This window comes from Danio rerio, chromosome 13 (assembly GCF_052040795.2).
Source record: "Danio rerio strain M-AB ecotype USA chromosome 13, GRCz13ab, whole genome shotgun sequence".
NCBI classification, from domain to species: Eukaryota; Metazoa; Chordata; class Actinopteri; order Cypriniformes; family Danionidae; genus Danio; species Danio rerio.
Genome location: NC_141033.1, coordinates 45280530 through 45382500, shown reverse-complemented (window position 1 = coordinate 45382500; position 101971 = coordinate 45280530). Strand labels below are relative to the sequence as shown.

Here is a 101971-nt window from a genome sequence, read left to right as displayed (position 1 = left end):
TGATTTTCTTTCGAGCTGTCAGTGAAGAAATGAACAAAACAACTGGCCTAACACAACATATTGAAAGATTAAAACATGGAAAAAATGATCAGATATTAACTTCGGTCAATTGTCCTAACGGATAAACCGAGATCAGGCTGGATAAACAGCTCTCGGTAATATTTCAGCATGCTTTCACTTTCGCATTTACCGGTAAGAATGACATCTCGCCCTGCTCATCATTCACTCTTCATATAGCCGTATATGGCTATTACACAATCATAATACACTGTGATATAGCCTGGGTCGTTAGTTTGTTGCATTGTTTTGTTTTCTCGCTACAATCAATCCGCTCAGTAGGGCAGAGATCGTCTCATTCAGGCAATCTCGGACTGATTGATTTGGCGCGGATGCGAGCGCAGCTGCTGGATATATGCCAAAAAAAAACGCGCTAACGGGGGAAACGAGACAGATTCCGAAACAAACGTCTATGTGTGAAACCACCGTAAGATTGTATTTGCACACAATTGACAGACATTCGCAGCACACAGCTCTGGCTCGATCTGGCAGGCAAAAAGGCAGCATCGGGCCAGTAACATTCTGTACACTGGCCCAAGTGTCTCGCACGCTGGCCCAGGGCCATCGGGCAGTCCTTATTGTCGAGCCCTGCATATACATATATACATATACATATATATATATATATATATATATATATATATATATATATATATATATATATATATACATATACATATACATACATATATATAAATATTTGTGTGTGTGTGTGTGTGTTTGTGTGTGTGTGTATGTGTTTGTGTGTGTGTGTGTGTGTATATATCAGGCCCAGATTGGCTAATCGGGAGGACCGGGAGAATTCCCGGTGGGCCGGTCCGTTTTTTGGCCGCGAGGGTCGGTGTCCCTAGTTCCCGAATCGGTTGCTCTCAGCAGTCACACTTTTTAAAATTTATTTATTTATTTACTTGACCACAGCCTTCTTATTCATTATTTTACCGCAGCTCTGCTCTTTTTATCTATTTTCACGTAGCCTCGTGAGCAGGATGCAAGTTAATGATGATATAACTAGATAAGTCGCCATGCAACATGCAGCTGTTGTGGTACAGTGGTTAGTACGTTAGATTATGACGCGGCCAACCTGGGTTCGGTCCTCGTCTGAGTAACAATTTTTTAAAAATTATTATTAATATATTAATTTACTATTAAATGTCTTTAAAATCATACATTTTTCTGGACTACATCATGACTAAAGTGAATGATTACACACAATAGATTATTATTCAATCACAAAAAGCATACACAGAAGCATAATGGCATAATGTGTAAAGCAATAGACTTGTGAACGATAAGTGCAAGTCTGAACTGCAACAGATCAAACATTCTCAGTGAAGAGAAGCAAAATGTGATTTTTGCGGGGTCAGAGAACATTGAGTTTTGAGTATTAAATGTTTTAAGCATGCTAATATGTTCAACATGTATCAGTGCTGTGAGGCAACTTCATGTGCAGCAAAACTTTGAGGCAGGCGAGACAAGCTCAGTGCACCGACAAAATGCCTAAATCAATAACCTGTCAGAGGAGAGGAGAGCTGGAGAAGGACTGATATTCTCTCTCTGCCTCTATCTTTTGCTTTCCGCCTCATCCCTCTCTCCACAGAGAGTTTGTTAGAGGTTTCCTCTATTATTGCATTGCAAAACAAACTGTCAGAATGCTCAGAGAAATGGAGAAAGGACGAAAGAGATGGCAGCTGTTGTATTGTGGAGAGGCTCACTACTACAATAAACCCATCAGATGGAGAAACTCCAAGCTTCCCTGACAGCATACAGGTGAAACAATACAGATGGAGAATTAAAAATAGAAAGGATAAAGAGACACATGGTCGGTTTATTAAAAGTGACATTTGTAGGTGAAGTACAGTATGTATTTCTGAACTACGAGCGAAAGCAAATCAATTGCAAAGCAAAATAAATGCTGCTGCCAGGTCAAACATATTGTTTCATCAAACATATTATCATGCTATTGATTTAAAGGGATAGTTCCCCCAAAAATGACATTTTACACAATGTTTGCTCACTCTAAAGTGGTTCCAAACTAGGTATGGTCGATATAAACTTCACAATGTTTTCTGGTATTTATTGTGATAACGACAATTTTGACAATAATTTATATGTATCCACTGAGTCAAAAAAAAAGTGTAGTATCTTTGGAGAATTTTATATATACATACATACATACACACATATATACACACATATATATATATATATACATACACACATATACACACACACATACATACATATATGTACATATATATATACAAACATACATACATACATATATATATACACACACACACATACACACACACATACATACATATATATATATATATATATATATATATATACATATACATATATATACACATATACATATATATACACATATACATATATATACATATACATATATATACACATATACATATATATACACATATACATATATATACATATACATATATATACACATATACATATATATACATATACATATACGTAAATAATGACAGAATTGACATTTTTAGATGGGCTATACCTTTAAGAGTATCCTTAGAACAACCATTTAAAAGTGCATAAATATGCAAATTGTTTAAGTCTGAAGGTCTTGAACAAACCTTTACAGTTAAATGTCATGAAACTATGCTTTATCTTTTCTTCATTAGATGAATCTAAAGTGACATTTATTATTTAAAAACATCTAAAAAATGGGCTTTACTACACAGACACACACACACAGACAAACATTCTCAAGGCTGCATTCTGTACATAAATACCAACAACAAGGATTTGTCACGCTGTAAAGCCAACACTGAATGGGGTATTATGACTGGCCTCCGTCAGATTATTTATGAGTGAGGCTGTAATTGAACACTGCAAATCCTACAGCGCTGAGTTATGGATGAACAGGAGAGGGCGTTTGCAAGTCTTCTCCATATGCCTCTCTTTTTACAAACTTTACAGATACATACCTGCTTGTTTGTAACAAAATTCAGTGTAAAACTATTCCAACAAAGCCAAAGTTATAGATGTGTCACCTGTCATTTGCAATTATAGAGTATAGAGTAATTATGGAGCTAAAACTAAAACCCATTTACAGTTTAAGTTTGCGATTTAAAACACTTTGACAGAAGTGTTAAATACAAACTGAACGAACAATCCTCATTTAATTTTGTCTGTAATAAACTATGCACAACCTCTAAAGTACTTCTGAAACACAAATCAAGCAGGAGCAGTGTGAGATGTCAATAGTTCATCATATTACAGTGCATTTACAGTGTCAAACAATTGGATGGATCAGCTCCTGCTGTGTAGTGTGTAATCTATAGATGAAGGTGAAATAGATAACATCACAATGCTCAATTAGACTCCAAGGTCTGTTCGCATGACTGTGTCTTATCCATGTGATTCATTCACACAAAAATAACATTTCTATCATCATTTACTCATAACCTCATGTTACTTTCTTTCATTAAACACAAAAGAAATAGTAAAGGATGCCCACTGAATGATTAGTAGAGTTTAGTTTACAAAAAAAAAAAAAAAAAAAAAAGTTATCAATAAATTCGTTTTTTACCAAAGCAAAAATAAAAATTTTATTCTCCTTTCCTCTGATTACAACGTCTTTGAGAGAGATGAAATAAAAAACTGGATCGACATGATTTGTCAATGAGGTTGCTGTATATACTGAATCACTGAACAAAATGAATTCAAGAGAACAAGTTATAAATGCTTAAACTGAACCATTGCTATCTGAATGCTACATTCCCGAGCATGGCCCGCTTAAAAAAAGATGGGTCAAAGCATAGTTCGGTTGACAGGCACGTGCACACATAGGGCTCAACCTGTGCAGTGCACATGCCCTTTTTACTCTTGGATAGAAAGTGCCCTTCCAAAATGATCAAAAGTGCCCCCGCGACGCGACACACCCTCCGTCCCACCCTTCAGTAGGCACACGACAACACTGCTCTTGAGTACGCGCGCTCAAACCCATTCATTCTCACATCATCAATAATCAAAAAAAGTAACTGTTTGTTAAAGCAGGGGTTCCCAAACTTATGCCAGTGACTTGCGACCCCCAATATTCTCTGAGATGGTTACAAACCTTGCACACAACCGCGCAAATATTCCAAATGGCCCAATCTATTAATGGTTTCATTTTGGAGAACGCCAGAGACTCTCCTCCATGTTCAGTTGTGGCCTATATTTATTTTTAATTCATGTGAGTGCCATAACAGTGTCAGAAAGTTTAACCTGATGCTGTAAAATCAATTTGCTGCATCTGGCGCTATTGCTATATCTTTAATTTAACGTAATCACCCCAGGGGTCGCAAAACAAATCGAAAGGCTGGTGGCTTTTTACTAGGATGTTTTTTATGTTTATTATTATTAATTATTATTCTTCATCAGGTTATGGATAAAATATGGTCATTTTAATAATTTAATAAAATGAGTTAGATATTTGGAAATCACCAAGCGCATTGTCCCCCACACTTTAGGAACAACTGTGTTAAAGCAACAAAATCCTCACGGAACTTCAGTTGCATGCCACCCTGCAAACCTGATAGATGGAGCAAAGTTGCTTGTAGAATTCAATGTAAAATTCAATGTGATAAAAGATTTGGATCTGTGCTTTTCTCATATTACATATAAAGTGTCGATTAAGCTTAACAGTTCTAAAAATGTAATTGCATTTGTTTTGATCTTGATGTAATATTAGAATTTTTACTATTATCAATACTGTTGGTACTTTTATCAAACAGAATATTAAATGTTTTTTTAATATTGTGATATAATACTTTTTTGTTTAAAAAAATATAAAAGTTTGCATATTAATGTTCAAACCATATTTTAAAAAAAATTTATGTTTCATCTTTTTACAACAGTATAATATTAATTTTACACTTAAGATCGACAAAAGAAAATGAGTGTATATAAATTTGCATGCTTAAGACATGTAATAATGCAGAAGTCATGTGATTCATTCATTCATTAATTTTCTTGTCGGCTTAGTCCCTTTATTAATCCGGGGTCACCAAAGCGGAATGAACCGCCAACTTATCCAGCAAGTTTTTACGCAGCAGATGCCCTTCCAGCCGCAACCCATCTCTGGGAAAGAAGTCATGTGATTAATTAGTTTATATATTTATATAGCCCATTTTGAGGGATGTAAACAATAACTATGGTCCTAATTAGGGCTGTGCAATTAATCGAAATCGAATCACAATTGCGATTTGAAACACAGCAATTAGCTAAATCGCAAGAGGCTGCGATTTTAAAAATATACATGTATTATATAATTAGCCCCACCGAAACCAAATGTGTGAGTGTCATCTGTGTGTGAATGTATTTAAAAAATAATAATAATAAACAAAATAAATGATAATAATAATAATAATAATAATAATAATAATAATAATAATAATAATAAATATAAAATAAATAAACTTTTTTAAATCAATTAATTATGATAAATTTAAAACTAAATATTTTCCCCAAATCGCAGAGCCCTAATGTATTTCCTGTTTAAGATTTTTGTTTTTCATAGCTTCTGATAATCCAAAAATGTCCACATATTGATAAAATGTATTATGACGGCTGTGTAATATTAGTTAAGACTGAATTGCCTCTTGTTACAGTTATAAAATGGTTTGACCACAAACAGGAACTGTTCATGTGCTAATGATATCGCTATATTGAAAGGGTCAATAGTCAAGCCAGGGGTTTAAATAATTTCAGGCTTTAAAGATTGATTGATTGATTGATTGATTGATTGATTGATTGATTGATTGATTGATTGATTGATTGATTGATTGAGCTTTTTTTTTTATTTAGTTGGTTAATTTCATTTTTGTGCAGCACCAAAGAAAGAAAAGTCATACTGGGTTAAAAACAGCATAAGCATACAGTAATAAATCTTAACAGAATTATCACTGTTGAACGATTACATGTTGGCTTTCAGCTCCAGCCAGCCCCAAAGTCTGTTACCATCATAAAGCAAATGAGCAGAGCAGACATTTGCACAACCAATTCATCTGAATAAACAACTCATGTTCATAAGGGCATCATGTCACAAGCACATCTGTGCTCCAGTAAAACCCCTCATAATTGGGGGGTTCAACTCTAAAACAAGTCAAGAATATCATGAAGCATGCAATCTATGGCTAAAGCATCCACCTCTGCAGCATACAGTGCATATTCTACCCCTGTACCACACAGTATGCACTACTATTCTGTTCTGAACACAGACAATATGCATTCAACTTTATGGGAGGGTCCTGTCCAAAATCATCTCTCCTCTCCTTCGGCACCCTCATCTTCTTTCTATGTCCCTCTGACCTCTGCGTTCTGCCTGACTGACCCTCCTGATTTAATGTCCTCACACAGACGGGACACTCAGATAGGAATGGCTGAGAAAGAGAGAGCGAGAGATCCAAAAGGTAAAACAAGTGGGATTCATGGCTGCTTACGGATCAGAATTCTCCCATTTTAAACTCCCAGATTCTTCTTTTATTTTCCTCATCTGCTCGTCCTCTCTCTTGTAAGCTTTAGTGCCACTGTATCTGCAATTCATTCCCCTCTCCTTCTCTGATACAGCCATTCATTTCATTCTGTCACTCAAAATACCTGTCCCATCCTGAGCCTTCATTTCAAATGATCATTCCTCTCTCTCTCCCTCTCTTTCTCTCTCTCTTCCTCTGTACTCGTTTTTAGAGTGGATTTGAAAGGAGTGACAGACACGCTGAGTGAGAAAGCGTGGCAGAGGAGCCAGCAGACTCTATATCAAACAGAAACACTTGTGCACGCTCACAAACACACCTCCGCCAAGCATTCATCATTTTGTTTTGTTATTTCGACAAAGCTAATGTAACCAAAGTCCTGATGATGTCACTCTGATGTATAAACTGTCATTCAGTCCTCATTAAGTATTCAGACAAACCTTCATAACACTCCAGCCTGAAACATTATAGACTCAATTCATATCTACAGCTATAAAAAGGACAATGGCTCTGTTCCAAAAGCAAGTGAGCTGTATTGCTGTCAGCTTCCTACATATAGGCATCTGAGGTTAAGGAATTGTATCTGAAGCGAAAAGAAAAATAATGAAGTCATAAAAGACAGAGCTGATGCAAGCTATCAAATAGCACTTCTCACATGCTACAAAACACAAAAAATACATTTTTATTATTTTTATTTTTTACTTATTTCAAACTTTAGCTAATGGCATGATAATGATTTTAATAACTTGCATAACAAAGGACACAGAAATGTCACAGAAGTTTGTGTATGTGTGTGTGTGTATAGAGAGAGAGAAAGAGAGAATAGGGTATATGCACAGCAAGTGTTTCTTCCCACACGTCCCATACACTTCCGGTGAACAGTTAATATGGGCGAGACAGTGGCGCAGTAGGTAGTGCTGTCGCCTCACAGCAAGAAGGTCGCTGGTTCGAACTTCGGCTCAGTTGGCATTTCTGTGTGGAGTTTCCATGTTCTCCCTGCCTTCGCGTGGGTTTCCTCCGGGTGCTCCGGTTTCCCCCACAGTCCAAAGACATGCGGTACAGGTGAATTGGGTAAGCTAAATTGTCCGTAGTGTATGAGTGTGTGTGTGTGTGAATGTGTGTGTGGATGTTTCCCAGAGATGGGTTGCGGCTGGAAGGGCATCCGCTGCCTAAAAACTTGCTGGATAAGTTGGCGGTTCATTTCGCTGTGGCGACCGCGGATTAACAAAGGGACTAAGCCGACAAAAAAAATTAATAAATGAATGATTAGTTAATGTGACTTAGTGACTTCAGTTTTATACGGTTCATTTTACAGCATCGATGTTTACAGCATCGATGTTGTAATGTAATTAAAATCAGTTAAATAGACTTTTAACTACTTTTAATTAGTTGTTCACTCGTAAATCGAGATGAAAAGCCGCTTACAAGCACGTGCTTGATTACCAGGTTAGCACAGAAACTCCATTGTATATACTGGGGTAAAATAAATGTTCATATTTTAAAGACATGGCGGTGGAGGAATGTAATTTAATGCAGTGCTTTTTCCAACAATCTGAGACTCACTTTATATCGTATATCAATCAGGCAGTAAAGACTGTTAATTTTTAAAGAAAACAGACCTTAAGCGTGCTGATTTTATTACAGCATACAGTTCGCCAGAAGCGCTTGACCGAGGTTACTGAAAAATTAAAAGTCCTTCTGCATACTTCTGCATATACCCTGTAGTGTTGACTTTTTTAAAATTGCTTCACTTCACCTGCCATTAAAGGCAAAAATGTATAAATAAATAAAATAAAAGCTATTTTAAAAACACAAATATCTAAATATTATTTTTATTAAAAAAATAAAGCTAAACTCATATTATATATATTAATATTTAGATTTTAAATGATAAGCAAGTGTGAATATGTGCGTTTTTATAAAACACTAAACTGCAAAATGTTTATGATCTCATTCATTTCAAAATTATACAAATCCTATACAAATTAGGGCTGCAGGATTCTGACCCTTTTCACATTTCCGGGTTTCTCAGTGGCGGAAGGTGTCATATTTGGGTAAACTTAAAGCGTAGTGAATCGGAGAGCACAACAAACTATTTTTTTACAATCCTATTTGATGAAATAAAACAAGAAAAACTCCACTATGATGTTATCAAGACTTTCAAAAAAAAATTAAAATTGTGTGGGACTGATGACAGCAGCCAGAGGAGAGAATAACGTCAAATTAATTCTCAGCCCCATAGATGCTGCATTAGAAACACTATTTTCTAATTAAACACTAATTTAAGCACAGATAAAAGATAGATTTATAGATTTTTAAAAATTAAATAAACAGTGCTTTATGGTTTTTGCTGGAGTCTAACACTGGGTATACAAATCCAGTATTCAAACGTAAAATAACAATGTGTACAGTCTTCATTGTATAAATATAATTAAACACAGTTCATCTCGGTTAAAGTGGAAAGCTTTAGTGTTTCTTGTTGGGTTTAAATTAGTCATAGGCCTTAAAAACACATCCAAATGTATTTTTTTCAAATGACATGTCTATATTATAGGACTGTGCTGTGATGTGGAAAATATATATTTTATGTGCCTTTCCAGAGACTTTGTGACTAATTAGTCACCAATATTGCCTAATAGTACTTATAAATAGTATGATGTTACACTTTTTTCTTTTTTTTCCTTACCTCCATCTATCTATAAATTTATTTTCTTATTTTTGAGGATTACTATAATTTCTATAACCCATTGCACATTTTTTTGGAAAACTTGGCTTTGATTATGTATGTAAATGCACATTGCACATTAATTGACAACTTTAAATAAACATGTTACAATAAAAAATAAAATAAAATAAAATAAACATCCAAATAAAGATCTTTCACATTATTAAATTAGGGTTAGGGACTGTGACTTCCCAAATCAAGTGTACTTAACTGTGGTTCCTGGTTAATTATATTTCCAATTTGCATTGCAGATCCTGCAATGTGACTATTGCAGGTTTGCATATTGCGATTTCAATGCTAAAATGATATATTGTGCAGCCCAAATACAATTCATTCAACGTTTTCAAATGAATGCCCAATTGTAGCATAAAAACATTTAGCTACTTACAGTACATTTTACATAATAGACATTCATCATTAAAAGCTGAAATTGAGCACATGTTTGTGCCTATATGTACAATACAGGGCTCTGCCTTTTCTCATTTAATTGGTCATCTCAGTCACTGTTTTGACATTGATGGACACCGACAGCATTTCTGTGGTCCTAAAAATAAACTAAACACAATATGTGTATCAAATATTGGCCGTTTACTCAGGGTGACTTCTCCCACAGCAGTTATGGACCTTCTTTAAAATGCTGCTCACGTGTTTTTGGATAAAGTTTATGACTTTTCTATGAAAGTTGTTTCAGCGTTCCCAAAACTGATCAAAAGTTGGGAGGCAAGTCCTAGAATTGACCCACTACATCTTTGTAATCGATAAGTTCACAGAGTTCACCAGAACAAGTGCAACCAGGGCCAAAGGAACCAAAAGGTGAACAATTTCAAATGCTCAGAGACTACCATAGCTCAACTTTCAATCCTAGCTTATATTCAGCTCAGTACAGAACATTTAACTCCGTTTCTGAATTAAGACATAATAATATGTTGTAATCCCAGACCCACATCATAGCATGAGGGATAAACAAATAAGCAAACTGGCGTGGATGACTTTAGCGCACTTATGCATGCACAGGAGATCCAGCTGGAAGTCCATATGTATTCTGATAACATGCATCACCAATTACCTCCTGCCACCACATTATAAACTCCCATTGACACTTATGGCACGCCAGCTATTCCTCTCTCATCAACGTCTCCATCAGTCATGGTAACACATTAAACGCTGACACGCTGTTTTATTTGGTCTTCAATAAGTTTCCGGGAGTAAAACCCCTTCACGAGCTCATGGCAACCCTGCTAGTTCACCCTCATGAGCTCTCATGACACATGAATAAATAACGACACGCGCAGCAGGCGCGCGCACAGCCACCCGATACGCGCTACATCTACGCAAAATAAAATAAATAACTTATAAACGTCCAAAAGGTTTAAATATAAATGTTAATATCTAATAGAACATTAAACGAAAAAATTATGACCAACTGAAAGCATGCATCAATTTAATGTCACAGTCTAATTTGGTAACTATGTGACAATGAAGTAAAGTTATCAATAAAAGTGGCATTTATATAGACTTGTAAGCAGTTTTCCAGAGTAAGTGAGAGTGTCGGAGCTCTTACCTGCTGCCTCCTCCTGATCAGTCCGGTCCGTGCGCTCTTGACAACCGACCGACCGACCTACCGAGCGAGCGCGCGCGCTAGTTCTGCTGCTGAGAGAGTGCTGGTTCTCCGCGTGCGCGCACTCAATGCTCTCTCTCTTTCCTCACTCTCTCGCACGCGCATCATCATGTTGCGGTTTCAAGTTTAAAACAAGTTGAATGCTGCATGACTGAGCAGGATTGTCGGGTGTCATTATCTGCAAGAAAAAAAGAGCATGCTATAGACCATTTCAATGTGTTGATGCCATTGGCCCATGAATATTTCCTGCTTGTTGTCAAACTATTTTACTAGTAATAAAAGGGAATTCAGTCATATCTCAACGTTAAAACATATGTCATAACGTTATTTATCAATATAAATAACCTTCTATGGTTCTCGGAAGCTATATGGAAACTAAAAGAAATGTGAAACAGGTAATACGTCAAGACCGTTTGTTTACATCACTATAAATGATCTATGAATGTCATTTTGCGTCCGTCTGCAATAAACTGTTCACATGTGAAGTGTTAATTTATCATTTGCCATATAAATGATATCAAGCTAAAATCTAGGTTTATTCTGTAAAAGTTAATGTACAAATAAAACTTTCATAAAATTAAAACAAAATGTTTGTCTCGTTTGCTATTCATTTAACTCATGAGACTTTTAAAGACATTTGAAATGTCTCAAAGATGATAACAGAAACTGCATGTTCTTGTGTTTTATTTGTAAAGTCGCATATTTTTTATGTTTAAGACTAATAATGGTAACAAGGGAGGGCCGTTTTTTTGTTTGTAAATCATTTAAATAGATTTGTTGTATAATAGCAAACAATTTTAGAATTTGCAGAATATTTTTGGGTAAAATGTTTTTTGCAACACTTTTATTTTACTTTTAAAGCAACCAAGTACTGTCGTTGCTCGTTTATTTATTTACTTAATATTATTATTTATTATTATTATTATTTGGGGGGGGGGGGGGGTTCCTACTGGGGTTTGGGGTGTCCTTTGGTACTTCTACTGTTTATATTTTGCTGACAATGTATTTTTAGGGAATCCGCTGATCTGGCCTTTAGCATGTCTGAAACTTTCTCCTCTGCACAAAACAATAAATTCAACAACACTCATACAGTCAGACTCGGTAATTGACAATCTGCAACATAAAACTGACATTCTACTAACGTCTTATACTACTGAAATGTGATAAAATTATTCTTCATAAGAAGCGCAGCTGGGCCAGTTGCACCTTTGCTATTTCTTTGCTGCCATCATGTGGACTTCGCTATAAAATAGCAGTAAAATACTCACCTTCGTGCTATTTCAGCAAGACTTCTAGACCTCTACTGACTTCTAACAGACAAAGGTGGATTTTTTTGTAAAAACGAACTACAAATGTGCGCCATAAAAAAGTACTTCTTGAGTCTTGTTGAAAACAGGGCTGAAGTACAACTTTAGCCAATAATCTTGTCGTCGTCATTCACTTCCACGTGCTTTTGCTCAAACAAAAATGGCGCCTACTTCTTCTTCTTCTTCTTGTGTGTTTTATGGCGGTTGGCAACCAGCTTTTGGTGCATTACCGCCACCATCTGGATTGGAGTGTGGATCCGGAGTTAACTAACCATGTTTTATAGTTAAACAAAGCCCAACCATAAAAAAACATAAAAAATACAAAAAAAAAAAAAAAATTTAAAATTAAATATTACAAATAAAATTTTTTATTATTTTCCTATACATATAAATAAATTACTAAATGTCCCAAACTTTGATATTTCTTTCTCTATAATACCTCTATATGATATAGATAACTATTCATCTAAATACTAAATTCTATTAATCAACCCTGTGTCTTTCAAATAGTTATAAACATATCTAAAACATACATCACCCGTGCTCAACTTTAGTATGTTCTTTATGTTAGGTTCCACTTGTTTTTCCTGTAACTGTGTGAATAATATATTTCTTTCTGTCTGATATATTGGGCAGTGCATTAATACATGTTCTACAGTTTCCTGGTTGTTACATTCAAAAATGGCGCCTAGTTCGTCGACATTAAATAAGAACGACAGCGATTGGATCTAGCATGTCACGTGACTGATCGCAAAACATGAGCTGCGTCCCAAATCGCATACTTATGCACTATTCTACGCCATTTTGTAGTATAAACAGTGTAAGTAGTGTGTTCACACTGAAAAGTCTAAAAATAATAAGTGCACTTTAATTTCCCGGATGATGCACTCATTCAGCCGCTAAAATGAAGTGTGTAATGATGGACACTTCACGCACTCAACGACCGCAGGTTTGCCTACGTAGCGGAAGAGGCGGAGCTATCGGACGCACATGTTGGATAACTTTATTTATTTTGGATGGTGAAAACAAAATTCTTCTACGAGAGTGATTATAGCGCCTCCCGATGGTGAATGCGGCAACACTCACGGCAGGTAATATTTGATAATTCGGTCGTTTATTTCACTGATTTGGCGTCCGTCAAACGTCATCAGGGAAACGGTTTGAATTTCCGCTTAGTAAAAAAACATTAGTGTGCCATTTGGGACGACACTATATGCATATACTATCCTGTTGAGTGTGTAAGTGCATAAGTACATAGTGCATGAGTGCATAGTGTATAGTGTGCCATTTGGGACGCAGCTAAAATCTGTCAAACGATAGCTGCGTCCCAAATGGCACACTATACACTATGCACTCATGCACTATGTACTTATGCACTTACACACTCAACAGGATAGTATATGTATGTAGTGTTGTCCCAAATGGCACACTAATGTTTTTTTACTATGCGGAAATTCAAACCGTTTCCCTGATGACGTTTGACTGTTGCCAAATCAGTGAAAAAACGACTGAATTATCAAGTAATACCTGCCGTGAGTATAACCGCATTTACCATCGGGAGGCGCAATAATCACTCTTGTAGGAGAATTTTGCTTTCACCATCCAAAATAAATAAAGTTATTCAACATGTGCGTCCGATAGCTCCGCCCCTTCCGCTACGTAAGCAAACCTGCGGTCGTTGAGTGCGTGAAGTGTTCATCATTACACACTTAATTTTAGCGGCTGAATGAGTGCATCATCCGGGTAATTAAAGTGCACTGATTATTTTGAGAGTTTTCAATGTGAACACACTACTTACACTATTTATACTACAAAATGGCGTAAAATAGTGCATACGTATGCGATTTGGGACGCAGCTGATATCCCTTATTTAACAGTTTTCTGTTGTTCAATCTTACTCAAACTTCTACAGAAGATATATAATATACCATACCTCTGTAAACACACTTTATGAAAAATTTATGATGTAAATTACATTTGAAAAGATCAAATGTTGAAGTAATGCCAATCTTAGGCAACAGATTAAAATGTCAGATTAAAAAAATGATTTACGGAGAGAAGAGTTACCAACAATGTAGGCTACCACACTCTTTTTCATATTTGACCAATTTTATGTTTTATTTAGGCTACCTTTATTATTGATTAAATATGGGAGTACAGAATTGTACAGTATACAGGGAAATTAACAAAAAAATCATGTACTTTAAGTGTTAGTTTTGTTCAGCAGGTGGGATGTCTTAAGAGCTTTAGGATTACTCTGTATTGAGGTCAGTAATCATAAAACATTTTAGATCAATAAAAAAAGAGTACAATTTGGTACAGTCAGCATACATGTTGTTTTGTGAATGTGGTACTTTCCAAATAACTTAAGGATTTTTGTTATTTTATCCAACTCCAATAATCCAGAATTGCAATCCATAAATAAACCCTTTTTTCAGTTATATTGACACAGTTATAATATACTTCAAAACTTCTGACCAAAACTATTTTGTGTGACTGCAGTTGAAAAATATGGCTCTGGCTCCATTTTACAAAAACATCTCAATGGTGAAAAACCTTAATTAAACGCACTAATAAAATCATTGCATGGATAATATCTATGCAATATTTTTAAATAATTTTTATTTACTTTATTAGGAATTATGTAATTTTTTTATTATCTGACCAAAGTTTTGGGAGGCTACCACACTTAAGCTACTTGTCATCAGCATGTGTGCTTAATATAGGTTTCACCAACAGGCAAGGTGGAATTATTTAATCTATTTAAGAGTTTGTATTGTGATGATATTGAAACAACAGATCATTTTGTTTTTTTCACTATATGTTTGTGCATGCATTATGGTCATGATGGCTTTACTCAAATAGAGAACGAAACCTGAAAAAATGTTCAGTTTAGTATTTTCTTATTCCCCCAACATTTGTGTAATATATTTAATTATTTACCAGCCTGCACTAAAAGTTATCTATATATATTTTTTTTTTATGCAGGAATTTGTGGATTTTTATATACCTTTATTTATTTGCATATTTATTTATTATTTTATTTATGCAGGAATTTATGGATTTATTTGCTCATTTATTTACGCATTTGCATATTTATTTATTTGTTTATTTATTTCTTGTTTTTGCAGGTTTCGTCCTCCATAGGGATTCCACACGACTCAGGACCTTTATTGTGTGCGGCATCATTTATAGACTTGTAATGGACAGTAAAGAAGATGCCTTCCTAATCAACAACATCCTTATGTTTGGAACATTTTAAATAACACAAAATATTTGAAGGTGAAAGCAATGTTTTGCCTTTTATAATGAGATTATTTTATATAAAACCCCTCAAGATAATAAAAACAAAAAGTGCAATTAAACTTCTGTCTTTTAGGTAAATTACAGGAAAACCCCTAATCCTTTTTATTTATTATATTTAGATTATTTTACATATAATTATTTTATGTAACATATTATTTATGCAGGTAATTTGTTTTTATTTGCACCTGTTTTTTATGTAAAGACGTAGTGATTGTGTTGTACATAACTATATGTTCAATAAATAAAAAAATAATAAAAAGCGTGCTTGACTCTACTTCCCTCTGCTGGACAAACTTCAAAATAATAGAAATATGGAGGAATGCAGTGCTTGCAGGAGCGAGATATTGATCAAATGGTGTAACTATAAATACTAAAGACTTCCAACTTTCAAATAGAAAAATATCAGATGCCATTAAAATGTTTATTTTACACAAGTTCAATACTTTAAATGCTTGCTGCTCACATGATGATACAGGCCTACTTTCTCCAATAGGCTATCTGGATGCAGCCCTTATGGTACAAGCTGAGACTGCATATCTCAGTGATGCAATGTCAGACGATGCACTTAATGGAGCTAGTGATGTCAATGTGAGGGGTGGGGTTAGATGAGAGCATTAAAAAGCATTGGAGGCAGCTCAGATTCAGACCCCTCTGACTTTTTCTCTGGCAGACATTAATGTCAGTGCTTGTACTGTATATTACTAAAATATTATTCCTTATATTTTCTAATGTACCAGTGTTTAATTTTAACTGTTATCCTATAGAATATAGGCCAAGCTTAATATTATCATATAGTGCATTTAAAGTACAATATTTAATTTTACAGTGCATGAAAGTTGAAAGCTTATTTGGATCAAGACTTAATCTATAAATACTCTTGTTTTAATGGTCAGTAATCTAATTTTAAACTATTATATGTTTAATAAAATTAAAGAATAAAATTGAAACAGGGATTTTCAAACTTTTGTGGCCTGCAAAGATGTGCCCTATAGAGAAAATGTAAAAAAATATTTTAAAAGTATTATTGTGAATAAAAATAAATAAATAAATACATGAATAAGTAAATGAGGAACTATCAAGTAAATACAAAAGCTGTATTAAAAGTATTGTAAAAGATAAGATCGGTCCTAATTAGAGTTAAGATAAACGTAAATAAATTAAAACAAATAAACAAATAAATATAACAGATTAAAATGTATAATACAAATGTTATTTAAATAAATTTCGGTAAAAAATGTATTTTCCATATAATATTTTACACTAAATCATTATATTAACTTTATACATCTGAGAATCAAAACATCTTATACATCTAAGATCATTTTCACATCAAACACTGCTGGTATGACATTTTTTACCACAAGAGGGCAGCAGCAGTCCACCGAGAAAATAAAAATCTTTATTTCTGTGATGATGAACTGAATTTATTTATTTGTTTGTTTATTTTAAATAAATCTTTATTTAGAAAAAAGGAAATGTACAATATAAATCAGGAAGTAATTTGAAGAAGACTGGAATACAAGAATATATAATTACAATATGATAAGAACAATAAGTTAAAAAAAGTAATAGAAGAGAAAAAGAGAACAAAATAAAGAAAATGAAAGCATAAAATTAAATTAAATTAAAAAAACACAGGGAGCATTAATTACTAACATACTGGAAGCATGATATTTTCATAACTTTCTATTAACTTGCAGAATTTTTTTATTTATAGATAGACGTATAGCTTTAAGCAAGGAATCAATTTCAATTAAAAATGGGCAAATGAGAGAGAGGATTTAAGAAAAAAAAATTTTGTGGATAAAGAATTTTGCATATAATATAAAAAAGTTATATAAATATATATGCATTCATTCATTCTTTTTCTTGTCGGCTTAGTCCCTTTATTAATCCGGGGTCGCCACAGCGGAATAAACCGCAAACTTATCCAGCAAGTTTTTACGCAGCGGATGCCCTTCCAGCCGCAACCCATCTCTGGGAAATATACATTTTTTTTTTTTTATTCTCGGGACTAGAATAATAACAAATAATATCTTTCAATTTAAAGATTTGTTTTGTTGATTGGGATTTATTCAAGTAATTATATAGATCTGAACAAAACCTTTGTGAGATTATACATGTAAAAAACATGTGAGTCAAAGTTTCCTCATTTTCCTGACAGAAAGGATTCATGCAGGATTTCATTTGGGAGTTTATCTTGCTTTAATGCTGAAGAATACATTTTGCCTGCTACATATTTTACAAATAAAACAAAATGCATGTTTTTTTTTTGTTATTGATAAAGTTAAACAAAAATTATTCATGTTTCTTATGCAAAACAGTTTAACCCCGATATTTGTAGTCATACTGTTGGTATTTGTTCAAAAGTTTTCTCACTGGCTGTCTGAGCTGAGGTATAGGCTGTGAAATGTTGTTAAAGAATAATGTTGAAATAGATAAATAATGTTTCTTATGCCAAACAGTTTAACTGTGATTTTTTTATTTATTTATTTTTATTTATTTATTTTTGTAATAAAAGGGGTAACATACGGTAGTCAATACTCAAAAAATACTTAGGAATGTTCTTGTTTTAATATTCGGTGATATCATTTTTAAATTATTATATGTTTAATGAAATTAAAGAATAAAATTGAAGCAAGGATTTTCAAACTTGTGGTGCCTGCAAAGAAGTGCTATAGAGGAAATGTAAAAAATAATTAAAACGATTCATGAAATTGTGAATTCATAAAAATATGAATGTGAATAAAGATAAAAATAAATAAATACATGAATCAATAAATAAATGAGAAATACAAAAACTGTATTATAATAATTATGAAACATCGGTCCAAATTAGAGTTAACATAAATATAACATTAAAATAAATTTCTGTAAAAAATTATTTTGCATTTAATACTTTACACCCAATCAATCATAATATTAACTGTGTACAGAGTAAGAAAATTATAAACTGGGGTCTTTAACATTTTAGGCTGCATATGGAAAGAGGGCCCTCGAAAGATAATCATTTTCACAATGCTATTGTAAATGTCTAATATTTTGAACACAAGAGGGCAGCAGCAGTCCACTGAGAAAATAAAAATCTCTCTCTAGTCCTGTGACGAGGAACTGGAGCAGAAGAGAAGATGGGAACTGTGATGCAAACAGAAGGATGCAACGTAAAATATTAAGGATTTCATTTGGGAGTTTAAGCTTGCTTTAAAGCTGAATAATACGTGATGGATTTTGCCTGCTACATTTTTACTACAAATAAAAATAAATGCATGGGGTTTTTCGTTAAACACTGGTGTAATTAAACAAAAATTAACAGTGTTTCTTAATGCAAAACCATGATGTTTGTAGTAAAACTGTGTTTATACAATTGGTAGCCTTGTCAATGCAGAAAAAAACATGGTTATTAATTTTTTTATAAAACCATGATTATTTTTTTTACTTTATTTTCACTTGAAATGACTATAAACAAGTAAAAATGTGCTGAAAACCAATGAAAACAAACCCTCCTCTCACAAGCCAGGCTGTCTGGGCTGAGGTTTAAACTGAAGTTTTGTTGTTCAACAATGATGTAGAAGTTAAACAATAATTAACAATGTGTTTTTTTAGTTCAAACAGTTAAATTTTTTGTAATAAAACAGTGGTGACAAGCGGTACTCAAAATGTTTTTAATATTTTACTGTACAGCCAATAGAACCACCATTCATTTTTAAATAGGTCAGAATTCGTCACCAGAACAAACCCAACCCATTTGGAAAGAGAAGAACGCAAAAAAAGATGTTTAAAAACCCAGGAAAAACAGTCAAAACGAACCCCAGTTTAAGTTATCTCACTAGCAAGGCTGTCTGAGCTGAGGTTTACACTGAGGTTTTGAAAATGTAATGAGTCTGACGCTTCCTGTGTACACGCGCAAAACAACAGACGAGCGTCAAAAACGCCTTCAGAACATCAGTCTTCTACTTCTTTTCCGCTTTTGAGCTGTTTCTGAGTCAAAAGAGCGAAAGACTGTTTGTTGCCCTTAAATTACAGGCTTAGGACCACGCCTGTGTTAGGAGGAGGAGTGGGTGAAGGCGTACAAGCAGAAACATTTTTCTGTCAAACTTTACAGCTGCAGAAGAGAAAAAGTTAGAAAATGTCCGGCGTGGCATCCACACTCGCCAAGAAGAGAGCCCTGGCGGCTGGCTTTGGGACGAACTCCAATGCCGTGAAATACCTGAACCAAAACTTCGAGACTTTGAGGAGTGAGTGCCTGAGCCGCGGAGAGCTTTTCTGTGATCCCGCTTTCCCAGCCGCTCCCGAGGCCCTGGGCTTTAATGAACTCGGGCCACGGTCGTCAAAAACCAGAGGTGTTGAGTGGAAAAGACCTGGGGTGAGTTTCTGTCTAAATCCACATCTAAGTGCTGTTTTGTTTATCCAACTGTTTACTCATCTATTATTGTTGCATGAAGAAGGCATGGTTCAACCAGAAATGGAAAATTTTACTCACCCTTTAATTGTTTCAAATCTTTATGAGAGCCTTTCTTATGTTGAACACGAACATAATAAGCTGAAAATATGTAACCATTTGCTTTCATAGTATTTGTTATTCCTACCATGGATGTCAATGGTTACAGATTTGCAGCTTTTTTTCTAAATATAACAAAACAGAAGAAACTCAAAGGTTCCTTGAAACTCAAAAAACCTTGCTGTCCTAATATTTTTAGTTCAATCAGATTGAATTTTCTAGTCATCTTAACTTACATCAATCAAACTGAGTAAATGTTTGAAGGTAAACTTTGTATAACTTTAATAAAATGTGTTGAAACTTGATTAACTTATTAAATTAGGTTAAAGCAACATACAAATATTTGTTGTCTTGATTTTTTTGTTGTTAATTTTTTTTACACTGTGAGTAAAGTGAATAAATGTTCATTTTCTCTGCACTGTAAAAAATATATGATTAATTGGTCCTGACAACATATGTTTTTAGGTCAGTGTAACTTATTAAACTAAGTTAATCATGTTCTAACTTAATTTTATTAGTTATGCAAGCTGTTTTAAGTCAGCTTAACATAATATAAGTTCAATGGACTTATAAGGTTAATTTGATTCAGCTTAAAAATTTAAGGCAACCAGGATTTTTTTTACAGTGTGTATTACTAATGTGATGTTCAAAGCACTATATATTTGCACACATGACTCATCTCATGAGTATGTGAGTGATAAATGGTCACCATTGAGCATTTTAGTTTGGATAAACTTGCTTAATGTTTTTACACTCTTCTTGCAGCAATTGAATTCCAGTCCGGAGTTCATAGTCGGAGGAGCTACAAGAACAGATATTTGCCAAGGAGCTTTAGGTGAGTAAACGATACACAGCTATGTGCAATTCTGACAGATTTAAAAGTCAATAAGGTGTTCCTTATCATGAATGACCAGGAATGTGCAATATTGCAATATTTAAAGATTTCTTGAATTGATTTTTGAATTGAAATCCCCTTTAAACATGTGGAAACATTTTAGGAAGCACACCCAAAAGTCTGTGAGTATCCCGTTCTACTCATTCAAGTTTGCATGCCCTCATAATTGAATTCAATTCAGGCTTATTTGTATAGCGCTTTTCACAATAATTATTATTTCAAAGCAGCTTTACACATTATTGCATTACAATCAAAATCAGAAAAGTTAAGGTATCAGTTACCATAACTTTATTAATTGCTAATAACTTTAACTAATTAACTAGTAACTAATTAGGCTCACACAGAATCTGTTCGGGCAGAAATCCAAAGAATTCCGCAAAGTTTATTTATTTACTAGTGTAAATGTGTGTACATTTATTTTTAATTTTTAAAAACTTTTTTATTGTAGAAGAAACACTTGAAATCTAGCATGAAAATACACATTTTACATTTTATGTGTGTACATTTATATTGATTCAGCTTTAGAGTAATTTCAGAAATATTATTGACTAACATGAACATGTTCATTTGATTTATTTACAATAGAGTTTGTAAAGTAATGTCTGTCTTTTAGTAGATATATTATATGAGAAACTTGCTTTGTTTACCAAATAAGTGGATCTAATTGGATTTGCATTGTAAACATTAAATAATTTGTTGTTATTTTTTATTTCATATATTAAGTTTTTAGTTACAATACTCCTGATATCCTTCTGCATAAATCCGCTAATTTTTTTACAAAATTCTGCACAGAATTATCAAAAATGTCCACAGATTCTTTCTCACCCTAATAATTAAAGTATAGTTATTATATATACACATAGTTAAGTTGCAGATAGGTCTATATGTACATGTTCAGTGAAGTGTGTTTGTGTATTAAGTGTATGTGAATTACGCTGCTGTCTAATAAAGAGACTAGTTAAACACACATCAGAGAAGTCTTTGCACCACTGCTTTTCAGCTCCTCTGTTTGTTTTTCCCAGTTTTGCAATGAATCTGTTGAGCCGTATGGAGAAATCGTCTGTCTGTGCTCATAATAAAGGGTGTGATTTTTTAACATTGCATAACACAGTATGTGATAGCCTCTGCTTCACAAGGCTGCCTATTATTTTACATCTGACTCTGCATTGACTAGCAACTAGTGGGAACACATTGTGTAAATAAGTATTAAGTGCTTCTTTCTTTGTAGATTTTGCTTCAATTGTTATATCTGTTTTTTTATTAGTTCAGTTATCTGCATAGGTGTTACTGTAATACATGTAGTCTTGTTAAACTCTCTAGAAAGTAATGCATTAAATTAAATACACTAGTTTGAACTCAGACCAATTCATTCTTTAGTAATGAGAAATACTATTTGAAGCAACACCCATTTTAGCCTGTCGGTTTTAACTGTTGCCATGGTAGCACTTTCAGTGTTGTTGCACATCATACTATCATCAGGAACATATTGTCACAACTGTATGAAAGATGAATCATTAGCTGAAGAGGAAGCTGTGTTTTTTTCATAACCGTGAGATATAAGCATTTCGAAGCATTATCAGCTGACATGTTGGGGAGGAATTTGAAGGACAGTTTGTTTAGAGGCAGCCAGCTAAACTGAGTTGTCTTTGTGAAGACTGGAATGCTAAGGATTTTGGGCAAGACAAATCGTGTAGGCCTTCAACAAACCACTGGAGGATAGAATCTCAGTGTTTGGGAATCTTAAAGGGATAGTTAACCACAAACATGAAAAGAGTATCATCATTTATGCACTGTTATGTCATTCCAAAAAAGCTTTGTGGTACACAAAAGAAATAAAAAATAATTATGTAGTTTACAAGATTAGACTGAGGTCTTCAAGTTGTATTGTCTTTGGATCGAGCACATTAGCTCATGACTTTGCATCCTTAATGTATTATTTGTTTTAATGCCAAAGCATGAATCTTATCTTGTATATAAATCATCTAAGGAGACTATGTGGAGGCAGTCTAGCTAGAAAATCTAAGTTGTCTATGATGCATGAAATAAATCCTCATGCAAAAAGTAATGTCAAGGTGTCATGCTAAGAAAGAAATGGATTTATTTAAACTATAGTTGTCACGAAATGAGGAATGATCACAAAATGCAAAAATCCAAGTGCAGCAATTTATTAACAAAAAAGACAAAGGTATCCAAAAAGACAGATTTCCAAATCTTACACAGAACTAGAAGCAAGATAAAAAAACTAGATGACCAGACGAAGTAACTGGCAAAAATCCAAAAACAGGTAAATACAAGGACAGGGTAGGAGTGCTAACAAGTGCTAACAAAAACGAACACAAACAGGAATCCAAGAATAATCGTAATATAAAAACTATATAACCAGACAAACATACCAGACGTGAAGAACTAACAAAATCCTAAGGCAACTAAAACAGAGGACAAGAGGGTTTATAAAGACAGGACTAAATTAACAAACACAAAACAGCTGTAACATAACACAATCAGTAATACAAAGGATTATGGGAAATGAAGTGAAACTACAAAACAAACTAGTGCCCTCAAGTGTCCAAACTAGGGCACTGCAACAGGTGTGACAATAGTCTCACATTTTTTCCAGTACTGGGTTGCAGCTGGAAGGGCATCTGCTGTGTAAAACATATGCTGGATTTGTTGGCGGTTCATTCTGCTGTAGCGACTCCTGATAAATAAAGGGACTAAGCCAAAGGAAAATGAATGAATGAATAGTCTTGCATATAGACATCTATTTAGTTTGTAGTTGGTTATAATACCTTTATTTAGTACTTCTAACTTCAGTACTACACCAATACTTCATCATAGGTTAGGGCTGGGCAATTAATTAAAATGAAATTGCAAACACAGTTGAGCAAAGCTGCAATTGTCATGTATATCTTGTACAGAGAAGCACAGTTCGATGATCATTAGTAAATATCCTCCGAAGGCCAGAGGGCGCTCTTATGCAGAAATGCTAAACACCCACAAATAAAGTGGAGGAACTATGCCCTCACCTTTTAGGCTAATCAGCTGCTAGCATGAAAATAAAATCCCTATAAGATTTTCTCATAGACTTTTCGAAGAATGCAAATAATAAGCTCTGTGTTCAAACAGTTCATTACACTTGCACGTTGTGTCCAATGATGATGTCTTCACCACCCTGTTACAGATAGCTTTTCAAGCTTATTTTTAGAAATTTGATCCATGACAAAGATGTACTCACTCAGATTATTATATTATAATCCACGCTATATATTATAAACTAATGAATATCCAAGAACACATAGACCTAAGTGCCTTTTGGATAGTTTTTTACATGGGAAATACATTTTGTTTTGCTTCACGGTTGCTGTAAAAGTTTTAAAACTGTATGCATAAATGTGCCTACATAGTATTATCAAAGACATATTTACATAAGTGTATCGCTCGCGTGCATACAACCCGCTTACCTTAGTAACACAGATGACAGAAATGAGGCGTAAGGGACAGGTCTACATGCCTGCAAGTTCCATCATGGATAGAGAACAACACTCAATATTCTTTTTTTGTCACAAAGTACAGCGAAAAGCAGCCCATACAGTTACATGCTATACATTTTAAGGAGGAGTGTGAATATATCAGTTATAACAGAGTTAAATGTGTTTAGATGAAGAAAAAAAAAAACGGAAAATCAACTGATTACGTTAAAATGACAGTTAATATGTATTTTTACACATTTATTTACACATTTGCATTACTGAGAGCAGGAAAGAGACAGACTGCACTGGTAAGGAGTATCATCATAATATTGTTTAATTATAAAGGATCAACAAATGAATCTGTCTCGATGGTCTTTACAAGTGAAGGAATTATCTACACATAATATGAATTACCAATTAGAAAAATACTACAAACTTTAAAATACTATTCATGAAAATACTTAAATAACAGACAAATCCAAATGCCCAATGCAAACGGGCTGCGCACCAGACCAGTTTAGCTGGATGACCTACAGTATGAACACTGCCTGTAGTCCCATTTAGTAACTTGATAGCAACCATCTTTTAAAAAAAGCATAACCGATTTAAAAACAAATGTGATGTAAATGTGATTTGTTTTATGTGGTAGAATAAAACGTTAAAGTATCTTGAGTTTGTTAGCCACAAACCTTATTTAAGCAATTTAACCAAAATCCCATTCAAAAAACCCATTGATTTTGGGACAAGGGAACTGTAACTGCTAAAATGCTAACTTGCTTTTAGGTTTTTGCATACAAATTGAAGTCATAGTTCCTCCACTCCATAAGAAACCCAGACAATCTCTATAACATTGCATTATAGACAGAAAATCTTACTCCTTTTATTGATTCATCATAAAAATCATTCAACCCAATCATTTAGATGATGAATTTACAGTCCTCTGCATAATTGAGTACACCCCATTTTGAAAATAAATATTTTTTTATCCATTTCAGTGAATATAGGCAATATTTTTTGGTGCATTTAAACGAAACAGATTTGTTAAACATATATATTTATAAAATAATATTTAAGTCGCCAAATATATTTAGAAACTGAAAGATACCAACAAAATTTTGAAGTAAATTTGTAAATTTTTTGCTTCTCTTGATTTTTCCTCTTTTATTTAAATTTGTATTTAATATTTTTCTATAACAAATGAATTTGGCTGCACTAGTTTTTGAACCGTTATCGTACGTTTTTTTGTTAGATAAGCTCCAGATTTGGCTTCAGTACTGACTAATCTAATATGCACAAATATATATTGTATAGCTTCCTATTAAAAATATGAATTTAAAACATAGATTTGTGAGGGGTGTACTTATATATTCATTGCACTGTATTTCAAACATTCGGCTGAAGTTATATGTTTGGAGATAAAACATGTTATTAAATGTGGTATTTTCACACAGAGCCATAGTTCATAGAGAAGCTACACAAACAGCTGTCATTATCACAGGACGATTATCTCAATGCCATTATAGTCTGAATAAATTGGATTTGTTTTAAATACCATTTTTTTAAAATGCTGCTCCATCTGAAAACATTCTGAACGTTTACTAGAAGAACAAGTATGCAAAACATGCATGATTTGATTAATTACCCTGCTATATGTTACATGTGAACGTGTACAAGAAGTACTGGCCTCAAGCATTCAACATTTAGCCCTTTTACCGTCTCAGTTTTATTAAGATTAACATTTGTAATCGCTTTGCAGTTGTTAATTTATTCTTTTAATGTCCTTAACATCAAGTATGCTTTCTTTCTGCAGGTGATTGCTGGCTCTTAGCAGCCATCGCCTCTCTGACCCTTAATGAAGACGTTTTGGCTCGTGTCGTACCATCCGATCAGGGATTTGGGCAAGACTATGCTGGAATTTTCCACTTTCAGGTAAACACAGTGCAAATGAATGCCGTGTTGCACTTGGATATCTTGTGAAGAGAAAAATGTAAATAACTAAAGAGAGATAGCATCACATTTTAAGGAATGAAGGCTTGCTACAAGCTTGTTAAAGTGATAAAGCTTGTTTGATAAGCTGTTTTAAGCTTTGTGATCTGGAAGTTGCTTGAGTCTTGTCGGGGAGGGTTTTTAGTTGGTTGATAGGCTAGTTGGCTTTTAGGCAGACTTGTCATTTAATGGGTTGGGTTGGTGGAATTCTTTAGGACAGGAAGTCACATTGACTCATAATAGACGGACAACAGTGATTCTAGAGGATGTGTGCTCAGTTCCTTTGTGTGTTGTATTTGTACTTACTGAATTTTTAAATTGCACCTTTTGCTAAGGTACTAAACAATTAAAGCCACATTATGTAAGTTTTTTAAATATATAAAAACCACGAGAACAGTCTTATATATTTTGCTTGTGTACTTACATTATCATGAATGTTTCAATGCATGTTCATATCCAGAAAATTAGAAATTAGAAATTAAAGGAGTGATATAGAGTGTTTGTAATCTTGCTAATGACATCACACACCCTTGATTTCCAGTTTGGTTATATAGAAAACAGGGAAACAAATAATTATGTAAATTATAATGAGAAAGGCGACACAGTGGCGAAGTAGGTAGTGCAGTCGCCTCACAGCAAGAAGGTCGCTGGTTCGAGCCTCGACTGGGTAAATTGGTGTTTCTGTGTGGAGTTTGCATGTTCTCCCTGCTTTTGCGTGGGTTTCCTCCGGATGCTTTGGTTTTCCCAACAGTCCAAAGACATGCGGTACAGGTGAATTGGGTAGGCTTATCCGCTGCTTAAACATGTGCTGGATAAGTTGGTGGTTCATTCCGAAAATTAAATGAATGAATGAAATTCTAATGAGAATAATTATGTTAATATGTTTTATATGTTTTATAAGAATCACAATATGACAAAACCTTAAAATGTTTTCATTTTGATAAAACAGCATTACTTTGCTTTTTGACCATGTGATGACAAGCAGAAGAACTGGAGGCGATGGACTGGGGCATAATAAAAGCTTCATGGATTTCAACCTTAGGTTCTGATCACAGTTTACTGATGGGCCTGAACATTTTTTACGCTGTGCGCCTCACATTTTAACCGCCTTTGTGCCTCACTTTTTTTTTTGCTATTGCGCTCTGTGCCCCTGCAGTTACCCCTGCAATAAAAAAATTCAACTCTGAGCGGAAAAAGCAAACTAAAGTCCTTTTTCATTGCCCAATCAAATAAAAGCAGAGGCGGGGTTTCCAATAAGGTGACAGCAGTAGCATATTAGTATATTTAGTATAACTGTGTGATCACAAGCAGAAGAACTGGAAGCGATAGACTGGGACATGATAAAAGCTCCATGGCTTTCTACCTTTAGAGGCTGATCACACCGAATACTATGAGTTTCAGCTGAGTGTGTGTGTTTGTGTGTGTGTGTGTGTGTGTGTGTGTGTGTGTGTGTGTGTGTGTGTGTGTGTGTGTGTGTGTGTGTGTGTGTGTGTGTGTGTGTGAGTGTCCATATTATTGTCAGCTGTGGCAGGATATGATGAGTGCAAGGAGTTCTGGGAGATGGAGTTACAGGAAGTAATCTCCAGCGGAGAAAACACAGCTGGCAATCCCAACAGTATAATGAAGACCACAACTCCCATGATTAATTTGCTGTGTCATTTGTTTGTTATGAATACGTGTCCTCTAATGGCGGAAGTTCCAACTGTGCATACTGTACATAATCAAATCAAATTTCAAATTTTTATGAGTTTCTTTTTTGTGTTGAACACCAAAGAAGATATTTTGAAAAGTGTTGGTGAATAAATGTAACCATCGACATCCAAAATAATAGTATGAGGAAAATGACTACCAGTTTCCAACATTCTTCAGCATATATTTTGTGTTTATTCAATAGAAAAAAAGAAAATCATTTCCACATCATAACTGTAAAGTGATTCCAGAGATTATGGTCAAGCCCTGCAGATACTGAAGGCGTGTCAGACTGAGATCTGGCTCTTGTTGCCGTGCACTCTTGTGTTATGATGACTGCGAGGCTGCAATTTAATTATCATCAAATATGATTCCTCCCTAATTAATGCATTTGTTTTAATGCTTGCAGTTTTGGCAGTTTGGAGAATGGGTGGATGTGGTGGTGGATGATCGATTGCCCACTAGAGATGGGGAACTGCTCTTTGTTCACTCCGTCACAGGCTCTGAGTTCTGGAGCGCTCTGCTGGAGAAGGCCTATGCAAAGTGAGTCATAAGCTCCCCTTTGTTGGGTTTGCCTTGGGATGATTTTGTCTTGAGCCATTGAGTCATAATAACAGACACAAAATGCAACTTAAATTATTTCCAGTATCATAACATGAGTCTTTAGTGTCACGTGATTGCTTAAAAATTATTCTGGTACCACTTTAGTTTAGGTCAAAGTTAGCAAACCATTAACTTAGACTACTAGCTTAATGGACTACTAATTAGATGTTTAGTTACTTTAAGTTGGGTTTAGGTTTTGGGTGGGATTAGGGATGCACAATATAATCATACTTTATAACTACTAATGAACAGTTAATATTTTAATAATTGGCAGGTAATTAGCCAGTAGTTAATGGCATGATATGTGACTTGAACTAAAGTGTTACCATTATCTTATTATTATCTTATTATTGTTGATCTTAAAAAATGTTAAGCAGCTTAAAATTCTTTTGATGAAACTTTAAAATTTTATGGTAAATAAAGTTCATTTCATATTACTAATAGAAGTGTTCTTGATTGTGAAACGCAATTTTGTGTAAAGTAAAACAGATTTATTGTTTATTGTATATTATTTGATTATATTTTATGTTTTAAGACCTATCAGGGGGGAAAACACATTGCATACACATTTTACTTTTATATCTCGACTAACATCAAAATACCAGTTTTGAAAAGTATTCTTGTAAACAAAGTCAGTTATAAAAGTTGACATTCGATGAAAAAATGTTTATCAATATATTGCATCTGTGTCTTAAGTGTAGAATCATAAAGCTTTATTAGGCTGTTGTCAATTTAAGACAGATCTAAAGAAACAAAGTCAATATACTGACGCAGATCTGATTTCTTCCTCAAATGTTTAAGACTGAGAGAAACACAATATTATACCTACATGAACAACTTAAGTTTTTTTTTCATCTTTTTTGTTTGTTTATCGAATTGACTTGCACTTAATATGCTTGTCACAGTTCATGCTATTAACAAACCATTAAGTAAGCTCTTAATGAACTGCTTATTAGCTGATTATTACTAGTTAGTAAGGTAGTTTAGGTACTGGGATTATATTTTGCTTACAAACCATTACCCAAGACTATTAGCCCAATAAATTATTAATTAGCTGCTTATTAATAGTTAATAAGGTAATAGTTTAGGTTTAGGTATTGGATAGGATTAAGGATGTAGAATAAGATTCTACTTTATAAGTTCTAATAAACAGTTCATGTCTTAATAATAGTTAATAGTGTGTATTGTGACAAACTAAAGTGTTACCTAAATTATAGTTCATATTTAATTTTTTCTAATGACATTAAATATGAATATTATTAATGGCATCATGCTGAAGTTAGAAATGCCATTTTTGTGCCAATACTAGTGGTGGTTATCTTTTTATAGTGTGATAAATAGTCTGTTAACAAACCATTAACTTAAGACTATTAGCTCAATAAATTAGTCAATAACTACCTTATTAATAGTTAGTAAGGTAGTTGTTGGGTAGAATTAGGGATGTAGAATAAGATCATACTTTATAAGTATAATAAACAGTTAATATATATTAATAATAGACAGGCAATACGCCAATAGTTAATAGTGTGGATTGTGACTTAAACTAAAGTGTTATCTAAAGTATCATACAGTTTATATGTTATATTTTCCAATTATATTAAATATGAATATGATTAATAGTATCATACTGAAGTTAGAAATGGCACTATTGTGCCAATACTAGTGGTGGTTACCATTTTTATAGTGAGATGAATAGTATAAATCATTTTATTCTGTTAACAAACCATTAACTAAGACTATTAGCTCAATAAATTAGTCAATAACTACCTTATTAATAGTTAGTAAGGTAGTTGTTGGGTAGAATTAGGGATGTAGAATAAGATCATACTTTGTAAGTATAAATAAATAGTTAATATATATTAATAATAGACAGGCAATACGCCAATAGTTAATACTGTAGATTGTGACTTAAATTAAAGTGTTATCTAAATGATCATACAGTTCATATTTTATGTCTTCTAATGATATTTAATATGAATATTATTAATAGTATCATACTGAAGTTAGAAATGCCACTATTGTGCCAATACTAGTGGTGATTACCGTTTTTATAGTGAGATGAATAGTATAAATCATCTTATTCTGTTAACAAACCATTAACTAAGACTATTAGCTGAATAAATTACTAATTAGCTGCTTATTAATAGTTAGTAAGGTAGTTGTTGGGTAGGATTAGGGATGTTGAATAAGATCATACTTAGTATAATAAGTACTTAGTATTTATTAAGTATAATAAATAGTTAATATATTAATTATAGACAGACAATATGCCAATAGTTAATAGTGTGTATTGTGACTTAAACTAAATTGGTACCTAAATGATCATACAGTTCATATTTTAGGTTTTCCAATGATAATTAATATGATATGATGAATGATACTGAATGGTACTGAAGTAAGAAATGCCAGTAATGTGGTAATTTTTAGTGTGGTGATGAATGGTATATATCATTTTCATTAACCGTTTTATGTATACTGTATTTTACCATCCTTTTTTGCCTACTCTACCTCTGCATGACACTGTGCTCTATCAATCAGAGTGAATGGATGTTATGAAGCCCTTTCTGGAGGTTCCACCACAGAAGGTTTTGAGGATTTCACTGGTGGGATTGCAGAGATGTACGAGCTGAAAAGTGCACCGACCAACCTGTTTCAGATCATCAAGAAGGCCCTGGACTCTGGAGCTCTGTTGGGATGCTCCATAGATGTATGAGCTCAAACAAATTGGGAAAGTACTCCAAAATTAATATCTGATGATAAAACAGTGCTTGTATTACTACAGATCACCAGTGCTGCTGATTCTGAGGCCGTCACTTATCAGAAGCTTGTAAAGGGACATGCATACTCTCTTACAGGAGCTACTGAGGTTAGATATTTGAGCTCCTTTCATTTTTTTTTTGGACTCCTTTGACATTAGAGTTCAAAAATTGCCTTGGATTAGATTAAATCTGAGTGTTTTCTCGGGTAATAATTGATAACGTTGATATTTTACCTGTTAACTTTTATATGTATGATCTTTTCAGGTAAATTACAGAAGTCGAAAAGAAAAGCTGGTCCGAGTGCGTAATCCTTGGGGTCAGGTGGAATGGACTGGGGCTTGGAGTGATAAGTAAGACATAATTATTTACATAATTGTTTATTTACTTATTATTTACTGCTATATGTGAAATTAAGAAACCTTTGTTATTAGTGACACTGCTCATACTTAAATTAATATGTAAATAATTCAATTCAAGTTTATTTGTATAGCACTTTTCACAATAATTATTGTTACAAAGCAGCTTTAAGGTGCACATTATTGCAATACAATTACATTAGGAAAACTTATCATAACTTTATTAGTTACTACTTATTATAATAATAATAATTACTTACATTTATATAGCGCTTTTCTGGACACTCAAAGCTTTTTACACATTGGGGGGAATCTCCTTAACCACCACCAGTGTGCAGGATGATGTGACGGCAGCCATATTGCACCAGACTGCACACCACACACCAGCTGATTGGTGTAGAGAAGACAGAGTGGCGAGGCCAATTATGATATGGGGATGGTTAGGAGGCCATGGTGGACAGAGGCTAGTTGGCTAGTAGCTTTTAATAACCTTTATTTAACCAGGGAAGTCAATTGAGAAGCAGTTCTCATTTACAATGACAAAGCTGGCCAAGAGGCAACATAAAAAGCAGATACAGTACAAAGTTTCACAGATGCAGATAATAACATATAAAACCAAGGACAAACTAAAAAACAAGCAAAGTGATCTTGTACTATTAATTGGATTTAATTTTTAAAGGATGATAGAGGAAGTGTTGAGCTTTAAGGTCTGCTGCAGATGAGTCCAAGCATCAGCAGCAGAATACTGAAAAGAGTAGCGACCAAATGAAGTGCGCTATTCAAAGGTTAATAAAACCACTGGAGCGCAGATTTCGACATGTTTTCTGAATGTTAAGAAGTGACTGTAAATATAGTGGAGTATTCCCATTAAGAGTTTTATAAATGAACAGAAACCAATGAATTTGTCGATGTAAATGAAAAGAAGGCCAATTCAATAAAAAAAGTTGACAGTGATGAGTATTAAATGGCGCACAATTTACAAAATGAGTTGCTGCATGGTGAATAGCATCCAATTTGTGAAGAAGATTAATCTGTAAATTAAATCCCTATAATCTAAAATTGGTAATGCTGGTAATTTGACCAAATGCTGCTTTAAAGAGTGCATAAAGGAAGATTTGTTCAGGCTTTAACCTTTTTGAGCAATTAATTTATGTTAAGTTTACCATCTAATTAGATACTGACAAATTTGTAGCAGTCAACATAATTAATCTCAGTACCGTCCAATTAGGAAATTTTATTTGGAAACTCAACATGTGGTATAATTTCTATTTAAACCCTACATTTTGTTTTATTAGTATTAAAAACTAAATGAAGATTGGTAAAAGCGCGCTGGAACTTTTAACAGTTAGTATAACAGTAATTAGTTAATAACAGTTATTTGTTAACAGTTAATGTTAGTACAGTTGAAGTCAGAATTATTAGCCCCCTTTTATATTTTCTTTTCTTTTTCAAATATTTCCCAAATGATGTTTAACAGAGCAAGGACATTTTCACAGTATGTCTGATAATATTTTTTCTTCTGGAGAAAGTCTTATTTGTTTTATTTCGGCTAGAATAAAAGCAGTTTTTAATTTTTGAAAAAGCCATTTTAATGTCAAAATTATTAACCCCTTTAAGCTATTTTTTTTTCAGATAGTCCACAGAACAAACCAACATTATGCAATAACTTGCCTTATTACCCTAATCTGCCTAGCTAAACTAATAAACCTAGTTATTAAAATATTATTTACTGTCATCATGGCAAAGATAAAATAAATCATTCATTATAAATGAGGTATTAAAACTCTTATGTTTAGAAATGTGTTGAAAAAAATCTGCTCTCAGTTAACCTGCAGTTATATAGTATATAGGTGTTGTCTATGTGTGTATACATGTATGTTTTGTATATAAAAGAGTATATAGTAAAATAGTAATAGTGTTTCACTTAATTATCTTAATGTCTTTTAGCTCTTCTGAGTGGAACGCTGTCGATCCATCTGAGCGTGAGAATGTGAAATCAGAAGATGGAGAGTTCTGGTAAAAATCACTTCTATTTAAAACCACGTAACCCGTTTCGCCAAAGTACAGTTATTCACCATTATTGCTCTTTTTGCACATATGCAGGATGTCATTCTCAGATTTTGTGAGGCAGTATTCCCGCCTTGAGATCTGCACTCTGACCCCAGACACGCTGACGTCTGACTCGCTCAAACACTGGAGTGTGTGTAAATTTGATGGCACCTGGAGAAAAGGCTCTACGGCTGGTGGTTGCAGGAACCATCCATGTATGCATGTTTATATTTATACTTTTAGGAGGAAGTGTTTAATTTTTATGGCACTAATGGCACCAGATTAAATTGCAGTCTCTTTAAATGTGCATGGCATAACCACATAATATGCCTTTGAGTTTGAGGAACTATCTGCCAGTGGTGTCAAGTAGCACAGAAATTACATGTTTTAAAAATGTCCAATTATAGTTTTACTATTATTTTTTAACTTATTTTTACTTTTATTATACAATAGGTACACAATTTACATGGAATCAAATACAAATGGAAGAAAACAAAAAAAAGAACAGAGATAAAAACCAAACAGCAACAAAAAAGTAATTTTAAAGTAATAAAATTAAAAAGTAATAAAAAAAAGTCAGGTCGAGGCAGGTGTGCGTGCGTGCGTGCGTGCGTGTGTGTGTGTGTGTTTGTGTGTGTGTGTGTGTGTGTGCATGTAAAGGTAACTGGGTGGACAGGTCAGAGTACATAAATCAAAAGCATCAAAAAATATAACATGCATAACAGTAGAAAGCATATTTTTATTAGTCACAGATATCAAAAAGATTAGGCAAATAATATAGATGTAAATGAAGTAAAGTTTATTTATAAACTAATTTCGAGAGGATCACTTGCTTATGATTGACCACAGTCAGTCCAGCATTAGATAATTATTCTTAAATCATATGATTCCTAAGTCATTATAAATAACCAGAAGAAACCCCCCTTCCTCCCCTTCTCCTTCCACTTTCACCTAGATTGGGCATCACGGTTGGCATTTTGTGCAGTTTGCATGTTCTCGTGGTGTCCAGTTTCTTCCCACTGATATGTGTCGTATGTAAACAGACTAAAACAAATGGGCACGATAGTTTAGCTTCTAGCATCAGTTTTTTTCCTTCTCAAAGTAGTTCACTATCAGTTTTTGAGATCTAAATGAGTTTAATTTCCCCTCTCACTCTGCAAATCTCCCAGGACAGCATGCCAAACAAGCTTAATATAAATCATCAGCTAAGTGTGAACTTTTGAAACATAGAACAAAACCAATCAGTGGTAGGGAGTGACAACAATGATAGTAATATAATGAAAGTCATAATGACAGTAAAAAATGACAACAATAATGATAGTTTTTACACTTGATTTTGAAAAAAAAAAGTGCATAGTTATAAAGCACAAAATCACTCAAAAGAGAGTTATTTTCCATTTCAGATTGCACTGTTTAATTAAACACCTCGATTTTAGTCTTGAGTTTGCTTCTGGGAAAGTACATGTCATTTTAGCACAGATTTAAATCATTCTCACACATGGGGACAGAGCTAAAGCCAAAATATGTCATTTTTGCCACTAGAGGGCACATACAACAAACAAAGGCAGTTAATCATTCTTTGGTGTGTCATATTTTTTGCATTTTATATGAAATGGAGGGTGTATGACATTACTAGCATGGCAACACAATGACACATTAGCATAGCAACACAATGGCACTTTAAAACTGCTTAGTTCTCTAGATTTGATCATACTTCAATACATTGGTCAGCAAAATAAATGACCATTCTAGTGTTTTTTGGATATTGTGATACAAAAATCCTACATATTGTGCATGTTGTCACTAAGTTTCATACTGTAGGCCTCAAAAAAGTCATATATTAGTATCATATATATACACATATTATGAGTTTAAACTGTGCCACCGTCACAGTAGGTAGAATGATCGCCTTACAGCAAGAAGGTCTGTTTGAGCCCTGGCTGGGTCAGATGGCATTTTTGTGTAGAGTTTGCATGTTCTCCCCGTGTTGGCGTGGGGTTTCTCCGTGTGCTCCGGTTTTCCCCACAATGTTGGATAAGTTGGCGGTTCATTCCACTGTGGCAATCCCTGAAAAATAAAGAGACTAAGCCGAAAGAGAAATGAATGGACGAGTTTAAACTGGCAAGGTTTTAATACGCATGCAAGTATTTTACTTATTGCTCTGAGAGTAAACGAAACAGAAGCTATAAGGCTCAGCCCTCTTTTGGAAGGGGGCCGGGAAGGAGCTGCTCATTTGCATATAAACAGACAAATGTGAACAACATAGGTTGGTTAATTCTGGAAATGTACCCCTGTCTACAGTTCTGGATAGCACGATTTATGTAGCCAGAGGTACGTCTGGCTGCATTTCGTCTTTAACACCAATGCTTAGGGACGGTATGATGCAGCCGACGACTTCTGCTCCTTGTAGTGCTACCAGCTAAAGGCTTACCTCAGTATGGCTTTTCTGGTGTTGCCATTTTGCCCAGTGTCACGCCGTGTATGTCAGGGTTTTGGGACACAGAGCAGAGTTGACTGCGATGTTGGGGTGAAGATCGGTTCCAGAAACCAGGTAAAACAAAATAATAAATAAATAAATAAATTACAGGTTGAAAACCTGGTGAAATAAAGCGGCCGGGCTATCGGTTTGGTTTAGGGAAGAGGGTAAGTGGTTCAGTGGTCAGCAAGCTGGCCTGTTCTGCTAAAGTGTATATTGCGCCCTCTGGTAGATTTATGCGAGAAGAGGACACGTGAGAGAAATATGAGATCATCAAAAAGTGTATAAAGCGGCCTCTGGTGAATATGAAAAAACAAAACTGCCAGCAGACATACCTCCAGTAACGTTTTTTGCTGTCCCTAGAAATGTAGAGCAGGGTATCTGCAATGAGCCTGGGTTGAATGTGAAGCAGTGTGTTTTTGCTTTTGATCAAATATATATTTATATAGAGCGATATAAAAGATACATTAGATATTTTGAGCTGAAACTACATTTACACATTGTTGGGACATCTTAGAGTTTTTTTTTTAATACACAGCGTAGCCCTTAATAATTTCATGTAAAATCATCAAAAATGATTTGTCTTCAATGTAATGTTTGCTAATGATTATGTTACACTAAAGACTGAATTCAAACATAAATTGTAATTATGTTTTAGTGCTCAAACATAACAAATCTCTTTCAAAAACACTGGAAATCAGCTTTGAATGGTGATATATGTAACAAAAATATTGCATAAGTGTAAAATATGCAATCTAAAAAATTATGCACTGTCATTATAATAATCTGCTGTTTGGTTATAATCATCTCTGTAATAATCTTCGTGTTTTCCACAGACACGTTCTGGATGAATCCTCAGTTTAAGATCAAGCTGGAGGAGGAAGATGATGATCCGGATGATAATGAAGTGGGCTGCAGTGTGGTGATCGGCTTGATTCAGAAGAACCGCCGCAAGATGAGGAAGGCTGGAGAAGACATGCACACTATCGGCTATGCCATCTACGAGGTGGAGTTGCTCATATACAGATGTTTTTTTTATTAATTTTGATGTTAAATTGTAAACATAACCTGTAAAGGGTACTGATTATACTTTTTTCTTTCTTTTCCTCATTTTAGGTGCCTTCTCAGGTGAGCACAGTGGAGTAATCTGTAAATATAATTTATGCAAGATGGTTTTTGATAATATGTTTTTTTTATATAAATGACCAACACATAATTACTCAAAACACACAAGTTCAAGTTCATTTATTTATAAAGCACATTTAAAAACAGCCACAAGATTGACCATAAGTGCTGTACATAAGAAAGAGTAATATTTAGTGAAGATAGAAAGATAATAATAAAAACAAATGATGTTTAACAGAGCAAGTCATTTTTCACAGTAAATACTTTTTCTTCTGGAGATGGTCGTATTTGTTTTATTTCAGATAGAATGAGAGCAGTTTTTAATTTATTAAAAAACATTTTAGAGTCAAAATTATGAGCCCTCTTAAGCAATTTTTATTTTTGATTGTCTATAAATTTTGTTTATTTGATTACAGGGTCAATGCACATTAATAAACATTACTGTAAAATGTGCCAGAATTAGCCAAGAATGGCTAGTTTTCATCTGTAGACCCCTTACGCCCCATTCACACTGGGATTCAGCTTCATCGCTTGACAGAGGGAGTGTCTAAAGTTAGGGCTGACGCGATCATCACAGCAGCGTCAGCCAATAAAATTAGTCAGCAATAGCCACTGTCTGAGTTGGTGTATTTGCATACAGTGATCTGATTGACGCTTTCATCGGCGCTTGAAAAGATGAGCAAGTCCCAGCTTCTGCAGCGAGCAATAGCACTGAAGCAGCGCCGACGGATCCACAATGCAGTACCTGACATCACCTATTCAAAGTGAATGGGAAGCGTTGACAGCTTGTGAATGGGGCATTACAGAATGTTAAAAAGTCACACTTAAAATAAAAGTAAAACATAATAACACAGAATAAACTATAATATACACATGCATACATATATAAGCATCTATATACTGTATATACCAATATATTTACATATGCTGTATACATTTGCATACATTAAACATACACATGCATACATATATACATACACATATATATAAAAAAACATACAAATACAAGTCAACAAAGTATCGTTATACTTGCCTAATTAACCTAACTTGCCTAATTAACCTAGTTAAGCCTTAAAACGTTAAGCTGAATACTAGTATCTTAAAAAATATCTATTAAAATTTTATGTATCTTATGTATATATCAATGCTCTGTTGACTTGTAGTGTTGGAAATGTACAAATATAGTATTTCTGGTTCTTGTTCGCCTCTTTGCAGTTTCATGGGCAAAAGGAGGTTCATCTGGATAAGAACTATTTCCTGACTCACGCTCAGAAAGCTCGATCTGAAACCTTTATCAACCTCAGAGAGGTCAGCACCCGCTTCAAACTTCCTCCTGGAGAATATCTCATCGTCCCTTCTACATTCGATCCGCACAAGAACGGGGATTTTTGTGTGCGCGTGTTCTCCGAGAAACAGTCTGAGATGCAGTAAGGATCGTCTCTTTTATTAATTAAAAATATGTGTGTTCTACATATGATCATACACAACTGTGTATTACAAAATAATGGCAAAATATTTTCATAATTCGGGTTTTGGTGGCACGGTGGCTCAGTGGTTAGCACTGTCGCCTCATAGCAAAAAGCTTGTTGGAGTCCCAGCTGGGTCAGTTGGCATTTCTTTGTGGAGTTTGCATGTTCTCCCTGTGTTCATATGGGTTTCCTCCGGGTGCTCTGGTTTCCCTCACAATCCAAAGACATGTGCTATAGGTGAATTAAATTAACTAAATTGGCCATAGTGCATGAGTGTGTATGTGCACATATGCTGAAATAGCTGGCGGTTCATTCCGCTGTGGCGACCTCTGAAATAGAGACTAAGTGAATAAATTAATTTAGGTAAATGAATTTATTTTCTGGCATTAATAATTCAATAGTTTCAAAAGAAATTAAACCCTTAGTTTGGTAAAATTGAAATTTTTATTTTATTCATTTTAATGTGTTTTATACATATGTTCAGACATAACATAACTATATATTACTAAAATAATGCAAATATTTTCATATTTATGGCATTAATATTTCAAGAATTCCATGAGATAATATCTCCTTAGTTTTTAAAATTGAAACAATTATTTCACTCTATTTGTTTTAATGTGTTTTGTACATGTGAAAAAACATAACATAAATATATATTTCTCTCCCCCCCCCCCCCAAAAAAAATCTATTTTTGGTATTGTCAGGTATTAAGATTTTGAAAGTTTTATAAGAAATAATACCCTTGGTTTGTTAAAATTAGAATTATTTTATGCATTTCAATATGCGTTTTGTACAAAATATAACAAAAATAACAATGTCAGAAAATAGCATAACATAACTATATTACAAAAATGGGGGAAAAACAAGCCTTTATTTGGTAAAATTAAAAAGGTAATTATTTTATTTAATTTATTTCAATATGCATTTTGTACATATGATCAAACATAACGTAACAATATATACTACAAAATAATGAAAAAATGAAATGAATTTATAATTCAACAGTTAAAAAAAAATCCCCCTAGTTTGTTAAAATTGAAATAATTTTTATTTAATTTTATTTTTATTTATTTATAAAAAAAAAATTTATTTAATTTATTTATTTATTTATTTTTTTTAGATTAGATTCGTTTACTAAAAAGTCCTGAATAAAGTTGTGATCATTTCATTAAAAATATTGTCAGTCCACCAAATATGACAAAAATGTTACAGTATAAAAAAATTAAGCTTTTATATGTTATTATATTATTTCATTAAATGTATTATTTATTTTATATGATTTATTATTATTATTATTATTATTATTATTTATTTTTTTATATTTTTATTATTATTCATTTTATTCATTTTCTTGTCGGCTTAGTCCCTTTATTTATCTGGGGACACCACAGCAGAATGAACCGCCAACTTATCCAGCATTTGTTTTACGCAGCAGATGCCCTCTCAGCTGCAACCCATCTCTGGGAAACATCCACACACACTCATTCACACCCATACACTACGGACAGTTTTAGCCTACCCAATTCACCTGTACCACATGTCTTTGGACTGTGGGGGAAACCGGAGCACCCGGAGGAAACCCACGCGGACGCAGAGAGAACCTGCAAACTCCACACAGAAACGCCAACTGAGCCGAGCCGAGGTTTGAAACAACAACCCAGCGACTTTCTTGTTGTAAGGCGACAGCAGTACCTACTGCGCCCCTATTTGAGAAAATGTTTATTTATATTTAGATATAAAACGTGTGTATATGATACAAATGTCTGTATATATATATATATATATATATATATATATATATATATATATATATATATATATATATATATATATATATGTAAATATTTACATAACAAATTTGTTTTGTATAATTTTGTTTCTATGTATGTGTATCACATTATCACATATAGATAATAAATATATATAACACACACATATATTTTGTACAATAAAAAACTTTTATTCGCAATTAATTTTTCCCAGCTTTATATTATTATTATATTTGCCATTATATTTTATGAGGGGGCCATCTAATATCTCTTTTTTTTCTCCAGACAATGTGATGACCCTATAGAAGCAAATGTAGATGATGTAAGTCCTGTTTTCTCTTGGCTCTGGTAAAATGATTTCATTTCAATTCACTTTATTGCTATGAATACCCTCTCTCTTTTCTACCTCTCCAGGAAATGGTGTCTGAAGAAGAGGTTGATTCTGGCTTTAGGGGCCTGTTTACTAAACTTGCAGGAGATGTGAGTTATTTTAGACCCTGCATAATACCTTACTTGATAAACATGAAGCACCTTTGAGCCAGGAAACATGTACAAAATAATGTTTGCTTTTGCTTCAGGACATGGAGATCTCTGCTTCTGAGCTGCGAACGATTTTCAACAAAATAGTGGCAAAGAGTAAGCCTGTCTTTAAATCCTTAATCACGTTTTATATGTAAATATGTATAGGATCTTTTTAATTTTATTTCCACTTGTCTTCTTCATACAGGAACCGATATCAAGACTGATGGTTTCAGTCTGGATACATGTAGGGTGATGGTCAACCTCATGGATGTATCCTTCACAGAAGCTGGTTTAATTATGCTTATTAATTTATTATTATTTATGAAAGTCAGTTTTGGCGACACAATAGCGCAGTGGTTAGCACTGTCACTTCAAAGCAAGAAGGTTACTGGTTCTCCCAGTGTCTGCGTGGGTTTCCTTAAGGTGCTCCGGTTTACCTCACGGTCCAAACACATGCGTTATAAAGTAGGTGAATTGAATAAACTAAATTGGCCGTAGTGTATGTGTGTGAATGAGAGTGTATGGGTGTTTCCCAGTGATGGGTTGCAGCTGAAAGGGTATCCGCTGTGTAAAGCATATGCTGGATAAGTTGGCGGTTCATTCCGCTGTGGTGACCCCTGAAGAATAAAGGGACTAAGCTGAGGGAAAATGAATGAAAGTCACTTTTGCTTAACTCTAATGCAGGAAAGTGGAAATGGAAAACTAGGATTAACTGAGTTTGCTACACTTTGGAAGAAGATTCAAAAGTATTTGGTGAGTTTGTCAAACGTTTAAAAAAACTAGCTGTAAATCTGTTCTCATTGGTTGTTTAGGGCTGACATCCTTATCGTCCTTTATTTAGGGCATTTATAAGAAGAATGACATGGATGGATCCGGCTGTATGAGTACACCAGAGATGCGAATGGCTTTGAAGGAAGCAGGTACAGTCTGCTAGCCTTTGACATTATTCAGGCTTAATTTTAAACTGATTCAAAATGGGTAATAACTTTCAGTAGTGAAGGCGGCACAGTGGCTCAGTGGTTAGCACTGTTGCCTTACAGCAAGAAGGTTGCTTTTTCGAGTCCAGGCTGGGTCAGTTGGTATTTCTGTGTGGAGTTTGCAAGTTTTCCCCATGTTGGCATGGGTTTCCTCCCAGTGCTCCAGTTTCCCCATAGATTGTAAAAATGATTTGTTCACTCAACTTAACTTAGTTCAGTCATCTTGTTGCATTGACTCAGTTAAGTTGTATTCCCTTAATTCTCAAGGTTTTCTCAACTTAAAATATTTAGTAGACAGAGTTAAATCATTGAAATTTAAGTGGACATGCAAAGTTTATTTTTAATATGTTAACTTACATTATCAAGTTAGCAGAACTTGGAAAGTTTATTTAAATACATAAACTTACATTTTCAAGTTCACTAAATTAAGCAATTACCAATTAAGCAATTACAGTAATTCTAAAATAATTGTCTTTACAAATTTTTTTTTTTTTTTGTTATAAAGTATTTTTACAAAGTAATTTTAAGTAAAAGTAATCTCAAGAGGCGAAAAAAATAACAACTGTAAACCTCTAAAAAACACAACTAACACAGGCTCTAAAAAAATGACACCAGAAGTTGGAACATTATAAAGATTTCCAGGAGTCATCCCTCTACACAGCTCTTCGTCTGAATCTGTGTGCTGTACAAAAAATGCCAAACAATGAAAGAAAAACTTTACCTTTTTAATTTACTTTACAAAATCTAAAACATTAAAGCTGAAAGACAAACACAACATGAACACCAAATCTTATTTACCTACAAATCATTACTTGCATGATGCCAGTGCTTCAGTTTTTAGTGTCTTATGAGAATGTGTTGATTGGTTGTAGTGAAATGTGCAGCTACACTTACATAATGCAAGGTGTTCGTTAGCTGACCATCAATAATGTCAAAATTACAGTTAATAGGAAATCTTAGGGATATGAATTTTATAGCCAGAATTACTATCAATAATGTCAAAATTGCAGCCAGTTTCTGTGTTCCTTCTTGACTTGAATTGTTTACGTCAATTCAGTTTCTGCATTCTGCATTGCATTCTGATTCATTGCTGAATAACCAATCAGAGTGCTCTTTTTTTTAGCAGATGTCCGACGCAGATTCTAATATTATTAACTAATGACTTATTCCCCAATATTATTAAGATATTGGCTGTTTATTTGTACTTGTAAAGAACATACAGTATGCTGCATGATCTTATTCTACAATCTAATCCTACCTAACATCTAAACCCAATGACTAACTTAATAACTATTAATAAGCAGCAACTTTCCTCCGGGTGCTCCGGTTTCCCCCCAGTCCAAACAAATACGGTACAGGTGAATTGGGTAACCTAAATTTTCTGTAGTATATTTGAGTGTGAAAGAGTGTGTATGGGTATTTCCCAGTGATGGGTTACAGCTGAAAGGGCATCTGCTGCGTAAAACATATGCTGAGGCTTGGAAGAGTTTGATTTGTGTGGTCTAAATGTTGATAAAGCAATTCAACTTCCAAAAATTAGGAATCTAGTTCAGATTAATAAGGCCAAACCGTCATCTTCAATTTGTTTAGAAACACTGAAGAAGCTTTCAGAGCTGAAATTCTTATGATATGATAAGGTAATGGTTGTTTGGTTGTAGACACATTCTTTAAAGGGTTAGTTCACGCAAAATTTATAATTCTGTTCTTAATTACTCACTCTCATGTTGTTTCAATCACCTGAGATTTTTGTTCATTTCTGTAATACAGATTAAGATATTTTATTTCTCTCTCATTCAACTGGAATATCATTTGAAGCTCCAAGAACACTTTTGTGCACCAAAAACTTGCTGGTTTTTATACAGGCATACAAACAAATGATGAGGGATTATTTTTAATCATTGGCCTTAAACATTGGTTGATACAATCATATTGATTATATACTCTTGTCAGCCTATAATTTCTTGTCTGCATAATATTTTTGCAACAAACTGCAGTTGAGATTGTGATTGTACCCATAAACCCACAAATGTATTACTTTAACTTTAGGATCGTTTAAAGTGTATAAATCAACGATGGAAAATAATCTAAAAAACTAAAATTTTCAAAAACAATCAGGCTTTTTATATTATTTAACAATGCTGATTTAATGATTTTTAAAAATATATTTTAGTCAGGATATTCCTGAAAGCTGTGATATATGGCACAATTTTGGCAGTTATTAGCAAACAGTAAGTAAACCTTTGAGTTTAATATAGTAATTTGATTTATTGTTAATTACTGCACAGGATTCTCTCTGAATGACTGCATTCACCAGAGTCTGGCTGCACGCTATGGAGACGCAGACATGACCATCGACTTTGACAACTTTGTGTCCTGTGTGATGCGCCTGGAGATGATGTTCAGTAAGTCCAAGAATTTCTAATTCTGACTGGTTCATGTTCTGTTGGTTTTGGGAGTTTTTTATTTATTATTTTTAATATTTTTAACAATCTTTTTATTGAGATGTAACAAAAATGTGATGATTTAATACATCACAATCATATTTACATCTTTGTTTTCAATTTAAAAGAATAACAACAAAAACTAAAAAAACAAAAAAGAGAAGAGAAAAAAGAAATTTAAAAGGGGGGGCAAAGGTTGTTTTAAATAGTAACAGATTATTCTAGATAAAACATTAGGGAGGAATTGTTGAAAATACAAATGATTTATAGGAGGCATGCACCAGATCATCAACATGACAACGCTTTGTTAAAATAAATCTTTGGAAACGGGGAAAATTGTAGATAGGCCAAGTCACTGTTAATTTATTTGTCTTTTCCTGTTTCATTTAATAAATTGCTAAAATCTGAATTTAAAATAAGATATATAAAGGGTGTCGACATTTTCTCTAAAGCAGTAAGTTTGCCTTATAACAAATATGAAATCTTTTCCATAACTAAACAGAAGGACATAACATTGATCCACTGTACAACAGAGGGAGATTCTTTTTTATTATATTTTATATTTGGCTATGAAGCATTAATGTTTTACACAGTGTGGAAACACTATACATACACACAGTTCTGTCCAAACAGCTTCCAAAAATTGATTTTGCATGATAAAATAATGGCCTTTAAAATAAATTGTGATCTACAGTAAATCCAGAAAGTATTCGTAGCGCTTCACTTTTTCCACATTTGTTTTTTATGTCACAACCTTATTCCAAAATGGATTAAACTCATTTATTTCCTACACACAATACCCCATAATGACAATGTTAAAAAAGATTTTTTTAAATTGTTGCAAATTCATTACAAATAAAAAACCTGAAGAATCACATGTACAGAAGTATTCACAGCCTTTGCCGTGAAGCTCTAAATTGAGCTCAGGTACATTCTGTTTCCTCTGATCATTCTTGAGATGTTTCAGCAGCTTGATTGGAGTTCACCTGTGGTCAATTCAGTTGATTTGACATGATTTGAAAAGACACCTGTCTATATAAGGTCCCAGGGTTGATAGTGCATGTCAAAGCACAAACCAAGCATGAAGACAAAGGAATTGTCTGTAGACCTCCGAGACAGGACTGCCTCGATGCACAAGGCTGGGGAAGATTACAGAAAAAATTCTGCTGCTCTGAAACTCAATGAGCACAGTGGTCTCCATCATCCGTAAGTGGAAGATGTTTGGAACCACCAGGACTCTTTCTAGAGCTGGCCGGCCCTCTCAGCTGAGTGATAGGGGGAGAAGGGCCTTAGTCAGGGAGGTGATCAATAACCCGATGGTCACTCTGTCTGAGCTCCAGCATTATTCTGTGGAGAGAGGAGAACCTTACAGAGGACAACCATCTGTGCAGCAATCCACCAATCAGGCCTGTATGGTAGAGTGGCCAGACGGAAGACACTCCCCACCTGGAATTTGCCAAAATGCATCTGAAGGACTCTCAGACCATAAGAAACTAAACTATCTCTGGTCTGATGAGACTAAAATTGAACTCTTTGGAGTGAATGCCAGGCGTTAAGTTTGGAGAAAACCTGGCACCGCTTGTCACCAGGCTAATACCATCCCTATAGTGAAGCATGGTCGTGGCAGCATCATGCTATGGGGATGTTTTTCAGCAGCCGGAAATGGAAGACTAGTCAGGATAGAGGGAAAGATGAATGCAGCAGTGTACAGAGATATCCTGAATGAAAACCTGCTTCAGAGTGCTCTTGACCTCAGACTGGGGCGACGGTTCATCTCCCAGCAGGACAATGACCCAAAGCACAATGCCAAAATATCAATGGAATGGCTTCACAACAACTCGGTGAATGTCCTTGAGTGGCCCAGCCAGAGCCCAGATCTCAATCCTATTGAACATCTCTGGAGTGATCTGAAAATGGCTGGTACACCGTGACTTCCTATCCTACCTGATAGAGCTTGACAGGTACTGCAAAGAGGAATGGGCAAACATTCCTAAAGACAGGTGTGCCAAGCTTGTGGCATCATATTCAAAATGACTTGAGGCTGTAATTGCTGCCAAAGGTGCATCAACAAAGTATTGAGCAAAGGCTGTGAATACTTCTGTACATGAGATTTTTATTTATTTATTTTTTATAAACTTGCAACAATTTCAGAAACTCTTTTTTCACTGTGTCATTATGGGGTATTGTGTGTAGAATTTTGAGGAAATAAATGAAGTGAATCCATTTTGGAATAAGGCTGTAACATAAAGAAATGTGGAAAAAGTGAAGTGCTATCAATACTTTCCAGAAATACTATATGTTTTTTTTTATCTTGTTATATCAGTTCAAGTTGCAAATTCCTTTGTTTTACGTTTTCTTTTGTAGAAGTGTTCAAGAGGATGGATATAGACCACAGCGGGTTCATTGAGCTGGACTTCTTTCAGGTAATGAATTTAATAATATTATGCTTAATGATTATTACGTCCGAGCAGTTTTAAATGGTTATTTTCTTTTCCTTTTTTTCAGTGGCTGTCATTTGCTATGATTTAAAGGCCCAGAGGATGACTATATATTTTATTGCGCTAGTTAACTTGCACAGTTTACAATCATATGACTAAATGCTTTACCAGTATAATGGACCACCAGGAATCTGTAAATGTGTCCATTGTACTTGCTACAGAGAAACAAATATAATTGGCTGTTGTTTTGTTTGTGATGCACTTTCGGTTTTTTGCCGTGCTTGCAAGGCATCATTTTAATATTTTTTTGCTGCTGACCGTCTTTAAAGTTGTACATCAAAGTTGTGCAAAATCAACTGTGTGCATGTTAGTTTCACATTGTTTCTGCCATTTCAAAAATTGCGTTTGTTGATGACAAAATTTGTATCACATGCACTGTATTTAAACCCTCGCATACAGCACATAAAAACTGAAGTAGTGTGCTTTACTGTGGCCAGATCTGTAATCACCTGGTCAACAGTAAAATCATTTAATAAAATCTCATAGACTACAGGGATCAATTTTTTTTATCAAAGTGTTGGCCAGTAAACAACATCCTGGCAGAATGTTAACCATAGTAATACTAATAACTCACTAGTATCATATAATCAACAGCATGAGATGTTTTTCCTATTAATTTTTGAATGGAACATATGGGGGTTTCCTCTGGGTTCTCCAGTTTCCCCACAGTCCTAAGATGTGCCACAGGTGAATTGGGTAAATAAAATTGGCCATAGTACATGTGTGTGAATGCTAGAGTGTATGGGTGTTTCCCAGTTCTGGGTTGCAGCTGAAAGGGCATCTGCTGTGTAAAACATATGCTGGAATAGTTGGCGGTTCATTCCACTGTGGCGACCTCTGATAAATTAGAGACTAAGCCGATGGAAAATGAATGTATGAATGAATGAATGAATATAGTAGGGATTGTCTTAAATGTAGACACTCCTTTATAGCATAGAACCATTTGCTATTACTAATCATTGCATGTGCTATTAAAATTTAGATTTTATAGAGTCTTTAATGCACACGCTCTATTACAACTGTATTTTGTGGTAATCTTTGTGCAAGTTATTGTTAAAAGTGTTGTGATTTGTATATTCAATTTCATGATGTTCCTTTAACAGCATGGATAGTGTAATACTTGATTTGTATTTAGAATACAGTCAGTTAGATAGACTTATGCAGGCATGCCCAAACTCGGTCCTGGAGGGCCGGTGTCCTGAGAAGTTTAGTTCCAACCCCAATCTAGCTAATCAAGCTCTTACTAGGCTTTCTAGAAACATCTTTCCAGGTGTGTTGAGGCAAGTTAAAGCTACAGTCTGCAGGATACCGGCCCTCCAGAACAGAGTTTGGACACCCCTGGACTAAAGCATTCATTTAGCTGTTGAAGCATAATGCTAGATACAAATATGTTTAGATATCTGACAACTGTTTAGTACATCTATTGAAAATACTGTGTTTATATTTTAAAGATGTGGCTCCACACTGTCAAAGTTGCTTCACTCGGCGGCCATCTTTGAAATGCTTCTCAGGCAGCATGCTGGGGCATTCGGTTTAAATGATGAAACATCAAATTCTCAAAAATTGCTTGCCAAGCTTACGACTAAATTTTATAATACGAATCTGCAATAAAATTAAGCAACGACTATCTCTTTAGTTTCAATTCTAACTGTTCAAATCGCACAAAATCTGCAGAAACACGTCTGGTCCGAGCCTTTTACTCTGAGAATTGTCAGTCTATAGCGATCAATGATTGGCTACAGTACTAGACGGCAGGGCTTTATTCACTATATTTACCTTTACACTTTTCCCCATTCAAAACTATACGAGTGACATGTCTTGTTATTCTATAGCCTTTGGCACAGTGTTTCTTGTTCAGTGTGTGAGCCACTTTAAATTTGATCTCAGTCACGCAGTCTAGATCAGGGGTCACCAAACTTGTTCCTGAAGGGCCATTGTCCTGCAGATTTTAGCTCCACCCTAATCAAACACACCTGAAGAAGCTAATCAAGGTCTTACTTGAAACACCCAGGCAGGTGTGTTGAGGCAAGTTGGAGCTAAACCCTGAAGGGACATTGGCCCTCCAGGCCTGAGATTGGTGACCCCTGGTCTAGATCATTGATTTAGAACAGTCTTAAACTCAATTCCCGGAGGGCCACAGCTCTGCATAGTTTAGCTCCTACCACCTCCAACTTTACACCTGCTTAACAGTCTCTAGTAGTCTTGAACACCTTGATTAATTGGATCAGCTGTGTTTGATTAGAGTTGGAGCAAAGCTGTGCAGAGCTGCAGCCCTCCAGGAATCCAGTTTGAGACCTATGATTTAGAACAAGGCAGATCTTCAAATATAGTGACCATATATATTGACAGGACCGTTCAACAGAAATGCTTAGGCTGGCTTATCAAAATCTACAGTCATTTGTTGTTGTCTATACTTTTAAATGGAATTTAAGACTTAAGTTTATCAAGTGTGCCTCTCTTTGATGCCTTGCAAGCACTGTTTTTATCTGGTGTTTCCTTGTGTAAACGGAACATTGTATTGTGGACCATTTGGAATTTATAATGCAAACAATAATATTACAGCCTTGTTGCTGTCCATTAAATAAAGTTATCTTTTATTATTTTTGATATTATTATTTTTTATGTTCTTGGGAAATTTTATTTCTATTTCTATAACATGAATGGGATATTTTACCCAATAAATTCTGTCATCATGGACTATTGATGTGAATGGCTACTTCTTCCAGCATTCTTCAGAATGTTTTGTTTTGGGTTTAAAAAAGAAGAACACCTTAAAGCAGTGTTTCTCAACCATGCTCCTGGAGGACCAACAGCACTGCATGTTTTGGATGTCTCCTTTGTCTCTCACAGCCATTACAGGTCTTTGAATCTCTGCTAATGAGCTAATGATCTGAATCCGATGCGTTTGGTTAAGGAGACATGGAAAATGTGCAATGCTGGTGGTCCTCCAGGAACGTGGTTGAGAAACACTGCCTTAAAGAGCATACTTGTTTTTTTATTTCAGAAATATTAAAATAATGTGAGTTTTCCATTCTCTGGATTTTTTTAAATTAAAATTTCATATAGACAGACTTTATAATCAGATTGTCAAACGTGTGATTTTAATAACCTCACATGGTGATATGACGGTTAAATTACAGAACTTGTTCAAACATTTATTTTGCTATGACCAAATGCTTTCTTATTTAATGTTTTTTCATCGCTGATAAGAAAGCGTTCATCTGATTGTGTGTTTCAGAACAGTAGAATATCTTTTGCAAAGGTATTTCTATTTATAATGTATTTTTTTTACTTCAAATCAAATAATTAAATCAAGTCAGTATGAGGTGCCAGCAGTGCATTTAACATCCACCAGCATCGCTGAAAACAAGAGATTAAAATGTCTACACAACACACTACTTTTGTTTCTGCTGTAGGCTAATATTTAAAGTGGAAGTTGAAAGTATAGACTACTGTATGCATTAAATATACATTTTAATATGATATATATGCTATTCTATAATGTAGAAATTTATATAATTTTATATAAATTGTTTTAGAAATGTGGTTGTTTATTTTCCATATGAGCAACTGCAGGGTTCTAATTAACAGACAGACTCAACGCTGTAAATTAAAATAGGCCTGTCTGTTAACTAACAGTGATTCAGAAGTGTTTTCCGCTTATTTATGGTTGTGGATTGCATTGATTGCATGTTGACCTCTGCACTGTCGACTTTTGATGTTGAAAATTCCACTCTACAGTTTAACAAAGTGACTTTTATGGACATTTTAGTGGTTTGAAATGTCAAAATGTATAAGAAATAATATAGCCTAGAGATAAATTCGTGTGTAAAATAACAGGAAATGTTTTTGTACCATAATATACAACACCAACCCAGACAATACATTATACAATATATTACACTTTAAACTATTAAAATGTTAATAAAAGTCACTTTTCCCAACTTTCCAACGTTTAAAGTTGGAAGAAAGATCAAGGTCGCAAAATACAATTCAAAACTAATAATTAAAGGGAAAATATAAATATGAATCACAAAATACCAAAAGAATGCTAATTTACGGATATTTTTTAATATTATATAACATAATTAGCATAATGAACCCGCTATTTGTGAAGCACTTGCCCGTTATGTGGTGACAAGTGCACTTGTCCATGTCAGTGTTGATCGCCCCGCCTTCTTTAGCCTCACATACACATACACACATATACTGACTGAAGCTGTAGCTAACACACACCGCTTGTCTATCGAGTGGATTATTACTGTATAATATCACACATCCCGTCAGAGAAGAGACTGACAGGACTGCAGCTGCAAGGCAAGTTTGGCGCTTCTTGTTTTTCTGCCTTGAATGAATGTCGAGATTTATCTCTTGACCGTGTTGTTGTAGATCTCTGTCGGCCTGCGGTTTAGTCTGCCGCATTAAACACTTTATTCAGCGTCAGACGTGAATGTTATGCACATTTTGGAGCTTCAAAACGTAGTATTTTGTCGTAGTAATGCTAACGCTGTAGTTGATTAACGTCAAATGAAACGCAGTGATTCGCAAAGAGTTAACGCAGATACCAAGACAACACAACACGAAGACTGAATATTTAGCATGCCATGCATATAACTTAGAAGGGAAACAATGTACAGAACACTTCATAAATCTCCTCTAAAAGTAATATTTAAATGTTAAATATAATGATTGAGGGTTTAAACTTGTACTTTAGCACATTTCTTAATTTTAATAGGGTTTTTTTAAGTCAGTGTATAGGCTATATATATTTTTAATATAATATTTTATAAATGTTTTAAATAGTTTATACAATATACAAAGATGTCCGGCTAAACTGAGTATAGTTTTAGCTTTGGAATTGAAAGGGAGGCCCTCAGTCTGTGTTGTGATGTTTTTTTGAGGCCAGCTTCACAATGCAGTCATTGATACAGAGATAAGAGAGACAAAATGCCAATACTGTGACAGTATGGATATGCCATGACAATATTGTTCCTGTAAAACACATTGACTGCTAATGACTAACTTAATGCATATTATCAAAGAAAAGTATTAAGTCTGCCTTTAGCACATCAACTTCTCTATCCAAAGAATGGTAAAAATAATTTAATTTGTATAAATGTACAGTAACTGATGCCAGTTGAAACTAGCCTAGACAAACACTTTGCATTTGCAAGCAATAAAATTAAATCCAAATGTCTAACATTTCTTTTCTAGGTCAAACAGTTTAGTTTGATTAATGTTTAACAACCACAACAACTCAAAACACTTCTTGTCAGTATATTCATTGTCGTATTATTTAAAACTGATGCTGAGATCACATAAACCACATACATAGTCTTTAGAAAGCTGGTTTATATACAGTGCTCAGCATATATAAGTACAACCCTTACAAATCAATCTTTTAAATTCATATTTTTAATAGGAAGCTATGCAATATCATATATTTGTGCGTATATGATAGATCACCGAAGCTGGACCTTATTTAACAAAAAAAATACGATAACGGTCCAAAAACTAGTACACACAAATTTATATGTTATAGAAAAATAATATTAAATACAAATTAAAAAGAGGAAAACTCAAGAGAAGCGGGGGTGGGGGGGGCACCTTTTATACTCAAATGACAACATTTTGTTTTAAAATTTAAAGAAAAATAAGTTGTTCACAGAATAAATAAATATACTTTACTTATTCTGCAGAAAATTAGAATTTTTAAGTGGTCTTTAATTTTTGTATGGCTGTCTACAGTGCTCAGCATAAATGAATAAGACACCCCTTTTTGAAAATGAATATTTTCATCCATTTCTCTGACAATATGGGCAATATTTTTTGGTAAATTTAAACAAAACATTCATTAAATTTTCTTTCGACTTAGTCCCTTATCTGGGGTCGCCACAGGTGTGTAAAACATATGTTCTACACCGGATGCCCTTCCGGCCGCAACCCAGTACTGGGAAACACCCACACACTCTCGCATTCACACACACTCATACACTACGGCCAATTTAACTTATTCAATTCACCTATAGAACATGTCCTTGGACTGTGGGGGAAACCGGAGCACCCGGAGAAAACCCACGCCAACACGGGGAGAACATGCAAACTCCTCACAGAAATGCCAACTTGCCCAAGAATTTGGTCACCTAACATTTTTCATTCATTCATTTATTTATTCATTCATTGATTCATTCATTCATTTTTTTTCGTCTTAGTCCCTTTATTATTCAAGGGTCACCACAGCAGAATAAACAGCCAACTTATTCAACATACGTTTTATGCAGTGGATGCCCTTCCAGCTGCAACCCATAACTGGGAAACACCCATACACTTTCATTCACACACATACACCATGAATAATTTAGCTTACCCAATTAATCTATAGCGCATGTCTTTGATTAGCTTCAGTTTTGGCTTTGGTTCTGTGTTGTATATGCACAAATGCATTATTGTAAAGCATCTTATGGGAAATATCAATTTAAAAGAGAGATATGTGAGGGGTGCACTTGTTTAAGCTGAGCGCTGAATATGATAATGGTTTTCTTATTTGAAATTTAACTTACCCATTAATGGAAAATCCAGAGAACCAATAATTCTGTTTGTTGTGGGCTTTTAATTGTTTTGCAAAGCTGTACAATGTTAGCTTGTCAATTTAGGCACAAACTGCAGCAAACTAAAAGTCACAAATTCCCTAAAAAACTAAACTAAAAATGCAGAATCTCTGAGTATTTTTAATTCTTCTCTTAAAACTTACTTTTTAGGGTAGCTTTCACTTGATTTTATTTGACTTTTATATGATTTTTAGATCCATTATTATTCTTATTATTTTGTGTTGTTAATAATTTTTATTACTTTTGTATTTTGTATTTTGTCTTCTATTGCTGTACACTTTATGTCTGTAAAGTAACTTGAGATGCTACTTTTAAAGGCGCTATATAAAAATAATAAAAAGTTTATTATTATTAGTACTATTATTATTACTACAAAATTAAATGCAATGCCCTTAAAGGGTACCTATTATGCCCATTTTTACAAGATATAAAATAAGTCTCTGATGTCCCAAGAGCGTGTATGTGTAAGTTTCAGATTAAAATACCCCACAAATATTGTTTTATAACTCTTTGAAACTGCCCCTTATAGGCTTTGATTCAAATTGTGCAAATTTGGTCACTGTTGCTTTAAATTCAAATTTCAGATTTTGCTCTTTTTAAAAAAGGGGCGGAGCTACAAACACCTGCTTAGCAGCAGATCCATAATAGGACCAATGTTATCTCTGTGAAAAACCTGAAAATGTCAAAAGAAGTGTCTCAGAAGAAGGCAGTCCGGTGCTAAAAGTTACTTTGCTATAACTAATGGCGGATGGCTGCTTCTCACTCAGGGCTGTCTATGCTAATGAGGGAGAGCTCATCACTAATGGGCGGGGTTTTCAGCCTCTGATGACATCTACAAAGAAGGAATGTCAATCAAAGTGTTTCTGCAGACTGTTTTTATGAAATGTGATTAAAAAATTGTATTGATACATTTTTTACCATTAGAAGCTGGTTATATTCACACACTTCTGCCACACAACTGTGTATAAACCCCTTATAAAAGTGATTTTTGCATAATAGGTCCCCTTTAATGCCAAAAAACAAAGGCACAACAAATGATTTTGCAGTGTTAAATGTTGAGTGTGTGTGAATCAGTGTTTATAGCAGCTCTGCATCTCACGGCTCCAGCATGTTCTCATACGGCGGGATCTCAGCACACATCAGCGCTAACAGACTGAAGGCGGATGGCGCAGGTTCTTTTGAGCAGGCTTTACACTTCCAGAACCAGGACTACGAGGCCCTCAGACAGGAGTGTTTAGAGGGAGGCTACCTGTTTGAAGACCCCTGTTTCCCAGCCGAACCGCCCTCTCTGGGCTTCAAAGAGCTCGCCCCGCACTCCTCCAAAACCCGAGATGTGGAGTGGATGCGCCCTACGGTGAGACTCTTTTCAGTTTTCTGCTTAATTCTTTATGTTAATAATTATCAGATCTGCTTATGTACTTTAGCTGTTTTTTAAGGGTTAGGGAGAAACATTTCTTTTTTTGTTTCATTTATTCATTTTCTTGTCGGCTTAGTCCCTTTATTAATCCGGGGTCGCCACAGCAGAATGAACCGCCAACTTATCCAGCAAGTTTTTACGCAGCGGATGCCCTTCCAGCTGCAACACATCTCTGGGAAACATTCACATACACTCATTCACACACAATCATACACTACGGACAATTTAGCCTACCCAATTCACCTGTACCGCATGTCTTTGGACTGTGGGGGAAACCGGAGCACCCGGAGGAAACCCACGCGAACGCAGGGAGAACATGCAAACTCCACACAGGAACGCCAACTGAGCTGAGGCTCGAACCAGCGACCCAGCAACCTTCTTGCTGTGAGGCGAACATGCTACCCACTGCGTCACCCTCTTTTTACAACAAATACAGTAATTTTTGTACAACATTTAAATGCGTGAAAGCGAAGACAGAAATATAAAAAAAAATAAAAAAACAAATTTAGAAAGACACAGTCACTGAGTACTCTCAAGAAAACTCCAGATGGAGGACAAAATGCACCAGAACACCTCAGATCTCTGATGGAATCGTAGGTTATTTTTTCCAGTGGTAAACGTGTAGTCGCCTGACTTAGCCACATATTGACTGAAGGTATCTGAGCAGTTGACCATAAAAATAATATACATTTTTTGGCCAATTATATCCAAAAATGTAATACACATTCTTTTAAAAATCAAGACACAATCCCACTGTACAATTTAGAAGGTATATCTTTGGGGAAAAAGAAAATGTTTTTCCAGTTATGTTTGAATAATTTTATGAATCTCTTTCCAGTACATTTTAATTTTGTCACAGTCCCAAAATACATGCATGACTGTGCCAATACCTTGCATTCGAAACATAACCGAGAACAATTGGGAAATATTCAATGAAGGCAAACTGGAGTTAGAAATCCTGTAAATACATTTATAATTTTGTTCGGGATATCAACATATTTCTAAACAATAGTTTTAATAGCTCATTTCTAATAACTGATTTCCTTCATCTTTGCCATGTTGACAGTACATAATATTGTACTAGATATTTTTCAAGATACTAGTATTCAGCTTAAAGTGACATTTAAAGGCTTCATTAGGGTAATTAGGCAAGTCATTATACAAGAGTGGTTTGTTCTGTGGACAATCGTAAGAAAATATTGCTTAAGGGAGCTAATAATATTTAGGGTTGGGTATTGTTTGGGTTTTTTTGATACCGGTGCTAAATCGATACTTTTAAAACGATACTGTTGCCAAAACGTTGCCTGAATTGATGCTTTTTAGCCACAAAATTACGGTGGATGACTCTAGAAAAATCTTTTATTTAACAAAATCTTTTAAAAAATAATTTTAATAGAACAATATAATTAAAGTTTAAAGTAAACATCAATTCATAATTTATATATTTGAATTACATTAATATATCTCTTTTGATCATTTGTTGGTTTGCATGAGTTTAAGATTTGCATTATAAAATTACATTAACTTACTATTAACCTGTGTGGGGGGTGTATATATATATATATATATATATATATATATATATATATATATATATATATATATATATATATATATATAACAAAATGCTTTAAAAATTATTCAGTCATTTTTTTCATGCATCACTCTGCAGTCTTCATAAACAAGATAATTAAATAACTTTAACTCAAAATAATCTTCCTTGTTCATTTATTTGACCATGTAACGTTGTACTGGTGTAGGATTTCTAACATTCAAGTACATCAAGGCACATTGTTGTTCCTGTAAACGTTAACAGAATTTATTTTGCCCTCCCATTCATTTAAAATAATGTTTCTGAACTTTTTCAGTGTTTCCTAAAAAAATAATTATTCTGGAGTCATAAGTCCCATTTCTTATTGTTTATTTTGTAAATAAAAGCAGTTTTAAATTTAAATAAGAATAAAAAATAAAAATAAGGTCAGTATTATTAGCCTCCTTAAGAAACTTTACTGTATATTCTTGATATACACAACAAATCAGTTACAAATCAGTTACAAAATCATTTGAGTAATTATTTAAACTTTCGTAGTTAACTGATTAATTCTTTGAATCACACTTTAATCTTAATAAAAGACTATAAAATACTTAAAGGGACTTTGTCTGAATACAACCGTCTTGCAAAATAACTAGTAAAATGTTCTGCACTGACTGTCACCATGGGGAAGATAAAAAAAGTAGATATTAGAAATGAGTTAGTTAAACTCATGTTTTAAAATGTGTTGTAAATAAATCATGTGTTGAAGACAGAAATCAAAAATGAATGAAGGCAAAACTAAACTAGATGAAAATGACTTACAGGAGCGTGACTGAAAACTACATTTGATCAATGTCTTACATCTGTTCTTTGGTACTTGCCGACTGTTTGTAAATTTAATACTGCATTTCCTAACGTAAAACTATGTACACTAGATTTCTGATTAATACAAGTCTCTGCATGGCTGAGGACTTCCTTTATTAACAGTGTTAAAAACACTGTTGAAAACAGAAGTCTAATATCATCAACAGTAGATATTTTGATAGTGTTTCACAACATTAACATGACTGAAGTTTAATCTTTTTTACATGACCTGTGTCAACTTCTGACGAATGCCGGGAACTGATGCGCGCAGCACTGGAGAGAGCAAGTGCTGCGAAAACAGAGGGAGCGAGTGCCCGAGGTAGCGAGAGAGGCATTCCTTTGCCCTTTTGAGCTCTCAAATGTGTCATTAAGTTTGACATGTTTCCCCCTTACATGCAAATTTTGTAAAGCACGTTGCTGGAACAGAGTCCTTGCTTGTAAAATACACTTTAGAATGCTTAGTTTAAACAAATTTGATGAACGTGATCATGCGTGTTAAACTGTAGAGTTTCGCTCTCGCTCCCCGAAAACCAGGCTGAATGTACTGCGTGCGTCCGTTCCCCAAGCGACGATATCAATCTCCTGACATGCCTATCCGTGTTCCTTAAAGTTGTTTAGAATGAAATGTTTACAGATGGTGTGACACAATGCCTATGTGTGCCTTTGATGCACCCCTTTAATGCTTCTTTCGTCCTCTTCGCAGCACCAGTGGCACCGAAATTAGGCACCGAAATTCATATGCTGATTTGATCTGGTACATACCGGTTACAAAGATACCGGTGCTATAATGGCACCGGGTTTCGCTACCCAACCCTAATAATATTGACCCTAAAATGGTTTTAAATAAATTAAGAACAGCTTTTATTCTAGCCGAAATAAAAACAAATAAGACTTTGTCCAGAAGAATAAATATTATAGGAAATACTGTGGAAAAAAATTCCTGTTAAACATCATTTGGGAAATATAAAATAAAAATCACAGAAGGGCTAATAGTTTTGACTTCAACTGTGTAATATATTAACCAGATATAAAGTAACAGTGCATAGTCTTTATTGTACTGCTAATTTAAATAAATGTATGTTTATTATAATTACAAATAGTACAGTTTCTTTTGTCTAAATATTTTAAATGTTTATATAGTTACAGGCCTTAAAGGTGAAGTAGGTAATTTGCTAACCGGCTAGCATAAATCTTTGAAACAGTCCCACGCCTGCCGTCCAAAGCCACGCCTTCTGAAATATGAGCATGCACACCTTGAAGATGACAGCAGAACCCTCACACACCGTGCAGGAATTACGCTTATTACTAAACCATACTTACATGCTATTTCAGAGTGAATATTTAGAGCAGCATGGTAAATATAGGGAGCGAATCACATGTCCTCATTGTACAAAAATGAACCAATGTAAATATAAAACCAACTTCAGCTCAGTAAAGCAGGCTAGGTGGAACAGCGCTATTTACTGATGTTTTGTTGTTAAACTAAATAAAAATCTACATCATTGATGCTGTCAAAGGTCCTTATGAAACTGAAAATAGTCACATCAGTTTTACGCCGGAAGATTTCAGTGGCTGAACAACACTTCTGTGCATATAACCCATTCGTAACAACAACAACATCTACATCAGCTCCGTGTGAAGCTAAAGTAGTTTTAAAACAGAACATTACCCGTCTAACAGAAATACTTCAGCCATGGTGTCGTCTTTTCTCCAGTGTGCAAATGTAACTCCAATAATTCATTCATTCATTCATTTTCTTGTCGGCTTAGTTCCTTTATTAATCTGGGGTCGTCACAGCGGAATGAACCGTCAACTTATCCAGCAATTTTTTACGCAGCAGATGCCCTTCCAGCCGCAACCCATCTCTGGGAAACATCCACACTCACATTCATACACTACGGACAATTTAGTCTACCCAATTCACCTCTATCGCATGTCTTTGGACTGTGGGGGAAACCGGAGCACCCGGAGGAAACCCACGCGAAGGCAGGGAGAACATGCAAACTCCACACAGGAACGCCAACTGAGCCGAGGTTCGAACCACCGACCCAGCGACCTTCTTGCTGTGAGGCGACAGCACTACCTACTGCGCCACTGCCTCGCCCAACTCCAATAATGATTCAGGATTTTAACAAGTTTTGATTCAGCATGTTTTTACCGCTAGCGCTTTCTCTCTCTCTCTCTCCCTCGACTCTCTTATGAACCTGCAGCGTGTGTACGCACAAACGGCGGATCTGCGCATGAATGGCTGTGCATTAGTTCAAATCTGCATTTGCTGACAGACAGTTTTGGCTACTTATCGGAATTATGGGAGTCGGCCCGACAATATTTAATTGGATGAACATTTACTTACCCAGAATATAAAAATACATATAAACACATTTAGATCATTTACTTTAATCAGTACTTTTGGAATGTGAGGAGACTTTCAACCAGCACAACAAAACATGTTTCTGATGACAATCACCTACTGCACCTTTAAAAACACATGCAAATAATAAACTTTCAGGGGTTTTCTTTGAATTGTTTTTGCCAGCTGACAACATTTTTTTTGTCCCACCAAAGCCTTATTTGATCATTAATTAGACACATCTCTATTAGGGTTGGGTACCGAAACCCGTGCTGCGAAGAGGACGCAAGAAGCATTAAAGGGGTGCATCAAAGGCACACTTAGGCATTGTGTCACAACATCTGTAAACATTTCATACTAAACAACTTTAAGGAATACGGACAGGTGATGTCAGGAGATTGATATTGTCGCTTAGGGAACGGACGCACGCAGTACATTCAGCCTGGTTTTCAGTGAGCCAGAGCGACACTCTTCAGATCAACACGCATGATCACGTTCATCAAATTTGTTTAAACTAAGCATTCTAAAGTGTATTTTACAAGCAAGGACTCTGTTCCAGCAGCGTGCTTTACAAAATTTGCATGTAAGGGGGGAACATGTCAAACTTAATGACACATTTGAGAGCTCAAAAAGGCAAAGGAATGCCTCTCTTGCTCCCTCGGGCACTCGCTCCCCTTATCTTCTTTTTTATCTTCCCACCCCCCACTCCCCCTGCCAACCCCCCACCCCCCCACCCCCCAACCACACACAAGTAAATCTTAAATTCATGCTAACCAACAAAAGATCAAAGGAAATATATAATAATGTAATTCAAATATATAAATATGAATTGATGTTTACTTTAAACTTTAATTATATTGTTCTATTAAAATTATTTTTTAAAAGATTTTGTTAAATAAAAGATTTTTCTAGAGTCATCCACCATAATTTTGTGGCTTAAAATTATCGATTCAGGCACCATTTTGGCAATGTTATCCTTTTAAAAGTATCGATTTAGCACCGGTATCGAAAAAAACCCAAACGATACCTAACCCTAATCTCTATTTAGACTCATCTCTGTATAAGAGCAAAAGCATGACAGTCCTCTTTGTTTGACATGCTTATTAACCAATAAAGTGAGCAGAGCTTCATTTCCCCTAATCAGCTGTGCTCAAACTAGCCGCTGGTCACGCCCTCCTTAAACAAACCGGAGGTAGCAGACTGTGACAGGGAAGACTCCCAGCCAGAGAGAAAACAAACTTGGATTTATTACGCAGATGAATGAGTTTAGACAAAGACCGTAGGGACTTTGGTTTAGAATAGGTTTGGCGCAGATACATTAAAACCTGAATAGACTGACAGAGTTTTGCATTGTAGTTTAAATCTGCAGTGACTCCACAAATTTTAAGGCTGAAACAATATAATGTGCAGCCTTGGTTAGGGTTATGTTGTGTTTTGTTGTGTTTGGTTACTTTTGTTTGTTTTGTAAGATGCTCGTCAGTAAAACTGATTATATTATAAACTTTTAATACATTCATGGATGAAAATAGCAATTTTAGACCTACCTAACTGACTTTCACTGTGTAAAATGGGGTTAAAACTTCTCACCATGTCTGCATTTATTGGTCAAAATACATAAAGGTAGTAATATAATAGTATAAAGAAACATTTTCTATTATAATATATGTAAAAGTTTTATGTATTGATGTAATACTGAGCTGTATTTTTATTATGCAGTCTCACATGATCATTCAGAAACAATCTTAATATGCTGATTTGATGCTCAAGAAACATTTCTTATTATCAATGTGGAAAACAGTTTTACTGCTTCATTTTTGTGGTAAACATAATACCTTTTATCTGCATTTTTCATGATTACCATTTTACCAGTTTGGTATATAGACAGTACAAACACTGAAAAAATATCTGTAAATTAGCAGTCTTCCATATTTTGTGATTTTTTTTTTTCTCTCATTTATTTATGTTTTTGAATTGGATTATGGGATCCTGATCTTCCCTCAGCAACTTTTAACCTTGAAAAGTAAAAAAAAAAGACTTTTATCAACATTATTAATATGTTAAAGTGATATATTGCCTGGGCTGGTGTTGTACCTTGTAGTAAACTGCCAGTACATTTAATGTTATTTTATAGACCTATTTCTCTATGTATTATTTCCCTTACAATATATTATTTCAAACTACTAAAATGTCAATAAAAGTCACTTTGTTAAACTGTAGAGTTGAATTTTCAACATCAAAAGTTGTCAGAGCAGAGATCAAGCTCCCATAATGGAATTCTCCATCGTAAACAAAATGGAAAACACTTGTGAATTACACTGTAAAAAGGTGAGTATTTGCTTTACTTAAAAAAGTGAGTAAACCCGTTGCATTGATAGTCACAAGTTGACTTTACTTAAAAAGTAAAGTTGATTTAACTTCCTTTTTTTTTAAATAATTATGCACATAGTTCATTTACTATTTTAAGACAATGTGGTTTGCTCACTTTTTGAAGTAAAGTATACTAAATTGTAAATAAATTTACTAAATGTTAAAGTAAAGTATACTATACTGTTTTAAAAGCAACGGGTTTACTCACTTATTTTAAGTAAAGTCAACTAATATTTTTTTCAGTGCTCAAAATACAAAAACTTTATTAACAGATTTTTTTAAGGTGTACATATGCTTTTGTTACTTGATATGTGTTCTTGTTAAATATACCTTTTTTCTGATATTCTATTCATGAATGCTATGAAATGCTATGTAAGATATACAAATCTGTATGTTCATGGTGGTCTAGACAGCCAAATGCTTTTGGTTTTGGATTCACTCATCGGTGCAGTTCATAGTCAGAATGTTTGACCCTCCCTCCACTCTCCTGCAGCTGTTGTCACTATTACAGAGTCACATACACACAGATTATAATGTTTCTGCAGACACGTTTGGTCAGAGAACACATGATTCCTCCAATGCAGCTTCACATTCAGAAGAGTCTTTGTTCATTCTTTAAAGAATATCATTATGTTCTCTGTCAACTCAGGCGTGGCTGCGGTAGCTTACATTTTGTTAAAATAATGCTATTGAAATAAACACTAAATATGTTTTATTATTAAAAATTAAATAACAATATTTTTCATTATTTCACCAAAGCAACATTTTTCTTATTCATGTACATCACCTTAATTTACTAAAATGGCTAAAAGTAAAATATTTGAATAAAAAACTAAACTAAAAACTAAAAAACTAGTATTTTAGGAACGCAAATTTCCTCAAATTTGTATTTACTTGTGTGTAATTTTATATTTATTCATTTTTTAGTAATATTATTGACTAATATGAAAATGCTCATATGATTACAATACAGTTTGTAAAATAATATATTCTATCTTTTAATCGATATATTATATGAGTGACTTGCTTTCTTTACCAAATAGGTGGATCTAATTGGACTTGCATTGTAAACATTTTTTATTTTTTTTATTTTGATCCATTAGATTTTTAGTTACGATACTCCCAAAATCTTGGATGGATTTTTTACAAAATCCTGCGCAGAAATAGCAAACAATGTTTGTACTGGATTGTAGTTAAAGGCACAGTATGTATTTTTTTCTGGTATCACTGGAGTGGTATCATGGGAGTTGTGGTCTTCATTACATCCTACAGCAGGGGTGTCCAAACTTCAAACTCTGTTTTAGCTTCAACTTGCCTCAACACACCTGCAAGGATGTTTCTAGAAAGCCTAGTAAGAGCTTGATTAGCTAGCCCAGGTGTGTCTGACTGGAACTAAACTTTGCAGGACACCGGCCCTCCAGAACCGAGTTTGGACATGCCTAACCTACAGCATTTCTGCAGAAATCATGTTGAAAGATGAGCTTAAGTATTCAGCACATATTATTAGATACATACATACATAGGCAGTTTATACAGTACATAGCAACACCTCAACGCCAAAGCACATTTAAATAGGTGGAAAATAAAGTAAACAATAAAATTTATGAAGTTATTTATTGACTTTTTTTTAGCTGTACAAATAAGAAATAAAAAAATAAAAGTGTTTGCAATTAAGCGGCTTTATTGGTTAAAAAAACAACAACTTTTGCCTGTAAAACGCAGAGTAAAGAGAGCACTAAAACATTTTCTAATGAGAAATGCACAGAAACTGCAGCTCTTTTATTATGAAACAGTCCATCACTTCCTGTTCTTTAATTTGTGATCGCCCATAGATATATACGATATCGCTGCATGCGAAACCACATACTTCCATACTATGTAGTACGCTAAAATCAGTATGTGAGCTGAGTAGTATGTTCGAATTCATAGAATTCGAAAATCAGTATGCGAGAAGTAGCCGGATGATCAATGTTTGCAGACTCTGTCTGGCCCTAGTTCCATATTGGTGCATTCCTACTCAATGTGTCAGCTGTTGTTTCATTTTTAATTAAAATTAAAACTGAAAAAAAATTCTGCAAAAAAAAAAACTAATAGTATGTTATTAATACAAAAAAAACAAGTTGATTTTATCTAAAATGTCAGCAATCAGCTGCCAAATCTTACAAGATATCGGTAGGCCCACATGAAATCTGCACACGCAGAAATTTGCAGATTTTAAGCCCATCATTGAGTCTATTTAATTGCTTGTGTAAATGTGTGTACATTTATGTTTATTCAGTTTTTAAATTCATTTCAGAAATATTATTGACTTACAATACAGTTTGTAAAGTGGCATTTTCTGTCTTTTGTTAGATATATTATAAGAAAGACTTGCTTTAAATAACTGGATCTATTTGGATTTACATTGTAAACATTAAATAAAAGTTAAAATGGTATTTTTTATTTCACATATTACGTTTTTAGTTACGATACTCCCAAAATCATTTCACATAAATCCACAGACTTTTTACAAAGTTCTGCGCAGAAATAGCAAAATATGTCTGCAGATTCTGTCTGACACTTGCTATCAGTATTGGTCAAAAAAGGCATCCCAACTCAACGTGTCAGTTGTTGTTTCCTTTTTAATAAAAAATGACAAAAATAAAAATGGAAGACAGAAAAAAGGCTAAATTAAATAAAAAAAAACTAATAGTATGTAATGATACAAAAAATAACGGACTCAAAACAACACATGAGCTGATATTTATATTTATCAGCCAAAATATCTATAATCAGCCTCCAAATCTTACAAGTTATCGGTTATCAAAAATGAATGCATTCCTACTCAAAGTGTCAGCTTTTGTTTCTTTTTTAATATAAAAATATAAACATTTAAATGACAGACAGAAAAAATACAAAATAAAAAAAGTACAAAATTTACACTGAGTGCTGGGTTCCCCACAACCAATTTGTATTGGCACAACATGAAGGAATTAAGTGGATTGAACATGAAACAATGAAGTTGTTGCCAAGAAAACCCTCAAGAATTGTCTCGTTTCAGCCCATTTTATATAAGTAGTTTAAACAAACAACAAACATCTTTTTTTATTTAGTGTAGCTCAGTTTGTTTTAGTGAACAATTGTTCCTGTAGTGCACTAAACAAAACCACATGAGCATGTACAATATGAGGCTGGGGTTTTTATTTATATATTTATTAATAACTTTTGGCTGAACTGCTCTAATAAAATATCATGTTTGTAGAAACTCTTGAAACTCCTTCAGGCTTCCCAATGCTTCAGTCCCTGTAATCCCTCTTTTTTTCTGCAGGAGCTCTGTGATGATCCTCAGTTCATTGTTGGAGGAGCCACACGCACAGACATCTGTCAAGGAGCTCTGGGTAAGTCTTCTGTTTGGACAAGAAATCATCCAGTGTGCATATTTTCGGAGCTCTACCAGTGTTATGTGTCATGGAATCCCCTCAACATGATTGTGTGCCTGCAGCAGCAAACTCAAAGCATGAGTCACGACTGAAAAAGCAGCTCAGATAGCTGACCTGAGGCGTGTCTGCATGTGACTTCCCATTGAACCTGAGTCAGTGTTTGAAACTTATCTCTCTCAATGGGATTGTCAGATCTTTTTATGTTAATGCCACCATTGTAAAAAACTAATTCGAGCTAGGAATAAAACTATTAAAGGCACTAGTAGTCAAACTCTGAACACACCTAATGTACTGGATTGTAGTTAAAGGCACAGTATGTATTTTTTCTGGTATCACAAGAGTGGTATCATGGGAGTTGTGGTCTTCATTACATCCTACAGCAGGGGTGTCCAAACTTCAAACTCTATTTTAGGTCCAACTTGCCTCAACACACCTGCAAGGATGTTTCTAGAAAGCCTAGTAAGAGCTTGATTTGCTTGCCCAGGTATGTCTGATGGGGGTTAGAACGAAACTTTGCAGGACACCGGCCCTCCAGGACCGAGTTTGGACATGCCTGCCCTACAGGATTTCTGCAGAAATCATGTTGAAAAATGAGCTTAAGTATTCAGCACATATTATTAGATGCATACATATATATATATATATATATATATATATATATATATATATATATATATATATATATATATATATATATATATATATATAGGCATTTTGTACAGTACATAGCAACACATCAACGCCAAAGCACATTTAAATAAGTGAAAAAATAAACAATAAAAATGATGATGTTATTTATTGACTTTTTTTACTGTGCAAATAAGAAATAAAAAAAATAAGTATTTGCAATTAAGCGGCTTTATTGGTTACAAAAAACAACATCTTTTCTTCTGTTATAATGCTGCTATGTGCAGGCTAATAAATCTCACAAGATATTACATATTCTTTTAGTGTATTTTATGTTTTCTAAAACATCTGTATAAACACTTTGAGTTATGAAATACAGTATGAATTAACATTCGAAATTCAAAGCATTCGCAATAATGTAAGTAGTCGAGTGAGTAAAATAACACTTCTATTGGTTTTAGGGTATTTGATTGCAAAAATTGTATATATTGTGTGCTATGCTACAGGCATACATATGTTATTTTACCAATACCTTCACTAATACCACAATTTCATATATATATATATATATATATATATATATATATATATATATATATATATATATATATATATATATATACATATACAGTATACTTTGATTTGAGGGGAAAAACTTCTAATTCACCATTTTTTTCTTTCTAAGGTTTGCAATACATGCCTACTGTCCGGACTGATTTCCCTTTAATATGTATTCATTCATTCTGTGATTTTTTTTCCGCGGCTTAGTCCCTGATTATCAGGGACCGCCACAGCGGAATATACCGCCAACTATTCCGGCATATGTTTTACACACATGTACTCATTTATACACTCTGGCCAATATTGTTTACCTAATACACCTATAGTACATGTCTTTGGACTGTGGGGGAAACCGGAGCACCCGTAGGAAACCCACACCAACACGAGAAGAACCTGCAAACTCCACTCAGAAATGCCTACTAGTCCAGCCGGGACTCGAACCAGCGACCTTCTTGCTGTGAGGCGACAGTGCTAACCACTGAGCCACTGTGCCAACCAAATATGTATTCATTACACAATTACTTTGGGTAATCATTTCTGTGTGTGTGTTTTTTTTATCTTAGCCCAGAGTCCTGTAAGAGTTTATAAAGGATGAAATAAAAATGTGGAAAAAGTAGTTGGTCTACAGCAGCAGAATACACTATGACTGTTTGCAGCACCTTACAATGTAGTAAGTAATCCAAACAATGCTAGCTAGTGTATCTAATAAATGCTCCATGAATGTATGTTTGGCTTATTTCACAGAATTACCGAACATTAAAACTTAGAGTTGGATTATAACAATTTTGTAGCAACCAAAAGTGTTGAACATTTCAACATCCCACATATTTAAGCACACACTTCCTTCATCTGGTAGCCTACTGTATGTTTTATGGGTTTGAGGCTGTGGAAAATTCCTGTGCTGTGAGGTGGAGATCGGAGTGGGATGTAAACAGGAATGTGTTCACAGGCCTCACTGTGGAAATAAACCCCACCCCTGACAGTGTGTCCCCCTGCTGGCTGCAGTTTGGTAGTTTAGCTGCTGTGTTTTATTAAAGGAATAGTTCATCTAAAAGTCAACATTTACTTGCTATTTCACTCTACCTTTTCTTTTATCTGTTGAACATACAAGAAGAAGATATTTTGAAGAATGTTGATCATTTGTATCCACCACAGACAAAAAAAAAAACGTATAGTCAAATATGTACAAATCGAACATTGGGTTATTTATTCCTTCTTTTTGTCATTCGGCTTAGTCCCTTATTTATCAGGGGTCACCACAGCGGAATGAACCACCAACTATTCCGGCATATTTTTTACACAGTGGATGCCCTTCCAGCCACAACCCAGTACTGGGAAAACATTGGGTTATTTTTTTAATGAAATTGATTGAAATTCTATTTTCTTTTCAGCTTAGTCCCTTTATTTATCTGGGGTCGCCACAGCGGAATGAACCGCCAAATTATCCAGCACTGTTTTACACAGCAAATGTCCTTCCAGCCGCAACCCATGTCTGGGAAACATCCATGCACACACACTCATACACTACGGACAATTTAGCCTACCTGTACCGCACGTTTGCGGGGAATTCGGAGCACCCGGAGGAAACCCACGTGAATGCAGGGAGAACATGCAAACTCCACACAGAAATGCCAACTGACTCAACCGATGCTCTGACCAGCGACCTTCTTGCTGTGAGGCGACAGCACTACCTACTGCGCCACTGCGTCACCTTTTTAATAAAATATAAAATGCTTTTTGTTTTAACCCAACTGTTGGTTTTGTTTATATTTGACCCAACATTGGGTTAAAACACTCCACACTGTAAAAAAAAAATTCTTGCAATCTTAATTTTTTTAGTTAATTCAAAAGAACTTTTCTAGTCAGCTTAACTTGCATCAATCAAACTGACAAAAATAACTTTGTATAACTTCAGAAATGTAATTTTAACCTGATTAGAATAAGTTTAAACAACATCAAAATATTAGTTGTCTTGACTTTTTGTCATGAAATTTTTTACAGTGCGGCATTGAGTGCAAATTAGGGGGGGGATAACTGAGAGTCATTAAGTTTTCAGCATTCTTCAAAATATCTTCTTTTGTTATTTATCCTAAAAAGTTTGAAACAAATGGAGGGTGAATAAATGACAACAGAATTTTCATTTATGGGTGAACTATCCCTTTAAAAGCCATGACAGGGGATTTAGCATGAGTTTAATTTTGCTTTTTGAACTTCAGTATTTTATATCTTGTTTTTTTTTTTCTTCCTGGTCAGGTGACTGCTGGCTCCTCGCTGCGATTGGCTCGCTGACTCTTAATGAAAGACTCCTTCACAGGGTTGTCCCTCATGGCCAGAGCTTTCAAGATGACTATGCTGGAATTTTCCACTTTCAGGTTCTGAATCACTCTGCATTCTCTAGAGATTTTAATGAAAATTATAAAGCAAATATGTCCATTTTAAGAGATTTGTCTTTTTAAGAGATTGTCATGGATGTTGAAGCTGCTAAATCATAGGAGCAGAAATTAACTGATTGAGATGTGTGTTTGAACTCAAACATTAGAAAACATGCAATAGGCTACCATAAAAGGCGCAAATCTACATAGTTTTGCAACCTTAAAGTGCTCCACACACTATTCAAATAAAATGGTTTATTGTTGCACAGATTTGTTGGCATTTTAGTGACTTTTCCACATTCAACATTATGTAGTGCAGATAAACCATTAATGATGATACTACTGTTTACTAACTACAGTGGCACCACCAGTATTTTGGAGCCGTAGTATCACAGTACTACCATAGTATCAGTAAACCGTGCAACCCTATACAGTACTGTGCAAAAGTTTTAGCCCAACTGGTAACACTTTAGAATAACTATCTGTTATAACTAGTTAATAGTCCATTAATAAACTGTTAGTTAATGAGTTATAAATGACTTGTTAAATAAAAGTTAGAAGTTTGTGAATTATTTATAACTATGCCTTATAGATAGCCAATAAATAACTTACAAGCTGTTAGTTAACAAGTTATAAATGACTTGTTAACTGTTTTTTAATGATTTATAACTATACCTAATAAATCAGTAATAGATCATAAACAAACTAGTTAGTAAATGAGGAATAGTCGCAACTTTAGAATAACGTCCCAATAACACACATAAGCCAATAACTAACACCTAACTAATATATTAACTCAAACTCAGATCAGTTGTTCATAGTTTCTTTACCATCTAATAACACCAGTGAAACTTTGTAGAACTTTAAAAAAAAAAAAAATTTAATAAAAAAGTGCCCAAACCTCATAGGGTTGTATTCTGGTGTATACTGCTGTTCTGCCATGTTATGACTCACAATGTTTAACATTTCATCTGTGGAGTTTTATTGGTAAAATACAGCACACAAAAGCTTATCACATCAAATTTCTGTAGCTTGAACTTATTCCATCCATTTGCTGTTCCACAAAGTTTCACCGGTATTAGTAGGTTAACAAACTATGAACAACTGATCTGTAAAGTGCGAGTTAATATATTAGCTAAGTGTTAGTTATTAGCTTATGTATGTTATTGGGATGTTATTCTAAAGTTGCAACTATTCCTCATTTACTAACAGTTAATAAATGAAGAATAGCTGCAACTTTAGAATAACGTCCCAATAACGTAATTAAAGTATTAACTGATACTTAACAAGTCTTTAGTAAGCAATTTACTAACAGCTTGTTCATGATCTATTACTAATTCATAAGTTAAATTTATAAATCATTAAAATACAGTTAACAAGTCATTTATAACTTGTTAACTAACAAATTATAAGTTATCTGTTGGCTTTCTATAAGGCAGAGTTATAAATAATTAACAAACTATTAACTTTCATTTAACAAGTCATTTATAACTCATTAACTAACAGTTTATAAATGGACTATTAACTAGTTATAACGAATAGTTATTCTAAAGTGTTACCGGAGTGAGGTTTGGTGGCATTTGAATTATTTTGGTTTAATGTTTAAGACATGTGAAAGACAATGTTGAAGAGAGGCTGTTTGTCCTGGTTTGAGCTGCATTTCTAACAGTGTTGTTAGCAATGTTGTCTGAATTGATGAAATCGTGAACGTTGAAAAGTACAGACAGGTTTTAATCCATTCTGTCATTTCATTTGGAAAGGATTTCAGTGGTAATAGTTGTAATTTTTAGCATCATAATGATCCGTTAATTGCAGCGACTGCATCTCTAATCAGGAGTGCTCTAAAGCTTTTCTCACACGGTCCGTCATCTGGATGATTTGTTTGATGAGGTTTGCGTTCCTCTTTTTCTGCAGTTCTGGCAGTTCGGTGAATGGGTGGACATTGTGATCGATGATCGGCTCCCGGTCAAAGACGGAGAGCTCATGTTTGTCCATTCAGCAGAGGGAAATGAGTTCTGGAGTGCCTTGGTGGAAAAAGCCTATGCTAAGTACGTCCTGATAGACATTTTGGTAAAGGCCAGCAACATTTGTGCTTGCTAAATCATTTACAAAATCAGTTTTGTCCCAGTCTTATTAAAGAGTTTACCGTTTGTGTGTGTGTGTGTGTCGGTTTGTTTGTTTGTTTGTTTTGTGGCAGGCTAAATGGCTCTTATGAAGCTCTTTCTGGAGGCTCTACCACTGAGGGTTTTGAGGATTTTACTGGAGGCGTTTCAGAGATGTACGAGCTCCGGAAAGCTCCCAGAGACTTGTACCGAATCATCAGCAAAGCCCTGGACAGAGGCTCACTGCTGGGCTGCTCTATTGATGTGAGAACCTCATTAGTTTAAGAGATGCTTCATGAAAACTGTTACCTACTTGAACTCATTTTTTACTTTTAGTTAAGTAGATGTCCAATCTTCTGTTTTCTTAGACTGTTTCCTTTAACTTTAATTTAAATCCGCAGAAATAAAAAAAATATATAACTTTAACTTAAATGTGCATAAATAAAAAAAAAACATAAAATGAACTAAATTTTTGTAACATTTTAATGCATTCATTTAACTAGATGTCCAATCTGCTGTTTTCTTAGATTTTTTAGATTAAATAAAGTATATATATATATATATAACTTTAACTTAACTGTGCATAAATGAAAATAAATAAATATTACTTTAACTTAACTGTGCATAAAAAAAAATAAAAAATAAATATATATATATATATATATATATATATATATATATATATATATATATATATATATATATATATATACATATATATATATATATATATATATATATACACACACACATATATATATATATATATATATATATATATATATATATATATATATATATATATATATATATATATATATGTATATATATATAAAATTTAAACTTAATTGTGGATAAATAAAAATAAAATTATCTAACTTTGACTTAAATGTGCATAAATAAAATAAATAAATAAATGTAAATTTTACTTAACTGTGCTTAAATAAAAATAAATATAACTGTCTTAACTGTGCATACATAAATAAAACAAATATAACTTTAACTTAAATGTACATAAATAAAATAAATAAATATATTTTTACCTTAACTGTGCATAAAAATAATAAATCTAACTTTAACTTAAATGTGCATAAGTAAAATAAATAAATTTAACTTTAAATTAACTGTGCATAAATAAAAATAAATATAACTGTCTTAACTCTGCATAAATAAATAAAATAAATCTAACTTTAATTTGGCTATGCATAAATAAAAATAAATAAATATAACTTAAACTTAACTGTGCATAAATAAATATAACTTTAACCTAAATGTGCATAAATAAAAAATAAATATAACGTTAACCTTAATGTTTACACATAAATAAAACAAAGCATAAACAATTAACTACATTTTTGTAATATTTTAATGCATTTATTTAAGGCCAGTCTGCTGTTTTCTTACTCTGTTTCCTTGAACTTAACTTTAACTTAAATGTGCAAAAAAGCATACAAATATGCATAAAACAAATGTATGCACTCGGTTGAGTTTTCATGGTTTTTTATCCAGTAAGAAAATACTGTATATGCATACACTACTATGGAAACAAATATACTCATTATTAATTTCAGTAGTGTACAACAAAAAGTCTAGTTTATATATCTAGAATGATTTAGCCTGATGTTGAGATCAAATAATTGCACGTAAATTGTACATTTAAGTCCATCATCAAAAGGATTTTGAATTGTTACCTCCTAGAACTGTTGTGCTCCCAAACATAAGTAACCCATTGAAGATAACACAACTTTTAACAATAATGTTTTTATAAAGGAAAAACGTACTACAGTAGTTTCTCTACTTGCAGAACTCTTTCTCTACTTGCTTTTAATTTCATTATCAATATATCACACTCATTTCCTAGGAAGCGACCATTTTAAATATTGCTTTATTCGCAAATGTTTTATGCAATATTCACATATTATGCACAAGTTACAGTAATTTGCTAACTTTGAATGTAAATATAGGTAATGAACATGGACAGGGAATGATTTAGAGGTGCCAAGATATTTTTTATACATTTTTACCTTATCAAATAATTAAAGAAATAAATAATACTGTCTTTTACCGTATTTAAATTTGATTGTAAAAATATAACACATTTTGGTTTAAATGCTGTGAAGTTACTGTTTTAATAAAATGCCGATTATAATGATTTATTTATGAGCCCATAGGGTATTTAATTATGTACATTCTGCTTCATTCTAGCGTTAGATTCATGTATTATATATGATTGTTTTCCAGATCACCAGTGCCTTTGACATGGAGTCTGTGACATTTAAGAAGCTGGTAAAGGGTCACGCTTACTCCGTGACTGCTCTCAAACAGGTAATGCTGAGTTTATGTTGACCACAGGCTTGGTAAATGATAGTAACGATACTAATTATAAGGCTCTTATTAAGATACTAATTATTCTCCCTTTTCTTACAACCCAAAGCATTTCAAAAAAAGTTTGAATGAGACAATAAAAATACAACACATAATAAAAAATATGCATTCGTTTAACGTTTACTCCTTGTGTTTTAATTAATCTGTTTTATCCACTTTAAAACCTTTTTCTTGCATGTTTTGGCTGAATTTTGAATTTATTTTTTGTCCCTTAGTGGGATAGTTGACCCAGAAAATGAATTTCTGTAATTTACTCACCCTTGACTATTGATTTTTTTGTATTTTTCACTGCAAAAGATCATATTTTGAAGAATGTTGTAAACTGGTAACCATTGACTTGCATTGTAGGAAATATACACTCACTGGCCATTTTATTAGGTACACCTATCCAACTGCTTGTTAACACAAATTTCTAATCAGCCAAATCTATGAGTCTATGCCACAAAGGATTAAGGCAGTTCTAAAGGCAAACGTGGGTCCAACCCGGTACTAGTAAGGTGTACCTAGTAAAGTGGCCAGTGAGTGTAAATAATGTCTATTAATACCGGTTATCGGTTTTCAACGTTCTTTAAAATATCTTCTTTTGGGTTCAACAGGATGTAAAACTGCACAGGAGTGAGTTTATGATGACAGAATTTTTATTTTAGAGTGAACTGTCCGAATGTGCAATATCTTTATCCGCTTTGACAGGTGGAGTACAGGGGGCGGATGGAGAGGCTTATCCGCATCCGTAATCCATGGGGTCAGGTAGAATGGACCGGAGCCTGGAGTGATAAGTAAGTAATAACATAAAAAGAACTATTCATTTCAGCTCATGTCATTGAGTAAGAAGGTGTTTGTTCGCTCTCCAGCTCTCCTGAATGGGATGAGATTGATCCATCAGAGAAGGACGACTTGCACTTACAAATGGAGGATGGAGAGTTTTGGTGAGCTTAATCAGCAATATAGATTGATCTTACATTGCATTAAGAATAGATGTTTATTCTAGCGTAAAATTTTCACTAATGTAATGAATATGAATGTATTCTGCTCAGAGATTGGGCAAATTAAGTAAAGTTTATTTATTTACTAATTTTAAGAGGATCACATGCTTATGATTGCTTGCATCCGGCCCATTATTATTCAATTTATGATTCACCAATCAGACGATTCCTGAGCCACTATAAATACCCACATTGGCCTAGTGGTTAGCACTGTTGCCTCACAGCACGAACGTCACTGGTTCTAGTCTTTACCAAGCTAGCTAATGTTTCTGTGCTGAGTTTACGCGTTCTCCCCTTGCTCAAGTGGGTTTCCCCTGAGTTTCCCGTTTTCCTTCCACCATCTTTTCCTTCCAACTTCCAACTTCCAAAAGTTAATTGACTAATCCAAATCGGCACCATAGACATGCTCATTGTAAGTAGATATCTCTAAAGGCTGATTTAGACTTCTGCGTCAAGCGCACAAGTATGCTACAGCACAGCCTACGGGTTGACGCATAGCCCTACGCTGACACGTACCTCTCAAAAAATGTAACTTCATGTCGCAACAACACGCAAGTAACGCAAGCTCTGTGATTGGTCTGCTTGGTAGCACTGATGAGACTGGGCGGGACCGAGAACCACGCAAACCCGATGGTGCGATTGTTTACAAGTGTGGAGTCCCGTGAAGGAGCTCCGGATGGAAAGTTTTGTTTTGTGTTTACCTTATGATTAAAGTTGTTGTACGTCTGCTGGTTCCCGCTTCAAAATAAGCAAGTTAGAGCCACTTGTGCATTAAGGAAGCATTCAGAAAAAACAAAACCCCATCGAAGAAACTCAACACAAAGGAACATTAACACCTCACTGCCAACTAGCGTTTCGGAAGTGTTTTTGCAGAACAACAGAAACAGCGCGCAAAAGTATAAATGCACAGCTACGCGCATTGCATGCGCCGTGGGTCACAACGATTAATTGACGCAGAAGTATAAACCAAGCTTTAAGCGCAATCACTATCTGTTCATTAGCTACTACAGCAGGGGAAGTTCTCGAGATCTACCTGAGCTCAAACTTCCTTCTCGCCTTGCAAACGGGAGGGAGCCCTGGGCTCGAGGATCTTATGAGCATGCCAAACAAGCTTTATAATCAATCATCAAGTGTGAACTCTTAAAAACAACAAAAAAACATCCAGACTGTAAAAAAGCTGGGTTCCACACAATTCCTTCATGTTGTCCCAACACGAATAGATTAATTCAACTTAATAGTTTTTACAAATTTAAGTGGATTGAACATAAAAGCAATTAAGTTGTCTGGGGGAAAAAAAACAAGAATTGTGTTGTTTTAACTCAGTTTAAATAAGTAGTTTGAACAGGCAGTAAAAGTCTTTTTTTTTTAGTGCAGATGCTAATCAAACCAATTTAGAGCCACATCTGGCCGATTCTGATTTCTGCACATTTCTGCATCTTTCCATGTGTGGTTTTGTCCACAGGATGTCATTTGGTGAGTTTTTACGTCAGTTCTCCCGGCTGGAGATTTGCAATCTGACCCCTGATGCTCTGAGTGACGATGATATGAGCCACTGGAACACCATCAAGTTTCATGGAGCCTGGAGGAGAGGAAGCACTGCAGGAGGATGCCGAAATCATCCCAGTGAGTGACGGCACCCTTCACATACAGCAGATTTATTGCTCAAGGTCACAGAGGGGCTTTATTGTTGGTCTTGGTCTCTGTTGCTAGCACTGGTAGCATCACATTCGGCTAACATGGTTTTTAAAAAACGGTTTTTACCTTTTTATACTTTATAGATACTGTATTTATATAATTTTAATACATTATATGGTAATTGCAGTCGGAATGTGATAAAAGGTTCCTTTTTAATGTTAACACTAGTTTTTGTCCTAACCATTTCCAGCAGTGGCATGTGAAATTTTATTTTAGAAACGGTTTCTATTTCTGCAACGTCACAGCAAAATAACACCATCAACTACTATGACAATGATCGCCTCAGGTACCGATTATGTGCTTTAGTTATGTTATTACGTGCATTTAGTTATTATGTGCATTAGATTGGCACCATCGCTGCTTGTTTTAAAATTTAGTGTCGAGTTCAGACTGCATGATTTTGACTCCCCAACAGGTTTTGAAAAATCTCAGACAAATGCCTGAAATCACAGGCAAATCACTGGCTCGTTTACGCGAGTAACAATCACACAGTGTGAACTTTGAAAGACGCAATTGGAGAGAATCGCAGAGGAGTCGCTGACACCAGTCAGATATTTGACATGCTAAACATCTGGACCTGTAGGCAACTCAAAGTCATGCCGTGTGAAATGTGTTCCGATTGGAAATAACATCAGCGATTACCTACAGCCAGTGAGAGAGCAGCATCCACCAGCATGGATGTTAGGACTGGGTTATTTTGTGTGTTCGATTTGCTCTAGGTTGGGGGCGTGCCTTCAGCGCACCTGATGCTGGTCAGCGCTCTTATTTATACCCCGTCAGAGAGTTGGTCAGGGTCGCTGTTCATTCATTTGGCTGTTGTCCAGAGCTGCGGTCCAATTTGGGCATTATGTTCACTGACAACACTTACCGCATCCATTCACTTGCTTTTCACACTGATCGAACATACTCATACTTATGTTTTGGTTATATTATTTTCAACTGTGTTAAAATAAATATTCTTTTTGGTTATATTTCGCCGTCTCGTCTCCCTGACTATGTTACATCCCTGAGCCAGGTGTAACAATGAGCATCTGCAGGCAGGCGGGAGGTTGGGGGAAGTTAAAAGTGGTAATTTCAGTTTATTTTGACACAAAAAATGGAGGAAAAGCTAGTTGAATTTTGTCAGGAGCCCCCATGTCTGTTTGACTTGTCATCTAAGCAACATCACAACCGGGTCCAAAAAGAGTTGAGGAGAAATTGCAAATTCCCTTCAAAAGCCAGGTACATTTTCTACCCTATTAAAAGCTTCTTTTATGTTATGTAGTTAATAACAAAAGATACTGTATATTGCATGAGACGTAGCTTGCGGACCGAAACAGAGTTGTGATTCTTCCTATTGTAAAGTCTGATCCATCTCCCAGTGTAAACACAGCAGCAACAGAGCGCTACCCCAGCTAGTCATGCAGTGTGAAAACATCCGTGATGTGACTATAAAATCGTGCAGTCTAAACTCGACATGAGTTTGACAGCGTTTAACAGTTTTAATAACTTGGTTTTATTTCATATTTCTTTTCTTTTTTTTCATTTTATTCTTTGTATTTAAAAACAAAACAAAACTTGACTCTGTCTGAATTACTCATGTTGTCGGTGGTTTTTGTGAGAGGATGTGAATGTGAATTGCTATACAAATAAACCGCCACTGCTATTTATATAGTGTTAAATGCTACCAATATAGAAGTTTACATGACATTTATTGCCATACTACTGAAAGCAGCAGCAGATAGTTCACCTTCAGAATAAAAATGAACAGATTCAATGCAAACATAAGCCACTCAGTAGCCTATTAATAAGAGTTTTAATGTCTTAATTACAATTAAAAGCCTTTACCATTTCATTGAAAGTGCAGTGGCTGGTGTTTAAATGTTTCTGTCATGTCACATTGCGTTTGGTGCAGACAGACAAATTGCTTGTCGCTTTAATCTTTTTGCATTGCTTGTAGTTAAAACAGTTTTAATCTTGCATTTATTTGGTCAAAAACGCTTTTAAAAAAACATTTGTTTCTCTGGATTATTATTATTAGGTATGGATTTTAGCACAGTATTAATTTTAGTTTAATATTAGTTTTATTCTATAACGGTCTGAAACGATTATTTCCAATTTAATTTAATGACAAAACTAAATAAAAAATTGGGGTCATTCCACCAAATATCGATTTTCTTAACTCTGTGTTGTGTTGTCTGCAAAATAAATGTTAACGTCTGAAAACAAGGATAAATTTTGTTGTTTTATGCAAAATAAAACTCCTCTAAATAACATCTTTTACTTTAATTTTGGAAAAAAATGTCATCTGGTGTTTACAGAAGAAAACAAAGGTTATGTTTTATTTAAACACATTACTATTAAATAATGCCGGCAGCTAGCTCTCTGCAACTCTCACATGGTCGCCCACTGAAGCTAAGCAGGGCTGCGCCCGGTCAGTACCTGGATGGGAGACCACTTGGGAAAGCTTGGTTGCTGCCGGAAGTGGTGTTAGTGAGGCCAGCAGGGGGCGCCCAACCTGCGGTCTGTGTGGGTCCTAATGCCCCAGTATAGTGACGGGGACGCTATACTGCTCAGTGAGCGCCGTCTTTCGGATGAGACGTTAAACCGAGGTCCCGACTCTCTGTGGTCGTTAAAAATCCCAGGATGTCCTTCGAAAAAGAGTAGGGGTTTAACCCCGGCATCCTGGCCAAATCTGCCCACTGGCCTCTGTCCATCATGGCCTCCTAACCATCCCCATATCATGATTGGCATATCATCACTCTGTCTCCTCTCCACCAATCAGCTGGTGTGTGGTGTGCGGTCTGGCGCAAAATGGCTGCCGTCGCGTCATCCAGGTGGATGCTGCACACTGGTGGTGGATGAGGAGATTCCCCCCCCATTGTGTAAAGCGCTTTGAGTGCCCAGAAAAGCGCTATATAAATGTAACGAATTATTATTATTATTAATGTAAATCCAAAAAAAAAAATCATAATTTTCAAGTAATCTCTTGTGTTTTTATAGTTAATAAAGTCATTAAATATTTTTTTAATTATGATGTATATTTCACATCTAAATTTAATAGCTTTATATGTTCTTATGTATGTGTGCAACAAAATATATTTACAATAATTCAAGCATTTAATATTACATTATACATGTTTTTGCTAATTAGGAAATATTAACTTATTATTATTAATGTTGAAAACCTTATTATTTTATTAATACCGTGATGCATTAATTGTAGGATTCTTTGACTTTTAGGATGTTCAGAAAAACAGCATTTATTTAAAATGACATATCTTTACTGCCACCAGTTTCACCTAAGATTTAAAACAAATAGCTGCTCTGTGTTCCTGTGCTGTTTTTCAGACACGTTCTGGATCAATCCACAGTATAAGATTACACTGCTGGAGGAAGATGATGATCCGGAGGATGAAGAAGTGGCCTGCAGCTTCCTGGTGGCTTTAATGCAGAAAGACCGCAGACGGTACCGCCGCCAAGGACAAGATATGCACACTATCGGGTTTGCAATTTATGAGGTCAGGAGCCAATGGGTTCAGCTAGATTAGTACGCATATGATACAATAATCATATTCAGATGCACACTTAATAATAATGATAAACCACCAAGACAACAGTAAAGAAATAGAAATAATTATATTATAAATAACTATTACATTATATTATATTATCTCCTACATTTTATAATGTAATTATTCATTTGATAAAGTAGATCATACAATTTTTATAAAGGAAAATTGTCTAATTGGTTTCTTTCTTCCTTTCTTTTCTCTGTAGGTTCCTGAAGAGGTATGAATCTTCTTTTTTTGTTTTCTTTGTTAAATAGATTTTTCTTATATACTTGTTTTGCCAACAAAACAGAAACCTGTTAACTAAGAACGTATGCTTAAATGGCACTAGAGTGAAATAATGCCGTTTAAATGGCTCTTAAAAAATGCATGTAAAATGTTACAATTTCAACAAAAAATCTGTTTGTTTGTTTTTTGCTGAAATTCATGCTATTTTTAACAGCCAAAAGATGATTCCAAAAGCTAATTTAATAAATTAATTAAATAAAATAAATAGACTTAAATACGTCATTTTTGAAAGGAAACGAGGATAAAATTTATTTTTTTTGCTGAAATTCATGCTATTTTTAACACAGCCAAAAGATGATTCCAAAAGCTAATTTAATAAGTTAATTAAATAAAATAAATAGACTTAAATACGTCATTTTTGAAAGGAAACGAGGATAATTTATTTTTTATTTTTTGCTAAAAATTCATGCTATTTTTTTACACAGCCAAAAGATGATTCCAAAAGCTAATTTAATAAATTAATTAAATAAAATAAATAGACTTAAATACGTCATTTTTGAAAGGAAACGAGGATAAAATTTATTTTTTTGCTGAAATTCATGCTATTTTTAACACAGCCAAAAGAAGATCCCAAAAGTTAATTTAATAAATTAATTTAATAAAATAAATAGACTTAAATACGTCATTTTTGAAAGGAAACGAGGATAAAATTTATTTTTTTGCTGAAATTCATGCTATTTTTAACACAGCCAAAAGAAGATCCCAAAAGTTAATTTAATAAATTAATTTAATAAAATAAATAGACTTAAATACGTCATTTTTGAAAGGAAACAAGGATATTTTTTTGTTTTTTGCTGAAAGTTCATGCTATTTTTTTACACAGCCAAAAGATAATCCCCAAAAGCTAATTTAATAAATTAATTTAATAAAATAAATAGACTTAAATACGTCATTTTTGAAAGGAAACGAGGATAAAATTAAATTTTTTTGCTGAAATTCATGCTATTTTTAACACAGCCAAAAGAAGATCCCAAAAGGTTATTTAATAAATTAATTTAATAAAATAAATAGACTTAAATACGTCATTTTTGAAAGGAAACAAGGATCTTTTTTTTTTTTTTTGCTGAAATTCATGCTATTTTTAACACAGCCAAAAGATGATTCCAAAAACTAATTTAATAAGTTAATTAAATAAAATAAATAGACTTAAATACGTCATTTTTTAAAGGAAACGAGGATAATTTTTTGTTTTTTGCTGAAATTCATGCTATTTTTAACACAGCCAAAAGATGATTCCAAAAGCTAATTTAATAAATTAATTAAATAAAATAAATAGACTTAAATAAGTCATTTTTGAAAGGAAACGAGGATAAAATTTATTTTTTTGCTGAAATTCATGCTATTTTTAACACAGCCAAAAGATGATTCCAAAAGCTAATTTAATAAATTAATTAAATAAAATAAATAGACTTAAATACGTCATTTTTGAAAGGAAACGAGGATAATTTTTTGTTTTTTGCTGAAATTCATGCTATTTTTAACACAGCCAAAAGATGATTCCAAAAGCTAATTTAATAAATTAATTAAATAAAATAAATAGACTTAAATACGTCATTTTTGAAAGGAAACAAGGATAATTTTTTTTTTTTGCTGAAATTCATGCTATTTTTAACACAGCCAAAAGATGATTCCAAAAACTAATTTAATAAGTTAATTTAATAAAATAAATAGACTTAAATACGTCATTTTTGAAAGGAAACGAGGATAATTTTTTTTTTTTTTTGCTGAAAATTCATGCTATTTTTTTACACAGCCAAAAGATGATTCCAAAAGCTAATTTAATAAATTAATTAAATAAAATAAATAGACTTAAATACGTCATTTTTGAAAGGAAACGAGGATAAAATTTATTTTTTTGCTGAAATTCATGCTATTTTTAACACAGCCAAAAGAAGATCCCAAAAGTTAATTTAATAAATTAATTAAATAAAATAAATAGACTTAAATACGTCATTTTTGAAAGGAAACAAGGATAATTTTTTGTTTTTTGCTGAAATTCATGCTATTTTTAACACAGCCAAAAGATGATTCCAAAAACTAATTTAATAAATTAATTAAATAAAATAAATAGACTTAAATACGTCATTTTTGAAAGGAAACGAGGATAAAATTACATTTTTTTGCTGAAATTCATGCTATTTTTAACAGCCAAAAAAATATTCCAAAAGCTAATTTAATAAATTAATTAAATAAAATAAATAGACTTAAATACGTCATTTTTGAAAGGAAACGAGGATAAAATTTATTTTTTTGCTGAAATTCATGCTATTTTTTACACAGCCAAAAGAAGATCCCAAAAGGTTATTTAATAAATTAATTTAATAAAATAAATAGACTTAAATACGTCATTTTTGAAAGGAAACAAGGATCTGTTTGTTTGTTTTTTGCTGAAATTCATGCTATTTTTAACACAGCCAAAAGATGATTCCAAAAACTAATTTAATAAGTTAATTAAATAAAATAAATAGACTTAAATACGTCATTTTTGAAAGGAAACGAGGATAATTTTTTTTTTTTTTTGCTGAAATTCATGCTATTTTTAACACAGCCAAAATATGATTCCAAAAGTTAATTTAATAAATTAATTAAATAAAATAAATAGACTTAAATACGTCATTTTTGAAAGGAAACGAGGATAATTTATTTTATTTTTTTTGCTGAAAATTCATGCTATTTTTTTACACAGCCAAAAGATAATCCCCAAAAGCTAATTTAATAAATTAATTTAATAAAATAAATAGACTTAAATACGTCATTTTTGAAAGGAAACGAGGATAAAATTTATTTTTTTTTGCTGAAATTCATGCTATTTTTAACACAGCCAAAAGAAGATCCCAAAAGTTAATTTAATAAATTAATTTAATAAAATAAATAGACTTAAATACGTCATTTTTGAAAGGAAACAAGGATCTTTTTTTTTTTTTTTGCTGAAATTCATGCTATTTTTAACACAGCCAAAAGATGATTCCAAAAACTAATTTAATAAGTTAATTAAATAAAATAAATAGACTTAAATACGTCATTTTTTAAAGGAAACGAGGATAATTTTTTTTTTTTTTGCTGAAATTCATGCTATTTTTTACACAGCCAAAAGATAATCCCCAAAAGCTAATTTAATAAATTAATTAAATAAAATAAATAGACTTAAATACGTCATTTTTGAAAGGAAACAAGGATCTTTTTTTTTTTTTTTGCTGAAAATTCATGCTATTTTTTACACAGCCAAAAGATAATCCCCAAAAGCTAATTTAATAAGTTAATTAAATAAAATAAATAGACTTAAATACGTCATTTTTGAAAGGAAACGAGGATAAAATGTTACAAGTTCAACAAAAATATGCCTTTTTGCTGACATTCATGCTGTTCGTAACACAGCCAAAATGATCAGTATAGCAGAAGCATTTGATGGTGATTTTGATCTGTCTGCAGTACACAGGCTGTCAGAACGTGCACCTTAAGAAGGATTTCTTCTTGAGCAACTCATCAGCTGCTCGATCCGAGACCTTCATCAACCTGCGGGAGGTGAGCACTCGCCTGCGTCTGCCTCCTGGAGAATACATCATCGTCCCCTCCACCTTCGAGCCCAGCAAAGAGGCCGATTTTGTCCTGAGAGTCTTCACGGAGAAACAGTCCGAGACCGAGTATGTGTGTGTGTGTTTGAGCACTTTAATATTTCAGCACTGTTTTGCTCAAAAAATGTAAATTCAGTCATTGTTCAGTCACTCATATTTAACCCTCCTGGTGTCCTAGAGTTCTGAATACACCGTTTGCCTGGCGAATCAAAAACGACCACTTTCACTAAAACTCTAAATAAAGCAGATCAATTTAATTTCAATCCTCATCTCTATTTTGCATGAAGAAACAACTTCATCTTCATCACCACCCTGTGAATGTTTAGCTTTTCCCTGATCTGTGTTTAGTATTTCATTAATGTTTAATTAGTATTAATCACCACATACCAACCATAAAATCCTTTAAATTCTGCCTGTGCATCAGACAGGTGAGTGGGCTTAACAAACCACCTGTAGAGAACACACTCATTCATCTCACTGACACATTAACTGACACAAACACTGTGTATTTTTGATGTGTGCTTCACACAGGTTAGTGTGCTTGTCAAACCACCTGCAGAAACGCTTTCTCTCTTTCTCTCTTGCTTTCAAAAAAATAAACTCTAGTGCTAAATTCTCAGACCTCAAACAAGTTCCTTTGTATTACTAGCACTTATGTGTATTACCTCTTGTTGAATCGCTCAATGCCTATTATAATGCCTATTAATAATTTCCAAACATTTTTTAACAGAACAAGGAGTTTTTCACAGTATGTCCTATAATATTTTTTCATCTGGAGAAAGTCTTATTTGTTTTATTTCAGCTAGAATAAAAGCAGTTTTATTTTTTTTAAAAGCCCTTTTAAGCTATTTTTCTTTCGTTAGTCTACACAACAAAAAAATGTTATACAATAACTTGCCGAATTACTCTAACCTGCCTAGTTAATCTAATTAACCTATTTACGCCTTTAAATGTCACTTTAAGCTGTATAGAAGTGTCTTGAAAAATATCTAGTCAAAAATCTGGAAAAAAAAATCTGCTCTCTGTTAAACAGAAATTGGGGCAAAAATTAACAGGAGGGCTAATAATTCAGGGGGGCTAATAATCGCTTTAGAAAAAAGCATCTGCTAAATGACTAAATATATAAATGTAAATGTAAAGGGCACCATTAGTTTTTGAAAATAGTAAAGGGTGTAGTTTCTAATGTTAAAAGCACTTGCATAAATGTAAAAAAGTGTTCAGCAAGACAGTATTTATAAAAATTAAAGCAAGAGATTCTTGCTGTTGTTGTTGTTGTTGTTGTTGTTGTGTGTGTGTGTGTGTGTGTGTGTGTGTGTGTGTGTGTGTGTGTGTGTGTGTGTGTGTGTGTGTGCGATTAAAAAAAATATATATATCATACTCTAGCTGGTGGGTTAAAACTGACTGAAAGGACAACCGTTGTACTGTACCCTAAATGTGTACAGCCTTCATGAAAATTATTTTTTATTTTTTTTGTAATGTTGGAATCATTTTAGAAAAAGTAACTAAATTAAAAAAAAAAAAAAAAAACATAGTTTAAGATTTTTTTTGCTGTTAAAATGCCTGTGTCCTTTTTGACTCAGCCATAACTAGGGCCAGACAGAATCTGTGGACATTTTTTTTCTATTTCGCAGAGAATTTATTAAAAAATTGTGGATTTATGTGGAATGATTTCAGGAGTATCATAACTAAAAATTTAATATATGAAATTAAAAATAATACCATTTTAACTTGTATTTAATGTTTACAAAGCAAATTCAATTAGATCCACTTAATGGGTAAACAAAGTGTCTCAATATGAATTTACAAACTATTGTAAATAAATCATAAGAACATTTTAATAGTACTATTATTACATCACAATGATGTTAGTGAAATTAATTTAAAACCTGAATAAATATAAATGTACACACATTTACCCAAGTAAATACATGGACTCAATGATGGATGCGGAGTTGGGTGAACTGTACCCTGCAAAAACATCTTGCTGCCTAAAAGTCTTTAGTTGACTCAAATGAACTTTGCTAGTCATTTCAACTCTAATAAGTCAAACTGACTAAAAATATTATGTTAAACTTTGCATAAATTAAAATATGTAGTTGAGACCTGATTAAAATTAAAGTAACCTAAAGCATTTGTAGTTATGGTCATTTTTTACAGTGTACCTTTAATATGGAGAAATGTTTTGAAAGGCATTTATTCAGCCACAAAATCTCCTCATTTCTCCTTATAGGGAATTGGATGACGAGATTTCAGCTGACCTGGAGGATGAGGTGACATTTTGGATCTGTATTGTCATATAATCTTTTAGACCAAAATGATTGCTGTGCTTTAATAAATGTGGCTGCATTTCTCCTGCAGGAAGAAATTACAGAAGATGACATTGATGACTCCTTTAAGTCCCTGTTTGCCCAGCTGGCTGGAGAGGTGAATACATACTTACATCTTTCTACTTTACAAAAATAGGGTGGCAATGTGGCTCAGTGGTTAGCACTGTGGCCTCACAGCAAGAAGGTCAATAGCCGCGGGCCAGTGCGAGCCAGGGCTTTTATCGGGCCAGGCCGGGCCAATCGCCCGGGAGGTTGAGCAGTGAGGCCGAAATCATGTCGCGTTTCCACTGTCGGGCTAGTAGCTCGCATCGCGTCACTTAAACCCCGCCCCCAGAACATCTCCCAAATCGAACGTCACTCTGTCCGCCCACTTCAGCGGGAATCAGGCAGATAAAGCACACCATCACATCATCATGAAACTATTAAAATTAGGACAAACAAATGACACGTTACTGTACAGCAGTACAATGTATGTCTATACGCACATGCCTGTGTGTTCTCATTCATCATTTACTCGCCGACGCCGACCGACTGTTGGCATCGAAATCCAATGGTCTTGCCACTAATGGAGGGACCCAGCGCAGGGAGCGCACACATTCGTAATATAAAACCACATATATAAAATTCTCCATTAATAACTTGATATAAAATGTATTTTATAACATCCTCAGTTAGACAGACGCAGTCCAACATTCAGCCCAAATGCTCCGGAGAGAACTGAAACATGAACTTTTCCAGATGTTTCTTGCCCTTATTTATTTATTTGTTTGGCGCATGTACTCATGTGTGATTGGAAAACTGTGCCCGCCTCTCCTTTCACTCCGCCCTGAAGCCCCGACTGGCCCTCTTTGGCCCAAGGTATTCGGCGGGCTGAAAAAGGCCGACCGCTGGTTCCAAGAAAGCCCCGATTTGGCCTGATTAGGCCCCGGAAGTGACAGTGGAAACGCGACTGGCCTTGGCTCGCCCTGGCTCGCTCGCTTTAGGCGCGATAGTGGAAACGCGGCTAATGTTTCTAGTATTGGCTGGGCCAGTTGGCTTTTTTCTGTGTGGAGTTTTGCATGTTCTCCTCGTGTTCATGTGGGTTTCCTGCGAGTGCTCCACAGTCAGTCCAAAGACATTCGGTATAGGTGAATTAGATTAACTAAATTGCCCTAGTGTATGAGTGAGTGATTTCCAGTACTGGGTTGCAGCTGAAAGTGCATCCGTTGAGTAACGCATATGCTGGAATAGTTGGCGGTTCATTCCACTGTGGCGACGCCTGATAAATAAGGGACCAAGCTAAAGGAAAATGAATGAACAAATGTTCTGTGGTTTATTGTATGCTTTATTTTTATTATTTATTGATTAAGCCGAAAGAAAATGAATGAAATAATGTACAAAAAATAGTATTTGAATGTAGTTTATATATTTATTTTAGGATATGGAGATATCTGTTCATGAACTCAAGACTATTCTCAACAGAGTAGTCTCCAAACGTGAGTAACACGCAGTCTTTCTCTTATTTTAGTGGTCAGTTCAGTCAAATCGCTCAGTCAGTTCATTACCTGTTTATCTGATTTGAATAAACTTCCTTCTCCCGCAGACAAAGATGTGAAGACAGACGGCTTCAGCATGGACTCCTGCAGAACGATGGTCAACCTCCTGGATGTATCCTTCATGAATTAAGCACACTGAAATAAAGGATTCATTGGATTTACTGTATTTTTTAACATTAATGTAGGCTTCATTTAAAGAAACTAATTAAGTTGAACACTCCTAAATTTAATTTGTTTAAGTTCACCCCTTTAAAATTGTTTGCTGGTGACGCGGTGGCACAGTAGGTAGTGCTGTCGCCTCAAAGCAAGATGGTCGCTGATTCAAGTCTCGGCTGGGTCTGTTGGCGTTTCTGTGTGGAGTTTGCATGTTCTCCCCGCGTTCGCGTGGGCTTCCTCCGGGTGCTCCGTTTTCCCCACAGTCCAAAGACATGCACTATAGGTGAATTGAGTAAGATAAATTGTCTGTAGTGAGTGTAAGTGTGTGAATGAGTGTGTATGGATGCTTCCCAGAGATTGGAAAGCAGCTGGAACAGCATCCGCTGCATAGAACATATGCTAGATAAATTGGCGGTTCATTCCGCTGTGGCGAGCCCAGATTAATAAAGGGACTAAGCCAATAAGAAAAAGAATGAATGAAATAATTGTTTGCAGCCACTTACCTTAAAAAACATTTATCTGGGTAAAATATACATCTTAAAGGCATAGTTCACCCAAAAATGTAATTTAGTCAGTATTTACTCTCCTTTGAGTGATTCCAAATCTTTATATACTTCTGCTTAAAACAAAAGAAGATATTTTGAAGAAAGCTGAAAACCTGTAACCATTGACTTCCATAGTAGGAAAAACACAAAGCTTTTGCAAGTCAATGGGTACCAGCTTTCTTTAAGTATCCCTTTACACTCTGTTGACATCATGTGTTGATTACAATGGAAAATATGTTGGAAGTACAGTAGAAAGAATAAATGAAGAAATGTGAAGCAAATATTAGTTAAAGTTTAAGAATTTTGTTAAAATTAGTTTTTAATTTAAAAAGTAGTTAGTAATTAGCGTAAAAACTTGGTATAACATTCTCCAAATGAATTAGCAAGTTATTTAAAAATAAAAGGTCTCGTGTTAACAGTATGAAGAAATGTTTATTCAGGTACAAAGACTTGCTAAATTATTTCCCATTGTCATTATCATTATTTGAGTGTTGTTCAAACTCCTCAGGTTTTCTCTTTTGACTCCATTCATCAGAAAGATGGGAGCGCACGTTTGGGCTTAGTAGAGTTTCAGATCCTCTGGAACAAAATAAGGAAGTTGCTGGTAAGTGAAAGAGTTTCCCCCATTTTAGCCAGCTGAATCAGAGCTAAAATGTTGCCTAAAATCTTTTGTCTGCTTTCTGTGTTAATTTTAGCAAGTCTAAAATGTTTATTCATAGTCTGTATAGCACTGCTTCAAAACCTTTACAAATCTCAATAAACTGGGCTTCATTAAATCATTACTGTCTCAAATATTTTAATTGTGATTTAATAATCTGCTCATTTTGTAAAGCTGATTTGGAATGATATTTATTGTGGAAAGTAGAGCTTAACGTGCTGCAATTTAAGAAAGTACATGCAATTACAAAAAACACCAGCAAATAAAAAGAAGATCTTCATCAATTTGATAGCACATGTGTTGCAAATTGGTCACAACACAAACAACTGAAGAAACGCGGAGAAAATTAGTCATAACACTTGCAAATATCCATATAACACAACGGAAATGTTACAAGGGGACCCAAAAACATGACGGACCCTGCTGAGATATTGATGTGTTATTATGCCGTGACTGTTGCTCAGTAAAATGATTGGTGGTCTTTAAGAGGTGAGTTGTTTTTCATTTATTTTAATATCCTGATTACATGACAAAACAACACATCCTGCGCGTTTCTTCAGTTGTTTGTGTTGTGACCGATTTGCAACACGTTTGCTGCCAAATTGATGAAGATCCTTTCTTTATTTGCTGGTGTTTTTTGTAATTGCATGTGCTTTCTTAAACTGCAGTGCATTAAGCTTTCTCGGCCACCGTAGAAAAGCGTGTTACAAATAAACATTAATTGTATGTATTTGAAAAATTTGAAAATTCAGTGGTTCTACTTTTAGATTCTCTCAGATCGCCCCCAGTGGCGAACCACAGAACAGATTTTAGATTTGAACTTTTAAGTTTTACAACTTTTGTAAAACATTTGCATTATACATTTGTAATATGAAAATGAACAATATAAGTTAATAAAGTTATACTTGCAATATAAGGTTTGAAATGTGTTTGGATAAGCAAGTTTTAATGTATGCTTTGAGTTCTTGTCACATTTACACGGTCTCTAATGTGGCTTTTTGAAAGAATCAAATCATTTTGCAATGCAGGTGGTTTATTTGTTTCAAAGCTTTGTTTCCCCCATCACTACTGTAAAGTTTTCAGTTCACTCCAAACTATTTTCTTTTCCACTCAGGGGATCTTCAGAGAGTTTGATATTGATAAGTCAGGAACTATGAGCTCTTATGAGATGCGTCTCGCTGTAGAATCAGCAGGTAAATTCATTTCACTGAATGCTCCATTAATAAACTAAAACTTTACGTAATATTATAAGCAAGGATATAGTAAGTAAACTAATGACCAGACAATCAGTGCACTATATTGTAGTAAAAAAAATCTCTCTTTTTATCACTTTGTTTACTGTTTTTACTCTATTTTTGATCAAATAAATACATCCTTCACTGAAAAAAAATATTCACTGGATTTACTAAATTTGTTAAGGTAAGTGGTTGCAAACAATTTAGTTTGGATTGAATTTAAACAAATTAAATTTAGTAATGTTCATCTTAATTTGTTTAAATTCAGCTTATATAAATTGTTTGCAACCACTTACCTTAGTAAGTAAATTTAGTAAATACAATAAAGCCTTTTTCAGTGTTCGAGAATCTACATGTAATGTTTTCAAAAAAAAAAATTCTAAATCTTAACCAACTCTACAATTTTGCATGATATTTATATTATGTAATAATTATTGTTACTTTGAGGTCCTCTCTGAAACACCATCCTATTTGCTTTCTCTACAGGCTTTAAACTCAATAACAGACTCAACCAGATCCTGGTAGCCAGATATGCAGAGAACGAGGCCATTGATTTTGATAACTTCGTCTGCTGCTTGATCAAACTAGAGGCCATGTTCAGTATGTGTTTTTTATTATGTGTTTACATATATATATATATATATATATATATATATATATATATATATATATATATATATATATATATATATATATATATATATATATATATTGTTCTGGATTCCTTTATTTAATGCCCTATTTAAATAAAGAAACCAGAATCCTCTCTTGGCTATATTTCTTAGCTAGAGTTTTGTTTAGGACCTTAAATTGTAATGTTCAAGGAATAAATCAGATTCATACCTTACCACACAGGGTATCTTGATGGGTTTTGCAAATGAAGCCAATGTCCACTCCGATTAAGATATACTTTAATTAATAAAATAAATCCAGTTAAAAAGAAAAAGAAAACAATCACAATAACAAAACAAAATCCTTTTCTTTATCCTCCGTTGAGAATAAAGGGCCTAAGACATTCAGTATACAGAAGACAGTTTAAGTGCACTGCTGGTCTGTCTAAACCAGCCTTTTATACAGTATTCTAGCCTTGAATACAAGCGTAGAAATCCCCTCCAGTAAATACACAGCAAAGTAACAATTAGTGTGTGATATACTTGAGAATATCTGTTCTCATATACTTGGGAATATCTGTTAATACATAGAAAACCCTTTCAGTAAATTCACAGCAAAGTTGCAATTAGTGTCTGATGTACTAGATAATATCTAATGTTTGATAAACTTGAGTATATCTGTTAATACATAGAAGAAATCTCTTTGTGTTCACTCTCTAGGGTGACGTATTTGAATACAAACATATCAAAACATTTGTTCCATTACATCAGCATTTGGGCAGTCATCCAGGCAGTCTTCCAGGAGTCTTGTCCTCCAAGGTCATAGCTCCTAGTTGGCAAAGAATATCTTTTTTTGGAGATAACGCTCCCAGGCTCCTTCCATTCTTCGATTGTAATAGTTGGTCAGAAGGGTCATCTGTGCCCTTCCTTCCTTTATTGTTAGCAGAAAATTGACCCACTTCAGTACCTCATCTTTGCCCTCTTCGTACTCTCTGTCGAAAGCGCCTCTGTCGTTTTTTTATGTTTCTTCTGATTGCTAATAGCTGTTTTTGTAAGCATAGGAATATCTAAATATGTAAGTAAGTTTTTGTGTCTTTCACAATTAATGTAATTAAACCATCCAGACACCTATATATATATATATATATATAGCGAGGCAGTGGCACAGTAGGTAGTGCTGTCGCCTCACAGCAAGAAGGTCGCTGGTTCGAACCTCGATTCAGTTGGCGTTTCTGTGTGGAGTTTGCATGTTCTCCCTGCCTTTGCATGGGTTTCCTCCAGGTGCTCTGGTTTCCCCCACAATCCAAAGACATGCGGCACAGGTGAATTGGGTAGGCTTAATTGTCCGTAGTGTGTGTGTGTGAATGTGTGTGTGGATGTTTCCCAGAGATGGGTTGCGGCTGGAAGGGTATCCGCTTGCTGGATAAGTTGGCGGTTCATTACGCTGTGGCGACCCCGGATTAATAAAGGGACTAAGCCGACAAGAAAATGAATGAATGTCTATCTATCTATCCAGGCACGTGCACACATAGGGCTCAACATGTGCAGTGCACATGCCCTTTTTAGTCTTGGATAGAAAGTGCCCTTCCAAAATGGTCAAAAGTGCCCCCGCGACGCGGCACACCTCCGCTTGCTGGATAAATTTGCGGTTCATTCCGCTGTGGCGACCCCGGATTAATAAAGGGACTAAGCCGAAAATGAAAATGAATGAATGTCTATCTATATCTATCCAGGCACGTGCACACATAGGGCTCAACATGTGCAGTGCACATGCCCTTTTTAGTCTTGGATAGAAAGTGCCCTTCCAAAATGGTCAAAAGTGCCCCCGCGACGCGGCACACCTCCGCTTGCTGGATAAATTTGCGGTTCATTCCGCTGTGGCGACCCCGGATTAATAAAGGGACTAAGCCGAAAATGAAAATGAATGAATGTCTATCTATATCTATCCAGGCACGTGCACACATAGGGCTCAACATGTGCAGTGCACATGCCCTTTTTAGTCTTGGATAGAAAGTGCCCTTCCAAAATGGTCAAAAGTGCCCCCGCGACGCGGCACACCTCCGCTTGCTGGATAAATTTGCGGTTCATTCCGCTGTGGCGACCCCGGATTAATAAAGGGACTAAGCCGAAAATGAAAATGAATGAATGTCTATCTATATCTATCCAGGCACGTGCACACATAGGGCTCAACATGTGCAGTGCACATGCCCTTTTTAGTCTTGGATAGAAAGTGCCCTTCCAAAATGGTCAAAAGTGCCCCCGCGACGCAGCACACCTTCGGTCCCGCCCTTCAGTAGGCGCACGACAACACCGCTTTTGAGTACGCGCGACAACACAGCTGATCAGTACGCGCGTGACAACACCGCTCTTCAGTACGCGCGCATCCACTCTGCAGATCCCCCGCCCCCCCGATCTATCCCCCCGCCCCCCGATCTATCTATCTATCTAGATAGATAGATAGATAGATAGATAGATAGATAGATAGATAGATAGATAGATAGATAGATAGATAGATAGATAGATAGATAGATAGATAGATAGATAGATAGATAGATAGACTCAATATATACTCATATATACTCATATATACACTCAAATCTCAAGTATAGTCTTAATAGTATTGTTCTTTTCTGTAGGATCTTTTCAACAGCTGGACAGAGAAGAAACAGGAACGGCTGAGATGAACCTTTCTGAGGTGCTCTGGCTTGATTTCTTTATATTTTAAATAACAAAGCAAATGACATGTTCAAAAATACTCATCTCTCCCTCTTTCTGTTTGCGTAGTGGCTCTTCATGACCATGTGTGGTTGAGGTACAGCGTTTCACGAATGTCCAACACAAGAACCTGCTGCGAAGTGCCTCCTCATGCAACAATCCTGCTGTAACCTCACTACAACAAAGTGCTACTTTATTTAGACAAAAAATCATAGAACACATTGTAGCTACACTACAAGAAAACACACTAAGAGACAAAAGGATCTTCACTCAGCGCTTCAGTTATGACTGAAGGAACGGCTGAGGAACATCATGTGCATGGGATTAATATCAAGTGAGCTTCATGTTTTGCATTTGTCCTTTAAGACCAATCTTCAGTTCCAAAAGGTTGAGTTCTGATAGTGCCATATGAAAGAAACTGCATGTTCATCTAAAGGTGAATAATGCATCCCAGTTAAAGCTTTAGATGCACAATGCGGGAATGCGTAGATATTATTAATGACCAGAATAAACTTTTTTAACATGCGTAAGAAACGTTTTTATTTCATATGATGCTCTGAGAATATGTCTTCCTAAACATATTGGTGTAGAATTAAACTAGCATTTGATTGGATTAATGGTATACTACACAATTTAGCCACATATGTGTACAGAACAAGTACTGTGTTGTTTTAATCCACATTACATGTAGATTTTAAATGGAAGCGTCTACTTTTATATACTTTAATTTGAGCCAATCAGTATTGATTCTGATGCCAAGAACAATCTTTCATTCTGTGCTGTTCAGTTGATGCATGAATAAAGCTCCACTACACTTATTGCACCTCATTTAATAATCGCAAGACCTTTTTTTTTTTTAATGTTTTGGTAATTAAAAGAAACAAAATTTCAATGTTTCTGTGATGAGGCATGACAGATTATTGTATAGACGTCTCAGTTAAGACGGTAGCAAATATATGATGCTTTAGTTGATGCTGACGAACCATGGGTGTGCTTTTTTCTCTAATAATTCAATAGAGCAGAGTCAATTAGTCTGCTTATACGACTAGCACACGGAAAAGACACTGTAATATGTTGTATTTCTTGACATTTGTCATGTTTTGTCCTCAAACTGCTGTGTCTAGGACTAATTTCTTACCTTTCTCATCAAAGGCCTTTTGTTTTCTTGTCATAGGCTGTATGCCTGGAACAACTTTAGCTATGGGTTTTCCAGCGTACCTTCAAATGTTCATCAGCCAATCAGAATCAAGCATTTAACAGGCCATTAGTATAAACGTAAATTTAAACACCTCACTCCTCATGTAATCGACCAACTCGGTAGTATCTGGATGTAGCCTTGATGATGCAAGCTGAGGCTGCATATCTCAATGACACAATGCACTCAATGTGAGCTAGGGACGTCACTGTGAGGTGTAGAGTTGATTCAACTGCAAAGAGATATCAACAAAAGTAATGTTTTATTACATATGCAATATTTGCAACCTTTATTTTTCAATTTATGAATGTATTTATAAAGTAAAAAGATTGCAAATAAAAGCTATTATTTTGAACCATCTTTTTTTTAAATGAAGAATCCTAAAATTAAAATGTATCACTGTTTCAGAGATACGATGAAGCAAGATATTTTCTTCACTTATTATTGTAAGAATTATTACTAATGATTTTGTACCAATATTACCTGATCATAACTGAACAAATCATCATAGTTCTATATTGAATGAGTATCATGAAGACAAGAGTAATGCCACAGCCATATCACCCTGCAGCCCAAGACCGGTAACTCACTGAAGCTAAGCAGGGCTGTACCTGGATGGGAGAGCATATCGGAAAACTTGGTTGCTGTTGGAAGTGGTGTTAGTGAGGCCAGCAGGGGGCGCTCAACCTGGGTCTGTGCGAGTCCTAATACCAGTAAAGGGGAGACTGTTAGCAGCCCCGTGCAGAGACTGTCAAAGTGTCAGTCAGTTGTGCCGCTGGGGCACTTCATCATTTTGCAAAGGCACTTTCTATCCAAGACTAAAAAGAGCATGTGCACTGCACAGGTTGAGCCCTATGTGTGCACGTGCCTGATTGTTAGTGTGCGCCGTCTTTCGGGTGAACCATGGCCTCCCAATCGAATTGGCTCTATCAATGTCATTCCACTCCTATAGCTGGTGTGTGGTGAGCGGCTGAGCGCACTGGCGCTGTAGTCCTGCTGTCGTATCATCCAAGTGGATGCTGCACACTGCTGGTGATGTGGAGAGACCCCTCTCATGATTGTGAAGCACTTTGGGTGTATGGCCATACACAATAAATGTGCTACATAAATACACTTTACTTACTTACTTGATGATGAAAAGTGAGCCTTGAAATCACAGGAATACATTAAATTTAAAGCTAAATTCAATATGTAAACATTTGTTTACATTTGTAGTAATATTTTCAATTTAACAGTTTTTCCTGTTTCAAAGTAGCCTTCATAACTTTTCATGACAGATTTATGTAAATGTATATTAAATAATTAGGACATCAAAAAAAAGTAACAACATATATACAGTTGAAGTCAGAATTATTAGCCCCCTTGAATTATTCGACCGCTTGTTTATTTTTTTTTCCCCAGTGTCTTTTTAACGGAGAGATTTCTTCAACACATTTCTAAACATAAATTTTCAATAACTCATTTCTAATAACTGATTTATTTTTATCTTTGTCATGATGACAGTAAATAATATTATTAGTAAATAATAATATTTTATTAGATATTTTTAAGGCAGGTTAGGGTAATTAGGCAAGTTATTGTATAATGATGATTTGTTTTGTAGATTATCGAGAAAAAAAATTAGCTTAAAGGGGCAAATCATATTGACCCTAATATGGTGTTTAAAAAACTAAAAACTGCTTTTATTTTAGCCGAAATAAAACAAATAAGACTCTCCAGAAGAAAAAATATTATCAGACATACTGTGAAAATGTCCCTCCTCTATGAAACATCATTTGGGAAACATTTAAAAAAAGATATAAAAAAATAAAAGGGGGGCTAATAATTCTGACTTCAACTGTACATGTCGTAACCTATTAGTGATGTCCTAATCATTTAATATACATTTAAATTAATCTCGTGTAAAGTTATGGCTACAAAAATAAACCTATATATTTTATATATTTGCAACAATTTGCAGTGTGATATTAAATATTGTAGTATACATCCCTGTTATAGTTTTCAAACATTTAACATGTTTATATACAATAATACTATTTAAAATTGGAATTATTAGTCCCTCTTTTTATTATTTTAATATTTCCCAAATTACGTTTAACAGAGCAAGGAAATTTTCACAGTATGTCTGATAATATTTTTTCTTCTGGAGAAAGTCTTATTTGTTTTATTTCGGCTAGAATAAAACCAGTTTTTAGTTTTTTTAAACACCACTTTAGGGTCAAAATTATTAGCCCCTTTAAGCTACATTTTTTTCCAATAATCTACAGAACAAACCATCGTTATACAATAACTTGCTTAATTACCCTAACCTGCTTAGCTAACCTAATGAACCTAGTTAAGCCTTTAAATGTCACTTTAAGCTGTATAGAAGTGTCTTGAAAAATATCTAGTCAAATATTATGTACTGTGGTCATAGTAAAGATAAAATGAAATATGATATGAGTCATAAAATGAGAAAAGAGTTATTAAAAAGTTATAAAAGTTATTAGAAATGAGTTATTAAAACTATTATGTTTTGTAAATGTATTGAAAAAATCTCTCCGCTGAACAGGAATTCGGGAGGTTTAATAATTCTGACTTCAACTGTATATGTAACAATAATGACAACAACTCCAAATATTCATCCATATATATTTTATTACAAATGTCCTGAATGCTATGAACACGGTTTTCTTTTAATATTTACAAAGAAAAAGTTCTTTGACATTGTGAGTGATCAGTCCTCCCGGGATGCAGGAACGCTACACAAATCTTTGAGCGATGGCCAGCAGTTTGGAATATTCCCCTTCCAGTTTGCGCAGGTGTGTTGGTAACGGAGCTTTAATTCTGGTTCCTGTAGGGTTTCCATTGTCTTCGATCAACACCACGTTATTTGAATCGAAGCGAGGGGTCATTCGAGCCCCGGGCATCTTATGGCCCACTATGATGGCTTTCTTCTTCTGTCCTTTAATGGCCAGTAAGACTCGGTCTCCCACTTTCCCGACTCCATTCTTGTTGTACACGTGAATGACTTTTGGTGGCCGGTGGTGATGGGCATTTCCAAGAGTGCTGTTGTCCACCACCCGCACGCGAGTTAACTTTTGGATAGCGGATACAGCGGATGAAACGCTGCGGTGGGATCGATCATATATGAGTGTATTTGTTGACAACACAGCAGATCATTACAGTTCCTAAGCTAAATAATAAAAATGCATCACATTTATAGCTGAATGGTTTTAGATGGAGCATCAACATTGGAGAGTGCACAAAACCATGTCTGAGAACTTGAAATGGTTTATTGTAGTCAGTGTGCGAATTATACATTGACAAACGGATCTTTTTTCAGTCGTAGTTTGGTAATACATGCTTTAGTGAATGTATTTAAATTACATCTAATTTTGTTAATAAAATGTTTATGTTTTTAGTGTTTTGAAGGATATTTAGTAACTATTTTAGTTACTGTAGGTCAAACTATACAAATTATGTCTATTTTTCCTTTTTTTAGGCTGCAAAAACACCTATTTTACAGAAAATGTGTTTTGTGAATACTTAAGGTGTCTATCGGTGCTCTAGAACTGCAATTTTCAGACAGTTAAATTCAATTTTTCCTAATATGCATTCGAAATGGTATAAACGGTTATAGGGCAATCAAATTTATGTTTATATTCTACATTTTTTATTATTAATATTTAAGATATAGATCAGAGAAAGCTGTTTCTTACTATAAAAGGGCTGAACCCCCATACATCTTGTTTTGATGTCTTTCAGGGGATAAAGTATTAATTATGGAGGTCAAACCCCCCCTGTAATTTGCAACCCTGATTGTAGTGCCAGGCAAAGATTTATTGCACAGAAATAGAAACAATTTTGTATTGATTACATTTGTAATATATAAATAAAATTTTTATATATAATTAAATTTGTAATATATAATTAAATGTAAATGCAATTTGTATCACACACATAGTTTATATCTATATACAAATAAATATTTAGAAACATACAGTGCTCAGCATATGAGTACACCCCTCACAAATCTATCTTTTAAATTAAATTATTTCTACAGAATGCTTTACAATAATATATTTTTTCATATACATTAGTTTAGTCACTGAAAATATGCCAAATATGCTAAAAAAATATAAAAAATTTAGTTTAAATTTTGCAGATAGTTTTTTTTAAATTATTGACATGTTTTTACTGAATAATTGTATTTGTTGTTTATTATTATTATCATACACTATATAATAGGTCTAGCATTGTGATGTATTTAAAATGTATTTATTATTTAGTTTTTTCATTACATTTATTCATTTTATTTATATATTTGTAATAATTATAAACCCAAAGGTATTATTTATATCAAGCATTTTAAATATAAAGCATTTTAAATGATGAGTTTTTTAAAGAATCATAGTTTCACTGCTAGTAAATAATCTTAATTACACACACACACACACATTTATGCATGCATGTATGTATATACACTACCGGTCAACAAAAGTTCGGGGTTTGTTTTTTCCCATTTTTTAAATTATTTTGTTTATCAAGGCGACATTAAATGAAAAAACCTACTCCAGTCATTATTGCTTTTAGTACTATTACCATTAATAACATATAAATAACAATAATAATTAATATGAGAGTGATTTCTAAATGATCATGTGACTGATGACTGGAGTAATGAAGCTGAAAATTCATCTTTAAAATCACCTGAATGAATTATTAAATTATAAACTACTTTCAAACAGTTATTTTATAGTGCGATAACATTTCACAATTGTACAATGTGTTCTGCATTTATGATTAAATAAATGCAGCTTTGGTGAGCAGGAGAAGCTTATTTAAAAACATTTAAAAATCATGCTAATCCCAAAACATTTGACCAGTAGTGTGTATATATAAATATGAACATAAAATGTATGATTATGAATGATAATATAACTCAAAAAAGGCAAGTTATTATATTACATTACAATATTTAGCGTTAGTTCCACCATATGATTGTGGACTCTTTCAAAACTGTAGAAATACTTCACCTGAAAGCCCTCTGCTGCATCAGTTTGGGCAAAATCAGCCCGGATAACGACAATGCCATCCTGACCACACACTGAACACAAGAGAAAAGTCAAAAATAGTGACAAGAGCATCCTGTGACTAATGAGTTCAATATTTATAGCAATAAACATCAGGTTTACACTCCTTCTGGTTACCGCTGAAAGCATGCAGATGAACTCAAGCATCTATATAACCATTGGTGAGTGCCTTTGTAAACTAAAACTGTATAAATAACGATAAATACCTGAACAGTTCATTCACAGCCCACACCAATGTCACGCACACATCGGCTCTGCGTCATGACAAAGCGACGTTTGGTCTTTTTCTACTATTGATTCGAGCTTATTAATTTGCGCCACCTGCAGTACTGGAGGACACACCTTTACAGTCCATACAGTACAGTCCGTACAGTCAAACCCCAAATTATTCATACCCCTGGCAAATTCTGACTTAAAGTCACTTTTATTCAACCAATAAGTTTTTTTTTTACTAGAAATGACACAGGCTTCTTCCACATGATAACAAGACGACACAAGAGGCATCATTGTGGAAAATATCTATTCATTCATTTCCTTCCGGCTTAGTCTGGGGTCGCCACAGAAGAATGAAATGTGTATTTTGAAATCAACAGCTAGGGGTCATCATTGGACTGGAAATGCAACACATACTTCTGATGTGGTATAAAAACATTAAGAAATTACATTTTTACCATGGTTTTACAGGAAAAGGTGTACTTCAGTATTTGGTTGTATACACAATTAATGTCTTACCTTAACTTACAGTGGCATTTGTTTAGAGAAAAGGTTCATTGTTTTGGTGAAAGATGGTAATAGTTGGAATTACAATTATAAAGTTGAAAGGTATAGGGTTAAATTTACTGGTTAAATTTAGGATGAGGAATTTATGACAAGTGCGCTCAGCCTACATTAACAAAATAACGTAAACACAAAAAGCATCTGAAATAAACAAATATAATAAAGAAATGACAAGATACACATCTGTTCAGTTTTAAAGGCTTTCTGTTCTGTAGTGTTTAAGAGAGTATTTCTAGATATGTTAGAAAGCTGCTGAAACTCACGTGGTACTGAAAAATAATGATAATGCCATCGTTTGAAGGAATACTTTCTGCTTTTGAATCAGATCCATTTTTATATCCATACATAACCATTTTAATGATTTACTTAGTTTTTTGTTTGTTTCTTAAAGGACCCACTCCTAACTAACAAAGGTCCAGAATTTGTCCTACACATGAGCTCATTTGTCCTCTTTTGACTGCTATGCCATTATAAATTGTGGAAATTAATCATTGAAGAGGACTTTAAGACCGAGAAGCAAACTGGCATAAGTGAAGTCATCTTTCACTACTGAACTACTGTATTGCTGTTAAATACTAAAAACATTTTGCAAGTAACTTTTATTCTAAATCTTGGACCTTATTCTTGATAGAAAGAAAAAAAAAGACCAGTAAAAAGTTGTGAAGCAATAAAAGTTGATTTTAAAGCTTAAAAAAATTAATGTTAATACGTAGGCTAGTGTTGTTATCCATAAATTTTCAAATGTACTTTTTACAAGATAGGCTAGAAAAATCAGAATCAGAATCAGAAAGAGCTTTATTGCCAGGTATGTTTGCACATACGAGGAATTTGTTTTTGTGACAGAGCTTCTACAGTGCAACAGAATTACAGAGACAGGACAATAAACAGATAATAAATATTTGAAAAAGCAGTAGTGAAGCAGATCAGGAAAGAAGTAAGGAAATCAGGAAGTAGATCGTTTTTTTAAAAGTATTATTCAAATGGCCAAATTCTGACCGGAAAGTTGAATGTGCTTATTTTGCCTTAATATGCAGTATTTAATTTAAAGCCCTAACAGAGATTGATTTTCCCCTAATGACTTATAAATTAATACATTTGTATTTTAAAATTGTTACATAGAATTAAGTTTTTTTCTATTATATTTCTTTATTTTAAATCTTTAAGAAATGTTTTTGGTACATCAAAAAATTCGATTTTGATGACCACAGCTAAAAATGTGCTTTAAATGTCACCTAAATATAGTATTTAAATCTTATAATTAAGTAGAAAATGAGGCAAATACCTGCAAAAAAGTTGGCTACGGGCCTGATGTAATATGTTTTTGTATCCCCTGTTAGTAAATAATA

General features: G+C 34.2%; 4 protein-coding genes across 19 annotated transcripts in view; 2 read left to right on the top strand and 2 right to left on the bottom strand.

Annotated features, from left to right (window-relative positions):
• cdh23 (cadherin-related 23) overlaps nucleotides 1–12342 on the bottom strand; it is a 495141-nt gene extending 482799 nt beyond the window's left edge. For both annotated transcript variants that reach the window (XM_087277778.1, NM_214809.1), the window contains 2 exon segments: nucleotides 12172–12342; nucleotides 10847–11081 (listed from right to left, as the gene is read on the bottom strand). The gene's annotated coding sequence lies outside the window, so the exon portion shown is untranslated.
• Nucleotides 12343–19557: 7215 nt separating this feature from the next.
• capn2a (calpain 2, (m/II) large subunit a) lies at nucleotides 19558–49798 on the top strand. 4 transcript variants are annotated; one of them, NM_001013501.2, is given in 21 exon segments: nucleotides 19558–19879; nucleotides 20780–20849; nucleotides 26190–26308; nucleotides 28464–28597; nucleotides 31196–31364; nucleotides 31440–31523; nucleotides 31681–31766; nucleotides 33720–33788; nucleotides 33876–34036; nucleotides 37134–37303; nucleotides 37414–37425; nucleotides 38638–38849; nucleotides 40949–40985; nucleotides 41078–41143; nucleotides 41242–41299; nucleotides 41391–41455; nucleotides 41870–41938; nucleotides 42027–42105; nucleotides 44448–44564; nucleotides 46968–47026; nucleotides 47109–47354. In NM_001013501.2, coding segments are annotated over 21 exon segments (2097 nt in total). In that variant the 5' UTR covers nucleotides 19558–19642; the 3' UTR covers nucleotides 47133–47354.
• A 1458-nt stretch (nucleotides 49799–51256) lies between these two features.
• Nucleotides 51257–94406, top strand: capn1a (calpain 1, (mu/I) large subunit a). Of its 12 annotated transcripts, none has more exons than XM_087277681.1 (22): nucleotides 51257–51418; nucleotides 54784–55063; nucleotides 65549–65618; nucleotides 69102–69220; nucleotides 71135–71268; nucleotides 71418–71586; nucleotides 73564–73647; nucleotides 74398–74483; nucleotides 74559–74633; nucleotides 76153–76313; nucleotides 79716–79885; nucleotides 80145–80156; nucleotides 83654–83865; nucleotides 86027–86066; nucleotides 86155–86220; nucleotides 87541–87598; nucleotides 87706–87770; nucleotides 88895–88963; nucleotides 90132–90210; nucleotides 90739–90852; nucleotides 93500–93558; nucleotides 93648–94406. In XM_087277681.1, exons 2-22 carry the CDS (start codon nucleotides 54818–54820, stop codon nucleotides 93672–93674), a joined length of 2115 nt encoding a protein of 704 aa, XP_087133807.1. In that variant the 5' UTR covers nucleotides 51257–51418; nucleotides 54784–54817; the 3' UTR covers nucleotides 93675–94406.
• Nucleotides 94407–97392: 2986 nt separating this feature from the next.
• mrpl14 (mitochondrial ribosomal protein L14) lies at nucleotides 97393–100108 on the bottom strand. The gene is given in 3 exon segments (NM_201147.2): nucleotides 97393–97881; nucleotides 99792–99862; nucleotides 100055–100108. Coding segments are annotated over 2 exon segments (426 nt in total). The 5' UTR covers nucleotides 99851–99862; nucleotides 100055–100108; the 3' UTR covers nucleotides 97393–97514.
• Nucleotides 100109–101971: the final 1863 nt, after the last annotated feature.

What these genes read in the sequence shown, in the direction of transcription:
- capn1a (XM_087277681.1), top strand. Translation starts at nt 54,818, where the DNA reads ATGTTCTCATACGGCGGGATCTCAGCACACATCAGCGCTAACAGACTG. An exon ending in TGGAGTGGATGCGCCCTACG is followed by an intron (nt 55,064 to 65,548) that starts GTGAGACTCTTT and finishes TTTTTTCTGCAG; the next exon opens with GAGCTCTGTGATGATCCTCA. An exon ending in TGCTGGGCTGCTCTATTGAT is followed by an intron (nt 71,587 to 73,563) that starts GTGAGAACCTCA and finishes ATTGTTTTCCAG; the next exon opens with ATCACCAGTGCCTTTGACAT.